We start from the raw sequence: 144179 nt of genomic DNA, 5'->3' as shown, positions 1-144179 counted from the left end.
CCTGTAGCTTCAGCCTACACTCTTTCAGTCTGTTTTAAAGAATATCTATCTTTTTTGTTCTATAAAATAATTGTTATGAAATCATTGTTGTAAATTATGCTTTTTGTTATGTTTGTACTGACAAATTAATTTCATTCATTCATTCAAATTGGTTAATAAATGTCCTCCCATGATATGCTCCCTTCTCACAGCTGCCATCAGGAAGAAGGTGTTGAAGCCTCAGGACTCACAACACCAATTCAGGAATTATTATTACTTCTCAACCATCAGGCTCTTGAACCAAAACTTCACTTCATCATTGAAATGTTCCCACAAGCTATGGCCTCACTTTCAAGGACTCTTCATCCATTGTTCCCAATATTTATGGCTTTTTTTTTTCTTTTTGTATCTGCACAGTTAGTTATTTTTTTTCAAACTGTTTGAATGCCCAAGTTAATGAGGTTTTTCATCAATCCTGTTATGGTTATTATTCTATTATGGAATTATTGAGTATGCCCACAAGAAAATGAATCTCACGTTTGTATATGGTGACATATATGTACTTTGATAATATATTTACTTTGAACTTTGAAATCCATTCCTGAACACTTGTTATGAGAACTTAACAGGAAGGTTGGAGGAAAAACTGATCTTGCAACAAAGTTGCTTTGAGCTGAAGCCAAAGTTCAAAAACTTATATCAAGAATTTTGGTTGCAGAAAAGAATGCTGTTGTGCACTGTGGGAAAAAAGGTTAAGATGTGCTTTCAACAACACACACAAAATGCTGGTGGAATACAGCAGACCAGGCAGCATCTATAGGAGAAGTACTGTCGACGTTTCGGGCCGAGACCCTTCGTCAGGACTAACCGAAAGGATAGTAAGAGATTTGAAAGTAGTGGGGGGAGGGGGAAATGCGAAATGATAGGAGAAAACCGGAGGGGGTGAGATGAAGCTAAGAGCTGGAAAGGTGATAGGCGAAAGTGATACAGAGCTGGAGAAGGGAAAGGATCATGGGATAGGAGGCCTCAGGAGAAAGAAAGGGGGATGGGGAAGCACCAGAGGGAGATGGGGAACAGGCAAACAACTGAATATGTCAGGGATGGGGTAAGAAGGGGAGGGGGGCATAAACGGAATTTAGAGAAGTCAGTGTTCATGCCATCAGGTTATAGACAATAGACAAAAGGTGCAGAAGTAGACCATTCAGCCCTTCAAGCCTGCACCGCCATTTTGAGATCATGGCTGATCATCTACTATCAATACCCGGTTCCTGCCTTGTCCCCTTATCCCTTGATTCCCCTATCCATAAGATACCTATCTAACTCCTTCTTGAAAGCATCCAGAGAATTGGCCTCCACTGCCTTCCGAGGCAGTGCATTCCAGACCCCCACAACTCTCTGGGAGAAGAAGTTTTTCCTTAACTCTGTCCTAAATGACCTACCCCCTATTCTCAAACCATGCCCTCTGGTACTGGACTCTCCCAGCATCTGGATTATATTTCCTGCCTCTATCTTGTCCAATCCCTTAATAATCTTATATGTTGCAATCAGATCCCCTCTCAATCTCCTTAATTCCACCGTGTATAAGCCCAGCTTCTCTAACCTCTCTGTGTAAGACAGTCCTGACATCCCAGGAATTAACCTTGTGAATCTACACTGCACTTCCTCTACAGCCAGGATGTCCTTCCTTAACCCTGGAGACCAAAACTGTACATAATACTCCAGGTGTGGTCTCACCAGGCCTTGTACAAATGCAAGAGGATTTCCTTGCTCTTGTACTCAATTCCCTTTGTAATAAAGGCTAACATTCCATTAGCCTTCTTCACTGCCTGCTGCACTTGCTCATTCATCTTCAGTGACTGATGAACAAGGACTCTTAGATCTCTTTGTATTTCTCCCTGACCTAACTTTACACCATTCATATAATAATCTGCCTTCCTGTTCTCACTCCCAAAGTGGATAACCTCACACTTATTCACATTAAACGCCATCTGCCAAGTATCTGCCCACTCAGCCAGCCTATCCAAGTCACCCTGAATTCTCCTAACATCCTCATCACATGTCACACTGCCACCCAGCTTAGTATCATCAGCAAACTTGCTGATGTCATTCTCAATGCCTTCATCTAAATCGTTGACGTAAATCGTAAACAGCTGTAGTCCCAATACCGTGCCCTGTGGCACCCCACTAGTCACCACCTGCCATTCCGAGAAACGGCCATTCACCACTACCCTTTGCTTTCTATCTGCCAACCAGTTTTCTATCCATGTCAATGTCTTCCCCCCAATGCCATGAGCTTTGATTTTACCCACCAATCTCCTATGTGGGACCTTATCAAATGCCTTCTGAAAATCGAGGTACACTACATCCACTGGATCTCCCTTGTCTAACTTCCTGGTTACATCCTCGAAAAACTCCAATAGATTAGTCAAGCATGATTTACTCTTGGTAAATCCATGCTGGCTCGGCCCAATCCTATCACTGCTATCTAGATATGCCACTATTTCATCTTTAATAATGGACTCTAGCATCTTCTCCACTACTGATGTTAGGCTGACAGGATGATAGTTCTCTGTTGTCTCCCTCCCTCCTTTCTTAAAAAGTGGGATAACATTAGCCATTCTCCAATCCTCAGGAACTGATCCTGAATCTAAGGAACATTGGAAAATGATTACCAATGCATCCGCAATTACCAGCCGGTATATAAGGTGTTGTTCCTCCAACCTGAGTTTGGATTCTACTGTCAAAATGACTATCTTACTATCTTTCCACCAGCATTTTGTGTGTGTCGTTGTTTGAATTTCCAGCATCTGCAGATTTCCTCGTGTTTGCTCTTAAGATGTTCTTTATTGCCTTTCCACGTCATATTTAGTAGAACGTGGTTTCAGTGCAGTTGCCCAACTTCTTTCAAAGCAACAAAACAGATTTCAAGTTACTGAACGTTGGGATCTGAGACTCCTTCTGAGTGACATTCAGCCTGATGTTGAGAAGCTGGTATCACTATACCAAGCCCATCCATCTCACTGAAAGGTGAAAAAAACAGTGAAGTGGTGAATAGTTGGGCTACTAATGTACACTCTAAACTTGTTAGTAAAATTGTTTTTACTATAATTAAGCAAAGAAAATAAATTATTTCTGGCTTTAAATAGATTTGAATATTTTTTGCAATTATTTGTCACTGCTTTGAATTTACAGTCCCTATTTTCTTTCACTGTGCATCATAAATCAAAATTCTTTATAGTTTTCATGGAATTGCTGGAAAAGGAGAGGGGACACTGGGAATGAGGTCTGGTAGCTAAGAGACCATAACCCCAAAAAACATTTTAGGAAACATTGGTTAGAATTATAGAACCATTATAAATCAAAGGCAGTTGATAAATCTATCTTATAGCATGTCGTTTATCTATAACAATTTCCTTTCCCTTTGATCATTTCTCTTTTTCTACTTATTTTTAAATTACAAAATACTCCTTTGAATTTTCCCTTAAGTTCTAAAGTTCAAAGTTCAAAGTAAAATTTATTATCAGAGTACATACATGTCACCACATACAACCCTGAGATTCATTTTCTGCAGGCAAATCTATAGAATCTGCCTTCGTAGTACTTCAGCGATAGGATGTTTCCTGTGCAGTTAACAGTCATGGCATCATAAACTGTCTAATTGTCTAGCTTAATGCAGTCAGTGAAGTCAGTATTAGGTTGCAAGAGTGCTTCAAACTAAAGTCATCAGAAGGCAGTTATCACCTCAACCGACACTGATCAGACTAATTGCCGTCAGCACCTAGTGATTTCAACAATCTATATAAGTTTTACTTGCATCTCTGTAATCATTCACTTTAAAAAATTTCTGTGAACTCATATTGCATGCATCAGGGTCCCGTTGGACGTTGCAACCTGTCCAACTATCAGTGGGTCATGAATTGACTACTTTAAATCCCTGTCACAGTTGAAAGTGCTGTCTTCTGTTGGTGGGCTAAAGAACAATATCAAGGGCTGGTACAACCTAGTATTCTGATCTGTCACAATTTGGGTGTTCTTCTCAGCCAGGTGGCTGGGTGAGGTCGGACCTACTCTACGTACGAGTAGGAGTTATTTTTGGACAGAAACTGGCGTTTACAGGAGAAGGTGGGACACAGAATATAATGTGTTTCACTAATAAAATACCATCCTGATCCTACAAAATGAAACAATTTAACAATTTGAACAAACCACCTAGTGACAGTTGTTAACCCATGAGCAGCTCAGCGAAGCCACCAGACTCCTAGATTATTTCAAAAAGCAAAAATAAACTGCAGATATGAGAAATCTGGTAATCTGAGAAGGTACTGGAAATATTCATCAAGTCAGGCAGAGAGAAACCGAGCCGTATGCTTTCCCCTCAGATTACTCCCATTGGCTTATTCCATCAGAAATAGGTACGGGGGAATGTCAGAGGCAAGTTTTTCACACAGGGTGCTGGGTGTGTGGAATGCACTGCCAGCGAAGGTGGTAGAGACAGATACAGTAGGGTCTTTTAAGAGACTCTTAGATAGGCACATGGAGCTATGAAAAATAGAGGGCTCGGCGGAAGGGAAATTCCAGGCAGTTTCTAAAGTAGGCTACATGGTCGGCACAACATTGTGGGCCGAAGGGCCTGTAATGTGCTGTAGATTTCTACGTTTCTATGTTTCTGACCGTCAAAACACAGAGTGCTCAGAAGAAAGTAGAGAATTATTTCACTAGCTAATAAGTGAAGAGTAGCAAAATCACCCAGACCTGGAAAACTGCAGAAATGTCTCAGCCCAAAATATTGACTGTTTATTCCCCTCTATAAAGGCTACCCGACCTACTGAGTTCCTGCAGCATTTTGTATGTCTTGCTCTGGGTTTATAGAAAAAGAAATCTCTTGCATTTATAAAATAGAAAACTGACTGTGTTTTTTTTACATCATGGCTTCCATTGTACAGTATTGTTGTGCGGTGGCTCGCTGTGGCTGATGGGTAGGCCTCTGTGATCAATTGATGCTGGACGATGCTACCGAGCTTTGTGCTTATGGATTAGACTATTGCGTTTATGGGCTATGGATTGCCTATGAAAAGTATTCATTCCCCTTTGAATCACAATGGATTTAATTTGGCTTATTTGACACTGATCAATAGAAAAAGACTCTTTCATGCTAAAGTGAAAGCAGATCTCTACAATGTGATCTAAATTAATTACAAATACTAAACACAAAATAGTTGATTGCATAAGTATTCACCCCCTTTGATACAACACACCTAATCAATTGGTTCAATTGGTGCATTCAAGTGCATTCAATTGGTTTTAGAAGTCACATAATTAGTAAGATGAAGACCTGTTTTTGGAGAACCTGTGTTTTAATTGATTACAGCAAAAATACACCTGCATCTGGAAGGTCTAACTACTGGTCAGACAGTATCCTGGCAAAAACTACAGTGTGAAAACAAAAGAACACTCCAAGCAACTCTGCCAAAAGGTTACTGAAAAACACAAGTCAGGAGATGGATCTAAGAAAACTTCCTAGTCACTGACTGTCCCTTGGAGTCCAGCTAAGTCAAGAAATGGAAAGAATATGGCAGAGCTGAAAATCTACCATCCGCAAATCTGAGTAACCATGCAAGAAGGGGACTGGTGAGGGAGGCCATCAAGAGACCTATGACAACTCTGGGGGAGTGACAAGCTTCAATGGCAGAGATAAGAGATACTGCGTATACAACCGTTACCCGGGAGCTTCACCAGTCACAGCTTTACAGGAGAGTGTCAAAGAGAAAGTCACTTTTGAAAAGAACTCAGATGAAATCTCGTCTAGGGTTGGCCAGAAGGCATGTGAAAGACTCTGAAGTCAGCTAGAAGGAAGTTCTATGGTCTGCTGAAACAAAAATTGAGCATTTTGACCAACAGTCTAAATGATATGTTTGGAGTAAGCCAAAGCACCAAGGATCATCAAAAACACACCATTCCTATGGTGAAGGGTACCGGTGGTGGCTGCATCATGCTGTGGGGATGCTTCACTACAGCAGGCCCTGGAAGACTTGTGAAGGTAGAGGGTAAAATGAATGCAGCAAAATACAGGGAAATCCTGGAGGAAAACCTGATGCAGTCCGCAAGAGAACTGCAACTTGGGAGAAGATTTGTTTTCCAGCAAGACAATGACCCCCAAGCGTAAAGCCAAAACTACACAGGAATGGCTTAAAAACAACAAAGTTAATGTCCTGGAGTGGCGAAGTTAGAGGCCAGATCTCCATCTAATTGAGACTTTGTGGCTGTTCGCTCATGATCCCCATGCAATCTGACAGAGCTTGAGCAGTTTTGTAAAGAAGAACGGGGTAAGTTTGTGGTGTGCAGATATGCAAAGCTTCTATAGACCTTTCTGTACAAGGTTGTAATTGCTACCAAAGGTACATCTAGTAAATACTGACTTGCTGGAAGTGAGTTATTGTTATAAATTTAGACCAATTTGTAGAAATTTGTTTTCCGTTTGACATGAAAGAGTCTTTTTCTGTTGATCAGTGTCAAAAATGCCAAATTATATCCATTGTGATTCAATGTTGTATAACAATAAAACATGAGGGGTTGAATACTTTTTACAGGCACTGTAAGTCTAATGATTTTAATATTCTGTACTTTTGCCCATTCTTTCTCATATTTTCTACTAGGGCAGAGGGTTTGGGGGGTGGGGGTTGATGTTCTTCTTGCATTTTTCTAATTTTACTTGTGTGGGAGGAGGGGTTCCTGTTCAGTGATCCTGTTGCATTTTGAGCAGGGAGTGGGGAATTTGTGTTTGATGTTCCATTTTGCTAGTTTTTTTGTGTAGAGGAGGGAGTTTGGGGGTTGATGTTCTTGTGTTTTGTGCTGGGGGCTTTGAGGGATTGATATGAATGTGTTACCACTCTTTTTTTGTGCGGGGGTGAGTAGGGTGGTTTGCTGTTTATCTCTGAATGTTGTCCATGGTTTTCTTTGATTCATGGCTATCTAGAGAGGACAAATCTCAGAGTTGTGTACTGCATACACACATTGATAATAGATGAACCTTTAAAACTTTGAACCTTTAATATCTCTCTTTGGAATGTTTACAAACCTAATTTCCCTCTAAGATTGGGCCAATTAGCCAGCATTGAGAGATTCCTATCAATACCTTTTGACTCCAACTGAATCCCAAGTGTAATCATCTTTACTGACAACCTACAGAATAAAGATGGTCTGTTGTAAATAAAGGATATCAAAACACCCAGGTACCTAAATTAAAAGAAATAAATTCTAATCTACAATAGTAACCAATTTCCAGTTTGCTGAATTATTATAGAGGAGCTGAAAGAATGCTCAAAATATGGTGGATTGTCTTGAATAAAACAACTCCTGTATGAATTTCCAAATCTGGTTGCCAAGACATGAATTATGTATGTGTCTATCCAATTATATTAAGGGTTAATTTTAACTGAGGGAGAAAATAAATGTTTTGGTAGTGAATGTACAGTATTTTGAAAAGAAGACAATATTTCATAATATCTGAGATAATTTTATTTCAATAATATCTGCAATAGATTTCAGCCCATGATTAACAGTAGGATCTTGACTTTTCCGTTGCCTGGATACAGCCTGTGCATTTTCTTTGTAATGTTCATTGTAAAGAGCAAAGCAGTTGACGCCTGGAGGGACTGGAGCAGACTGCTTGGTAATTGCTGCAATCAGTAAAGGCTCACAGTCTCTATCGACACAGCTGGCAAACGCCCTCACTCTCCCCCCCCCCCCCCCCATATATGTGTGTGGTGTATTTTACAGAGATTATGCACTCAATCATGCTTGCCCTGTGGACGTCTGTCACACCTGTCTGACCTGCCCAGCAGGGGCTGTGGGACATCTCTGACTGCTTGCATGTTTATGGAGAATGAAATGAGGATAATGTGCCACAGCAACTAACATCATCCTATTGTGGTAAAGCTGCTTGACCTTCTCTTATAAAACAGACTCATTTAGGCACAGGGATATATTCTCTCGAAACAACTTGACTTTTCGATAACTTAAATGAGTAAAAATTGACATTTTACTTCTGACTATTTATTTGAAAATAATTCTACACATAATTGCACTTCCCAGTCCCACTGCTGGTTTGCAAGAGTAATTTTGTGGGTCTTCTGGTAGCTCATCCAATCCTTCATGAAGGAGATTCGACGTTAAACACTTGGTGTTTGGAGACCCTTGTTTGATGCTGGGGTTGCTGATGAAGATGGTGACAGATGAGAGAAGAATTTAGGCCTTTGAAATAACTTCTTGCTACTGCTTCTGATCCTACTTGGATTGATTATTTTAGCCTTGTGGAATTTTAAGACCGGTGGTGCATGCAAACTCGATTTCAATGTTTAGGAGAAGTTTGGATAGATGCATGGATGGTAGGTGTCACCCGGTGTGGACACGGTCCACGTGCGGAGTGAGAGACACTGAAGCAGGTCGATAGTTCACAGACTTTAATGCAAACAGTGTTAAAGGGAAAAGTAAACAATAAACAATAGGTCAAACAGGGCCTTTAACTAAAACTCTCAAAAGGAAAACGAAGCCTACACTGTTGCTGAAAAGAACAACTAAGAATAAAATGAATACCGCCAGTCTTCAGAATCAGTTGACTCAACAATCCAATTTCTCAGGCAAGGCAGAATGCAAACAGGCCGCGAAGCGTTGCTGTGTCCAAGTCTCGGCAAATACTATGGAATGAATGGCGTTAAATACTATCACAATGGAATAATTATTAACTGACATGTGCATATTCACGAGCGTAATTGTATCCACTGTGCTGCCGAATCAGTGGTTGTGACGGGTCGGGGTATGGAGGACCATGGTCCCAATGCAGGTCAATGGGAGTAAGCGGTTCAGCACAGACTAGATGGGCCAAAGGGCCTGCTTCAGTGCTGTACTTTCTATGACTCTGTGACTGACCTTTCTGAGACCTTTAATGGAAAGCTCAGCAAATAGGGAGAGGAGGCCTAGTATTTTGGAGTGTCTTACAAACACCTATAAATGCACTCATGTAGCTTAGTTAGAAAAATAATACTCCCCTTGGCATTTAGGGGGCAGAAACCTAGCCACTGCTTTTGCCTCCTATCTTTGCCACTGAATCAGAATCAGGTTTATTATTACAGACACATGCGGTGAAATTTGTTGTTTTGCAGCAACAGTACAGTGCAAAACGCAAAAATAATGATAAATTACAAAATAAATAACTCGTGCAAGCCATGAATAATGAGGTAGTGCTCATTCGTTCATGGGCTGTTCAGAGACTGATGGCGGAGAGGAATAAGCTGTTCTTAAAATGTTGAATGTGGGTCTTCAGTATCCTGTACCTTCTCCCAGATGGTAGTAACATTAACAGGTCATGCCCTCGAGATGAGTGTCCTTAATGAGCACTGGCAGAAATTTCCATTATAGAGTTAGGTACATTATAGCACAGAAACCATGAAACATCTCTCCCAACAATGGAAAGCTGGCTTCTAATTTGGATATGTTGACCAATCATAACTCATGCTTTCACTAGATATCCATTTGGGTTTCTGCATAAGATAACCTATATGTTTTGTACTGTTGAATGCACTGAAGTTAGTTCTAACATCCAAGTGCTAAATTAGCTGAACACAAAGAACTCAAAGCAAAAAAAAAATGACCATACCAATTTTAAAATTGTGCATGGAAGCTAAACCTATCACTGGCCCAAGGTACTCTTTAAATATGGTCCACCAAGATAAAATTAAAATAAATAACTTAGAAATATTGCAGATTCTATATAGCTACTTCTGTCCTCCTTACCTCCAGCTACGTTATTCCTCTCTGCACACTGCTGCACATTTGTCTGTTTTTTATGATCCCGAAATGCACTGAGATGAACCCTGCATGAATGAAAAGTGTTCAAGGAGCCAGCTGGATTCGAACCCAGGACACTCGCCTTGAAGTCTAGTGCTGAAGCCACTACATCACCAGCCAGTTATTGTTCTAAATTTACTTCTAATTTAATACTTAACCACATATCTACCTATTTATTAAGTGATATCCTTAATAAATTCTGAATTGTTGCTTAAGCTAGTTGACACTCATTTAGGCATAAGAGTAACACTAAATAATGAAATTCTTCTCAGGAGTCGGAAACTCTCTTGATCTCGGCAGACTTCTTTGTCTGAAGCTCTGGTCCACACACAAAATGAGTTTGAAATTGAATCAAGCAAAAGTCAAAAAATATGGTTACAATAATGGAATAAAAAGCTATGTTGTATTGCTATTAAACATTACAATAATGTTAAATTTCATTTCCATTAGAGCTATATATGGAATTTATCACTCTTAAATGGATAGAAGAAACAATATAATTTATAGAAAAAAGCAATTAAATTGAAGATGTGATTTGGGATTTTCAGAATGCATCAGATAACTTGAAATAAGAGATTTATTCAAAAGGTGATCCATACGGAGAATAATATTAACATTAACTATGCAAATATTTTGATTTGTTTCATTCTTTATACTATTCTGAATTATATTTCAAAGTGTGAACCTTCTAATGTATCCTTTCTCAAATTCAGCCATCCACATTCCTGCTCCTTCAATTCAGAGGAATTTCATTTCTACTTTATTGGAGATTGTCAAGCTACCTGCCTTCTGGCATTCTACCCAATACACAAATGTTATCCTATTGCTATCCAATCATGGGAATTGCCATAGCCAAATGAGGAGTTAGAATTCAGAGTGGTGCCATTTCTGGGGTTCTGAATACTCAAAACTAATTTGTTATTATTCAAATTTTGCTTTAGTATTATCACTTGGCTTGTAGAATGACCATCCTACATGTATTTACTCCACATTCAGTCCCATTTATTCAAGCTGTGAGGAGGTGATATCCTGCAGTGTTTCCAATCAATGCAATGGATCAAATTGCATAGAATGATACTGAGAGACTACAAGGCCTCTTGGTATTCCCACAGTGGTGTAATCATTGTATGAGAAGAGCCAATTCATGAGGGCACTGCATCTATAGAGCATGAGCTCTGAAACCATTGCAGGTCAGAATCAGAATCATATTTAATTTCTCTGGCATATGTTGTGAAATGTGTTAACCTTCTAGCAGCAGCACAATGCAGCACATAATAATGGATAAAAAACATTGATTTACAGTAAAAAAAAATAGAAATAAAAAGAAGTACTGAGGTAGGGTTCATGGGTTCAGTGTCCATTCAGAAATTGGATGATGATAAAGATTATTTTATTATAACAAATATGCTTGCCACTTCAGAGAGAATTCAACAGCCCATAAAGGAAACTACCTGTAACTATATTCTAATTGGAATCTCAAATCATCCTACTAAGTGGTGCACTTAAACAAGGAATATTCTCAACTGGGCACAGCCAAAGGAAATAATTCCAAGATTCAAGATAGGCGGTATGCTTACTGAGGAACTCAGACTGCTGCTGGATTGGTCTTGATTGAAGAATGTGGTAATTAGAAGAGTTAGCTGACCAGGACACCAGAATAAGTAGCTGTTCCACTTCAGTCAGCGGAATAATGTAGGCATCTATCAATTTTCTCCTTTTGTACCTGCAGTTGCATCTAGTTAGTGTGTAATTGCCAGTTTGATTGCCACAGCAGGAAGTCTGCAGGTTATAAAATGCAAATAGAAATTCTTCAGGAGGGAGTCAGCCCAGAAGGTGAGATCTGATAGAACAATAAAGCTGAGATTCCAAACCAGATATAAATGGAACATGGGCAACTGATGCTGGTTTTCAGCTCACAAACTGCAGATGCTACCTTCTCATGACTTGGCTCTCCTCATGCAATGACTGTCAGCTGGAAGAAGGTTCTATGGTCCGATGAAGCTAAAATTGAGCTTTTAGGCCATCAAACTAAGCACTATGTGTGACATAAGCCAAGCACCGCACATCATCAGAAACGCACAATCCCTATCGTGAAGCATGGAGGAGGGTGCATCATGCTGTGGGGATGCTTCACTGCAGCAGGCCCTGGAAGACTTGTGGACAAAATGAATGTAGCAAAATACAGGGAAATCCTGAAGGAAAACCTGTTGTAGTCTGCAGGAGAAATGCAACTTGGGAGAAGATTTGTTTTCCAGCAAGACAATGACCCCAAGAATAAAGCCAAAGCTCCACAGATATATTTTTACTATAGTCAATTGAAACCCATTGACTACATACAGCCTCCAAAAACAGCTCTTCATTTAACTAATTATGTGACTTCTAAACCATTTGGCTGCATCAGTGATGATTTGATGTGTCATATTAAGGGGGGGGGGGAATCCTGATGCAATCAATTATTTTGTGTTTTATATTTGTAATTAATTTAGATCACTTTGTAGAAATCTGCTTTCACCTTGACACAAAAGAGTTTTTTCTGTTGATCAGTGTCATAAAAGCTAAATTAAATCCACTGTGATTCAATGTTGTGAAACAATAAAACATGAAAACTTACTAGGAGATGAATACTTTTTAGTCTATGATCAGGACTTGTAGATTTATCTACCTTCATACGTTTGAAGACATCCAACGCTTCCTGTTCTGTGATGTGAACTAACACCAAGACCTACCTATTTTTCTTAGTTCCAATATCTTTCTCCACAGTGAACTCTGATGAGATAAATTCATTAAGGACTTTGTACACCTGCTGCGGCTTTGATCTTTGAGGATTCCTATTCTCTCTAGTTACTCCTTTTGCCATGCTATATTTATGAATCCTCCCAGCCATTGACCACATCTACATGAAACGTTGCCCTAGAAAAGCAGCATCCATCATCAAAGATCCTCACCGCATTGGCCATGCTTTTTTTAACTACTGAAGGTATAAGTGCCTCAGGATTTGCACCACTGGGTTCAAGAACAGTTAATACTCCTCAACCATCAAGCGCTTGAACAAAAGGGGATAGCTGCACTCATTAAAGGACTCTGTTGTATTCTTATATTGATGGATTGTTATATTGGTATTTCATGCTTGTTATTTGTTGCTGTTTACTTAAGATCTGTATTTGCACAGTTTGTTTACAGTTAACAGTTCCTGAAGTTTACAGTTACTGTTCTATTGATTTAAGTTCACCTGCAGAAAATGAATCTCACAGTTGTACAGTATATTGTGACATGTATGTACTCTGATTACACATTTTATTTTGAACTTTTATTAGGAGAATGCGCAAAGAAATTGTAGATGGAATACATTGTTGGTAAATGTATGGTCATGCACTTTGGTAGAGGAAATGAAAGGATTGTCTATTTTGTAAATGGAACAAAAAGGGACTTGGGAGTCCTTGTGCAGAATTCCCTAAAGGTTAATTTGCAGGTTGAGTCTGTAGTGAGGAAGGCAAATGCAATATTAGCATTCTTTTCAATATAAAAGCAAAGATGTAATTTTGATAGTTTATAATGTACTGGTGTGGCCTCCCTTGGAGTAGTGTGATCAGTTTTGGGCCCCTTATCTGTGAAAGGATGTGTTAGAACTGGAGAAGGTTAAAAGGAGGTTCATGAAAATGATTCCAGGATTGAATGGCTTGTCATATGAAGAGCATTTGATGGCTCTGGGCCTGTATACGCTGGAATTCAGAAGAATGAGGGGTGACCTCATTGAAACCTATCAAATGGTGAAAGGCCTTGATAGAGTGGATGTGGAGATGGTGTTTCCTAGTTTGGGAGAGCCTAAGACCAGAGGACACAGCTTCAGAATAGAGGGGTGTCCTTTTAGAATGGAAATGAGGAGGAATTTCTTTAGCCAGAGTATGGCAAATCTGTGGAATTCTTTGCCAAAGGCAGCTGTAGAGGCCAAGTCATTATGGATATTTAAGGTAGGGGTTGATAGATTCTTGATTGGTCAGGGCATGAAGGGATACAGGGAGAGGGCGGGATATTGGGGCTGAGAGGAAAATTGGATCCGCCGTGATGAAATGGCGGAGCTGACTCAATGGGACAAATTGCCTAATTCTGCTCCTGTGTCTTATGGTAAGAACAGAATCAGGCCAGTCACCCATTCACTCTGCTCAAATATTCCATCAAGGCCAATTTACTATCCCTTTCAACCCTATTCACCTGCCTTTCCCCATAACCTTTACACCCTTACTAATCAAAAGATAAGAAATACTAAAGATCAATAAAGCAAGGCGAAGAAATTATCAACATTACTCAAAAATATGAACTTATTTGACCTTCAGATTAAAGGCTAGGCATTTATCAAGAACACAGTACGCACACTGAGGAAGAAAATGTCTTGGGTATTGATTGTCTGTTCTTTGAACTTCAGAATTGATTTTCAGTGCAACAAGTTTAACAACCTGAACAGAGCAGACAGATGAGCTAAGCTGACTGCCTCACTGACTTTCCTTGCAGACACTTCAAATGGGCTTCACTCCGATCGTTATCTCTAAAGTGCCCGAGGAATCAGGAGTGAAAGTCAGATCTGACAGAGAGTTCTGTCAGGAGTTAGCCCCTAGCTTTTTCACTGGTTCAACACAGCTCCCTGAAATCTTGCACCGAGGGCTATTTTAGACGATCAGAAAACACTGAGGGCTCCTGGTAAAGTTCACTGTTGTTGGAATAATTCAGAAGGGTTGACACAATAGGTATTACCATACTATAGAAAATCCCCAGATCAGCTGATGTTTTCAGATTGGATGTTTTGACCTCTGGTGTCACATCTCAGGAAATCATTTGAAACAATGGAAGATAGATTTCAAGTGCTAACTTCAACTTCATCTTTGATGTACGCAGAACATGTATTAGGAATTTGCACTGTTGTGTTGGTCAGGGCATGACGAGCAGCAAACAAGATATTCAACGTTTATCAAGTGCTCAGAGACAGTAGCTGCTTTTATGCTCTAACCTTACAATAATCAATGGCTACTGTGATATCACTGAAGACTATCTGCATGATAATCTTTTCTCAATAGAGTTCATAGGATCATTGGGGCCAGCTGTCTTTCTAGCCTGCAGGCTTATATGGGTTTCCTGATAAGACCATAAAACCATAAAACTTAGGAGCAGAATTAGGACATTTGGCCCATCAAGTCTGCACTGCTATTCAATCATGGCTGATACTTTTTCTTCTCTTCAGCCCCACTCCCAGATCTTCTCCTTGTAACCTTTGATGTGGTATCCAATCAAAAACCTATCAAGATTTGCCTAAAGTATGCTCAATGACCTGGCTTCCACAGCTGCATGTGGTAATAGATTCCACAAATTCGCCACCAACTGCCTAAAGAAATTTCTCCATATCTCTGCTTTAAATGGTTGCCCCTCTATCCCCTCTACCCTTTTGTCCTAGATTCTCTCACTATGGGAAACATCCTTTCCACATCTACCCTATACAGGCCTTTCAACATTCAAAAGGTTTCAATGAACCCCCCCCCCCCATCCTTCTAAATTCCAGGGAGTACAGACCCGGAGCAAACAAATATTCCTCGTATTGTAGCGGTGTGCTACACGCAGTGCTAAAATTACAACACAGAGTCGGTAACTGCAGTCGAAGGAAAAAACTTTATTCGAAATCTTCAGCCTCACTTTTAAGCCTCCCTCAACCTGCCCCCCGTGGCGCAGAGGCTCCAAAGCTCTGTGCTCGCAAACCCCCGTAGGCTATCTAATTGTGAGTCGGTTCGGATGTGCCAGGAAATGGGTCGTCACATAACCCCCCCCCCCCCAGAACCGGCGATACACCCCCCAATGTCCACAGTCTGGGCCGGAACCTGCTTGGGAGGTCGGCCTCTGCGCCGAGGTGCCGGAAACTCAGCCGGTTGCGCCAGGTCCACATGGGCCGGTTTGAGGCGGTCCACCGTGAAAACCTCCTCTTTCCCCCCAACGTCCAACACGAACGTGGACCCGTTGTTCCGGAGCACCATAAACGGCCCCTCGTATGGCCGCTGCAGCGGTGGCCGATGCCCGCCCCTTTGTACAAACACAAACTTACAGTTCTGTAGGTCTTTGGGTACGCAGGTCGGGTGCCGCCCGTGCTGTGAAGTGGGTATGGGGGCCAGGTTACCGAGTTTCTCGCATAGTCTGCCCAGGACTGCTGCGGGATCTTCCTCTTGCCCCCGTGGGGCTGGTAGGAACTCCCCGGGGATAACCAGGGGCGCGCCATATACCAACTCGGCCGATGAGGCGTGCAGGTCATCCTTGGGCGCTGTGCGGATGCCGAGTAGGACCCAGGGAAGCTCGTCCGCCCAGTTGGCTCCTCGCAGGCGGGCCATGAGGGCCGACCAGGTGACGGTGGAAACGCTCCACCAGGCCGTTTGACTGTGGGTGGTAGGCAGTGGTGTGGTGCAGCTGAGTCCCCAAAAGGCTGGCCATAGCTGACCACAGGCTGGAGGTGAACTGGGCGCCTCTGTCGGAGGTAATGTGGGCCGGTACACCAAAGCGAGATATCCAGGTGGCGATCAGGGCTCGGGCGCAAGATTCGGAGGTGGTGTCGGTGAGCGGGACCGCCTCTGGCCATCTTGTGAACCGGTCCACGATAGTCAGGAGGTGCCGCGCTCCGCGCGACACTGGCAGGGGGCCCACGATATCCACATGAATGTGGTCGAAACGCCGGTGGGCGGGATGGAACTGCTGCGGTGGGGCTTTGGTGTGCCGCTGCACCTTGGCCGTCTGGCAGTGCATGCACGTTTTGGCCCATTCACTGACCTGTTTGCGGAGTCCGTGCCAAACGAACCTGCTGGAAACCATCTGGACAGTTGTCCTGATGGAGGGATGCACCAAGTTATGAATGGAGTCGAAAACGCGGCGCCGCCAGGCTGTCGGGACGACGGGACGGGGCTGGCCGGTGGCGACGTCACAGAGTAGGGTCCTCTCACCCGGGCCTACGGGGAGGTCCTGGAGCTGCAAACCGGAGACTGCGGTTCTGTAACTCGGAATCTCCTCATCCGCCTGCTGCGCCTCTGCCAGTGCCTCAAAGTCTACCCCTTGGGAAAGGGCATGAACGGTAGGGGGAGAGAGCGCATCCGCCACGACATTGTCCTTACCCGAGACGTGCCGGACATCCGTTGTGTATTCAGAGATGTAGGACAGGTGGCGTTGCTGGCGGGACGACCAGGGGTCGGGCGCTTTTGTAAACGCAAAGGTAAGCGGTTTGTGGTCCGTGAACGCGGTGAAGGGCCGACCTTCTAGGAAGTACCTGAAATGCCGGATTGCCAGGTAGAGCGCCAACAGTTCCCGGTCGAAAGCACTGTACTTGAGCTCGGGTGGCCGCAGGTGTTTGCTGAAAAATGCCAGGGGTTGCCAGCGACCTGCAATGAGTTGCTCCAGCACCCCACCGACTGCCGTGTTAGATGCGTCCACTGTGAGGGCGGTAGGGGCGTCCATTCTGGGATGTACTAGCATTGCGGCGTTCGCCAAAGCTTCCTTCATTTGAACGAAAGCGGCGGCGGACTCCTCATCCCAGGTAATGTCCTTGCTCGGACCCGACATCAGGGCGAACAGGGGGTGCATGATCCGGGCAGCTGAAGGGAGGAAGCGGCGGTAGAAATTGACCATACCTACGAATTCCTGAAGGCCTTTGATTGTGGTGGGTCGGGGAAAGTGGCGGACCGCATCTACCTTAGCGGGCAGAGGGGTTGCCCCGTCTTTAGTAATCCTGTGGCCCAGGAAGTCAATGGTATCGAGTCCGAACTGGCATTTGGCGGGGTTGATTGTAAGACCGTACTCACTCAGTCGGGCGCAGAGTTGACGGAGGTGGGACAGCTGCTCCTGACGACTGCTGCTGGCTATGAGGATGTCATCCAAATAGATGAACGCGAAGTCCAGGTCCCGTCCCACCGCGTCCATTAACCGCTGGAACGTCTGTGCGGCATTCTTCAGGCCGAACGGCATGCGGAGGAACTTGAAAAGGCCAAACGGGGTGATGAGAGCCGTTTTGGGGACGTCGTCAGGATGCATCGGGATTTGATGGTACCCTCGGACGAGGTCTACCTTGGAGAAGATCCGTGCACCGTGCAGGTTTGCTGCAAAGTCCTGAATGTGCGGCACAGGGTAGCGGTCTGGTGTGGTAGCCTCGTTCAGCCTGCGGTAGTCGCCGCACGGTCTCCAGCCTCCCGTCGCTTTGGGCACCATGTGCAGGGGGGAGGCCCATGGGCTGTCGGACCGCCGGATGATCCCCAATTCCTCCATCCTCTGGAAATCCCCCTTCGCCAGTCGGAGCTTGTCCGGGGAAAGCCGCTGAGCGCGGGCGTGGAGGGGTGGTCCCTGGGTCGGAATGTGGTGCTGTACGCCGTGTCTGGGCATGGCCGCTATGAACTGTGGTGCCAGAACCGATGGGAAATCTGCCAGGACCCTGGTGAAGTCGTTGTCGGACAGCATGATGGAGCCAAGGTGAGGGGCTGGCAACTGGGCTGCACCCAGGGAGAAAGTCTGAAAGGTCTCGGCGTGTACCAGTCTCATCCTGGGCAGGTCGACCAGTAGGCTGTGAGCTCGCAAAAAATCCGCACCCAGAAGCGGTTGGGCTACGGCGGCCAGTGTGAAGTCCCACGTGAACTGGCTGGAGCCGAACTGTAGCTGCACCTGACGGGTGCCATAGGTCCTTACTGTGCTGCCATTCACGGCCCTCAGGGGGGGACCCGGTGCCCTGCTGCGGGTGTCGTAACTCGTCGGAGGTAAAACGCTGATCTCAGCCCCAGTATCGACCAAAAACCGACATCCCGACCTTCTATCCCACACATACAGGAGGCTGTCCCGATGGCCAGCTGCCGTAGCCATCAGCGGCGGCTGGCCCTGGCGTTTCCCGGGAACTTGCAAGGCAGGCGACAACGGCGGGCTTCTGCACCCCACCATTGGTGGTAGAAGCACCAGTGTTCATTGGGCCGGGGGTTGGCGGGCTCTGCGGCCGGGCCTGGACTGGTTTGCTGCCGGGAGCGTGGCTGGGAGATCTGTGCGATGGATGCCCCGCTCACCTTTTTGGCGTTCCACAGCAAGTCCGCCCGGGCTGCCACCTTCCGGGGGGTCACTGAAATCCGCGTTGGACAGCAGCAGGCGTATGTCCTCGGGCAGCTACTCCAGGAATGCCTGCTCAAACATGAGGGAGGGCTTGTGTCCTCCGGCCAGAGACAACATCTCATTCATTAAAGCCGAAGGAGGTCTGTCGCCCAAGCCTTCCAGGTGCAGTAAACGGGCAGCCTGCTCGCGCCGTGAGAGTCCGAAAGTCCTGAGGAGGAGGGCTTTGAATTCCGTGTACTTGCCGTCTGCCGGGGGCGACTGTACGAACTCCGCGACCTGGGCCGCTGTGTCCTGGTCGAGGGAGCTCACCACGTAGTAGTAGCAGGTGTCTTCTGAGGTGATCCGGCGAACGTGGAATTGGGCTTCGGCTTGCTGGAACCATAGGTCCGGTCGCTGTGTCCAAAAACCCGGCAGTTTCAACGAAACCGCATGAACAGAGGCGGCGTCGGTCATTTCTGGTCCAAAAATCGTTTGGACCGTCGGGGTCACCAATTGTAGTGGTGTGCTGCACGCAGCGCTAAAATTACAACACAGAGTCGGTAACTGCAGTCGAAGGAAAAAACTTTATTCGAAATCTTCAGCCTCCCTCAACCTGCCCCCTGTGGTGCAGAGGCTCCAAAGCTCTGTGCTCGCTAACCCCCGTAGGCTATCTAATTGTGAGTCGGTTCGGATGTGCCAGGAAATGGGTCACCACAGTATAATAACCCTTTCATTCCCAGAATCATCCTTGTGAACCTCCTCTGAACCGTCTCCAATGCCAGCACATCTTTTCTTAGATAAGGAGCCCAAAACAGTTTACAATACTCAAGGTGAGGCCTCTCCAGTGCCCTATAAAGACTCAGCATTACATCCCTGCTCTTGTATTCAAGGCCTCTTGAAATGAATGCTAACATGACATTTACCTTCCTCACCACTGACTCTACCTGCAAATTAACCTTTGAGGTGTTCTGTACAAGGACTCCCAACTTCCTTTGCATCTCAGATTTTTGGATTTTATGCCCGTAGTCTGCACATTTACTGTCACAAGGTGGGGGGCAAGGGTGCTCGAGGAGAACCCAAATGCAGGACACAAACACGTTTTTGTCAGGTTAACGAAAATAGAGTTTTTTTACTCTTTACAAGGAGAACCATGACGCAAGGATAGAACACAGACCTTGAACTTGGATACTTAGAACACGGAATGCCACGGCCAGGACTTGGAGATGAGGAACTTGGATCACCACAGCCAGCACTTGATACTTTGGACTTGGAACACCAGGTCCAGGACTTGATACTCAAACACAGGATATGAAACACTGAGCTGCGACTCCGCCTTCAAACACAAGGCATGGAGCCGGGACTCTTTAACACAGGGTCAGGACCCTTCTATAGTACAGGGCCTGGACCCCTCTTTAGACAGGACATGGATACGGAGACCACACAACGACAGTCCATGCGAGTAGCGGCAAATGGCCTGCCTATGGCGCTGGATACACGATGACAGAACAACGGATGGTACCTATCACTGGATTAACCTTGCCCGGACCCACTCTGGCAAGAGAAGGCAAATTACTGGCACCTCCTGTGGGAGGAGTCTTGGCTTGCTCCGGCTAGATGGCTTTGGCTTGTGGTAGCTACGGTGACTTCGCTAAGGTTCTATAACACTCTTGCCCTGAATGGCTGAAGCCAGGGGCTTATAAACTGCCGGTTCGGTTGAGAGTAAATTACCTTAATCACCAAGTTTGAGGGACGTGTGAAACAGAGAATTAAAGGGGAACAAAGAGGCAATGGTCCAGCTCATAACACAACCTAGATAAATTTAAAGAGAAACCGATCCGGGCCATGACATTTACTTCTACTACCAAAGTACATGATCATGCATTTTCCAACATTGTATTTCATTTCACAATTTCTTGCTCATTTTCTGTAGTCGACCTGTTTCTTCAATACTACCTGCCCCTCCACCAATCTTTGTATCATCTGCAAACCTGGCAACAAAGCCATCTATTCCATCACCTAAATCATTTGTATACAGCATAAAAAGAAGCGGTCCCAACACCGACCCCTGCAGAACACCACTAGTCACTGGCATCCAACCAGAAAAGGATCATTTTATTCCCACTTGCTGCCTCCTACGAATTAGCCAATGATCTAACTGTGCCAGTAACTTTCCTGTTCTCAGCTTGGCAACTTAATGTGTGGCACATTGTTAAAGGCCTTCTGAAAGTCCAAATGTACAATGTCCACTGCATCCCCTTTATCTATCCTGCTTGTAGTTTCCTTAAAGGATTCCAACAGGTTCAACAGGCAAGGTTTACCCATAAGGAAACCATGTTGACGTTGTCCTATCTTGTCCTGTGTAATCATAACCTCATCCTAAACAATTGACTACACCTTCCCAACCACTGAGCTCAGGCTAACTGCTCTATAGTTTCTTTTCTTAAAGGTTGGAGTGACATTTGCAATTTTCCAGCCCTCTGGCATCATGCCAGAGTCCAATGATTTTTTTGAAAGATCATTAACAATGCATCTACAAAATGTACCATTACCACTTTCAGAACCCTAGAGTGCAGTTTATTTGGTCCAGGCGACTTGGGTACCCTTAGGTCTTTCAGTATTTTGAGCACCTTCTCCCTTGTAATAGTAATTGTACTCACTTCTCTTCCCTCACACTCTTCAACATCTGGCACAATGCTAATGTCTTCCACAGTGAAGACTGATGCAAAATACTCATTTACTTCATCTGCCATCTCCTTGTTCCCAATTATTTCTCCAGTCTCATTTTCCAGCAGTCCTATATCCACTCTCATTTCCCTTTCACTTTTTACAGACTTGAAAAAGCTTTTACTGTCCACTTTGATAGTTTGCCAGCTTATTTTCATATTTCATCTTTTCCCTCCTTATGGTTCTTTTTGTTGCTCTCGCAAGTTTTTAAAAGCTTCCCACGAATTTTTGTTTTGTTGTATGCCCTCTCTTTTGCTATTACATTAGTCTTGTTAACCACGGTTACCTTTTGACTATTTCTTTGTTTTTGGAAGACATCTGTCCTGCATCTTCCTCACTTTTCCCAGAAACTCACACCATTGGTGCTCTCCTGTCATCCCTGCCAGCATCTCCTTTTAATTTACTTCGGTCAACTCCTCTCTCATACCACTCTAATTTCCTTTACTCCTCTGAAATACTGCCATGTCAGACTTCACTTTCACCCCATCAAATTTCAAATTGAGCTCAATCATATTGTGATCACTGCCTCCTAATGTTATCTTAACCTCCTTAATCACCTCTGGTTCATTATATAACATCCAATCCAGTATAGCTGATCCCCGAGTAGGCTCAATGACAAACTGCTCTTAAAAAGCCATCTTGTAGGCATTCAACAACTCACTCTCTTGAGATCCATTACCAACCTGAATTTCCCAATCAACCTGGATCTTGGAATCTCCCATGACTATCATAACATTCCCCTTTTGACATGCCTTTTTTATTTTGTGTTGTAACCTGGGATCCACATCCCAGCTATCGTTGGGAGGCCTGTATATAACTGCCATTACGGTCATTTTCCCCTGCAGTTTCTTGAATCAACCTGCAAGAATTCAACATCTTCCAACCCTATGTCACATCTTTCTACTGATTTGATGTCATTCTTTACCAGCAGAGCCACACCACCCTCTTTGCTGACCTTCCTATCCCTCTGATACAACGTGTAACCTTGGACATTCAGCTCCCAACTCCAACCATCCTTCACAACATTTCACCTGACAATCTGTTATAGTGCAACAAGACCATACTTTTCTTATGGATCATTTCTTATGCTCCATGTATTGAGGTTTAACACTCTGAGTGTTGCATTTGTTACCCTTTTTGACTCTGCATCCCTTATGCTCTGTTACTCACCCTGCTGGCTGCAATTATGTCCTTTCATCTGCCTGCCCTTTCCAACAGTCTGATTATCATTGCCTTTTTACCATCCATCCTATCCTGAGTCCCTTCTCTCCGGTTCCTAACCCCTTGCCAAATTAGCTTGAAGGGCTCAAACAAACCTGCCCGTGAGAATATTGGTCCCCCTCGGGTTCAGATGCAACCCGCCATGTGAGATAGAATTTTCAGTATTAATGTAACCTGGTGCATAGCCTTTTCAGCAAAGCCTCTTCAGCCCTACTGTATTAAAGAAATCAGATGACAGAATGGCATAACGTTGGATGTGAGAAAAATATGCAGAACGAAGTCACTTCATTTTACATATTTGCACTGTATCTGTTACAGATATTTGAAAACACCAATGCTCTTCAATGGAAAATAGTAGATACAAACCAGTCCATCATGAGCAAAGCCCTCCCCATCACTGAGCACATCTATACAGAATGCTGTCGCAGGAAATGTGCAGGGCTTCCAGGATCTGGGTTTGCTTGCAGGGGTTCTATCCAACACTGACAATAAGATGGGGCTACCCAAGCCATTGATGCTTTGGATATCTCACTGCGTCACCAATTACCTGATGAGCTTGAAGCGATCTACATTACTACCTGTCGAATTGCTCTGCAATTAGTGGGCGGCAGAATGGCATGGCGGTTAGCATGATTGCTTCACACTCAGGATTCAGTTCCCACCACTGCCAGGGTTTTGCGTTTCTCCCCAGGACTGCGTGGGTTTCGCTGCGTGCTCCCACTTCGCCCCGCACTCGAAAGACATACGGGTTAAGATTAGCAAATGGAGGAGATGCGATGTTGGTGCCAGAAGTGTGGTGACATTTGCAGGCTGCCCAGCACAGTCCTCACTGGTTTGATTTGATGCAAGCAATACGCTTCACTGACACAAGGAAGTCTGCTGACGCCCGAAATCCAAACAAATGCATACAAAATGCTGAAGGAATTTAGCAAGTAAGGTAGCATCTGTGAAAAAGATGCTCTATTCTTCTATTTCTCTCTCTGGCCTCTTACCCCCTCTCTCCTGTCTATCACCTCCTCCTCAAACTCCTCCTCCTTCCCTTTCTCCTATAGACTTCTTTTGTCTCCTATCAGATTCTTTCCTCTCCAGCCACCTTTCCTCCTGACTTTGTATCACCCATCCTCATTCCCCTCCCTCCACCTCTTTATTTTGGCATTTTCTCCCCACCTTTCCAGTCCTGAAGAAGTATCTCAGCCCGAAATGCTAACTGCTTTTCATTTCCTGAGATGCTGCCTGACCTGCTGAGTTTCTCCAGCATTTTGTGTGTGTGTTGTGGTGCATTTCAGTGCCTGTTTTGACGTATATGCAAAAAGTCCCCAGGGCCTGATGGAATTTACCCCAGATTATTGAAGGAGGCAAGAGACGAGGTTGCTGGGCCCTTGACCAGTATCTTTGTGTTCTCTCTAGCCACAGGCGAGGTCCCAGAGGACTGGCGAGTGACTAGTGTACCTCTGCTTAAGAAGGGAACAAAGAAAAATCCTGGAATCTATCGACTGGTGAGTCTCGTGTCAGTTGCAGGGAAATTGCTGAGAATATTCTTAGGGATAGGATACATGAGTATTTGGAAAACCAGGGCCTGATTATGGAGAGCCAACATGGCAGGTCATGCCTCACCAACCTGACTGAGTTTTTGGCAAGATGATGAGAAACATTGATGAGGGTAGGGCAGTGGATGTTATCTGATGTTAAGGGCAATGTCCCTATCAGTGGTTGCCGAGCAGAGAGATCTTGGGATCGGAGTTCATAGCTCCTTGAAAGTGGCTACACAGGTGAATAAGGTGGTTATGAAAGCTTACTTTTATTAGTTGAAGCACTGATTTCAAAAGTCAGGAGGTTGCGTTGCAACTTTATAAAACTCTGGTTAGGCGGCATCTGGAGTATTGTGTACAGTTCTGTTTGCCCCACTATAGGGGGGATGTTGAAGCTTTGGAGAGGGTGCAGAAGAGGTTCACCAGGATGCTGCTTGGTTTAGAGGGCCTGTAATACCACGGGAAGCTGGGTAAACTTGGATAGTTTTCCCTGGAGTGCCTGCCAGAGCTGAGGGGAGACCTGATGGAGGTCTATAAGATTATGAAAGGCATAGACACAGTGGACAGAGTGTATCCATTTCCCAGGGTTGAAATGTCTAATACAGAGGGCATGCATTGAAGGTCAGAGGGGGTGGGTTCAAAGGGGAGTTTTTTTTATTCAGAGAGAGATGGAAGCCTGGAATGCACTGCCTGGTATGGTGCTAGAGGCAAATACATTAGAGGCTTTTAAGAGATGTTTAGATAGCCACATGAATGTGAGTAAGATGGAGGAATACGGACGTTGTGTAGGTAGGAGGGATGAGTGTTTGGGTGTTTCTGATTAGCTTTTCAGCTGGTTCAGCACAACATTGAGGGCTGAATGGCCTGCTCCTGGGCTGTACTGTTCTATGTTCTAAATAAAACTGATCTTTATCTTTTTTTTAAACTCAATGGATCAGTTTTGGAGGAGAATACCTTACCCATTTAGCAAACCCTACTTATTCTTGCAGAGATGCCAGGAATTCCTTTACAAACTTCCACTGTGAAGCATCCACATCCATTCTTTTTCATTTCCTCTGGGCATCATTCAGTTGGATACTCAAGAAATGCATGCTCAAAGTTGTGACACAATGCACCCACTTCACTCTTATATAACTTGCAAGTCTCTGATTGTCTTTCTAACCTGGGAATGATAACTAGATCTCTTACCAAGTAATACTTCCTGATGAGTTGTGAAGCTATTTAAATATATAGAGATGCATTTATTTTCAAAGAGTGGGACTTACAGAAAGTTTACATTTTTCAGCCAAAAAATAGTGAGTATTACTTCAAAAAGATTGAAATTTGACAAACTTGGGCCTCCATGGTGAAGGCCAACATCATTATACAAAGAGATAATACGTAACATGGCATTTTAATGGAAGCAGTTACATCCGATCAGCGTAACATTTTTGCAGATACATGAAAGAAATTGCATAACAATAGGTTACAATGCCTTTCCCATAATTTCATGAAAATAATTTATTGTGCAAATTTAAATATTCCAGGTGCAGTAATGATAATTATAGGAAGGTACATGCTTGCAGCAAGCTGACCAGTTTAATTTATCAACAGGTATCACATACAATATGCTGACAAGGTTTCCAAGCCTGAACAGTGGCAAAATATCTAACTTGCGGCTAGTGTATGTTGAAGCACAATGGGGTTTGTTGGTGAGATACCTCACTAACACAGAATTTCCTTGAGACCAAAGAGAAGATAGTCGAACAACACTTCACCAATTTATGTTTGCAAGTAGCAAGCTTGACTCTGCCAGAGTAATTGGGTTAGGACAGCCATCAAAGTTCATTATCATCAGTTGTCATCCACAGCACGCTGATCATAAATCCAACATCCAGTGAGGGAATGGGGAAAAAGCCCCTTTGGCATAGTTGCTCAGAAACATACCCACTACCACTGGAAGAAAAAACCTCTACTTAAAGAAGACTGATGGACAACAATATCATGAGACCAATATAACCCAGCATTCTGACACTTTTAAGATGGAATCCACTCCTCCCCGGTTAACTGGTATTTAGCTCACCACGTGGAAACGAATCAGGAGTCCTGTGGGAATTTTGGTGGGAGAAGACATACAGGCCACCTTGCCCCATGTCCCAAAAGAAAATCTTACTGGCTACTTGGGATGGCAGTGGTTGGCTTTCCAAGATGTCTTTTATCTCTCCTCATTACTAGGTTAGTGTTGTCCCATTAAGTCCCAAGAGCTAAGGAGACTTGAGCCAGTATCCACTAGATCTAATGGATATTTGAAAGGTAGTGTCTACATGGGAACAAGAAGGACTATTTATAGTTCTCTATAAGTTAACTTTGGAACATATTATAAAAGGGAGCTATGAATTTACAATAGGCTATACTTTCCATTAGATATGTACAATATAGTTCCTAAAAATTTGGCTGAAAGTCAGAGTAAATTTGGTGAAATTATGTGCATTATAATACTAATGAATACATAAATAAAGATGGATTCAATGAGGTAAGTTAAAATTATAATACTTCACCAATGCATTTTGCATCACTTTGCATTTCATAAAATTTGTATATGAAAATGTGACTTATCATGCAAGAAACTTACTTTAATTTTATGTAAATATCTGTGAAACACAAATCACCTGCTTCTGTTTCCTATTTTAATATTGATTTTAGTGTCTGATCCAGATCACCAAAGTGGAGAGAAAGAATGAAAATTGTACAGCTTCAAGAATTGATTGTTTTCTTGTACAAACTTAGAACTGTTGCATCAACTGAATGTATTTTTAAACAACAAAATATACACTGGTAGGGTGGAGAAGTAGCCATTTTCCAGTTACCATAACAACGAGCTCTCATTCTACTTCCATGGCTTAGGTTTTGGCAGATCTGAAAAATGTGTTTAAAGTGGCTGAAAGAGAGCACAGTAGTTTTTTTTAGAAAATAATACAGAACATATTTTATTTGAAATGGGTTTATTTGAAAATTATATTTAAGAAGATCATTGTAACTCCTTTTCACTAAACTGTGATTGGCATCTCTGATATTTTAAATGAGTGAATGAGTTAAATAGTAGTGTTTGTTAATAACAAGCATTACTTCATGCCTATGTCACTTGGATTTGACTTAATTCAACACCAGAACTCCCCTGGTTATTGTGATTTGTCCCATGATTAGGTTAGGGTTAATTGGAATTGTGGAGTTGCTGGGTTAAAAGGCTGGAAGAGCCTACTCTGCATTGTATCATTAAATAAAATAAAGCAAAGATGCATTAATCCCCAAACAAATTCCTTTTAATTTTCATTGTTACTACACTATTTCTACACTATTCTTGGTTGGTGCGGCTGTAACGAAACCCAATTTCCCTCAGGATCAATAAAGTATGTCAGTCTGTTGTTCGCAAGGAAAACATATTATTCAGCCAAATTTTCCTGTTATTTAAGATTATGAAACTTATGGTTTTGTAGTTCAGGGTATCATAACTGGTCACTCTACTTAACACCAGAAGAGGTTTAATTCTGCAACTTTTGAGTCATTTGTAAGTGCATATACTATGTAGGAAAAGAAGAATTAATATCTTTGACTTAATGACCTCCCCTTCCTTCCTGCATGTATTAATTCATACTAAGATGATACTTCAAAAGAGTTATCTGACTTGCATTTGTATTGTGACAGATATAATTGAAATTCCATTTTGGATGAAGTATTGTGACTTGTAATTAAAAGTATTTGTATTGATTTACAATGACATTTCATGCAACCTCTCAAATGTAAGCTAGCAAACAAGATGAAGAATCCCTTTCATTCATCTCTATATATTAATATAGAAAGAACTAGGATTTAAACAATGGAAAACTTGTAACCACAAGCAGTAAGCATCCACTTGATATCAGCCCTTTGCTAACCTTCAGAAAACACAAGATCACTGCCTAGAAACTGATCTTTCAGACAAAATGCCAGAGGAACTCAGCAGATAAGCAACGTCTATGGAAGGGAATAAACAGTTGACATTTCAGGTCAGGACTCTTCATCAGCAATCCCTCTAGCATTTTGTGTGTGCTGCTCTGGATTTGCAGCATCTGAAGATTCTCTTGGGCTTATGGATCCTTTAGTGCCTGTTGCTTATGTGCAAATCACAAATAAACGTGATTTAACACAGATTGGATTTCATTTATAATCACCTTCAGGTGAAATTGCAACCATTGGGAAGTTGTCCCCATGCATTTTGGTGCACAATTCACCATAATGCATTTGACGATTTTCACTCAAATGGTGTCACAAGCCAGGCACCATGTTTTCTCCTTTTCTAGCTCCTGGGTGCAATCTATGACTTTTATTAAACAGTCATAAGAGAATGTCTTCATTTATACTCAGATGGTCAATGAGATATCAATGTTTCTCAATTTTCATATTGATGTCCTAGACACAGCAAATAGCAGGCTCAGTTTTCAATACTCTGCTTGCTCTATATCAATTGGAGCTTTGATAGGCTGATCTCTGATAGTTCCACATCTCACTGGCCCAATCTCAGCACTGGCCTTCATCAGGGTAGATCATCTGTTGGTGAGTGTCCATACACAGACTCATCATCATCATCATTATTATGCATCATGCCATACGATGTGGGCGATCATGGTCCCATGACCATGATCACAGACTACCTCTGTCTTTGCCTTAGTTCCCTGGCAGCCTTTTTTGCAACAGTTCTGCAGGTGCCACAGTGGGGGGAGGTGGGTCAGTTTTTAGGTCAGATGCCCCCCCCCCCCAAGTCATCAGTGCAGCTAATATCAGATCTTTTCATACAGTTACCATTTTTTTTACCACATTCTGGGTCTAACACAGTTCTAAAGTTTTTTCTTTACCCAACTCTGCTATTCCTTGTAAGCTACCTGATTCAGTGTTAGTGCGATACATAACAGAGGTTTCAAACAGCAGAAAATGAGTAAAAGAAATTTCTAAGCATGTAGGTCACGTAGTATGAGAGATGTTGTAGCTGGCATATGCCCACAGGTTTTGATGTGCAGTACCAGTGTGACTAAAGGTTCTTAAATGGCTATGAACATCAATGCAAACCCCAGTCCAGTGAAGGAGGAAGGTTAATTTTGTTTATGTAGAATTAAACAATATTTTAAATCATTAGGAAAGAATAATAGTCTCCTTGAAATGTATATGAACTTCAAGTGGTATGTCATCGCTCTTGCCCATTCTGTTTCTTTTAATGCAAAAATGATCAAAATGGACGATTGATATACCCAAGGAGTATAGCTTCAAAAACATAAAATGCGTGCACAGCAGGATGAATTCATTGTTTAGAAGTATTGTTGACCCAAGATCAATTGAATTTACTTCAGGTATTTAAAACTACACTGAAAAATTAACAGCAATATGTGAAATTTTTGTATCCTTATTTGACACAGGTGAGGAACAGCAGAGCTGGAATGTGGCTAATTTAATTATTAAATTTGAAGGTGCCTTTACTCAAGAAGGAATGCGAGGGACAACCTGGGAACTACAGCGCAGTGAGCCTAACATCAGTGGTGGTAAAGTTACTAACAGGAATTCTGAGAGATGGGATCTATTTGTATCTGGAGTGGCAAGGATTAATTAGGGCTATCAAGCAATCTGTTGAAGGAACTCAGCAGACCATGCAGCATCAGTGGGGTGAACATTTCAGGTCGAAACTCTGCATCAAGGCTGATTAGAGATAGTGAACATGACTTTGTGCGTGGGGAATCTCACAAATTTAATTGAGTTTTTTTTTTGCAAAGGTGACTAAGGTGGTTGACAAGACATTGTCTACATGGGCATTAGCAAGGCATTTGGATGGTTCCACCAGGTAGACTGGCCCAGAGAGTAAGATCACATGAGCTAACTGTTCAATGAAAACTTGCTTGGTGGAAGGAGTGAGAGGGCGGTATTTTTCAGAGGCTTCTGTTTTTTTTTACAGTTTGGAGGCCTGTGACCAGTGGTGCACTATAGGAATCAGTACTGGGTTCCCTGCTCTGCCTTGTATCTGAGTGATTTTGGTGAGTATGTAGGAGGCCTGATTTGCAGGTGACACCACAATTCCTGTGGTGGACACTGACTGATGTTACAACAGAACCTAGATCAGGTGGAGAAGTGGGCAAGGGAATTTAGATGGCGGGGTGGAGCAAGAGCTGTCAGGAAATAGGTGGTCAGCTCTATTACCACCAGATAATTGACAGGCAGATGAGGGAGGGGGAGAATGGGAATGATGCCTGAAGTTGGGAGTTGACAGATTGAAATGGCAAAGGACTGAAGATAATGGAAGGTAGAGCTTCAATGCATCCTTCTTAACACAACCAAAGCCCTTAAAAAGCAACAGCAAAAACTGTAAGTACTATAATACTCAGCAGGTTAGTTAGCAGCTGTGGAGACAGAAATGTATTTCACATTGATAACCTTTTCTCAGAACTGAGAAAATTTCTGGTGAAATGTCATTAATTTCAAATATTCACACTGCTCGCCACAGGCAATATAACGAGTATTTTCAGCATTTCCTGTTTAACAAGAACAAAAGATACTGAAAAAAAATGATCTTTTCTGAACCACTACATCATCATAGTTATAAAAGCTCATGGTACCTTCCATCTGTTAAGTAAAAAAAGACAGATACAAACAGAAATACCACTTTACATGCTTGTGCACTATTCTTAGATGCATATTTGTTAAACATAATGAAAAATAAATATTCAAGCAGTGTGTTTTGCAGTTGCCTGTTGTCTCTTTTAACTGTCTAATCAGTCACATCGTTAAACAGTCTTTGACCTTATTAGAAGCAGTTCATAAAAATATTCTCACGAAATGCCATTGTTTGTCATGTGACAGAATATAACAATAATTTTAAAATGAGAAGACTTCCAGAAACACCAAAGAACTTCAGCCTACGTAACTTTTTAGTAGATGGAGTACAATTCAGTTTATAATATTTATTCAGCCCCGAGCCGTAGTAGTTGATAGTTCAGATCAGAGGTAGGCCCTTAGTACTATCATTTGTCGGCCTAATTTTCTGATCTACATTCACGTCTTGTTTCTAAGTCACATTCAGTTTACTTTAAATTTCAAATAGAGGTTACAAAAAGCCACTGAAAAATAATACAATTGTGTAACTGCATAATACTTCAAAATCAAGATAAGCCAACCTCATTTAACTTAATCTCAAGATCTTTTCATATTGACAGGAATCCTATCTTTGGTTCCATTTAAAATGCTACATTTGCATATTAGTTTTCTTTCTGCCATATGCTGTTGTTCAGCAAAAAAAATCTAAATACAGCAATTTACTGTATGCTTCTAGGCATAAATACACTCCACATACATTGAAAGTAGCTGGCATGATATCTTTCTAAAATTAGCATGTGCTGTTTACCTCAACTTTGTGTTTCTCCAAATATTTCTCTAATGCTTATGACAATAGCATGTTAGAGAACAAAATAAATCCTTACGTATTTCACATGCCAAAGGAGAAGATGGCTACAAATGAAACGAAGCTTGAAAAAAGCAAATATAACAAATTCTCATGGGATTTCTTTTATCGAGTACCTAGAAGCAACAAACGAAAAATGTACAGTACATCACATTGAAAGAGATTTATAGCATATTCCCGTTGCATTTGATGCTGCATGTAAATCATTATTTATGAATCTACACCATGAATCATAGACAAGAAAATTATTCTTCTATAGTTTGGGTAAGTATTCATAAATGCAGAGACTGTGTTGCAGAAGAAATCTGAGTACTCCATAATCTTTAAAATGTTATAATAAAATGCAGCTCATTTCTCGAAACACATACAACAGCTTTAGCACAAATCAATTAGATCAAAATTTACTTCTAAGTAGAATCTGCATAATTACATTTTGTTCTACAAGGCTTTTATTTACATCATTTACCAAACGTGTTCTTCTGATTATAGCATGTGAAGTCTGCTGAAATAAATAATTATGTGCAATATTTATGCAAATAACAAATAATAAATTATTTTTTATAATGATAAATTATTAAGTGGTCACAAAATAATCACGTACTTTTTACTAACAGCTGCTACCTGTAGCAAATTAATTCAGTAATCTTGTAGCTATTATATTCTAGGGGAAGAACGATTTTGTTTAAACTCAGTATCCACTATGTACTTCACATCCAATCAGTTGTGGAATGAAGATGGGTTCTGAATATACAAAAAAAAAAGTGGAAGACATGGAAACAAGGATAATGCAAAAGCAAAACGCCAATCAACATTTTACAACAAACGTAATTGAGTCAATCCCTGGAACTGGAAATGCCTCTGAAGCATCTATTTTATCAAGAAGAATACTGTGTATTATTCTCTTTTTTCCTTCAGCTGAATAACGTGTAACAGATTCTAACTGATGTTGAAAAATTAAATCCGAGGTTCTCAATCAGAGATCCGTAGGGTGGCAGAGGACGGCAAGAAGGCTACAATCAGTCTGCCAAAAGCACTGGCTGTCAGGGTGTCAATCATTTCATGAAGTTTCCCTGGGCTGGCTTTGCCTCATGGTGACTGTCACAGGAAAGTGCAGATGAATGCATCTTAATTTCAGGAGAGAGGACAATATGCTAGTGTTTTTATTATTTTTTAAAATTGTGAATGTGGCTTCAAATTGCTCATTGAAGATGCTACCATTCTTGTTGTTCAAGTAATTAGTAAGTACAACAGAAGAATTAACAAACGTTTGATTTTAGACTATTTTGGGGTCTTTGTTTAATATAACATGGATGAGAGGCTTTAGAAGCAGAAAGGTTAATTAAAATGTCAAAGAGGGGAGTGAAAACATTATGGGCACATAAAACATTTGGATATTTTAATTTAAATACTCTATTCAATTTAACAGAACAATATATTTGTTGAAAATACTCCATTGGCCTTCTAAGCATTTATATAAGGGCTTTAATTGTCAAGAGTTTCAACTTCAGTGAAACATAACTTGGGCAATAGCCAATTATCCATCAAATTACCCTGCCTCATCTTCCTTTACACTGCAGCTGAAGTTAACTGTCTTACTTGATGGGTTTCCTACAGTCAGTCTGGTTCTATTTTAGCTTTGTACAGTCCACAATGGATTTTCAATTTGGCATAATAACAAAGAATAAAGCCTTAAGCAGGACTTGAATCAGACCTCTGTTTCATCACTCCTACTCTTAAGTTCAACATCTAATTTCTGAGATAAGGTATCATCTTTTAGCTAGCAGTTCGGGTTGTCACACCTAATAACATTTTTGCCTGAAGCCTTAATTTTGTTTTTCTCTCCCTGCTAATGCACCTGACCTGCAGAGTGCCACCATTATCTGTACTTTTTTAAAAGTTTAAATTCCCAGCATCTTCAGTATTTTGCCTCCAGTTTTGTTGCTGGTACATGTCTTATTTGCAAAATGAGTGAAATTTTACAATTAAGCTCCTGGTCAAAAGTTCAATGGTTCATGTTCACTTATTAAACAGCCTTGTGTCCCAAAATCTGAAGGTTATGTGTTCAATCTCTTGAAAGAACTTTGGCTGATAGATTTGGACTGAAGTCTCTGTTTTGAATAAGGCATTGAAACTATACAATCACTGTCCTGTCAAACTCAAATGCCATATTTCAAAGGATAGACTGTAATCTTTTTTATCTTAACTGCTACTTGTGGGAGTGTTGCATGCAAATTAGTTGTCAGATCTTCTGATCATTTTTTTTTTGCTTCATGCATGGGACATGGTGGCTGCTGATGGCAAGTTGTGTTCCATCACCCTAATTGCCTCTGAAATAAGCAGAGAGAGCAACCATTTAAGTGTGTCTGGAGCCACACTTAGTCAGGGTAAAGATGAACCACAAGGGTATTTGTAATAATCCAATAGTTTCATGACTACATTTATAGAGACTAAATTCTTGGTTTATTTTCATTGACCTTGTACCTTCAGATCAACAACCCAAAGTTGTATCTGCCACTCAAGTAACTTAAACTTAACACTGCCAAGAGCAAGAATCACACTTCAGAAGTATTTAAAGGGTTCTGAAATTCTTCTGATGTCCTAAGGTCATAAATGCATTGTGTAAAATAGGTTCTTCCTCTTATTTCTCATATATTTAAAGAATAACAGCATTAAATCCAGCGTCCCTGACAAAAGAGTGTGTGTACTGGTAAGCACACACACATGATTTACATTCACAAAAATTCTATTATTTCTTACACATGTTATATTCTCTCCCTGTTAAGAAAAATAAATAGCAAAGGTCTTTAAAATTTCAACACTTAAGTGGTCATGTAAGAGGAAAGCAGGATCTTGGATGGAATAACTTGAGGGATGGGGAAAGATTATTTGAAAATACTGGCCCTTGAGAGTTGCATACTGCTAGGGGTCCATACCTCTGGAGGGATAACCTGACATTATAGCTACTAAGAATACCAGTGAAAATGAGAAACAGGACAAAATACCTGTGGGGTAACAAAAGACTTGAAACATTCACATTCCAGATCAAGATGGCTCAAAGGTGGTCGTACTAAATTGTTAGGGTTCCGACATAATAACTGAACTGTACCCCAGGACAAAATCCACACAAAAAGGCTAGTGTTTTACTTTTTTGGAGGAAAGGAAGAGGGGAGGTGTATAAGATGATGAGAGACACAGAGTGGACAAACAGCATCTTTTCCCCAGGGTGGCAATTGGTTAATATGAGAGGAGAAGGTGATTGGTGGAGTGTCAGAGGCAGGTTTTTTTTACACGGAGTGGTAAATACATCATAGAGACAGATACATTAAGGACAATTAAGAGACTCTTAAAGTAGCACCTGGATGAATGGTAAATGGAAGGCAGAGTGGCAGGGAAGGGCCTGTACTCTGCTGTACTGTTTATATCCTATGTTCTTAAAACACAGGACAAAGAAACACAATATATGTTTAGATGAAAAATACAACAGCAAAGAGGTTAAATATAACTTATTAATATAGAAGATCAGAGTGGGAAACAGCTTGCCCAGGAAACTGAGAACAGAGAAGGAAATCAATAAATACATTGTAGAGAGGCAGAAATACCAAAGGATGCATGGCAGGAAATCAGCAATGTGTGTGTTTTTTTAAGAAACACCAAAGGCTTTGGAATTTGTTCTCTGTGGAGGAGTCTAAAAACTCAGTTCCAAATTGAAGATAACCATTGTAACCACAATAAGCAGCTCAGGAGAAATTTGTAATGAAATATGGTGACTGATATTTAAACGGAAGCTTGATAAAAACGTAAGGGAGAAAACTGACATGAGGTGAAATAGGGTAAGACTTATGTGAAGGAAAAACAGTGGCATCTACTTAATGGACCGAACAACGATTTTCTGTTTTCCAAAATCCATTGTAACTCTGTAAAAAAAAAAGTGATAACATGATAATTGGAAACAGTGCAAATATATTCTTATAACACTGTAACAGAAATACCTGATGTGAATATTTCAGAACAAGATGGTGCTCAGCTCAGTGTTTGTGTTTCCTCATGGTCGTATTTACCAGTGATTACATTTTCTATTCTTTTCTGAGCACATTGCGTGTTGGACAGAAACATTCCTAGTGAATTGTTTTGAGGTGTGTCATTCCAAGTAGGTGTTATATAAATGCAAGTATTATTCTTATAGTGTAACGGCATTAAACAATCAAACTGACAAGAAATACTGAACCCTAAACTTGGGCCACAGCTACTTTTCTCCAACCAAAGCATTACCTTTCTTGAAGGAAAACACTGTTGGTGAGGGTAAAAGTTTAACCAGACAGTACTTGGTACAGGCTGCGCAACCGGTAAACTTGGCTCAGAAAATAGTTCCACTATTATTTTATATTGAATTTTGCTGAATAGCGTTGAAATACTTTCCAATGATGATACGAAAATGTATTTACAATAAAGTTGGCACTTCCACTTTTTGAATAAAGACATTATTTACCAACAGTTACCATCCAATGGGCAGGCAAGGGTGCATCTGCAAATATTACAGCCTATTTCTAGTTTGCAATGTCCATACCAAGTGACATGTTACCATGGCATTTTACACAGAATACTCTGTGTTAAGCGCAGAACCCCCCTTGAAGAAGTGCTTTATTCTCTCTTGAATATTCTGTGGCCTGGAAGGTGTTAATCCAGGGAAAGCAAAGGTTGGGTGTTTTCATCGTCTTTATCTATGTGTTTCAGAACTCCAGCTTCGACCACTGATTGGGATCTAGAAAAACCAAAGCACAGTACACAAGAGTAGGATGAGTTTATTTTGACTTTGTATTCCCCCCCCCCCCAAGACATTCAAGCCTGTTATTCTTGAGCCTGCTCTTGCCTATCTGCTCAGTCACCTGGATAAGGCCACAGAGGACAGCTGGTATCCAGGGAAATTTACCCAACTTGCCAGCATTGAGTGGAGAGTAGGAAAGGACACAAAATAAAAACATAAACAGAATATTCTGATGCAGCCTGGGAGCCATTAGATTGACAGTAGATTTTGCAATCAATTGCCTAGCAACCTATACACAGTACTGTGCTCATATGCGTAGCCAGGGTGCCTAGGACTATTGCATAGTACCATAGTAATTTTATGTATTGCACTGTACTGCCGCTGCAAAACAAAATTCATGAGATATGTGGGTGATCATAAATCTGATTCTGGAGGAGGAGGATGGGATGGTGTCTGGCCTCACTGATAATCCCTATGCCAGGGGGCCACCTCTCTCACACATGCTCAGCAACTTTCCCGTGATCTGCCCTCGGTTACGCAAAGAGAAGTTTACAGCGGCCAATTAACATACTGCCACGTCTCTGATAATGTGTCAGTGCAGAGGTGGCGGGGGATAATGGAACCCATGCAAATGGCGGAAGAACATGCAGAATCCTCAAATCTTCTGCAGAAGAACAAATGTGATTCATACGAGGTCATCCATCATATGGAGAAGATAATGCATGGGCCTGTTTCCAAATCAACCCCCCGCTACTCAGAACTATTACCAAGGATAGGACAGAAGTCTGCATTTGGGGATCCAGATTCTATTTCAGGCAATACTGGGAGACTGTCACAGTGGCACAGAGACCCATTTGCATCTGACCATTGCATCTTTGTCCACCTAGTCTCCTGAGAAGGAGCCTGATATGCAAGGGGTCCTTGCAGACTGTTCCATCAGATGACTACAGGCCGCAGTTTGAAGCTGGGTGGGCCTGCACAACAGGAACTTTACAGAATGTTCTAAGCTATCTCCTTACACTCCAACCAGAACAGAGTGACTTTCTCGAAGGCAGAATAGATGCCACCTCATGTCTACAAGGAGACCATGTTAAAAACTCGACCAAAGAGAAGAACAATTTCCTTCAGTGTTAGACCACTGATCAACCATTCTAGCTGGATGCCACACACCCACTCTATTAGCCCTGTATCTGCGCTTCACTGTAAACACTTTTCAACCACATTTTATAATGCTGTTTACACTGTAAATACATGCTGGTATTTATGTATTTTGATTACAACAAAAAACAACAAATTCAACAATTTCAAAAACGGTGCCTGGATTGGGGAGCATGCCTTATGAGAATAGGATAAGTGAACTTGGCCTTTACTTCTTGGAGCAATGGAGGATGAGAGGTGGCCTGATCGAGGTATACAAGATAATGAGAGGGATTGATCGTGTGGATAGTCAGAGACTTTTCCCCAGGGCTGAAATGGCTAACAGGAGAGGGCATAGTTGGAAGTAGGTACAGAGGAGATGTCAGGGGTAAGTTTTTTATGCAGAGTGTGGTGAGTGCGTGGAATGGGCTGCCAGCAGCGGAAGTGGAGACGGAAGTGATAGGGTCTTTTAAGAGACTCCTGGATGGCAACATGGAGCTTAGAAAAATAGAGGGGTATGGGTAAAGCCTAGGTAGTTCTAAGGAAGGGACATGTTCAGCACAGCTTCGTGGGCCAAAGGGCCTGTATTGTGCTATAGGTTTCATATGTTTTAACAGTTATAAAGAATTATATAAAAATAACATTAGAGGTAGGGATATGGAATAAAATGTGAATGTTTTTGTTGCATGCTGTGCCAACACACCAAAGCAGATTCCTAATATATGTAAATGTATATGGTGAATAAAGTTGATCCTTGATCATTCTACCTGAACAGCAAGTGAAAAAAACTCTGAATGACTGAGGAACTAAATGGAATTAATCATTTGTCCCTTCAAATCTGTCTAGTGTTAAGCATCCTCGTGTTAATTTTACAATTCCCATGAACTTCATGAAACAAAACTACAGCTGGTGATAGAGCTGTCAAAATATTGATACACATTTCAAACTCCAGCTTACAGATAGAAATTTCTCAATGAAACTGTAATTAGAATAACATGCAGGGTGCTGAACTCTGGTTCAGTTCCAGTAAAGTCTGAGTACTTCACTGGTGACTGGGAATATTGGCTGTTGTACATCTGGGCAGCAAGGGAAAGTTCCTAGTGGTGACAACAAGAATAGGCAAAAGCACAGGTTAATTTTGAATATGCTTTCAACAATAGGACTGCTTACCCTTTTTTCTTTGCTTCAAATTTAACCATATATGTAACTGGAGTGACAGGGACTTTTGCATGATACTGTAATGATTTTATGTATTGCATTGCACTGTTGATACCAAAAAAAAATCAAATTTCATAACATGTGTTTTGAAACTGGAGAGAGTTCAAAGGAGATTCACAAAAAAGTTTCCAGAATTGAATGGCTTGTCATATGAAGAGCGTTTAATGGCTCTGGGCATTTTGGTATTCACTGCTATTCAGAAGAATGAGGGGTGACCTCATTGAAACCCATCGAATGCTAAAAGGCCTTGACACAGTGGATGTGGAGAGGATGTTTCCTATAGTGGGAGAGCCTAAGACCAGAGGACAGCCTCAGAATAGAGGGGTGTCCGTCTAGAATGCAGGTGAGGAGGACTTTCCCTAGCTAGAGCATGGTGTATCTATGGGATTCTTTGCCAAATACAGCTGTGGAGGCCAAGTCTTTATGTATATTTAAGACAGAGGTTGATAGATTCTTGATTGGTCAGGGTATGAGTAGATACAGAGAGAAGGCAGGAGATGGGGGCTGAGAGGAAAATTGGATCAGCCATGATGAAATGGGGGAGCTGACTCAATGGGCTACATGGCTTAATTCTGCTCCTTATGATAAATGTGATTCTGATATGGGGCTCTATTGTGCACTGAGAATGGGAAGGGGGCAGGGAGAGGGGAATCATGGTTGGGAAGAGGGGGAGGAAGAGGGGAGGAAATGGGAAGCAGCAGAGAGATGTTCTGTAATGATCAAATAAAACACTTGTTTGGAATCAAATAACTTTGCCTGGTTTCCTCAGGGCTGAGTGCATCAGCACCCACGTCACCCCCTCCTGGTCCCGAGCACTTTTTCTGTGCCACCTGTCCCACACCCCTCCCACAGTACTCCACCCTCATTATTCCCAATATCCTTTGCTCCTGCCAGATCTACAAACTCACTGTCTGATCCATGTTGACAATTACTTGATGAAAATGGAATATCCACATGTTATAGATACAAGTATTAATATGTATTTCTAAGTCTAAATTTGTACTGTCACCCTCAAAGTGGGTTTAGACTGAACTACAAAACCAGGTATTAGAACATGTTAGGTCTGCTCTTCAGGTGTAATTTAGTCACAGAAAAGCTGTGAAAGATTTTCAGATGACTGAGAATTCAACAGTGCATGTTGAAGCGGCAACTTAAATTACAATTAGACTCCTGCATAGTTCTGTATTATAACTAGGCTGCTGTGAGTAATGGATGTCTGAACAGTCTTCTCTGCTCAGGATGACTATGCAACCTGGCCCAGCAAGCATCCATGCTAGAACAAAGTGACAACAGAATCATTGAGAAATGACGCACAAAGGCTGAACAAACAACCACTGTCAAAAGAAGATAAACTGTACAAGTACAAAAGAAAGTAATAAATAATACTGAGAACCATCTGAAGACTCCTCAACCTTAAGGTGAATGAACACCTTTAATGTGGTGCTGGAAGGAGCTACTCGTTGTAATCAGCCCTCCTTCTATAGCCCCCTACCATCCTTTACACCATGAGCAGTATATTGCTGGCAAGCAGCCAATCAAAAAGAATTATGTTAATCTGGGATTTGTTAAGAGATTCAATTTCTGGTGGCAAGATTGAATTTTGCTGGCGGTCCCAGCATTATACTGGGAATGATGGATCCTACATTATTCAATCTCGGGCACATTGTTATTCAATGGAGAATCCAGGCCTGCAGGTGAGACAGCAAAGGAGAAGTTAAGCTTTAGTTTTAGTTTTAACATGTGTACTTTAGTTTAATGTTTATAACCTATTTCTGTGTTTTAAATAATTTTATTTTCTATTTTGTAAACTATCAAAGATATTAAAATCAGTGGATTACAACGGTAGCATATCAGTTAGCACAATGCTATTACAGCTTGGAATGTTGGAATTCAGAGTTGAATTCCAGCACTTTATAAGATGACGAGAGGTATTGATCGTGTGGATAGTCAGAGGCTTTTTCCCAGGGCTGAAATAGGTAGCATGAGAGGGCACAGTTTTAAGGTGCTTGAAAGTAGGTACAGAGGAGATATCAGGGTAAGTTTTTTTTTAACACAGTGGTGAGTGCGTGGAATGGCTGCCATCGATGGTGGTGGAGGCAGAAACAACAGGGTCTTTTAAGAGATTCCTGGATGGCTACATCGATCTTAGATAAATAGAGGGCTATGGGTAAAGCCTAGGTAGGGACATGTTAGGCGCATCTTTGTGGGCTGAAGAGCCTGTATTGTGCTATAGGTTTTCTATGTTTCTACTGTCTGTAAGTTTGTATGTCCTTCCAGTGAGCATTTGGGTTTCCTCCGGGTGCACGGTTTCCTCCCACAGTCCAAAGACATACAGGTTAGGAGGTGAATTGGTCATTGTAAATTGTCCTATTATTAGGCTGCGGTTAAATAGGTGGGTTGCTTGGCCATGTAACTTATTGGACCAGAAGGGCCTGTTCATGCTGTTTCTCTAAATAAATAAATAAACGGGACAGAAAGTGAAGCTCTATCACAGGAAGGAACTTTGGGTTAAAGCACACCAGGGACATTTCATTGGAGAGGAAATTGCCCAGTGAAGCACAATAGCTATTAGCAGTTCACCAGGAGCTGTAGGTATGGAACAAGGACTATGTTCCCTTGATTCCAGGATGTCAACCTTCAAGCACAAGGTTCTTTCCCGATATCAGATTGGAGCTCTATAAATGGATGAGCATTCATGAATATTCCAACAATCTTAATTCAAAGTCAAGGCAAAACCAAAGTCAGGTTGAGTAAGCAGTTCTGGAAGAAAGACCTGCCCTTATAGAATAAGTGCAGCCAGATCCATTCAGTTAGTTTTAGTGGTTAGCAATCTGTGATGTTTGCATATGTACACAGGAACACACACAAAATGCTGGAGGAGCTCAGCAGCTCAGGCAGCATTTATGGAAATGAATAAGCCATCAACGTTGCAGGCTGAGACCCTTCTTCAAGACTGAAATCTTAACACTTTACTCATTTCCATAGATGCTGCCCCACCTGCTGAGCTTGTCTATCATGTTGTGTGTATTACTTTGGATTTCCAGCATGTGCCGAACTTCTCATGTTTATAATAGGTACAGAGGATTTGTTCTTTGCGTCATAGAGTCACAGAGAAGAAAAGCATAGAAAAAGCCTTTTGGCCCATCTAGGACATGCCAAAACTATTTAAGCTACCTACTCCCGTCGACCCGCACCGGAATCATTACTCTCCATGTCCCTACAATCTATGTACCTATCCAAACTTCCCTTAGGAAGGCCTTTGACAAAGTGCTACACGTGAGGCTGCTTAACAATCTATGAGCCAATGATATAACAGGAAAGATTCTAGCATGGCTACAGCAGTGGCTGATTGGCAGGTGGCAATGAGTGGGAATAAAGGAAGCCGTTTCTGGCTGGCTGCCGGTAACTAGTGGTGTTCCACAGGATTCTAAGTTGGGATTGATTCTTTATACGTTGCATGTCAATAAGTTTGCAGACGATATTGTGTACAGTTCTGGTCACTGAATTATAGGAAAAATATCAACAAACTAGAGAGAGCACAGAGAAGATTTACCAGAAGTTTACCTGGGTTTCAGCACCTAAGTTACTGAGAAAGGTTGAACAAGTTAGGTCTTTATTCTTTAGAGCATAGAAGGTTGAAGGGGAACTTGATAGAGGTATTTAAAATAATGAGGGGGATAGATCGAGTTGATGTGGATAGGCTTTTTCCATTGACAGTAGGGGAGATTCAAACAAGAGGACATGAGTTGAGAGTTAGGGGGCAAAAGTTTAAGGGGAACACGAGGGGGAATTTCTTTACTCAGAGAGTGGTAGCTGTGTGGAACGAGATTCTAGTAGAAGTGGTACAGCAGGTTCGGTATTGTCATTTAAAGTAAAATTGGATAGGTATATGGACAGGAAAGGAATGGAGGGTTATGGGCTGAGTGCGGGTCAGTGGGACTAGGTGAGTGTAAGCATCAGCACGGACTAGAAGGGCCGAGAAGGCCTGTTTCCGTGCTCTAATTGTTATATGGTTATATGATATGAAGATAGGCGGAGGGGCAGGTAGTTTTGAGGAAGTAGAGAGGCTACAAAAGGACTTGGACAGATTAGGAGAATAGACAAAGAAATGGGAGATGGAATACAGTGTTGGGAAGTGTCTGGTCGTTCACTCTAGTAGAAGAAATGAAATAGTTGACTATATTCTAAATGGAGATAGAGAAAATACAAAAAAAAAACTGAGGTGCAAAGGGAAGGGAGTCTTTGTGCAGGACTCCCTAAAAGTTAATTTGCAAGTTGAGTCTGTGGCGAGGAAAGCAAATGCAATGTTAGCATTCATTTCAAGAGGACTGGAATATAAAAGCAATGATGTAATATTGAAACTTTATAAAGCACTGGTGAGGTCTCACTTGGAGTATTGTGACCAGTTTTGGTCCTCTTATCTTGGAAAGGATGTGCCGAAACTGGAGAGGATTCAAAGGAGGCTCATGAAAATGATTCCAGGATTGAACAGCCTGTCATCTGAAGAGCTTTTGGTGGCTCTGGACTTGTATTCACTGAAAATCAGAAGAATGATGGGTGGCTTCATTGAAAACTATCGAATGGTGAAAGGCCTTGAAAGAGTGGGTATGGAGAGGATGTTTCCTGTGGTGGGTGAGCCTAAGACCAGAGGACAAAGCATCAGAATAGAGGAGCGTCTTTTAGAACAGATATGAGGAGGAATTTCTTCAGCCAGAGAGAGGTGAATCTGTGTAATTCTTTGCCACAGGCAGCTGTATTGGCCAAGTCTTTATGTATATTTAAGGCAGAGGGTGATAGATCTTTGATTGGTCAGTTCTGGTCATCTCATTACAGGAAGGATGTGGATACTATAGACAGTGTAGAGGAGATTTACAACAAAGTTGCCTGGATAGGAGAATAGCTTGAGTGATCTTGGCCTTTTCTCCTTGGAATGACGGAGGATAAGAAGTGACATGATAGGGGTGTATACGATGATGAGAGGCTTTCATTGTGTGGATAGCCAGAGGCTTTTTCCCAGGGCTGAACTGGCTACAAGAGGGGACATAGTTTTAAGGTGCTTAGAAATAAGTACAAGAGCGATGCCAGAGGTAAGCTTTTCATACAAAGAATGGTGGGTGCATGGAATACATTGCCAGTGAAGGTGGTAAAGGCGGGTACAATAAGGTCTTTTAAGAAACTCTTAGATAGGACATGGAGGTTAGAAAAATAGAGGGCTATGCAGTAGGGAAACTCTAGGTTATTTCTAGAGTAGGTTGCATGATCAGCACAACATTGTGGGCCAAAGGGCCTGTAATGTGCTGTAGATTTCTATGTTTCTATTTTTCTGTGTCAGGGCATGAAGGGATATGGGGAGAAGGCAGGAGATTGGGGCTGAGAGGCTAACTGTATCAGCCATGATGAAATTGTGGAGCAGACTTGATGGGCCAAATGGCCTAATTCTGCTCCTATATCTTATGGTTTTAAACATTGAAATCAAGCTCGCATGCACCACTTGTGCTGGCTGCTCATACCACACACTCACAACCTTCTGAGTGAAGAAGATTCCCCTAATGTTCTCCTTAAATTTTTCAAATTTCACCCACATAATCTGGCTGTAATCCTACCCAACCTCACTGGAAAAAGCATGCTTGCATTTACTCCATCTATACCCCTTATAATTTTGTGTACACCTAACTAATCTCCTTACCAATACTGCACACAATAAGGTGCCACACATGAGGCTGCTTACCAAGTTAAGAGCCCACGGTATTAGAGGAAAGTTACTAATGTGGTTAGAGCATTGGCTGATTGGTATGAGGCAGTGAGTGGGAATAAAAGGATTCTTTTCTGGTTGGCTGCCAGTGACAAGTGGTGTTCTGCACCAGTGCTGTTGGGACCACTTCTTTTTATGTTGTATATAAATGATTTAGATGATGGAATAGATGGCATTGTTGCCAAGTTTGCAGATGATATGAAAATATGAAGGGGGGCAGGTAGTATTGAGGAAACAAGTAGGATGCAGAATGACTTAGACAGATTAGGAGAATGGGCAAGAAAGTGGGAAATGAAATACAACATTGAAAAATGCACGGTTGTGCATTTTGGTAGTAGAAATAAATGTGCAGACTACTTTCTAAACGGAAAGAAAATCCAGGAATATGAGATGCAAAGGGATTTGGGAGTCGTTGTGCAGAACACCCTGAAGGTTAACTTGCAGGTTGAGTCAGTGAGGAAGGCAAGTGAGGAAGGCAAATGAGGAAGGTTAGCATTCATTTCAAGAGGTCTAGAATACAAGAGCAAGGATTTGATGCTGAGGCTTTATAAGGCACTGGTGAGGCCTCACCATGAATATTGTGAACAGTTTTGTGCCCCTCATCTTAGAAAAGATGTGCTGGCATTGGAGAGGATCCAGAAGAGGTTTACAAGGATGATTCCAGGAATGAAAGGGTTACCATATGAGGAACGTTTGATGGCTCAATGTCTGTACTCTCTGGAATTCAGAAGGATGAGGGGAAAACTTTTGGATGTTGAAAGTCCTAGATGTGGAAAGGATGTTTCCCATGGAGGGCACAGCCTCAGAATAGAAGGGAACCCTTTCAAAACAGAGATGCAGAGAAATTTCTTTAGCCAAAAGGTGGTGACTTTGTGGAATTTGTTGCCACATGCAGCTGTGGAGGCCAGCTCATTGGCTGTACTTAAGGCAGAGATTGATAGGTTCTTGATTGGATATGGCATCAAAGGTCACGGGAAGAAGGCCGGGAATTAGGGTGGGGGAGAAGACAGAAAAAAGGCTCAATCATGATTTAATGGCGGAGCAGACTTGATGGGCCAGATGGCCTAATTCTGCTCCTATGTCTTATGGTTTTATGATGTAATACTCCAATTACGCCTCACCAACATCTTATAGAACTTTAATGTAACATTCCAGCTCTTGTACTCAATACCTTGATTTAAAGTGATGAGAGCTTCCTTTATGATCCTGCCTGCATATGACGCCATGTTCAATGAATTACAGACCCATACCACACTCCTTAGTGCCCTACCATTCGCTGTTTTAGACCGAAGTGCAAAATCTCGCACTTGTCTGCATTAAACTCTATCCGCCCTTTTTCAGCTCATTTTCCCGGCTGATGCAGATCTCTCTGCAACCACGATAACTTTCTTCATTCTCCACTATACCCCTAATCTTGATATCATCAGTAAATTTGCTCTCCCCGTTAACAACCTTACCATCCAGATCATTGATACAGATGGCAAAAGAACAAAGGACACAGCACCAATCCCTGCGGCACACCGCTCATCACAGGCCTCCAGTCAGAGGGGCAACCATCCACGACCACTTTCTGGCTTCTTCTTCAAAGCTAATGTCAAATCCAAATTACTACCTCATGTTGAAAGCTAAGAAACTGAACCTTCTTGACCAACCTCCCATGCAGGACCTTGTCAAATGCCTTGCTAGAGTCCATGCAGAGAACATCCACTGACTCGCCTTCATCCATTTTCCTGGTAACTTCCTCGAAATACTCCATAAGATTGGTTAGAAATGACCTATCACGCATGAAGCCATGCTGACTGTCCTTAATCTGTCCCTGTCAATCCAAATACTTATATATCTGGTCCCTTAGAACACCTTCCAATAACTAATGTCCAACTCACTGGTCTACAATTTCCTGGTTTATGTTTGGAGCCTTTTTTAAACAGCAGAACAACATTGGCTATCCCTGTCGCTAAGGGTGATTTGAATATCACTGCTAGGAACCCAGCAATTACTGACACTTGCCCCCCATACAGTCTAAGGGAACACCTTGTCAAAGCCCTGGGATTTATCCAGCCTGACTTCCCTCAGGATAGCAAACAACCCCTCCTCTGTAATCTGTGCAAGGTCCATGAAGTTGATGCCACTTAACCTCCCTTCTATAGACTCTATCTCTATCTCTTGAGGAAGTACAGATGCAAAAAAAAATATTTGAAATCTCCCCTATCTGTTTTGGCTCCACACATGAATTACTATTCTGGTCTTCCAAAGGACCAATTTTGTCCCTCGCGATCCTTTTGCTCTTAACATATCTGTAGAATCCCTTAGGATTCTCCTTCACCAAATATAGCTTCATGCGGTATTTCTGTGGTTTACTCTTACACAAGCATTAGCTCATTTTCAACCACACATTTTAACATGAGTTAATGAGCCCTCGATCTGAAAATTCATTTCATTAACAAAATTTGTTAGTATTCATGGCATGTTGCACGAGTACTTAGAGGTCAGATGTGCAATTTTTCTGAATCAGCTGTGGTCTACTGCTCTTAATGGTGGGCACTTTACATTTTGTGAAATAACCAGTCGATTATAACTTCAATCAATGACAAAATCCTTGGGGATACTGCCAGAATTATTCGCAGAGCAAAGGGCATACTTTGGAATAATGTGGCCATTAAAAGGTGTAAATTTTATGTAAATGCTATACCTTATATCTGTTTTGGGGGAATCAATCAAAAATTTTGGAGCTCCGTTCAGTCCTTCTAGTGGAATGAGAATAAAGATATTATTATATTCATCCCTCTAAAAGCTTGTATTCTGCCTGGGGTCTATAGATGATCAATCAGTCAGATAATAGGCAATGCAGTGACACAGCTAGCAGAGCTACTCTCTCACAACTGCAGTGACCCAGGTTAAACGTGAGCACCAGTGTAGAGTTCCTCTCTGTGACTATATGAGCTACTTTTCCCAAACAGTGTTGATCAACAGCTCCACCCCTAACCCACCACCATCCATTACCACTACTTTATCATTTCCTGTCGGAGTTACATTATGCACAAATGTAAATTTAATCTTGTACGTTATCCCAAGGTAAGGCTAGAGTTAAATCAGGGTTTGCTGGATGGCACAAACAAGCAAATAAATAAATAAATAATAAACACTCTGTTCTTTATCTTAATCTTTTTTTTAAATGTATGCTGCATTGGATCCAGAGTGATAATTAAGTTGTTTCCTTATAAAACTAAACAATCTTGAATCTTGAGTTGCTTCTATTTTCAAAATGCAAGTCTTTGAGTTGTGGGATATAGGTTAATTGGCCACTATAAGTCCATCCTAATGTGTGTCTGAATGATAGGTTTTTGAAGAGAAGGAAGTTGATTAGAATGTGGGAAGAATAAAACAGAAAAATGGTGTTTTGCTGTAAAATCAATGCCTGATGACTGATGTGAACTGAGTGGGCCAAAGAATCTGCTTCTGTATTGCGTGACTCTCCATATAATCTATTGAACATTGTTCGATGCAGTTTTTATTGCATTGCAAGATATCCTGGTCTTAATATTCCTTCATTGCCACTCAGTTTTGTAAAACTGCTTAAAATAGGAGACTCATCATTAAGATAAAACAGGACACAGACATGAGATCCTCTAGATGCTGGATATTTTGAAACATTGACTATTTATGCCCCTGCATAAGTGCTGCTCCATCCAAGAGGCTTGTTGTATGGTTTGGGGTCTTGTGTGCATCGATGACCCACAGAGCTATGTTGGCTGGAGTCAGGGCACTTGTGCTTTGGCTCGTGGTAGGGTCACCCATGCCAAACAGGTCAAAGGGTAGAGGCCAGATTAAGAGTGGCCCACCTGTCCTCCGGGTTCAGGGGTTCAGCTCAGGGCTAACAACCCTGACTGGTCAAAAAACAACTGTTACAAAAACAGCAATGAAAAATCTTTCTGTATCTGTGTGTGATGGTGTGGACAGACAGAGATGGAGGGCCTTCATTGCCCTAAATGTCAGCAATGCAACGGACAGTAAATATACATGCTGCCTGACTCACTGAATTTGCCAGCATTTTATGCATCCTGCTTAAATACTGCCAATGATGCACTGGTGTTTCGGCAGCAATGAAGGTCCTCCATCTTCGGTGACGTTCAGGGCTTCCTTCACCATGTCAGTAGCTTCCTCATTTTTCACTATTGTCAGTCATGCAAGTCTGGAGACTCAGGAATACCATCGCTCTCAGATATAGATGTTTCCGTAACAGTTTTGTTTTACCAGTTAAGGTTGTTAGGCCTGAGCTGAATCGCCAAACCTGGAGGACCAGCAAACCACTCTTAGTCTGGCCTCTAATCATTGACCTGTTTGGCATGGGTGACCTGACCAAGAGACAAAGCATAAAGCCCTGTCTCCAGCCAACATAGCTCTCATGTCATTGAGGCATGCAAGCCTCCAAATCATGACAAGATTAGGGTCCTCTTGGAAGAAATGAAGAGCTGGCTTTGGTAAACTGCAGATAGCACAAAACAGCAATTCATCATAAAGCATTACATTGATCTTCGTGACAACTTTCTCTCTCTCTTTAGCCCAATCCCTGCTATGATGTTTGCTAGCATTTTGGAGCAATTCAAGTTAATGTTCCTAACATCTCTGTAGAAATCTCTAACGAGATTCAATTAAAATGGTCACATATTATTGCTATCATGGCTGATAAAATGGAAACTTAGGGCTCACAGAATGAAATAATGTTTTGATAAGTTTCTGATGTCATATTTGGGATATTTTAAATAATGGAAAAGAAGTTTTAGTATTTAATATCCATATATATTGTTGTCTCTTACCAAATATCTTCAAGGCCGATTCCCTAATGGTTGGCATAAGCCAATAATATGGGCATAAAGGTTAACAAGATTATCCATCTTTTAAATTGTCGTAGGTCAAGTGGTCACTGGTAGTTGATATAGTGTCCGGGCGAGTGTTAGCATCTAGAAAAGGCTAATGGGAATCTAGGGAAAAATCCTGTATTACAAAAATAGAAATAATGTAGCGAATGGATGCCGCACGAACAGAGCAGATTCAATGGGTCAAAAGGCCAGTTCCCATGCGGTATGAATCCACAACTAATACTAATCATGAGTAGCTCTCTCAACAAGCCCACTTAAAATAAAATAAAATGTAAATTGGTACTTCTCAAGAACAAAGCAACCATGGACATTTTCCCCATATATATTCAGATAGATTGGTGCTTTTCTACTTGGCAGATTTTATAAATTGAGATACAGTTACCGGAGAGATATTGAGGCAGCGTTTCAAATTAGCTAAATAGAATACAAACCTCTTCATAGATTTTGGAGACAAGGACTTTTCCACATCTTTGAAAGACATATTATAGGAATCACTAACATATTCATTGTCATCATCATACTCGTGTTCCAGCAGAGTTCTTGCCCATGTTCCCATGTCATAGGGTGGCAGCATCCCTCCAAATTCTGAAGGCAAGATTTCGGGATGTATAAGCTGATGAAGACTATTTAGGTTATTTCCATGCATAAATATCTAGAAAGATGACATAGCAACAACATTCATGTTAATAATGGAATATTAAAGCTGCAGCACCTTTCAAAAGCATTTTTCATATTTAAATTAAAGTCCAACATGCTCCATAAGCTTACTATCTTGAAATATATTTGCCACATTTCTTTTCTGAAACAGCACATGCAAGTTCAGTATTTCCATTAGTGTGGGCTAAGAGGGATGAAAGTGACTACAAATTCCCATTTGTTTCTATGACCAAGGAAATGATTTGCAAATTAATAAGCAAATGTCAACCTACAAAGAACAATTAACCTATAAATGATCTTATGCTATCTGTAAACTCCAGCTGATCTCCAGTTATGTCTATTTATAATGATTGCACCTTATTACCTTAAAGATGCTACAATCATTATACAACACTGAGGAATCTGTTGCTATCAATTATGTGAATTTTCTGCTTTAATTTGCAAAAAAAAAAATCCCTTGAGCATTCTTAGGTCAGATCTATCCGAGGCAGGTACAAAGGTCTCTGTGCTTAGCATGAAGGAAAGTCCAACTGAAATATTGTCATCTTATTTATGATTTTATAACGAGACAGCAAAAAATCCAAATAGTGAGTATGATAATGATTTCCCGTGCTTACCTTCTGGGTGACAAAGAATGCAACATTATCTATTAATGCTGCACAAGTGCAGTTCATGTGTTTCTCATATTAGATTTTTGAATAGCTCGTTTAAAACACTCGTTGATACAAAACATTGCATTGATAAAAACGCTACATTGATACAAATGTAGAAATGAGCTGGTACCAAATGAGGCAAAACCTCAACATAAAGATATCGAACATGGAACAATCCTTTCGCTTCACAATCTCTGTGCCTGTGTTTTCATCGAAACAAGTATGAGTTTCCAACATTCAATTCAGTTACAAAGACCTTTCTCTAGGAGTGTGTGTCGTAACATATGCAGAGCACACCAGCGCTTCAGTGGACAAGCCTCCCTGTTGAGACTGCAGTTGGAAAATCGCCCTTAGCAGATAAGGAATTTGTCAGATAATAACAATTCTAGGGACAATTTGTTTTACATAACACAATGAAATAAACCTGATCTAAATTCGCTGCTGTGTCTTTTTCCATTCAAGGTCAATTCATTGTTTCTGTACACCCAGTGAGGTGATACACTTCAACATAAGTTTTAATAGACAATATTGCATTCCAAGCATCTTAGCACAGTTAATACCCATGATAATGTGTTAATGGTAATTTATTGATAACAAATTACTTTGTATCTTTTAATATTTTTGAATATATTTATCTCACCCTTTTTCTAGTCTTCTCTTTCAGGAAGGGCCTAATGACAGTATAAAGAGCATGAATATACCAAGGCTGATTGACAAAATGAATTCCTCCAAAACGAGAGGGAAAGCTGTCCTGAAATAAGAAAAATAAGCAATTAATCTTCCAGCTGTTATACTTCAGTAGATTTAATTGTTTGTCCCTTCACGCACAAGGCAAACAATATACAATGTTTGCTCAATTAAGAAAAATTGTACTGCTCTTGAATTCAATCTAGAACGCTTCATCCAACTAACATATTTAATTAGCATCTCCTTAAGGAACCAAAACCTAAAATCCTCTTTCATAAAATATTCAAAGTGAAGCTTACTTTCGCTCATTAATTGCAAAATACATGAGATTTTGTAGTGTGTTAATGGGAACGAGAATTATCAACCAATCGCAATTTGTTTTTCAAACTGAACCTTTAAAATGTATAAAGCACTTTACAAGTCATTTATGTCTAAATCTCTGGAGTGTACAATTATCAGAACAAATGGATGAGTGCCAGGAGAGAGAGAAAAAATCTGTAACAAAGGATTCAATGCCTTGCTGGATGCTGTATAGGTTAACATATCTTGAGGTCAAGGTAAGGTCAGGCATAAACAGAAAATATAATAACTAGAGTAATTTGCAATATTAACAATCATAACAGGAAAGATGGGCTAAAATCACTGGAATGCTGAAGCATAAAGGAACAGCTTGGCTTTTACATTTAATCACTAGCATTTAGGGAAATAAGTAACCAAACAATATATTGTTAACAATGACATAGCAATTACAATAATTTTATCATGGAAGTTATTTGCTGCATATACAATAGAAATCTGTGCCTATAAACGCTGCACAAAGACTAATTCCTTTACAAGAAAAGAGTTATAATTTGCAAGCAGACATGTTTTACAGTAGTCTGGTAATGAGAAGAACAGTAATTTTTAGATGGATAATGGAACATACAATAGCATAATCAAGTAAACATTATTAAACTTTTCATCTTGGGAGAATGGAAATTCCCTGCTGTTCAGCATCACTAAACTCACTAATCTCTATAACAAATTCCTATTGGAAAAATTGCCATATAACATGATGTTATGTGGCTGCAGTAGGTGGTAGCAACCACACAAGGGAAATCACTTAATACTACTTGGGGGAAGCTCCAATTGACATGTTTAACAGAGGAAGCTTAGAAGACCAAACCACCGGTTGGTAGATGACAGTGTAGAATTACTGGATAGACTTTCCCATTCCAAGAATCAGGCTTTCCTCAACGTTCATCCCTATGCAGCTGGGATCAGACACACATCAAGTCTTGAGAAATTCCTATGCTTAAAACACCTTAAGCATGAAAAATTCTGCAAATGCTGGAAATCCAGAGCAATACACACCAAATACTGGAGAAACTCAGCATGTCTGGAAATTAATAAGCAGTCAATGTTTTGGGCCCAGACCATACTTCAGGAATGGAAAAGGTGAGGGAGTTTTTTTTTACCAGGAGGAGAAATCAAAATTCATGCTCTCATCAGATCATGTGTTGTTCTCATTATTACCATCAGGAAAGAGGTACAGAAGCTTGAAGGCATACACTCAACGATTCAGTAACAGCTTCTTCCCCTCTGCCATCCAATTTCTGAATGGACATCGAACCCACAAACAATACCTAAAAACTTTTTTTTACACTACTTAACTATCATATATATTTATTTAATTCATGTTTTTTCTCTATTATTATTTATTGCATTGTATTGTTGCTGCAAAGACAACAATTTCCACAATACATGCCAGTGATATCAAACTAGATTCTGATTATGATCAGGATACAGGCTACCCAGACAGAATATAAGATTACTCCTCCACCCTGAGAATGGCCTCATCATGGCACAAAAGGGAGGCTACAGAATGATAAGTCAGGATGGGAATGGGAATGGAAATTAAAATGCTTGACCATCACAAAGTTCCACTTTTGGCAGATGGATCAGAGATGCTCAATGAAGTGGTCCCCAATTTACGATGGGCCTCACCAATGTAGAGGGAGCATCGGACGCAATAGCTGACTCCAGCAGATCCACAGGTGAAGTGTTGTCCTACCTGCGTAATGTCCTGGTTAAAAAGTTTACTCTTATGCTGTAGGTATTTCATTTTATGAGTTCTGTAAGAGCAGTCCGTTCTGCTTTAGGCATGTTTGGGTTTGAGCTAAAGAAAGGGGCTATATTGTTCATCTTAGGAATGTTGTGTCAGCCAATCATGGGGTTAGACTATGAGGAGAGATTGAGCTTCCTGGGACTGTACTTGCCGGAATTCAGGAGAATGAAGTGAGATCTTATAGAAACATATAAAATAATGAAAGGGCTAGATAAGATAGAGGTAGGAAAGTTGTTTCCACTGGTAGGTGAGACTTGAACTAAATAACAAAGCCTCAAGATTTGGGGAGTAGATTTGGGACAGAGATGAGTAGGAACTGCTTTTCCCAGAATTCTCTGTGGAATTCTCTTCCCAATGAAGCAGTGGAGGCTACCTCTGTAAATATATTTAAGGCAAGGTTGGAAAGATTTTTGCATAGTAGGGAAATTAAGAGTTATGGGTAAAAGGCTGCTCTATGGAGATGAGTCCATGGTCACATCAGCCATGATCTCATTGAATGGCAGATCAGGCTTGATGGGTCAAATGACCTACTCCAACTCCTATTTCTTATGTTCTTATCAGGATGATGGAAATGGAAGAATATTCTAGAAAATGCTGAGCAGAGAGAGGTTTTTGTAATGGACTCCATTTTGAATAAAGGTCTTATGTGCGCATTTGGACTGGGATAACTGTAATGGATCCTTTTTACTTTTTTTGTTCTTTTCCTTTTCCTACTAACTGTTCGATAAAGCTGAAATTTGTAAATGTACTTTATTTATAATTGTATGCAGTGTACGATCTGTTATTTCTTGCCGACAGCTAATTGTATGGGGGCAGTGTTTACACAGTATTTGCAAAGATTGGGGTCAGGGTGTTGAGACATCCCAACTTCCTGGTTTTGATGGGACTCAAGTCATACTGACTCTAGACGTGTGGAGCTTGAGAAAGGTGGTTTTCTCACCACTGAGTCCAGTGGCTGTTAGCAGGGGGGCTAATGAGATGTGACTCTAAAAAAAACACCTGGTAAAAAGGGGTTTTACCTGGAAGGGCTGTTTGGAGTCCTGAACGGAGGGGAGGGAGGAGGAGAATGGGCAAGTATAGCATTTTGGCCAGGGATAAGTGCTGGGAGGGAGATTAGTGGGGAGGGATAAATGGACAAGGCAATCATGCAGAGAGGGAAAAAGGTAAAATAATGTTGGTGGTATGATCCCTTTAGAGATGATGAAAGTAACAGATTTGAAGATATGTTGTAACAGATATGTTGGATTTGAAGGCTTATAGGGTAGTTGGTAAGGGCAGGAGGGTATTATCATTATTAAGTTGGCCAGAAGATGGAGTGAGTGTGGATGTTTGAGCAATAGTAGAGATGCGGGTGAGGGCAGCCTCAATGCTGGAGGAAGGGAACCCTGTTCTTTAAAGAAGGAAGACATCTCTGATGTCCTAGAAAGGAAAGCCTCATCCTGGAAACAGATGCAGTGGAGACAAGGAAACTGAGAAAAGGCATTTTTATAGGAGCTATGGTGGGAAGAAGTCTAGTCAAGATAACTGGGAATTGGTAGGTTTATTAAAGATGTTGGCCGACAGTTTGTTTCCAGAGATAGAGACAGAGATTTATACATACTAATTGATCCAATACTTTTGCTTTGCTTCAGACTTCAAATGCTATTTTTCATTAATTTTATCTTCCATCAGTTAATTCCAAATGAATGATCAAAGAGATAAGGTGGAAATACTAACCCATCTTTTGATGTTCAGAATTTAAAATACCAGCAAATTTTTTTTCTCACTTAGAAAATTTTTCATGTCTCTGTGTCTTCACTCTAAGTCTGGGTCAATAAATGCACAGCAGCAAAACAATGGGGCTTTTTTGCTGCACTCAAATTTGACTTACCCAATTGCTTTGGGTATCTTGCAGGGAGAGAACCATCTCTCATCATCTTCTTCTGGTAGCAGGCAGTCCAACTTAAAAGTGCATTTCCACCACCAACTGGACTGGAGTATGATGCAGAGAAATCTTACTACTTCTCTTTCAGATGAAAGGTAATTTATCCCAAAAGGCATTATAGATTGTAAGTAATGAAAGACAATACTGAGAGCCATCAGCTAGGTAATCAGCTGTGTGTAAATCAGCTACATAATCATTATCTCAATTACAGCAAGTGAATCCACTTTGGGAGGTTTATCGATTAATGCCCTTTGTAGATCAGTAAATGGTTATGATCAAGAGGAAAATACTTAGCCAATCCTACTGGAAAGTAGGCGACTAACTGTGACTCACTTCCTGATGCTGCACTGTCGAAAGTACTGATCTGTGAAAGTATCAAATAGTCTGACTCTCATAAATTTTGAAATGGCTTTGTTGCCCAAGTAGGTTAGCAGGGCAATTTGTTTGTCTAAATAATGTCCACATGACCCCAAACTATTTTAGAGAGCTGTTTTATCTTGTTGTTTTGGGTAGATGGAAGAACCCATCTTGGGAATTTGGAGGCTCTGCAGTGAGTGATCCCTCACTCCAGTAGACATTTAGAAACTGTTAAAAATTAGCTACAGATTTCTACATACAGGATAAAAGAGCGGACCATTCCATAGGGAAGCAAGTTCGGATTTAGGTACAGAATTCCAGGAATATCCAGGACTCTGGGCTAAACCGGTAGGGGTAATTACAAGGCTGGACAGATCTGTATTTGGAGGCTTGTGTGCCTCAATGCCCCAGAGAGTGATGTTGGCTGGAGTCAGGGCTTTGTGCTTTGGCTCCAGGTAGGGTCACCCATGCCAAAAAGGTCAAAGGATAGAGGCCACACTAAGAGCTGTCCACTGGTCCTCCAGGTTCAACCCACGGTTAACAACCCTAACCGGTAAAACAAAATTGTTACTGAACTAGTAATGGAGAATCCTTCTACATCTGTGTGTGATAGTATTCCTGAGTCTCTACCCAGAAACTTAATTACTGACAGTAGTGAAAACCGAGCTACTAACACAATGAAGGAAGCCCTGAGCACCACCAGAGATGAAGGACCTTCATTGCTGCCCTTAACGCCAATGGCATTACAGGCAGTGGAGAGAACAGGCCATGACTATCTTAAAATTCCAACAGTTGAAAATCCTAAGACTAAGTGAATTCAAAGGCCACCTGTGGTTAATTTTTCATCGTTAGGCGGAGAAGAACATACATTTGTGTTTGCCCACTGGTCTTTATCCACATGTAGATGGTGTTTACGTGATAGAGCTATCTATGTGCAGTGTGCACTATGTGCACTATCTCCAGTAGAATATCCCATTGGAGCAGCAATCCACTGTTGCCATCACTAATATGCAAATATAAAAAAACCTACAACCTTCATAAGGTTTGCAGGTTTTATTTAGCAACACGAGCTGCAACAGTTATAGAAGGGCTGCTCTATGCACAACAGCTAAAGAGTTCACCTTTAGAGACGTTGCCTTAGCAACAGATGTAGGATTCCAAGTTGAAGTTCTCTTTAGGATTTACTGTAACAGAATAGCAATTATGAACACTGTGTGAATGCCAGCAGTGAAATATACAGTTTTCATTTCAGTTCTCATCTAAAATTAGAAATCAGTCAGGATAAAATTAAAAAAAAGAAATAACTGCCCATGGAATGGAGCAATCAACATTTCATTAGGACCGAGATGAGGAAAAACTTCTTCACACAGAGAGTGGTGAATCTGTGGAATTCTCTGCCTCAGGAAACAGTTGAGGCTGGTTCATTGGCTATATTTAAGAGGAAGTAAGATATGGCCCTTGTGGCTAAAGGGATCAGGAGGTATGGAGAGAAAGCAGGTACAGGGTTCTGAGTTGGATGATCAGCCATGATCATACTGAATGGCGGTGCAGGCTCGAAGGGCTGAATGGCCTACTCCTGCACCTATTTTCTATGTTTCATGATTATTCTGGTACTAATGGAATTAAATACCATCAAGCAGAGCTTTGTTTTATATTGAAGTATCTACGTATTTGTGAAGCAATGTGATATTTTTAAATAGTTAAAACTCACTTAGTTGTTAGTTACATGGTGGAAAATTACCTCATTATGGTATCTGTAAATGATTTCAAAATAATATCTCATATTTCCTTACAATACTGAAGGAGGCTATCAGGTTAATAGAGTCATAGAATACTGCAGCATAGAAACAAGCCCCTAAGCCCATCTATTCCATGCCAAACTATTTAGCTGCCCAGTCCCATTGACCTGCATCCAAACCATACTCCTCCATATTCCTTCCATCCACGTACCTATCCAAATTTCTCTTGCATCCACCGCTTCTGCTGGCAGTTTGTTCCACGTTCTCATCGCGCTCCGAGTGAAAATGTTTCTGCTCATCTTCCCTCTAAACATTTCAACCTTTATCCTTAATCCATGAACTCAAGTGGGAAAAGCCTGCTTCAATTTACCCTATCTGTACCCCTCTTAATTTTGTATTCCTCTATGACATCTCCCCTCATTTCCATATACTCTCGGGAATAAAGTTCTAACCTATTCTACCTTTCCCTGTGACTCGGGTCCTCAGGTCCTGGCAACATCCTTGTAAATTTCTGCAATATTTCAATCTTATCAATATCTTTCCTGTAGGCAGGTGACCAGAATTGAACACAAGTCTCCAAACTAGGCCTCACCAATGTCTCGTACAACTTGAACATAACATCCCAATCCCTGTACTCAAAATTTTGACTTATGAAAGCCAATGCGCCAAAAACTCTCTTTCGACCTTATCTAGATGCAATGCTTCTTTCAAGGAATTATGAACCTGCATTCCCAGATCCCTCTGTTCTACTGCATTTCCCAGTGCCCTCACTGTGCAAGTCCTACACTGGTCTGTACTCCCAAAGTGCAACACGTCACACATGCCTGCATTAAATTCCAAGTTTTAAGAGCATTCCCATCAATCTCATTTCCCCACAATTCCTCATAATATATTCAAAATTCAAAAAACTTTGAAGTAAATTTATTATCAATGGACTCACACAACCAGGTTCAAGAACTGTTCTTACCCCTCAATCATCAGGCTCTTGAACCAAAGGGTATAACTTCACTCAACTTCACTTGCACCACACAGAAATGTACCCACAACCTATGGACTCACTTTCCATGAGCCTTCATCTCATTGTCTTGATATTCATTGCTTATTTATTATTATTATTTCTTTCCTTTTGTATTTGCACAGTTTGTTGACTTTCGTACACTGGTTGAACACACAAGTTGGTGTGGTCTTTCATTGATTCTATTAAGGTTATTATTCTATTATGGATTCTATTATGCCTATAAGAAAATGAACTGCAGGATTGCAGGATTGTATATGGTGACATATATATATACTTTGATAATATATTTACTTTGAACGTTGAATAACACTGTATGTTACCATATTCTATCTTGAGATTCATTTTGTGGAGATTCAAGATTGTTTAATGCTATTTCCTGTACGCAAAAGTAAAGAGAACAAAATAATTGTTTCTCCAGATACATTGCAGCAGCACAAAGAACACAGAAGATAAGGAAAATGATAATAATAGATGATAAACATAAATACAATCTGAAATTCATTTCAAATATATGGAAGCTTGCAATGCAACATAGTGAAAATCATCAAAGTTGTTGTAATAAGGATTATAATATATCAGGATTTAACTTCCTCCATTTAATAATGTCATTACACCATGTGGGGAGAATTAATTACTATGCAGAATCACTAGGACTGTTTTTGAAACATACCGCCAAAGAATTATTTATGTATCAGAGTATGTTGAGTTATGTTTGTTAATTTTGCAACTAAAAGCGTAAGCCTTTAAATGTTGGCCTGAGATTTGCTCAGAGTGGATCACTTACTGTGCTCTTCACCCACCTATTGTTACATTTGTTTTTACCTTGAGCAAAAACACTATTTAGAACTTCCTTAAAGAAGCTGATTTCAACTCTTCTTAGTTGAAGGGCTGGAAATTCTCAGAGATTGAAAATAGTAGGCCAAACCTCCTGGGCTGAACCAACTGTCAAATATCTTACATATTTGTTCATGTTTCACAGACATCCAAAAATTCAAAAATTATTTTTAAAAATTATCAAATCAATAGCAATTCTGAATATTATTTAAAATATTAAATAACAATGTAAATAATTGAATGCACTTAAATTAATTCAATAGAAATCTAAAACTGCCTCTCTAGTTTGGAACAATGGTAATTATTGGGAGCTTCTGTACCTACATCAAGTCAAATTAATGCAAGTTCAGCTGACAGTGACCGTAATGTAGCTACTGGAAAAGTGAATGTCCACGCTCCGTGAATGAAGTGCCCAGAATTGAAGCATAGGGAACAAGACAAGAGTAATTAGCTGTACAGACTTTGGCCATAATCGTGCATGATTGCATTGGAATCCAGTACTACTTTGGATTTACTTGTCTGTTTTGTTTAAGTAGAAACAGCAGGCCTTTATAAGTCATGTGATCTGAACTAAACGTATCTTAATTTCTTGGGCAAGTTTTGTCTCAAACTGGTGAGACAGATGATTGAATATAAATCTGTTGTGGGAATGCAATCAGGTTGATGACAATAATTCCACATGCTGTTACTTTAAAATGAGCAGATACTGCCAGAACAGATGCTGACTTAAATTAGACTTTCTTTTCATTTTTAAATATGGATCACCAAGTTGAGTAGAGTTTAAGATTTTAATTGATGGTATGGGATTAAAAGGGTTCCCATTGAGAAAATACTGGTGATTTATACCAGTCTTTTATTGTTTATTGGCTCTTACACACAATAACAATTATTCCGCTAAAGCAAAAGTAATGAGAAAGATGATAATGTCTGGGAGTTGGACTTGCTTAACAGAAATGGAAGAGATTAAAAGTTCCCATCCTGCGATACCTTTGAGACAATCTTAAACTAGATTGGTTAGGTATCAGATCTCAGCCCCTAATTTTGATCTAATTAGCTCTGATCTCCAGAGAAGAATAAAATAATGAGCAGTGAAACAATATATTAGATTTCCATGCAAGTTATGATATTGCTCCACAATTTGGCAAATGCAATGACTACAAAATATTCTACCAGAAACTCAATATTTCTGTGTATTGCAGAATCGTTCACAGGATCCCACAGTAGGCCCAGTGGGAAAACAAAATGTCAGTCGATTAAATAATCTTATTGGAAAAGAACCCTGGACTCTAATCTAAATCCCAAATACCACTAGTTCTGGTTATGAAGTGTAGGTTATCCAGTATCAAAAAGTGCTAGAATGTTCCATTTTCTGACATGGATGACTGCCAACCCTCACTTTTCTTCTAGCTGCTGTCATTAGGAAAAAAGCCCTGGAGCATCAGGACCCAAACGACCAGGCTCAGGAAGAGTCATTACCCCTCAACCACAGGCTCTTTAGCCACAGTGGATAACTTAATTCAACTTCACTCGCTTCATCACTGAACTGCTCCCACTCACTTTCAAGGACTCTCCAGCTCATGTTCTTGATACTTATTGCTTAGTTATTTATTATTGTTATATCTTTCTCTTTCATATTGGCACAGTTTGTTATCCTTTGAACATTGGTTGGATGCCTGTCCTATTGGGTGTGGTATTCAATTAATTCTATTGTGTTTCTTGGATTTAGAGTGTATGGCCGCAAAAAAAAAGGGATCTTGGGGTTGTATATGGTGATATATATGTAGTTTAATAATAAATTTATTTTGAACTTTGAACCCTGGATATTGTCTTCTACCTTCTAGGAGAAGGCACAGAAGCTTGAAGGTCTAAATGACCATAGTCAATAACAGCTTCTTCTCCACTGCTATAAGACCTCTGAATCAATCACCTCTTTCACATCTCCTTCCTAGTGGTGCCGGTACATCCTCAGACCCCAAATTTTACCTCTTCTGTTATGAAGCTTTAGCAATTTTTGCACAGTCTCCATCTGCAATAATATACTATTCAACTCTTTTGCATTCCAGTGTTTTATATTCTGTGTTTTTCACTTGTTTGTTTTTAACATTTGCATGATTTGTTCTTTTTTTTTGTGGATTGGGTGTTTGATGATTTCTTTGAACACCTTCCAAGGTGTTTTATTGTTTTGTTGAGTCATGACGAAGGGTCTCGGCCCGAAACGTCGACAGCGCTTCTCCCTATAGATGCTGCCTGGCCTGCTGTGTTCCCCCAGCATTTTGTGTGTGTTGTTGTTTGAATTTCCAGCATCTGCAGTGTTACTTGTGTTTGCTCTTACTGTTTTGTGGTTGTCTGTGGGAAGACAAATCTCCGGGTTGTATACTGCATACACAATTTCATAATAAATGAACTGTATTTATTGCTGTACTATTATTAACATCTATACTGCTTATTCTGTAAGTTCCTTGTGGACAAGGATATGATAGCAAAATAAGCTAACTTATCTAATGTAATTTGAAAATATCACATTATCCACATGAATTCAATGGCTTCCTTCTGGTATTGCAGTTTGCTCACCCAGTCAACAGTTTACCACTTAGAGATTAGCTTTACTTGTCACATGTATATCGAAACAAAACATCAAAACATACAGTTAATGACGAAGTCCTCAAGTGTCGTCATGCTTCCAGCCCACTGACCCTAACTCATGCGTCTTTTTGGAATGAGGGAGGAAACCAGAGCACCTGGAGGAAACCCATAAAGGGGAGAACAGTAGGAGAAGAAAGCCCTTAACTCCGAGTGGAGTCATTGGGACGCCGTCGTGACGGCGTTTTTTTTAGCAGGCTTTCCTGCTTTTACAAGACTTGCTAGCTCGACACACAACCCAGCACAGATGGAAAGTGTGCAAGGGAGGGAGCCGGCTAGATTCGAACTTGGGAGCCTTCGCTCCAAAGTCCAGCGCCGATGCCACTATGCCACCAGCCAGCATGGGGAGAACAGTGCAAACTCCCTAAAGACAGCAGAGAGAATTGAACCCCAATCATCCGTTTGTTGATGCTGTAAAGTGTTACAATAACCACTACACTTTAATTGGCCACTGCAAATGCTCCATAGACTGTAGGTGAGTGAGGTGAGTAGGTGAGAACCTGGGGGTGTTGTTGATGGGGCCATGGGGGAAGGAGTATAAAATAGATCAAGGTAGGACTAGTGTGAAAATGGGGTGCTTGGCAGTATATTTAATGAAAATTTAAAGTGACAGCAGTGCTACTTAATCTCTCTAATCTGTTACTTGTTTCCATTACTGAAACCAAGCTTCAACATCCATTCTGACTACACCATGGCTCCAGTTAGATAACGTTAATCTGGAAAAAAATGTTCCGCTGCTCTATATTTATCCACCTCCTATTCCCTTTTATCTCAGTGCCTCTCCCAAGATATTGTTGGCAATTTCATGAACATATAATGGTCACTCAACTCTACCTCAAAAGTAATACTGGCAGATGTATTGATAATTCGATCTGCATACTTAATCATGAGTTGGGGATTCCTTCCTAAAAATTATATGGAAATCACAATTTGCTAATTGCAGGTAAAATGCATATTTGGCACTATTCACATTGAAGTGAATTGATGATTGGTCACTGGTAATGGTTCACCCTGCTGCACTCCTGCCTGAAACAGACAATTCCAATTCTATTCCAAAGCTCTCGTCGGAGTATCCAGGCTAACATACCAATGCAGTTTTGATGGAATGCCTTAACGTCAACTGTGCCATCTTTCAAGCAGGGATTTTAAAATTAGGCCCTCTCTCTCCTCTTTCAAATTGAATCAAAAGATACTGTGAGAGTAAGACTGGTGTCTTGACAAATAATTATCCAAGTTCAAGTCTGGGTTTAATGACTGTTCAACCATACAAGAATACCCATGAGCACAGCAATACACTGGGACCAATGTGCAAAATACAATGCCAACAGAAATTCACAGCACAAGATATATATAAAATCTTTAAGCTAACAGTAAGGTATATAGTCACACTAAATATATTTTAATACTCCTTTGGTGCAATATTTATTTATTTTGTAATTTATTGCAGTTTTTATGACTTTGCATTGTACTTCTGCCACAAAAGAACAAATTTCGCATCACATAAATCAGTGTTAACAAACCTGATTCTGATGATACTAAAATCAGAGTTTCTGTTCATGATCACAGTGAGAATTTGTTGTGTCCAAGAGCAACATTATAACACTGACTTCATTCCAAAAGCAACAAAGTACAATTACAAAGAATGTAAAAAGTGGTAATCATGTCATGAAGTTACTGTAGAGACAAGCAATAAGAGTAGTGTTCCCAAATAGCACCCTCTCAGACCATCAGATCTTCTCGGCAAAACTGCTGCTTATGTTGAGTACTTACATAATTCTCTGATTTTATTTCAGATTTTCATCATCTGCTGTATTCTACTTTCAGACCAACCTAAAGTAGTTAATTGGCTGAGAAGTACATTAAGTTACCCTAGACAGCTGCAGAGGCAACAGCTTCTACAGGGCCAATCAAAGCTATTATTGCCTTTTATAAACATATTCTTTACGATTGCAAGTCACTGCTGGACACTAAAAACTTGAAGTACTGCAGATCTACCTATCAATGAGTAAGTAGCTCATCGGTGGAGAAAGTGAAGGAGCTGGACCTGGTGCAGACATTGCTGCTGCCTACTACGGATAGGAGTGAGAGGCATCAGAGTCGATGTGCTAACCTGCTGTGCAGTCCAACAGCGATCGACTGTCTTAGTCACTTTCCTTCTGATCGCGAGACCCTGTTGGACATTGTTAATGTGGAATGCTGCAAGTCCGGTTCACTAGTTTATCGGTGAATGACGGGTGCAGATGGTGGCAGGGCTGCATGTCCTGTGTCGTAGTGACGACGAGGCCCCAAGCTGCAGTATAACCTGCTTGCGGCTGTCCAGGAGAGAGGCATCAGGGCTGCTCTTCAGTGTTCGCTCAGCAGAAGGCATATTGTGTTCAACCGCAGACTTCTGCAGTCATGGACTTGGATATTTTTTGTGTGATTGTAATGTTTACTGATATCTTATATGCCTTGTGCTGTGTTTGACTGTTGGTAATGTATTTTGGACCTCCGCCCCAGAGTAACACTGTTTTGTTTGGTATTCATGATTGGTTGAATGACAATTAATCTTGAAACTTGAAATCAGAACTAGAGGCAGTTTGCGGCCTGCACATCCAAAAATGGACCAAATGTCTAATTTATAGACCACTATCTCATGGGACAGCCAAGGCCCCTGTAAATACAAATAATGAGAACAGAACAAAACATAAGATGCGCATTTGCTGAAGATTAGCTATATTTGCTCTTCTCTGACCCTGCTCCCACCACCCCAGATCTATTGACAGGACTACAATAGTCACAATATGGTCATTAGTATTCTGCTCCATGAGGTTTTCTCATCTCTGTGCTGAAATGAGGCTGCGGTCTGCAACTAATGAGCTCCTGGATCAGCTGTGGTGATGGCTGGCTTCATGGTGGTGGACTCACTTTTGTGAACAACAGTTCCGAATGTTATTTACTTATTTCATGGTTTGCACATTTGTTTCTTTTTTTCTGATGGTCTTCTTTTAAAATGTGTTCTGGGGGTGTTTCTTTGTTTGTGTCTGCCTGTAAGAAGATGAATCTCAAGGTTGTATATAGCATATAGCATTAACGTATCTTGAACTTTGATATGCAGGCTCTACAATCAGCAGCTACTGAATTGAAGCCCATCAGACAGAGTTGTTGAGCTGTTTAAACAGAGTCCGTAAATAAAAATCCCCTTGTGTGTCTGAAGGTCCAGTTTGCCTACACCTGGCATTTCATGTTATCGCCTGGTTAGCAAGTGGAAAATTTTTGAAGTTTGTACCTCTGAAGATAGCGTCAGTGAACAATGTCACAAAGGGCGACATCCTTCAGAGAGTTCACAAAACAATTTCTTTCACTTCTTTTGCTCCTTCTTCTTTCAAATGTGATTCTGCTGCTGTTGGAGCATTTAGACTACATTTTGGTCATGTGTTTTCAGGCTGATTGAGCGGTCTGGCACTTTGCTGTCTTCGAAGGGGTTGGCAGAGGTTTTGAGTGAAGAGTACGGCTTGGAGGCCAAGAAGTCTGGAGACTGGGCACACTCGCCCGCTGCTCCCAGAGGAAGGTACCCACATTTGATCGGTATTTCTGTCTCCCTCTCACTAGATGCCGTGGGAAAAAAGGTGACAGAGCCTTGGGTCTAGGCAAGGCTTGTGGATTGGACACTTTAGCTTATGTAGGACGTGTTTCTGCATTCTGCCTGCTATTTTTTGTAATTTTGATCAGAAAGGATTAGCTCTGTGGCCTGCAGTCAACAACTAACACAGCACTAGATGGAACTGAACTGAGCTGAACAGAATATGTCTGGACTGTTTTGATGACTTTGGGGTTTGATGTTTTACATTCTGTGTTTTTCACTCATTTTTTTGTGTTTGCATATTTTATTCTTTTTTTGCACATGGGGGGGTTGTTGTTTTTCTTTCAACAGGTTTGTTTTGCGGCTGTCTGTAGGAAGATAAATTTCAGGTTTGTATACTGCATACATAATTTGATGATAACTGTCCCTTGAATCTTTGAAAATACCACCCAATTGTAAATATGTAGTTTTATCAAAAAGTCCTTTGACCCTGAAACCACACTGTTATGATTGAAACTGTGTCTGGCCATCAATAACCTTGGTATTATTCCCTGTGCCACAGGACAGTGAGAATAGGAATAGAATGAGGTGGAGGATAAGTGCGTGGCTGAGGGATTGGAGCAGGGGGCAGGGATTCAGATTTCTGGATCATTGGGACCTTTTTTGAGGCAGGAGTGACCTGTCAAATAAGGACGGGTTGCACTCGAATCCGAGGAGGACCAATATCCTGGCAGGGAGGTTTGCTGAGGCTACTGGGGAGAGTTTAAACAAGAATTTTCTGGCAGGTGGGAACCAAATTGAAGAGATGGAGGAAGGAGTGGTTGGCTCATAAATAGAGAAAGCTTGTATGCAGTGTGACAGGGAGGATAGACAGGTGATAGAGAGGGGTGCGCTCAGACCGATGGTTTGAGATGTGTCTATTCTAATGCAAGGAGTATCATGAACAAAGCAGATGAGATAGTAGAAGTACTTAATGAATATTTTGCTTCTGTATTCACTACGGAAAAGGATCTTAGTGATTGTAGGAATGACTTGCAGTGGACTGAAACTTGAGCAGTCATTAAAAACGAGGACCTGCTGGAACTTTTGGAAAGCATCAAGTTGGATTTTACCGGGACCAGACGGGATGTACCCCAGGCTACTGTGGGAGGTGAAGGAGGAGATTGCTGAGCCTCTGGCAACAATCTTTGCATCATCAATTGGGATGGGAGAGGTTCCAGAGGATTGGAGGGTTGCAGATGTTGTTCCCTTACTCAAGAAAGGGATTAGAGATAGATCAGGAAATTAAAGACCAGTGAGTCTAACTTCAGTGTTGGTAAATTGGTGGAGAAGATCCTGAGAGGCAGGATTTATGAGGATTTGGAGAGGCATAATCTGATTAGGAATAGTCAGCATGGCTTTGTAAAAGGCAGGTCGTGCCTTACAAGCCTGATTGAATTTTTAAAGGATTTGACTAAATACATTCATGAAGGTATATGGATTTCAGCAAGGCATTTGACAAGGTACCCAATGCAAGGCTTATTGAGAAAGTAAGGAGGCTTGGGAGCCAAGGGGACGTTGCTTTATGGATCCAGAATTTGCTTGCCCACAGAAGGCAACGAGTGGTTGTAGACGGGCCATATTCTGCATGGAGGCCGGAGACCAGTGGTGTGCCTCAGGGATCTGTTCTGGGACCCCTCCTCTTTGTGATTTTTATAAATGACCTGGATGAGGAAGTGGAGGGATGGGTTGGTAAATTTGTTGATGACACAAAGGTTGGGGCTGTTGTGGAGAGCTGTCAGAGTTTACAGTGGGACATTAATAGGATGCAAAACAGGGCTGAGAAGTGGCAGATGGTTGTGGCAGATAACTGTGAGGTGTTTCAGTTTGGTAGGTCAAATATGATGGCAGAATATAGTATTAATGGTAAGACTCTTGGCAGTGTGGAGGATCAGAGAGATCTTGGGGTCCGTGTCCATAGGACAATCAAAGGTTGACTCTATGGTTAAGAAAACATACGGTGTATTGGCCTTCATCAACTGTGGGATTGAGTTCAAGAGCCGAGAGGTAATGTTACAGCTGTAAAAGATCCTGGCCAGATCTCACTTAGACAATAGACAATAGACAACAGGTGCAGAAATAGACCATTCGGCCCCTCGAGCCTGCAACGCCATTTTGAGATCATGGCTGATCAATTACTATCACTACCCAGTTCCTGCCTTGTCCCCATATCCCTTAATTCCCCTATCCATAAGATACCTACCTAGCTCCTTCTTGAAAGCATCCAGAGAATTGGCCTCCACTACCTTCCGAGGCAGTGCATTCCAGACCCCAACAACTCTCTGGGAGAAAAAGTTTTTCCTTAAATCTGTCCTAAATGACCTACCCCTTATTCTCAAACCATGCCCTCTGGTACTGGACTCTCCCAGCATCTGGAACATATTCCCTGCCTCTACCTTGTCCAATCCCTTAATAATCTTATATGTTTCAATCAGATCCCCTCTCAATCTCCTTAATTCCAGCGTGTAAGCCCAGTCTCTCTAACCTCTCTGTGTAAATACTTGGAGTATTGTGCTCAGTTCTGGTCACCTCACTGCAGGAAGGATGTGAAAACTATAGAAATGGTGCAGATATTTACAAGCATGTTGCCTGGATTGGGGAGCATGCCTAATGAGAATAGGTTGAGTGAACTTGGCCTTTTTTCCTTGGAGCGACAGAGGATGAGAAGTGACCTGATAGAGGTGTATAAGATGATGAGAGGCATTGATGATGTGGATAGTCAGAGGCTTTTTCCCAGGGCTGAAATGACTGACATGAGAGGGCACAGTTTTAAGGTGCTTGAAAGTAGGTACAAGAGGGGAGGTCAGGGGTAAGTTTTTTACACAGATAGGGTCTTTTCAGAGTCTCCTGGATGTAAACATGGTGCTTATAAAAACAGAGGGCTATGAGTAACCCTAGGTAATATTTCAAGTATAAGGGGCGATTGATATGTTTGTGGCCTAAGGTAGAAGGAGCCAATTTTAGAAACCTAGCACACTTATTTTTCAACACAGTCCCCTCCTACATTTACACACTTAGTCCAACTGTTGTGGAGCATACAGACCATGGAACTCAAGAAAGTGTCCACAGATTAGTGATTGGCCAGTTCATAAAAGATGAGTTATACAGCTCACGTTACATGCACTCATTTAGCTCCTGCATTAATAACTCATCTCCTTCTACCCTAGGCCACAAACTTATCAATCACCCCTGATGAGTTATTAACTTCAAACTTTCTGCATAAGCGCTCAAAGAGTTGAACTGCACGTCCATGTAACGGGAGCTGTATAACTCATCTCCTTCTACCTTGGACATAAACTTATCAATCACCCGTGCTGTGGACACTTTCTGGAGGTCCAAGATCCATATGCTCCACGACCGTTGGACTAAGTGTGTAAATGTAGGAGGGGGCTATGTTGAAAACTGAATGTGCTAGGTCTTCTAAAATTGACTCCTTCTACTTTAGGCCACAAACATATCAATCACCCATCATAAGTACATGTTTGGCACACCATTGTAGGCCGAACGGCCTGTATTGTGCAGTAGGTTTTCTACGTTTCTCTCTGGAATTAAGATTTTCTGTTATGAGGAGTGTAAAGACAAAACTTAGCACTGCATCAAAGAAGAAGCTGCTTTTATAGTTGTTAATGACCAGCTGGCTTTTATTTTAAAGCAAGACCTTTCAGTCTCTTCACATAAAAATCCTCGAGGATCGAGGCCCAAGGCTCAAACTGGATGCTGAAGCCCATTGATGATGAATTTCTGTGAGGGTGCTGAGGAAATGAAAGCTCAGTGTCTGCAGATCTGAATTTGAGTCTGCTGGTTGGAGGCTGGAGGCCTGTCCTAGCATTCCGCAAATCAACCAACATTATGAAGGACCCCATGCCCCCCTCATACAAACTCTTCTCCCTCCTGCCGTCTGGGAAAAAGCACCAAAGCATTCGGGCTCTCACGACCAGACTATGTAACAGTTTCTTTCCCCCAAGCTATCAGACTCCTCAACACCCAAAGCCTGGACTGGCACCTTACTGCCCTATTGTCTTGTTTATTATTTATTGTAATGCCTGCACTGTTTTGTGCACTTTATGCAGTCCTGGGTAGGTCTGTAGTCTAGTGTAGTTTATTTTCTGTGTTGATTTTTATGTAGTTCCGTCTAGTTTTTTGTACTGTGTCCTGTAACACCAAGGTCCTGAAAACCGTTGTCTCATTTTTACTATGTACTGTACCAGCAGTTATGGTCGAAATGACAATAAAAAGTGACTTGACTTGACTTGTCTCTGTCTCCATCTCTATCTCCATGTGTGTGTGGAAGGAACAGGGCTTGATTTCCTGTGTTGCTCCACTGAGCATTGTAGTTTTATTTTGTTGGTGCGGGAACATTTGTGGGCTACCCTCAACTCCCCCAAGTGTGTTGGCAGCACATTTCACTGCATGCTTTGATATATAGGTGTAAATAAACTTGAATCTTGATCCTGGAAACACTACAGTCCAGGAAATGGGTCTTTTTCATTTACTCGAGTTTGTCATCTATTGGATCGTGAACAGCTCGATCATGTGACAGTCATGATTACACACCGGCTCAACTTGTAGCATGGATGGAAGCAAAAAGTAACAGCCAGTCATTGTGTCAGCTGCTATACTAACACTGCAATCTCTTAAACTCAAGTAAATGAATTTCACCACACAAAGCAAACCTGAACTTCTGATAGTTATTAAAATCCCTAGTCAGGACTTCTGCACAACCAGTGAGGTCATCCCCAATATAAATGTAAGTGGATGGGACGTGGCACCGTTCTTACTTAATCTATAAACCCGCAGAATTAAATCGACCACTAGTAATTGATGAATTTATTTTTCATTCCAGATAATGGCAAGACTGTCCTGACATGAAATTAAATTTAAGGTCTAAAGTTATTTTGGCAAGGATTTCCTCACCTCTATCTTTGCTGACCAAATGTTTCTGAGTGCTCCAAGAAACACTGAGTACCGTTCATTGTTATTGATATTATCATTGGGAGGAGAAACATGTCAGAGCGACAAGAAAAACACCTTTTGACTTTAAAATTTCCCATCCCATTTGGATAGCCCAGAAGCCACAAAGCAAGAACTGCAATAAGAAATAACTGAGATGGTACTTTACTCAGGTAGACTGGCTGTGATGGGCTGAATGGACTCAGGTACTATGTTTCCTTGATAAGCTTTTTCTGAAACTCAAAGAAAGTTGCAATCTAATGCTGACACCAATGCACGCTCTTTGATTCCAGCTTATGGGCAGCTGTCAGGCAAGCTGACAGTACAATTACACTGAGAGGCCACTTTATTAGGTGCCTCCTGCACATAATAAAGTGGCCACTGAGTGTATGTTTGTGATCTTCTGCTGCAGATTGGATTTGGGAAAAGTGTGGCGACACAGTAACTCATCATTGTGCAAGGCTGCTGAGAAGATTTAAAAAGTGAGGAGTTTCCTTCAGTGGGAAATTTGATTGGGAGAAGTACGGAGTCGCAGTAGTCCGTCATTGTGCAAGTTATTGAGAAGACTTTGAAAAGTGAGGAGTTTCTTTCAGAGAGAGATTCAATTTGAAGAAGTGTGCAGATGCAGTAGCCGGCCATCGTGCAAGGCCACTGAGAAGATTTAAAGAGCGAGGAGTTGCTTTCATAGGGAGTTTTGATTGAGAGAGTGCAGATGCAGTACTTCATCACCACACAAGCCTGCTGAGAAGGTTCTAGGATAAAAGAGAGACACTGCCTAGCTGAGTGGTCATCAGAGTAGCACGAGTCAGAGTAGTAGGGCTTTGGCTCATCAGGGCTTCAGTGAAGACGGGCCTAAGTGGGATAAAGAGGTAAGTTAATTTCATATCTCTTTTCATCTCTAATTTAAGAATATCGGGTATGACTGCAAGGCCACTTTTCTGCTCTGAGTGTCAGATCAGCCTCCCTGATCACCACATCTGCACCAGGTGGATCAAGCTGCAGCTCCTTAGAGACCAAGTTAGGGAACTGGAGCTTCAGCTTGATGACCTTTGAGAGGAGCTATCGGCAAGCAGTCACACTGGGGCCTCGTGAGACAGTCAGGAGAGAGAAGGGCAAGGGTCAGATACTAGAGAGTACCTCTGTAACTGTCCCCTTTAACAATAAGTACCCAATTTTGTGTACTGTTGGGGGGATGACCTACCTGAGGGAAGCAACAGTGGCGGTGCCATTAGCAGCCGAGTTTGGCCCTGTGACTCAGAAGGGTAGGGAACAAGAGGATGGCAGCAGTAATAGGGGACTCTATAGTTAGGGGGACAGATAGGCAATTCTATGGACGTTAAAAAGAAACACAGATGGTAATTTGCTTCCCAGGTGCCAGGGTTTGTGATGTTTATGAGTGCGTCCACAATACCCTGAAATGGGAGCGTGAGCAGCCAGAGGTCGTGGTACGGATTGATAGCAATGACATAGGTAGAAAAAGGGTAGAGGTCCTGAAAGCAGAATATAGGGATTAAGGAAGGAAGCCGAGAAGCAGGGACTCAAGCGTAATAATCTCATGATTGTTTCCTGTGCCACGCGGCAATGAGGATAGGAATAGAATGAGGTGGTGGATAAATGCAAGGCTGAAGGATTGGAGGAGGGGCACGGATTCAGATTTCTGGAACATTGAGACCTCTTCTGGGGCAGGTGTGACCTGTACAAAAAGGATGGGTTGCACTTGAATCCAAAGTAGACCAATATCCTGGCAGGGAGGTTTACAAATGCTATAGGGGCGGATTTAAATTATATTGGCAGAGGGGTGGGAACCAAAGTGAAGAGGATTGGGCAGATGGCACACAAATAGAGACAGCTTGTTGGGAGTTTGTGAGGAAGGATAGGCAGATGTTGGAGCAAAGATGTACTCAGCCTGATGGTTTGAGATGTGTCTATTGTAATGCAAAGTATATCATTAACAAGGCAGATGAACTTATAGCATGGATCAATACATGGAACTATGACATTGTGGCCATTACAGAGACTTGGATGTCTCAGGGACAGGAATGGCTGCTGGGTATGCCAGGCTTTAGATGTTTCAGAAAGGACAGGGAGGGAGGCAAAAGAGGTGGGGGCGTGGCATTGCTAATCACAGATAATGTCACTCTGCAGAAAAGAAGGCAGTCATGGATGGATTATCTACTGAGTCAGTGTGGGTGGAAGTCAGAAACAGGAAGGGGGCAATAATTCTACTGGGTGCTTTATTATAGACACTCCAATAGTAACAAGGATATCAAGGAAGAGATAGGGAGGAAGATTCTGGAAGAGTGTAACAATAATAGGGTTGTTGTGATGGGAGAAATTAACTTTCCTAATATTGGCTGGCATCCCCTTAGAGCAAGGGGTTTAGATAGAATGGAGTCTGTTTGGTGTGTTCAGGAAGGTGTCCTGATGCAATATGTAGATAAGCCAACTAGAGGAGTGATTGTACTTCATTTGGTATTGGGAATGAACTTGGTCAGGTGTCAGATCTCTCGGTGGGAGAGCATTTTGGAGGTAGTGGTCACAACTCAATCTCCTTTACTATAGTGCTTGAGAGCGATAGCAGCAAACAATTTGGAAAACATTTAGTTAAGGTAGGAGGAAATATGATGCTATTGGGCAAGGACGGGACAAAATTGGGAACAGATGTTCTCAGGGAAATGCACAACAGAAATGTGACAAATGTTCAGGAAAAGGATGGTAGGGTAAAAGAACCATGGTGTACAAAGGATGTGGAATACTAGTTAAGAAGAAAAGAAAAGCTTATGAAAGTTTCAAGAAACTAGGTACTGATAGAGATCGAGAAAATTACAAGGTTGCCCAGAAGGAGCTTAAGAATGGAATTAGGAGAGCTAGAAGGGGCCATGAGAAGGCCTTGGTGAGCAGGATTAAGGAAAATCCCAAGGCATTATTACAAGTACGTGAAGAGCAAGAGGATGAGCTGTGTGAGAATAGGACCAATCAGGTGTGATAGTGGAAATGTGTGCTTGGAGTCTGAGGAGATAGTGGAGGTACTTAATGAATACTTTACTTCAGTAATCATGACAAAAAAGGACCTTGCCAATTTTGGAGATGATTTATAGTGGACTGAAATGCTTGAGCATATAGACATTAGGAAAGAGGATGTGCTGGAGCTTTTGAAAAGCATTAAGTTAGTTAAGACTCTGGACAGGATGAGATATACCCAAGGCTATTGTGGGAAGGGAGAGAGGAGATTGCTGAGCCTCTAGCGATGATTGTTGCATCATCAATAGGGATGGGAGAAGTACTGGATGATTGGAGGGTTGCGAATGCTTATCCCTTGTTCAAGAAAGGGAGGAGAGGTAACCCAGGAAATTATAGATCAGTGAGTCTTACTTCAGTTGATGTAAGTTGATGGAGAAGATCCTGAGAGGCAGGATTTATGAGCAGTTGGAGAGACATTATCTTATTAAAGATAATCAGCATGGCTTTGTCCAAGGCAGGTCATGCCTTATGAGCCTGATTGAGTTCTTTAATGATGTAAAAAAAGACATTGATGAATGTAGAGCAGTGGATGTAGTGTATATGGATTTTAGTAAGGCATTTGATAAGGTTCTCCATACAAGGTTCATTCAGAAAGTAAGGAAGTATGAAATCCAAGGACACCTTGCTTTGTGGATCCAGAATTGGCTTGCCCACAGGTGGTTGTTAATGGTTCATATACTGTTTGGAGGTTGGTGACCAGTGGTGTTCTGCAGGTATCGGTTCTGGGACCCCTCCTCTTTGTGATTTTTATAAATGACCTGGATGAAAAAGTAGAAGGGTGGGTTAGTAAGTTTGTTGATGACACAAAGGCTGGGAGTGTTGGAAGGTCATCAAAGGTTATAGCAGGGCATTGATAAGATGCAGAACTGGGCAGAGAAGTGGCAGATGGAGTTCAACCCAGATAAATGTGAAGTGACACACTCAAAATGCTAGTGGAACACTGCAGGCCAGGCAGCATCTATAGGAAGAAGTACAGTCGACGTTTCGGGTCAAGACCCTTCATCAGGACTAATGGAGAAAAGAGATAGTAAGGGATTTGAAAGTGGGAGGGGGAGGGGGAGACCCGAAATGATAGGAGAAGACAGGAAGGGAAGGGATAAAGCTAAGAGCTGGAAAGTTGATTACACACACAATGCTGGTGGAACGCAGCAGACACACAAAATGTTGTGGTTCATTTTGGTAGGTCAAATATAAAGATAGAATATAATGTTAATGTTAAGACTCTTAGCAGTGTGGAAGATCAGAGAGATCATGGGGTCATGTCCACAGGACAATCTAAGCTGCTGAAAAGTTGACAGTGGTGTTAAGAAGGCATATTCAGTGGTTTATTCAGTTCTGGTCAACTCACTACAGGAAGGATGTGGATACTACAGAAAGAATGCAAAGGAGATTTAAAGGATGTTGCCTGGATTGTAGAGCATGCCTTATGAGAATAGTTTTAAGGAGCTTGGAGGTGAGTACAGAGGGGATGTCAGGGGTAAGTTTTTAAAAACATTTTATTTATTTATTTTTAACACGCAGAGTGGTGGGTTCATGGAATGCACTGCAGGTGACATTGGTGGAGGATACAATAGGGTCTCTTAAGAGACTCTTAGGTATATGGAGCTTAGAAAAATAGAGGGCAATGCAGTAGTGTAATTCTCGGCAGTTTCTAGAGTGGGTTACATGGTTGGCACAACATTGTGGGCCAAAGGGCCTGTAATGTGCTGTAGATTTCTAAGTTCTATGTGGAACATCCATTTTAACATTCAACGTGGTGTGTGTCCTGGATGCTCTTCTGCATATCACTGTATTAGTGCGTGGTTATTTGTGTTACTGTCACTTTCTTGCCCAGCTTGAACCAGTCTGGCCATTGTCCTCTGACCTCTCTCGTTAAAAAGGTTCAATTATTATTATCAAAGCATGCATCCCAATACAACTCTGCAATTTGCATTTCTCCAGATAGCCATGAAACAAAGAAAGAACATGGAGGATATTGAGAGAGAAATATCAAACACCCCCATCCTCTGTACAAAAAAAATGGCATCCTATCACCCCACTAAAACACCCCTCCTCTACACAAACAGATCAGGAACATCGACACCCAAAAAAAGCAGCCTCTTCCCCACACAAAAATCTAACAGAACATCAACTCCCAAACCCCCTCCCCTCACACAACAAAACAGGAAAGGAATTGATGACAAAGAAAATCACAGAATATAAAACCATAAATCTGAAAATTTAAGTCCATAAACACAATAGTCCAATCCATAAATGCAGAACCACAATACCATCCCCCAATATCGCCAACATTCATCGAGACAGCATTTTTGCCCACAGAACTGTTATTCATTGGATTTTAAAGTTTTTTTTTTGCCCCATTCTCTGTAAACTCTAGAGACAGTTGTATGTGAAAATCCCAGGAGATCAGCATTTTCTTAGATACTCAAAGCACCTCATCTGGCACCAACAATCATTCCATGGAAAAAGTCATTTCTTCCTCATTCTGATGTTTGGCCTGAATAACCTGACCATCTCTGCATGCTTTTATGCATTGAGTTGCTGCCACATGATTGGCTGATTAGATATTTGCATTAACGAGCAAGCATACAGGTACACATCAAATAAGGTGCTGCACCCTACCCCATCTTTGCCAGTTCATCAACCTGTTAGAAGGTCAGTTCTTGCTGAGGCCCATTACTTTTCTTTTCCCAGCTGCTGCAGTCACTGTTGTCAGTGTCATGTGCAACTTAATAACAGTGACAGAGAATTAAGCAGCCATTGTAATTGCACTTTAATGAATGAACTGAGTGGGACTGAAATAGCCACAATACTTAACTCTATAAGTGGTGTTCCTTGTTACTGATAATTACGGCCATACAAAAGGTCTAATTGTACAAGTACTCTGGAAATTGTAATCTAGAACTATCTTCTTCTAGAGTATCATCTAGAATAAGATTTAAATGGTTTGCTGTATTTTGATATATTATTTTAAGACTATTTCTAAATATAATAAAAACAAATATAAATTACATATTTAATACAAAACTATAAATTGAAAATTAACAATGAAAAATTAGCAATTTTGATATTAAACTTAACAACTTTATTTAACCAGTCTTTCTTCATCTTTCACCACAGATGTGGCTCTATCTTTTTGTTCCATTTCTTTTTTCTTGTCAACGACTGCTCCCTCTAACGTAATTACTGCCACCGGGTTCGGACATGGCCCAAATGCGGAGTGAGAGACACTGAAGCAGGTTGATAGTTCACAAACTTTAATGTGAACTGTGTTCAAGGGAAAATAAAACAATAAACGCTAGGCTAAACAGGGCCGTCAACTAAAACTGTCAAATGGGAAACGAAGCCGAAACTGCAGCTAAGAATGAAACGAATACCGCTAGTCTTCGGAGTCAGTTGACAAGACAGTCCAATTTCTCAGGGAAGGCAGAATGCAAACAGATAGCAAAGCATAGCTGTGCTCTGTCCGTGTGTTGACAAGCACTACGACAACAAGTATGGAGTTAGATACTATCACGATTAAATAATAATTAGCTGACATATGCAAATTCACAAGCGCGATTGCCATACCTACTGCGCTGCTGAATCCGTGTTTGTGACAATTACTGTCTCAATAATTTTGGCATGCAACCTTCTCTCTGCTTTCTCCACCACTTGCCCACCTTCCCAACAGACTCAAACTCACAGACATTCCTTCTGCCTTCTTCACTTCCACATGTCCCCACCCCATACCCTCACCAACCTGTCTGTAACGTTCTCTCACTTCCCCAGTTCTGACCAGAAACATTGCCCCTGTTCCTTTGCCTCCTTCTCCACTTAAGATGCTCCTTGACTGCTAGGTGCTTCCAGCATTTTCTGTTCCTGATAAATATTGTAATTTATGCAACTCAAATCTTTTAGTTTGTTCCATTACCAGCTGCATGTTAAACAATGAACCACATAGCCCTCCAAGTAAAACCAGTGGACTGCACACTGAGTCTGCTCATTCAAAAGTCAGGATCCAAGATTCAAAATTGTTTAACGACGTTTCCTGTATACAAGTGTAAAGGAGAACAAAATAATTATTACTCTGGATACGATGCAGCACAAAAAACATGGAGGATAAAGAAACCAACAATATTTTTTTTAAAAAAGCACAATGAAGTTACGCTAGGCTATACATAAGATAAATGCCAGGAAATATTAAAGTAGTGGTGGAACTAGTGGGTGGAGGTGTTGATCAGCCTTACTGCTTGAGGAAAGTAACCGAGTCTGGTGGTCCTGACGTGGATGCTATGTAATCCCGTCCCTGATGGGAGTGAGACAAACAGTCATGAGCAAGTTGGGCAGGAACCTTCATGATGTTAATAATAATAATAATACATACATACTTTATTGATTCCAAGTGGGAAATTCTTTCATTACAGCAGCAACATTTAAAAACACACTTAGCAGTGGGCAGATTTAACTAACAATAATGTACAGAATAATAATATACACAATAATAATTTAACAATGTGCAATAATAATGTACAAAATAATAAAGCAGAGACTATTGTACTATGATGTGTTTGTTCTGTTGCACAGAGATAAACTGTTGTATATGCTTATTGAATTTGGTGGGAAAGATCTTCTGTAACAATCTTTGTGCCTTTTCTGGCCCCTTTCTATATGTATTCCTTGATGGGGGTAGGCTGGCGCTGGTGGCAATGGATAGGCAGTTCTGAGGTTGGACAGTTTTGACTGTCCATTGTGGAGCCTTCCTGTCCGCTGCAGTGCAGTTTCCGTTCAAGCAATGATGCAGCTTGCCTGGATGCTCTCTACTGCGCACCTGTACAATGAAGTGAGTATAGATGTGCAGAGTCCAGCTCTCCTTAGCCTCTCAGAAAGTAAAGAGCTCTCTTGATAGCGTAGCTTGTGTTCTCGGAGAGATTGTGGGTGATACACACTCCCAGGAGCTTCAAACTGCTTGCAGGTTCTGCTGCTGTGCCACTGCCATAAAGCACAGTGTGAATGGTGTGAGTCGATAACCATCTCCTTTGTCTTGTTGATGTTAAGAAAGAGGTTACTTGCCAGGCACCAAACTCTTCCACCTCCTCTTTGCAGGCCATCTCGTCGATGTTGATGATGACACTGTCGGGTCATCATGAACTTGATGTGATTGCTCAGGTGTTTGGTTGTGTGGTCATGCGTGAGCAGAGTGTACAGCAAAGGGCTCAGCACATGGCCCTGGGGGGCATCTGTGTTGAGGATGATAGTGAGGGAAGAGTGTGTGTATCCTGACTAAGTGATAAATTATTTTAAACTGCCAGAGGTTACGCCATTTTTTGCACACTTACTTTGAGGTGATATACTGACAGTCACCCAGATACCAGATCTCACTGTGCCGTGTAATGACAGAACCATGCAACACCAGATGCATGCAATGCCAATTAAAACTAATCCCCTCTGCCCACAGATGGTTCAGATCTCTCCATTCCCTGCCTCGTAAATGTTGCTATTAAATCTGTTTCTACCACTTCCCCTGACAGAATGTTCCAGACACCTAAAACACACTGTGTAAAAAACATGCCTCCTTGAAACTTTATCCCGTTCTTAGCAGAAAGCTATGCCCTTCAGTATTTGATGTTTGCACCCTACAAAACAACTTTATCTACCATATCCATACCTCTCATAATTTTATATACTTCCATCATGTCACTCCTCAGCTTCCGAATGTCTAGGGAAAAACAACCCAGCTTTTCTGACCTTTCCACTTAGCTTATGCTCTCCAGTCCAGACAATATCCTGAAGAACCTCTTCTGTCCCCCCTCAGAATCCTCTACAGTCCTTCCTGTAATGCAGAGATTACAACAGACAGTAACTTTGGCATTTTAGCTCAATAACAAAAGTTCTGAATGATTTCAACTGTGTACCGTTGTGGTGAACTATGTGCCTGTCGGGACACGCCCCTGCTGACTGCTCCTGTGGCTCCTCCCACAGGCCCCTGTATAAAGGAGATCTGCGGCCTGACGCTCGGCCTCAGTCTCCAAGACATTGTATGATAGACACTCACTCCTGGTTCCTTCTTCCAGTCAATAAAAGCCGATATCTCGCCTTACGTCTCAGTGTGAGTTATTGATGGTGCATCAACTGTTTTACAAAAATAGAGTTGAACTTCTTGTAGAATTGAGAGCCTTTAATTCACTCACTCTGAAGTGACTGGAATTACATCTAGATTCCCTACAAAATTGAGGCTTGAGCCCTTGGGGTTGCACAGTTGTGTAGTGGTTAGCGCAACGCTTTACAGTACAGGTGACCCGGGTTCAAATCCTTCCGCTGTCTGTAAGAAGTCTGCACATTCACCCCGTGACCGCATGGGTTTCCACTGGATGCTCTGGCTGCCTCCCACAGTCCAAAGACGTACTGGTTGGTAAGTCATTGTAAATTGTCCCATGATTGCTGGCCAGTGTGGCTCAAAGGGCCAGAAGGACCTACATCTCCATAAATAAAATGAACGGGTGTTTATCTCTGCTCTGCCAAGCCAATTAATGAGCTGAGCTAGATTAAAGTGTCGAAGCTCAAGAGCAGAAATGATCTGAGGACAGAAAATGTGCGGATGTTTAGCCTCACTACTCTGCACTGATTAAAGCATCACGCCAGATTAAAGTATTGTGGGCTGGGAGCGGAATACCAACTGATGTGTCTCCGTGCCAGCCAAGATCCCCCACTTGACACCATCCTGTCTGTCTGTGTTTGACCCAGCTCACTTTGTTCTTGCTACTACCCATTGGGCAGGAGGTACAGGAATCTTGGGTCCCACACTGCCAAGTTCGGAAGCGATTATTGCACTGCAGCCATCAAAGTTCAAAAGTTTCAAAGGTTCATTTATTATCAAATTATACAACTCTGAAATTCTTCTTCTCCAGCTAGCCATGACACCAAGAAAGAAAAGACTGTCAATACCCCGTCCCGCAGTCTCCTCACCACAGGACTGGAAGTTCCTCCCAGAATCCTCTCAGAGACAGCAAAGCATTGGATCACCCAAACAACCTCCACGGGCCCCAGCAATCCCAGATACACATTTAAGACAAAAAAAAGTTGTAAATGCATAAAAGTAGTAAAATAGATAGTTTTGTGGTCTATCCAGAAGATATCAACCGCGGGAGCATTGTACGCAGGTGCCATCTTAACTGGAAATGGTGTTGTGTAGTTAGTATTTCAGTAATATTTGAATAATATAGAAAATCTATTGTTTGATTAAGTATTTTTGTTTGTTTACATAATTCATTATGGGTTATATATAAAAGTATGTGAATGGCATACATCATTATGTCTCCACATGATATGTGCCTGCTACTGTCATGAACCCTGTCCTGTATTTGTAAACAATCTCGGGTCGTTAAGCCCTTGTGCTTTCTGTTTAAAGTTGTCAAGTGTATTTTGACTGGCATGAATTGTCAGTGAACTGTGATTATTTAAAACTGACTCCCAGTTAATGCTGGTCATGGGGGGCAGTGTGTGTGTGTTCCAAGAAAGATTTGTCTCATGGCGTCGCTCGGTCAAGCCACCAAACTTCAGTTCAAGTTATGATGAATAAATTAATTTCTGTCTCCACATGGGAGTTAGTCATTCCTTCGCACTGGTGTTCAGTCATCTGTCAGTGCACACCATGACAGAAGGACCCCGCCAAATAAATGAACCCCGTGGTGATTCAACAGCAGCTTGGACATGGGTGAGCTGGAGGTGCACCTATACTCAGTGCTTCTCCCAAGGCTACTTTCCGAGTTTCTCTAGTCCACATTCAAGATCATCAAGTTTTCCTGAGTCTCTCATGGTCCTCCAGGTTTCCAAGGACTATTCCTAGTTTCCGAGCAATGTTCCTGAATTTTTCAGTGCTGTTTTGAGTGCTTCAGGTCTGTCTCAAATTTACCAGCCCAGTCTCAAAAGCATCAGGTCTGTTTCAAATTTACCAGCCTGGCCTCGATTTTCCACAGGACTCCCTGGGCCATCAGATGCTGGCCTGAGAGAGAGAAGTACTGTCAGGAGCCCTGCTGGCCTTGTACCTGTATCTGTTAATCGTTGTTTTATCTAGTCTTTAAGCCCTTGTGCTTCCTGTTTAATCTTGTCAAGTTTATTTTGATTGGCACAGATTGTCAACGTACAGTGATTTTAAGGCAGATTCTCAATTAGCACTTATTGCTGTGTATGTGTGTGTGTGTGTGTGTGTGTGTGTGTGTGTGTGTGTGTGTGTGTGTGTGTGTGTGTGTGTGTGTGTGTGTGAAGAATGATTCCTCTCACAGTGTCGCTCGGTCAAGCCACCAAATTTCAGTTGGAGTTTCGAAGATTAATCCCTTCTTTCTGTCTCAACATGGGTATTTGTCATTCCACCGCACCTGGGTTCAGTTGTCTGTCACTGCACACCAAGACAAGTTCATTAAAGTAAAACAAAATTAAACACACATCTCCTAGCTCTATGTTTTCTTTCAATTAATTTTATGTTTTGGTGTTACAAAACATAACAGTGGTGATGAATAAATTTTAAACGAGCTCAAGATGTCTACCTACCTGTTGAAGCACAGTGAGATGTTCACATTTTTAAAAAGGCATAAAATGGATAAACAGTGAGTACCAGGTGGTAATAATTGTAAATAAAAAAGAGCAGAAATGGCTGGCTGCATCTGTTGTGCATCAATAACTCATTGATGTACTGAATGAAACAAGCAATATTTTAAAGCAAATGAAACAACCAATGAGAAACAAGCACCAGTTTTGCTGAGTGCTATTGGTGGAGGAGTGTACAGTCTGATTGGAAGTTCAACTACTCCAACCAAACCAGTGAAAATGAGCTTTGCTGAAAGTAATGAGGAACATTTAGAAACAAAACCACTCTTGATTACAAAATGCTTTAGGTTTCATAAGTGGAATTGAAAAGAAGGGGAGTCCATTTCAGTGTATGAGTCTCAATTGAAGAGATTGTCTTAGCATTTTCATTTCAGTGATGGGCTTAATGGCACACTGAGAGATTGCTTAGTTCATGGAAACTTACAAGAAAGCTCCTAACCGCAGCACAGCTCACAATTAAAAGAACATTTGAAATTTCTGTATCAACGGAAATGAAAGTCAGCGACGCAATTGAGTTGCAGTCAGGAATGAAAGTAAGCCTGAAAATAGAAACATAGAAAATAGGTGCAGGAGTAGGACATTCGGCCCTTCGAGCCTGCACCGCCATTCAGTATGATCATGGCTGATCATCCAACTCAGAACCCTGTACCTGCTTTCTCTCCATACCCCCTGATCCCTCTAGCCACAAAGGCCATATCTAACTTTCTCTTAAATATAGCCAATGAACCTGCCTCAGCTGTTTCCTGTGGCAGGGAATTCCACGGATTCACCACTCTGTGTGTGTGCAGTGTCTAAACAGAAAAACAAAACAGAAACCAGCCTGGTTAAACAGTGTTACTGTTATCAATAGCCCTCACACGCACCAGACCAATGCAGATTCAGAGGTGAAACAAAGCAACAAAATAGAACGCATACAAAGAGCATGTCAGGCCGACTATAATAAGTGAACTGCACAGAGAAGAGAAAAAGATAAAAAGTCAAGTTGTAGTTTCAAAAAGAGCATCAGTCTGCATGCTGTTGATGAAAAATACAGATAATGGTGAGAGTGACACAAGATTGAGAAGCCTTGAGATTTACAATGTAAAAACTAATAAGAGACAAGCAATATGGCTTACACCAGAAGTGAATGGCAAACTAATTAAAATGGAACTGAGCATAGGCTCAGCACTTTCAGTCATTCCACAAAGCAACTTTGAATGTCATTTCAAAGATACAGAACTAAAGCCTGCAGATATCCAACTAAGAACTTAAATGCAGAAGCACAAAATGCAGAGATGGGCTCAATTTCTAAGAGGATGCAGTTACAAGCCTGAATACAAGAGGACAACTAATCATGTAAACATTGATAGATTGTCCCGTTTACCCTTGGAAAAGGGAATACCTGAAAAATTTACAAAAGAGGTCATTCCTCTTGATGAAAATCCCTAATGAAAATCAAAGGTCTCCCTATTACAGCAGAGATGGCCCAAAAGAAAACCAGAAAGGGCCCCATTCTGGTCTCAGGTCTACATTACAACCCAAAATGGATGAAATATGGAGCAGAAGCTCTATTTCCCCCATTTTTTCCAGCACCGGGATGAACTTGCCCTTGATGGTTGTTGGCTTGAGAGTTGTTAATACCGTCCAAGCTGAGATTTAAAGTGCTGGAGGAGCTACATGCCAGTCAAAATGGTGCATATCTGTGGTCAAAATGAAAGCATTAAACCCGAAGCTTTGTCTGGTGACCCAGGATGGATCAGCAGATTGAACTACTTCCCATGACCAGTCTGGGGTGGCAATACTTTGAAAAGAAAGGTGTCCAAGGCTGACAGAACCATTTCTTGCAGTCCCACAGTCAACTCCCACAACACCAGAGAGGAGGCCCCAGACCTGAGGTGATTTCACAGCCACAAGTCTCATCTGCCAAGTAGAGTGATCCTCCCCACAGCCCTTGTCAGGAAAGATATTAACTCACAAAGCTAAGAAATCCTCCACAGCAATTACAGTTTTAGGCCAGAATGTATGGATATCTATATTGTAAGTGTAATATATTTTGCTGTATATGCATTTGAGATGCTTTCTATATTAAGTTAGTTTATAGCTAAGCAGTGAGAAGTGTTGTGTATTTAATATTTCAGTAATATTTGAGTAATAATCTATAAGGAGAAGCACTGTCGACGTTTCGGCCTGAGACCCGAAGGGTCTTATAGATGCTGCCTGGCCTGCTGTGTTCCACCAGCATTTTGTGTGTTGTTCGATTAAGTATTGTTTCTTGTTTACATAATTCATTATGGGGTTATATGTAAAAGTGCCTGAATGGCATACGGCATTGCATTGCCACATCAAATGTACATGCTTCACTTGAACAAAAAACACAGCGCTGGGAGATGTGTGTCTTAGTTTTGTTTTACTTAAGTGAATTTTATATTTGTTTTATATTTTGGAGTTACAAAACATAACAATGGGTCTCCTGGACCAGCTTCAATCAACTCAACTTTGAACTGATTCCATAGCCTATAGATTCACATTTGATGTCTCTACAGTTCGTGTTACATTTATTTTTTTTTCCCTTTAATGCTTTGATCATTTGCACAATTTGTTCTTTTTTTGCACATTGGATGTTTGTTGAACTTTGCTGTATCTGTGTTTTTTCATGGATTCTATTGTGTTTTTTGTTTTGTGGGTGCCTGCAAGAAGAGGAATCTCAAGATTGTATATGATATATACACTTTGATAATAAATATACTTTGAGCTTTATTGAAAGATTACAAAACTGTAGCTAATCCCAGGAGTTTTGCTGGAACTTCTGCCTGAATATATTTGCACACAGTGTCAACATCTTTGAAGAGCTATATCCTCAGCTCAACATGTTAATGCAATTATGAAAGATACACAACACCAGCTATATTTCATTAGGAGTTTCTGAAGATCTGGAATGTCACCAAAGTTTCTAGCAAATTTCTTCAGATATACTGTGGAGAGTATTCTAACTGGTTACACAATGCCTGGTAAGAAGGTTCCAATGCACAGTATCAAAAAAAAAGCTACAGAAGGTTGTAAACTCATCCAGCTACATAATAGGCACTATCCTCTCCACCCTCAAGTACATCTTCAATAGGTGATGTGTCAAGAAGGTAGATAGACTACATCATTAAGGACTCCCATTATCCAGGACATGTTGTCTTCTCATTGCTACCATCAGGGAGCAGGTACAGGAGCCTAAAGACAAACACTCAGTATTTAGGAACAGACTCACTTTTTGCTCTATTTTTTCATTATTTATTTTATGCATTTCTTGTTGCAGCTTATAGTATCTCTTATATACGATGCTGCCGCAATACAACAAATTTCACGGCGTATGTCAGTGATGATAAACCTGATACTGACATTGGAATGGCAGGAACATCTGTAAAGGACAAAGGTAAACTTTGTGGAAGAGTACAGCCATAGAATTTTATTGTATAAATTAAAACAACTCAGTTTGATCTAAAGACAGTGATGACGTCTAAGCAAGTAAACTGCTAAGGTATGAGACATTAGTTGACTATGCTATACTGGGTATCTACTTTTAAACCTATGATAGTATCAAAGTAAATGCTGACATTTAAAACTCTTACCAGAGCTTGAAACATCCCTTTAAGGCACAAAAACATTACATAAATGATCCGACTATAGATGACAAGGTAGGTTAAGAATTGTATTAATAGTGGATCAAAGGAAAAGAAAAAAGGTAAGCACAGCAAAGAAGGATCTAGAAATTGAAAGGAAAAAGTTAAATAGAGAACAAGATCATTCAGCTAGGGACACAAAATTACAGTCAGTCAGTTTCTGCAGATATCTAAAAAAGAAAAAAAAACTTTATGTCGATTCCTCACAGCCTGATACAATTGGGAAATAAGAAAATGAAAAATGAAAGCGAAGGTACTTTTTAGTATGCCTTTACTAAAGACACAGAAGCCTCTCAGAAATGATGGAGAGCAACAGGTCCACCCAGAGAAATTGAGCTGATGAAAGAAATTAGCATTTGTAAAAAAAAAATTAGAGAATTAATGAAACTGAAAATGGATGAATCTCCAAGACCTGATAACCTGAAAGAGATAACAATGGATCAATTCGGCAGGTACAATCTTCTCAAATCTCATTGATTGGTAAGTAGAAAATCTAACGCAAATATTTTAGAAAGAAGGAAGAGAGAAAACACAGAACTACAAACCAGGCAGCCTGACACCAAAGATGTTAAAACTATTATTAAATAAGCAGTAAAAAGGCAATTAAAGATAATAGGATTGCGGCAAATTTAAATGGATGCTTGAAAGGGAAATCATGTTTGGTAACTTTGTCACTGATTTTTGAGATAGTAACAAGTAGAACAGGAAACAACAAGATTGAAGTTTAGATACTTTTGTCACATTTACATCAAAACATACAGGGAAATGTATCTTTGCTTCAACAACCAACACCATCCAAGGATGTGTTTGTGGCAGCCCACAGGTTTTGGCATAGTTCTGATGCCCAAACTGATGTGTATGGTTTATTTGGACAGGAGACGATATTAAACAGTGCAGAGCATATGATGAGGGGGTGATAAAACCATAAGGCATAGGAGCAGAAATAGGCTATTTGGCCCATTGGTTCTGCTCTGCCATTCCATCATGGCTGATATATTATTTCTCTCAATCTCATTCTCTTGTCTTCTCCCTGTAACTTCTAATGTCCTTACTGGTAAAGAAACTTTCTGCCTCCTTTTTAAGTATATCCAATGACTTTGCCTCCAAGGCTGTCCGAGGCAATGAATTCTGCCCTCTAGCTAAAGAATTTTCTACTTATCCCTGTTCTAAATGAAATTTCTTCTATTCTGAGGCTGTGCCCTCTTGTCCTAGACTCCTCCACTACAGAAAGTATCCTCTACACATCCACTCTATCTAGGCATTTTAATATTTGATAGGTTTCAATGAGATTCCCCTAAACTCCAGAGAGTACAGGCCCAGAGCACTCCCCATCCATTAACCTTTCATTTCTGGGATTATGTTCATACAGCTCTTCAGGACCCACTCCAATGCCAGCACACCCTTTCTTAGACAGGAAACTCAAAACTGCTCACAATACTCCAAGTGCAGTCTCTGGGTGCTTCCTGCTGCCTCGTATTCATGGGTTGGTTCATTGTTCAGAAATCAGATAGCAGAGGGGAAGAAGCTGTTGAGTGTGTGTCTTCAGGATCCTGTATTCCCCTCTGATGGTAATAATAAGAGAGCATGTCCTGGGTGACGGGGGTGCTTAACGATGGATGCCACCGTTTTGAAGCATCACCTCTTGGGTATCTCCTCAATGCTGCGTGATGGAGCTGGTTGAGTTCACAACCCTTTGCAGCCTATTCAGATCCTCTGCAATGGCCCCTCCTTACCAGACTGTGATGCAACCAGTTAGAATGCTCTCCCGTACACCCGTACAAATTTGCTAGAGTCTTCGGTGAGATACCAGATCTCATCTCAGAAGATACGTAGATGATATTTGCTCTGACTTGGGTCTCCAGAACAAAGAGCCACAGGCTCATAATAAGATTGTTCATTGAAAACTTTGATAAGAAGTAAGTTCTTTGTGCAGAGGATAATGAACCTTTGGATTTCTCATTATATATTTAGCTGTTTTAAACATAGCCATCTCAGTTTTTTAGATTGAGATGAAGCATTCATAGAACTTAGAGCAGAAGAGCACAGTCCTTTGGCCCATGATGTTGTGCCGGTTTTTTAGAACATAGAACATAGAATAGTACAGCACATTACAGGCCCTTTGGCCCACAATGTTGTGCTGACCCTTAAACCCTGCCTCCCATATAACCCCCCACCTTAAATTCCTCCATATACCTGTCTAGTAGTCTCTTAAACTTCACTAGTGTGTCTGGCTCCACCACCGACTCAGGCAGTGTATCCATGCACCAACCACTCTCTGAGTAAAAAACCTTCCTCTAATATCCCTCTTGAACTTACCTTAAAGCCATGTACTGAACATTGGTGCCCTGGGGAAGAGGTGCTGGCTGTCCACTCTATCTATTTCTCTTAATATCTGGTACACCTCTATCATGTCTCCTCTCATCCTCCTTCTCTCCAAAGAGTAAAGCCCTAGCTCCCTTAATCTCTGATCATAATCCATACTCTCTAAACCAGGCAGTATCCTGGTAAAACTCCTCTGTACCCTTTCCAATGCTTCCACATCCTTCCTATAGAGAGGTGACCAGCACTGGACACAGTACTCCAAGTGTGGCCTAACTAGAGTTTTATAGAGCTGCATCATTACATTGTGTCTCTTAAACGCTATCCCTTGACTTATGAAAGCTAACCCCCTATAAGCTTTCTTAACTACCCTATCTACCTGTGAGTCAACTTTCAGGGATCTGTGGACATGTACCCCCAGATCCCTCTGCTTCTCCACACTACCAAGTATCCTGCCGTTTACTTTGTACTCTGCCTTGGAGTTTGTCCTTCCAAAGTGTACCACCTCACTCTTCTCCAGGCTGAACTCCATCTGCCACTTCTCAGCCCACTTCTGCATCCTATCAATGTCTCTCTGCAGTCTTCGACAATCCTCTACACTATCCACATCACCACCAACCTTTGTGTTGTCTGCAAACTTGCCAACCCATCCTTCTACCCCCACATCCAGGTCATTAATAAAAATCACAAAAAGTAGAGGTCCCAGAACAGATCCTTGTGGGACACCACTAGTCACAATCCTCCAATCTGAATGTACTCCCTCCACCACAACCCTCTGCATTCTGCAGGCAAGCCAATTCTGAATCCACCTGGCCAAACTTCCCTGGATCCCATGCCTTCTGACTTTCTGAATAAGCCTACCGTGTGGAACCTTTTAACCTACACCAGTGTCAATCTAACCTTTCCATTCCACCAAGTCATCGAATTTTCTTTCATCCATGTGCCAATCTAAGAGTCTCTTAAATGGCTGTATTGTATTTGCAATTCCTGGCAATCAAATGGGTAATGGGAAAAGTAGTGGTAGAAGGATATCTTGCCTGTTGAGGATACTATTTTCTCTCCTACGCTTCTAGACCAAATTCTTGGATATTCCTAATGTATTGTTTGCTTTTACTGTTCCCAGTACTGGCAGATTAGCTATTTAAATTGGGTACAAGGATTTCCCTGTTGTGCCTGCACCAGTTTTGGCTGGTGTTTCCAAGGGAAAATTGAGAAAGGCTTTGGTGACTCTCATGGACTCTACTTTCTACAGCATCTCTACTTTCTTAGAAGTTTGCACAGGTTCAGCATGTCATCTAAAATTTATATGGATGCACAATGGAGAGTGGTTGCATCACAGTATGGAAACCCCAATACCCAAGAATATAAAAGCCTAGAAAATGTAGTGGAAGCAGCCCCGCCAATCACCAGTGAGCACATCTACAAGGGAAGCTGCCACAAGAAAGCAGTATCCATCATCAAAGAGCCTCACCATCCAAACAATGCTCTCTTCTCAGGACTGCCATCGAGAGAAGGTACAGGCGGCTTAGGTCCCACATAACCAGGTTCAAGAACAGTTATTATCTTTCAACCATCAGGCTCCTGAACCAGAATGGATAACTTCAATCACCTCAACACCAAACTGACCCCACAACCTATGGACTCACTTTCAAGAACTCTACAGCTCATGTTCTCAGTATTATTTACTTGCTATTTATTTATTAATTATTATTATTCATTGTTTTTTGTATTTGAACGGTTTATCTTCTTTTGCACATTGGTTGTCAGTCTTTATATGTAGAATTTCATTGCTTCTATTGTATTTCTTTGTTCTACTGGAAATGCCTGCAAGAAAATGAATTTGAGGGTAGTACATACATTGCTTATAAAATTACTTTGAGCTATGACGTCTTTGCTTGTTGATAAATCACATTGGGTATCGCAGACTTTGTAAATAATAATCCTACTTTTCTTTTCAATAAAATACCGAGCAGCAAGAACAGTATTTAGTGTTGCTAAGGTAGAAACAATGGAAATGCATAGTGCTGCATTAGTCTTGTTTGGAATAATCTCAATTTGTTGAACTAGGCACACTGAGGCAGATATGTTGAGAGGCTGATGAGTGACAATGGCATTGAGAATGGGCGTTTTCGAGCCTCAGCTGAGGCAGCGTGTTTGTGTCCTTGAGCAAGGCACTTAACAACACATTGCTGTGCGACGTCACCGGTGCCAAACTGCATGGGTCCTAGTGCCTTTCCCTTGGACAACATCGGTGGCGTGGAGAGGGGAAGGCCTGCAGCTTGGGCAACTGCCGGTCTCCCATACAACCCTTCCCAGGCCCGCGCCCTGGAAACTCCAGGCGCAGATCCATGGTCTCTCGAGACCGACGGATGCCACCACCACTTCAATAACTGCTTGTCCTGTTTGCTTTGTCTTCAAGCAAGCCTGAATCCACCCAAAATCAATTGGAATACAGAAATAAATCCTTCCCTAATGGGAAGTGCATGACTTTCAGGAGGGTCCACTTAGTACCACTTAGCAGTTGGAGAAATGAAATTGAGACACTATCATAGGCTGCTTAAGTGTCGAAGGAAACATGCTTCTGAGTGTAACACATCTCTGTAATATAAGATATGATATACAGGCACTTTAGAAGTGATACAGGCAAGAAATGCTTGCATTATTAAAGAACCTGTATTATCCTGTCTAATTTATTAATGAAAAGAACCAATGTAATTACAACATTCCTACACCACAAATGGAATCCTGCGGCACCAGTAAAAACTGGGGTGTTATTACCATATTCAGGCAGATAATTATAGTAAAGTATAAATATAATAAAATATAAAATAATCTCCATTCACCCAAATGTACTGATATCTTTCTCTATTACAGATTAAAGCTGCAAAGTGTATCTGAAAACTATTCCCATTTTAAAATTCATATACCGTAAATTCCGGACTATAAGCCGCTACTTTTTTCCCACGCTTTGAATACTGCGGCAACACTGCGGCCTATACTACGGTGCGGCTAATGCATGTTTTTTTTCATGCCGCCAAAACCATTTTGCCTCGTAACAGTAGACCAATAAAATTGATGAGTAGTTCACAGAGGTCCAATGAAATTGTACGATAAATCAAGCGCACTTTTCCAATTAAATAATTGTAAATCAGTCATTTGTACTCACCCTCTTCAACATGGAAAACACTCTAAGAAAAGCATATGATGCAGCTTTTAAGTTAAAGGCGATCAATCTGGCGGTTGAAGAAGGAAATCGAGCTGCTGCACATAATCTTGGCATAAGTGAATCGATGTTGAGACGGTGGAGACGCCAGTGTGAAGAACTGAGTCAATGCAAAAAGACGAAAAAAGCTTTCAGAGGTAATCATAGCAGATGGCCCGAACTTGAAAACTTTTTTGAAGACTGGGTTAACACACAGAGAGCAGGCGGCCGCGGTTAATAAAAAAGGTGACTCATCCATCACACTGAAAACAAGTGGCCATGAGAGAACGCATTTTACTTGTGTTCTGAGCTGCACAGCATCCGGACTAAAGCTTCCACCGATGGTGATTTTTAAGCGGCTGACAATGAAAGTTCAGTGAAAGCTGCCATCAAGAGTACAAACTCAATTCCAGCTGTGATTCCTGGGGGCACCACGAAGTATTTGCAGCCACTGGACATCAGCGTGAACCGGGCATTTAAAGTGGCGCTGCGCGTTGAGTAGGAGGCTTGGATGACGAGCGGTGAGAAATCCTTTACCAAAACAGGACGCATGCAAAGAGCATCTTTAATTCAAGTCTGCCAGTGGATCCTAAATGCGTGGAGCCGTGTCACAACATCCACCATCACCAGCGGGTTTCGAAAGGCTGGACTGCTGCATGATGAAGAGGACCGCGTGCGCTCAAGTGAGAGCGACAACGAAGAGACTGAAGTGAGTGACGAGATCCTGAGGTTGTTCAATTCGGACACTGAAGGACTTTGATGGTTTTAGTGCGCAGGAGGAAGATGAAGAAGGCGATCAATAACTTTTCCTGGTAGGCTGCAGTATATATATTTTTTTACCAGTCGTTAGGAGATATTGGAATGTTGTTCGTGCACTGTTCAGTAAAAAAGTATACGCAACGTAATTTGTGTGTTACCGAATTGTATGTATATTTAAAAGTAGCTGTGTTACAGGCACTGTTTGAAAAAAAGCATTTGCTATATGTATTTGTTTATGTTACCATACAGATTTAATTAAAAGTTAAAAAATCCTCACGTGTAATATCTTTCTGTGTAAATATCTCATATTACAACGTGGGACACCTGCGGCTTAAAATCCGGTGCGGACTGTACAAGTACAAAATTGATTTTCTTTCTAAAATTAGAGCGTGCGGCTTTTAATCAGGTGCGCTCTGTAGTCCGGAATCTACGGTACTTTTCTTGATTATTTTTTCATAGATTATAGCTTGGTAACATAATGGTCAGTGACTGAGTTGTTATTTAGAGGTCTAGTCTAATGGTCTGGAGTCAACAAGTTTATATACTACTAAGAAAATTATTAATTTATATACTATTTATATAGTTTATATACTACTAAGAAACTAGAATTTAAAAAACTGATGTAAGTAATAATCGTCATGAAATCATCAGATTTGTCATAATAATTTGTCTGCTCTTTGAGGAAGGAAATCTACTATTTGAATACTCTCACCCACCAAAGCTCAACCATCAGGCTCCTGAACCAGAGGTGATATCTTCACTTAACTTCACTTACCTCAACACTGAGCTATTTCCACAACCTATGGACTCATTTTCAAGGACTCTTCATCTCATGTTCTGAATATTTATTGTTTATTTACTTATTATTCTCATTTTGCTTGTTTTTTTTTATTTCTATGTACTTACTTTGACTGCCTGCATGAAAATGAAGCTCACGGTTGTATACGATATATATATATGTATTTTGGTAACAAATTTTCCTTGAACATTGTCCTGGATGTCGACTCATAACTCAGTCAGGGGAAATCAGGGTGGCAACATTAACCCCTATCCAATGACTACATTTTTAGAAAAGCTTTGTTTGATGATACTATATATGTTCACATGAAGTGTATCTTCCCTCTCCTGCAGCCTTAGAGTTACTTCCCCTCTGTTTTACTCTGGTCCCTATAATTTTTCTTCTCTGACCTACATTTATCTGCTTTCCGTTTTTTTATTTGTCGCATTTTCCATTTATCAAGATCAGAATCAGAGTTATTACCACTGTCATACACGGTGACATTCATTGTTTTACAGCAGCATTACAGTGCAATTCATAAACTGTACAATAAGAAATATATAAAATAAATAAGTAGTATAAATCCCAGATGCCAGGGTCTGGGATGTTTCTAATTGTGTCCAAAATATTCTGCACTGGGAGGGAGAACAGCCAGCGGTCATGGTACATATTGGTACCAATGACTTCTGCACTGGGAGGGAGAACAGCCAGAGGTCATGGTACATATTGGTACCAATGACATAGGTAGAAAAAGGGAAGAGGTCCTGAAAAAAGAGTACAGGGAGTTAGGAAGAAAGTTGAGAAGCAGGACCGCAGGATTACTGAATGTGCCACGCGAAAGTCAGTATAGGAATAGAGTGAGGTGGCGGATAAATGCATGGCTGAGGGATTGCAGCAGGGGGCAGGGATTCAGATTTCTGGATCATTTGGACCTCTTTTGGGGCAGGCGTGACCTGTACAAAAAGGACGGGTGGCACTTGAATCCCAGGGGGACCAATATCCCACCAGGGAGGTTTGCTAAGGCTACTGAGGAGAGTTTAAACTCAGATTGTGGGGGGTGGGAACCGAACTGAAGAGACGGAGGAAGAGGTGGTTGGCTCACAAATAGAGAAAGCTTGGAGTCAGTGTGAGAGGGAGGATAGGCAGGTGATAGAGAAGGGACGCACTCAGACCGATGGTTTGAGATGTGTCTATTTTAACGCAAGGAGTATTGTAAACAAAGCGGATGAGAGAGTGTGGATCAGTACTTGGAGCTATGGACTCGGACCCCAAGATCCCTCTGACTCTCCACACTATCAAGCGTCTTACCATTAATATTATATTCTGTCATCATATTTGACCTGTTAAAATGAAAACCGAGCAGCACAATACAGGTCCTATGGCTCACAATGCTGTGCTGAACATGCATTTACTTTAGAAATTACTTAGGGTTACCCACAGCCCTCTATTTTTCTAAGCTCCATGTACCTGTCCAGGGGTCTCTTAAAAGACCCTCTCGTATCCGCCTCCACGCACTCACTGCTCTCTGCGTGAAAAACTTACCCCAGACATCGTATCTGTACCTATGTCCAAGCACCTTAAAACTGTGCTCTCTCATTTTAGCCATCTCAGCCCTGGGAAAAGCCTCTGACTATCCACACGATCAATGCCTGTCATCATCTTATCTCTGTCACTCCAACAAGAAAGGGCCAAGTTCACTCAACCTATTCTCTTAAGGCAAGCTCCCCAATCCAGGCAACATCTTTGTAAATCTCCTCTGCACCCTTTCTATGGTTTCCACATCCTTCCTGTAGTGAGGTGACCAGAACTGAGCACAAGTACTCCAAGTGGGTTTTGACCAGGGTCCTATATAGCTGTAACATTACCTCTCAGATCTTGAACTCAATCCCATAGTCCATAAAGGCCAATACACCGTATGCTTTCTTAATTACAAAGTCAACCTGTGCCGCTGCTTTGAGTGTCCTGTGGACTCGGACCCCAAGATCCTTCTGATCCTCCACACTGCCAAGAATCTTACCATCAATATGATAGTCTGCCATCATATTTGACCTACCAAAATGAACTACATCAGACTTATCTGGGTTGAACATCTGCCACTTTTCAGCCCAGTATTGCATCCTATCAATGTCCCACTGTAACCTCTGACAGCCCTCCACACTATCCACATCATCCCCAACCTTTGAGTCATCAGCCAATTTACTAACCCATCCCTCCACTTCCTCATCCAGGTCATTTATAAAAATCATGAAGAGAAGGGGTCCCAGAGCAGATCCCTGAGCCACACCACTGGTCACTGAACACCATGCAGAATATAACCCATCTACAACCACTCTTTGCCTTCTGTGGGCAAGCCAATTCTGGATCCACAAAGCAATGTCCCCTTGGATCCCATGCTTACTTTCTCAATAGGCCTTCTATGGGCTACCTTATCAAATGCCTTGCCAAAATCCATATTCTCTACATCTACTACTCTGTCATCATCAATGTGTTTAGTCACATCCTCAAAAAATTCAATCCGGCTCGTAAGGCATGACCTGGCTTTGACAAATGCTGACTACTTCTAATCATATTATGCCTCTGCAAATGTTCATAAATCCTCTCTCTCAGGAGCTTCTCCATTAACTTACCAACCACTGAATTAAGAGTCACTGGTCTTTAATTTCCTGGGCTATCTCTACTCCCTTTCTTGAATGAGGGAACAACAGAACAACATCAGCAGCCCTCCAATCCTCCGGAATCTCTCCTGTCCCCATGGATGCAAAGATCACTGCCAGAGGCTCAGCAATCTCCTCCCTCGCCTCCCACAGTAGCCTGGGGCATTACTCATCCAGTCCCAGTAACTTATCCATCTTGAAGCTTTCCAAAAGCACCAGCACATCCTCTTTCTTAGTGTCTATATGCTCAAGCCAAGTCCACTGTAAGTCATCCCTACAATCGCCAAGGTCCTTTTCCATAGTGAATACTGAAGCAAAGTATTCATTAAGTACCTCCACTACTTCCTCCAGTTCCATATACAATTTTCCACTGTCACACTCGATTGACCCTATTGTCTCACAGCTTATCTGTTTGCACTTCACATACTTATAGAATACCTTGGAGTGTTCCTTAATCCCGCTCACCAAGGTCTTCTCATGGCCCCTTCATCTGTCTCTTCAGTTTGGTTCTCACAACCCCCCCCCCCCATCAGTTCTAGTTTAAACTCTCCCCAATAGCTTTAGCAAACCTCCCTGCCAGGATATTGGTCCCCCTCGGATTCAAGTGCAACCTGTCCTTTTTGTACAGGTCACGCCTGCCCCGAAAGAGGTCCTAATGATCCAGAAATCTGAATCCCTGTCCCTGCTCCAGTCCCTCAGTCATGCACTTATCCTCCACCTCACTCTATTCCTGTACTCACTGTTGCATGGCACAGGCAGTAATCCAGAGATTACAACCCTTGTGGTCCTGTTTCTCAGCTTCTTTCCTAACTCACTGTAGTTTGTTTTCAGGACCTCCTCCCTTTTCCTACCTATGTCATTGGTACCAATATGTACCATGATCTGGCTGTCCACCTTCCGTCTTCAGGATATCATGGTCATAATCAGAAACTTTTCGGTCCCTGGCACCTGGGAGGCAAACTACCATCCATGCTTCTTTCCTGTATCCACAGAATCGCCTGTCTGACCCCGTAACTATAGAGTCCCCTATCACTGCTGCCTTCATCTTCCCTTCCCTACCATTCTGAGCCACAGGGCCAGACTCTGTGCCAGAGGCGCAGGCACTGTTGCTTCCCCCAGGGCAGGTTCCACCCCGCCCCCCACAACAGTACTCAAATAGGAGTACTTATTGTTAAGGGGCACAGCTACAGGGGTACTCTCTAGTGTCTGACTCCTGCCCTTCCCCCTCCCCCACTGTTACCCACTTATCTGTCTCTCGAGGCCCTGGTGTGACTACTTGCCTATAGCTCCTGCCTGTCACCCCCTCACTTTCCCTGACCAGACAAAGGTCATTGAGCTGCAGCTCCAGTTCCCTAACACGCTCCTTAAGGACCTGTAGCTTGACGCACCTGGCACAGACATAGTCATCCGGGAGGCCGGGAGTCTTCTGGACATCCCACATCTGATACCCAGTACTGAACACCGGCCTCACAGACATACTTCCTATTTCTTTAACTTACCTCACCTCAACCTGTTATCACCGTAGCCCCGATGAGCCAAGGCCCTCCCACTTTGATGTGTATGCTATAAAGCTGTCTTCTTTTTAAATTCTTCCCACTGGTCTAACTCGCTGACATCCACATGCCTGCTCAAGTCATGCTCATTGTTTCAAGAACTGCTCAGAAATCTGATGACAGAGGGGAAGAAGCTGTTCCTAAAACATTGAGTGGGTGGCTTTAAGCTCCAGTGCCTTCTCTCTGATGGTAGTAATGAGAAGAAGGCATGTTATGGCCGATAGGGGTCCTTAATAATGGATGCTGACTTCTTAAGGCATTGCCTTTTGATGATGCTCTTGACGGAGGGGAGGCTAGTGCCCATGATATGGAGCTGGCTAAGTTTACTATCCTTTATCTGATGATGGGCATTGGTGCCTCCACACCAGGTAGTGATGCAACCAGTAAGACTACTCTCCATGGTACATCTGTAGAAATTTGCTAGAGGCTTTGGAGACAAATCAAATCTCCTCAAACTTGAATTTTATGAGATATATAGGAGAAATTTTCAGCAGTTTTGAAGATCATGGGGAGGAATTATTCCAAGTCATTTCCATTCCATATCTTTTCATACATATAACTTATACCACTTCCTTATTCCCATTAGATGTCCTGCTCTTTACCTTTGAACTGATACACTGTGAAACTTGTTTTATCCTGATTATACATGGTTAACATTATTGATGATCCATTAGCTTTAATTGATCAGAAAAATAATATGCCATTGGTGCTTCATATTGAAGTTGAAGGGTAAAGGTTATATAGGTCATTAATTGCCTGAAAGGCAAAAAGCTATTATAAATGGAAGACAGACTACTAAGATGACTAAAAGCACAATTAGCGTAAAACAAAATTAGATTCAGCTTTACTTCTTGCATGCAGTTAGTTTGATTTAAGGTTTGCCCTCTCAACTACAGTGTAGGTGATGCATATTAAAAAGCGCATTGAAGATTGTAATTATTCCACTGACAAAATAGACAACATTGTAAATTCCAATAATGATGACAATAGTCAACATTTCATAATATTTATCTATGCATTTACTGATCCTCTTTTGTTTTTCTTTTATATTGAGATTATTTCCTGCAAAAATTTAGCTGATCTATTTTTATCGAGTGCAGTTTCATTCTTGATCTTGCTCTATTTTTTTTTTATCCACATTATGTCTTAATTATTCTCTTTTCTAGTTTCTTTTTCTAATATATTTTCCTTACCCGGCATGCAGGTAAGATCAGTTAGACTCTAGGTTGTGGAAGCAATTCAGTGATGAGGCAAGAGAAGATATCTCTTCCGGTTCAAGAGCCTGATCCTTGAAGAATAATAATTATTCCTGAACCTGATGGGTACCTTCTTCCTGATGACAGCAGCAAAAAGAGAGCTTGACCTGGGTGGTGGGAGTCCTTGATGATGGCTGCTGCTTTCCTGTGACAATGCTCCATGCAGATGTTATCAGTGATGTCAAAGGCCTTACCCATGATTAACTGAGCTGTATCCATAATTTTTGTAGGATTTTCTGTTCAAGGGCATTGGTGTTTCCATACCACAGCGTGATGCAGCAAGTCAACATGCTCTCCACCACACAACTGCAGAATTTTCTCAAAGTTATAGCGTTTGTGCTGAATCTCCACAAACTCCAAAGGAAGTAGAGGCTCTGTGTGCTTTCTTTGTAATTGCTCTTACGTGCTGGGCCCTGGACAGGTCCTCTGAAATTATAACACCAAGGAATTTAAAGTTGCTGACCCTCTCCACATCTGATCCTCCAATGAGGACTGGCTCGTGGACCTCCAGTTTCCTACTCCTGAAATCAATAATCAGCTCTTTGGTCTCGCTGACATTGAGTAGGAAGTTGTTGTTGGGCACCGCTCAGCCAGATTTTCGATCTCCCTCCTACATACTGATTCGTCACCACTTTTGACTCAGTCAATGACGGATCAGGAAGGAAACATTGTTTCATTCTCAGGTAATTATTTGTTTTGCATTTTTTCTCTTTACTTTCGTCCCTTATTTCTGCCACTTTTATGATCACTGTTTCTGCAGCCCTCTATTGCCTCTGCAGTGATTAACGACAGTTAGCTGAAATATTCCTACAACCTATGAACTCACTTTCAAGATGTCTTCCTGTCACGTTCTTGATATTTATTGCTTATTTATTTATTTGTCCACCCTGTTAGGTGCGGTTTGACATCACAGGGCTATACATAGTGACATGCATGCACTTAGGTAACAAATTTTCTTTGAACTGTGATTCACTGCTATGTAGATATAAGGGTGTGTTTTCCTTTGTGCTAAATTTAAGATATCAGGTTTTGGCTACCAAAATTAGCACAGCCTCCCTGAACTTCTACCTCTTCAATTATTCTAATTTTTTTGTTCTTTATTATTACCACTCCATCATCTCTCTGGATCTGGCATCCCTGTTCCTCAAATGCCTTTCCTGAACCTTTTATTCCCAGTTCCCCCCCCCCCCTTCCCTTTGTCCACCACTCTTCACAGCTTTCCTTCTCCTATCCCTATCCTGACCCAAGGAACTGTCCCTAGCATAACGAGAGAATCAAAAGGACCCTGAATTGCCCGGCCTGCCTACACAGCCTGTTATCATAAAATGCAGCCCTCATAACTACTTCTGTCAACATGTCAGTCCTGGAAATAAGCACAGAGGTTAGACCTGAAAAGATATCTGTGGGATAGTGACAGGATCATATGACATTATATGCAGCAGTTCCACAGTATTATACTGTATTAAGCTCACACTGACTTATGGTTATGGCTTATGAATATATTAGCACAGGAAACTGGTAGTAAAAATTGCACTAACCAATTACTGCGGAATAGCATTGTGGCAATAAATTTATATTACTCGGCAGGCACCTCTCCCCCATTGTACAAGGATTTTTCAAGCAGTGCTTTGTGAAAGTATTGTCTTGATCACATTTGTCACCATGTGCTTGCAATCATTTCAATATATATTTATGACACAGGACAGTTTCCATAGATCACATAGTAGTAAGCTGTCTTCTTTTTATGTCCCTTACTTCAATGGAGACATCTTTCTGCTGCTTTCCCATCATCTACCACCAAAAACAATAAAACACTATGATGCATTAGCCACAATTCCAGGACTCCAATTGTTTGTCAGACAGTATAAAGCAAGCCACTTCTGGCTATTGAAAACATTGGTCTGGTCTCCATTAATCAACGAAAGCGAGCGAAGATATTTCACCATCAGGAAGCCTGTCAGAGCTGCTGACAAATGACGCGATATGAAAAAATATACTCAAAGCTATCTGTGTGGCATCTTTTAAAAAGCAGTCTTTTCAAATGGTGAAATATTTCTCAAAGTGAGTAATGTTCCTTCTTTGAATTCTAGGAACAGCACACAACTGTCCAGATGACTGATCTTCAGAATTCATACTCTGGAGCAGGTCAACTAATTAATAAATGAAATTGAATACAACAAATGCCATAAGTAGAAACAGTGGGCAGTCTTTTCTTTTCCTGAATTTTGAAGTAGAAAATTGGGTGGAGCATCTTCAAGTTCCTGGACATCAATTTCTCTGAAGATCTATCCTGTGCCCAACATATTGATGCAATTATGAAGAAGGCATATCAGCTGCTACATTTCATTTGGAGTTTGAGGAGATTTATTATGTCAGCAAAGACTCTAGCAAATTTCTATAGATATACTGGGGAGAGTACTCTGACTGTTTTTAACACCATCTATATTGGAGCTGCCAATGCATGGGGTCAGAAAAACATTGTGGGGAGTTTTAAACTCAATCAGTTCCATCATGAGCACTAGCCTCCCACCAATGAGGACATCCTCAAGGAGTTGGCATCCATCATTAAGATCCTCAGCATATAGGATGTGCCCTCTTGTTAATACTACCATCAAAGAGGTACAGGACAACACACACAAATGCTGGAGGAACTCAGCTCAGGCAGCATCTATGGAAATGAATAAACAGTTGACGCTTCAGGCCGAGACACTTCTTTGGGACAGAGGTAGAAGAGACTGAAGATACATACTCAACACTTCATGAACAGCTTCTTCCCCTTCTCCACCAGATCTCTGAAAAGTCCATAAATCCATGAATTCCAGCTCATTATTTTGCTCTTTTTGCACTACTTATTTTTAATATTTCTTATTGTAACTTACCTTGCAATTTTGTATGTATTCCACTATACTGCTGTTGCAAAACAACAAATTTCATAACATATGTCAGTATTTGATAAAACCGATTCTGATTTCACTATGAAGGACTTCTCCAAGTGTCCAGCAGCCTCTGCCATCTGCTGATCCAGTACCTACTGGGACGAGAGAATCTGCCTTGTTGAGGCACGGCAAATACCTGAGCTCGACATGACTAATAGTAGTTAAAATGAAAGTGTAGACACAGAACCCATTGGTAAAACTGGACATGGTCTTTTCCAGCTCATGGTAATAATAGTTGTTGAAATGTATTTAACTGCATCCTATTTTCAAAAAGGACAAGATGATAGATGGAGAAGCGCATGTGAGTACATTTGCTAGTCGGAGGCAATAACTTCAAGTCTTTAAAATTTCATAAGATCTTAAGACCATAAGATATGCAGATAGGAACAGAATGAGCCCATTCATCCCACTGAGTCTCCTCGGCCATTCCATCACGGCTGATTTACTAACCTTCTCAAACTCATTCTCCTGCTTTCTCACAATAACCTTTGATGTCCTTATTAATCAAAAAGCTATCAATATCTGCTTTAAATATGCCCTGTGACCTGGCCCCCCACAGCCGTCGATGGCAAAGAATTCCACAGATTCACCACCTTACGGCCAAAGAAATTCCTACTCATCTCTGTTCCAGGAACATCCCTGTATTCTAAGCCAATCAAGTGGCAGCAACTCAATGCACAAAAGCTTGCAGACATAGCCAAGAGGTTCGGTTGTTGTTCAGACCGAACATCAGAATGAGTCAGAAATGTGATCAAAGTGATTTTGACCATGGAATGATTGGTGATGCCAGTCGGGGTAGAGCGAGTATCTCAGAACCTACTGATTCCCTGGGACTTTCATGCACAACAGTTTCTAGAGTTTACAGGGGCTGGCGCAAAAAACAAAAAAAAAATCCAGTGAGAAGCAGTTCTTTGGGCAAAATATGCCTTGTTAATAAGAAAGGTCGGGGGGAATAGCCAGATTGGTTCAAGCCTGACAGGAAGGTGACAGTAACTCAAATTACCATGTATATTATATTAGTGTACAGAAGAGCATTTTGAATGCACAACACAGCAATCCTTCAAGTGAATGAGCTGCAGCAGCAGAAGATGGTTCATTTTCTGCATGGAGGTCGGTGACCAGTGGTGTTCCACAGGGATCTGTTCTGGGATTCATCCTCTTTGTGATTTTTATAAATCACCTGGATGAAGAAGTAGGAGGGTGGGTTAGTAAGTTTGCTTATCACACAAAAGCTGGGGGTGTTGTGGATAGTCTGGAGGGTTGTCAGAGGTTACAGCGAGACATCGAAAGGATGCAGAACTGGGCTGAGAAGTGGCAGATGTACTTCAACCCAGGTAAGTGAAATGGTTCATTTTGGTAGATCCAATTTGAAGACAGAATATAAATGGTAAGATTCTTAGCAGTGTGAAGGATCTGAGATCTTGGGGTCCATGTACATAGGACACTCAAAGCTGCTGAGCAGGCTGACAGGGTTGTTGAGAAAGCGTATGGTGTGTCGGCCTTCATCAACCGAGGGACTGAGTTCAAGAGCTGTGAGGTAATGTTACAGTTATATAAGACCTTGGTAAGACCCCACTTGTGTTCAGTTCTGGTCACCTCATTACAGGAAGGATGTGGATGTTATAGAGAGGGTGCAGAGATTTAGAAGGATGTTGCCTGAATTGGAGGGTGTACCTAATGAGAATAGATTGAGTGTACTTGGCCTTTTTTCCTTGGAACAACGGAGGAAGAAAGGTAACCTGATAGAGGTGTATAAAATGAGGAAGGCCAGTGATGTTGTGGGGATGGAACTGGACTCTCTGAAGGTGCTGTCTGAAAAGAGGATGCTGTCCAAGTTGCATGCCATCTTGGACAATGTCTCCCATCCACTCCATAATGTACTGGTTAGGCACAGGAGTACATTCAGCCAGAGACTCATTCCACCGAGATGCAACACTGAGCGTCATAGGAAGTCATTCCTGCCTGTGGCCATCAAACTTTACATCTCCTCCCTCGGAGTGTCAGAGACCCTGAGCCAATAGGCTGGTCCTAGACTTATTTCCACTTGGAATAATTTACTTATTATTATTTAATTATTTATGGTTTTATATTGCTGTATTTCTTCACTATTCTTGGTTGGTGCGACTGTAACAAAACTCAATTTCCCTCGGGATCAATAAAGTATGTCTGTCTGTCTGTCTGCCTGATCGATCATATGGATAGTCAGAGGTTTTTTCCCAGGGCTGAAATGGCTAACATTAGTTTTAAGGTGCTTGGAAATAGGTAACAAGGGGATATCAGGGGTAAGTTTTCCATACAGAGAGTGGTGGGTGTGTGGAATGCACTGCCAGCAGTGGTGGTGGAAGCAGATACGATAGGGTCTTTTAAGAGCCTCTTAGATAGGTTCATGGAGCTTAGAAAAATAGAGGGATATGTGCTAGGGAAGCTCTAGGCAGTTTCTAGAGTGGGTTACATGGTCAGCACAACATTGTGGGCCAAAGGGCCTGTAATGTGCTGTAACCTTCTATGTTTTATGTTTAAGATCACAAACACACACTCAGTGGCTACTTCATTAGGTACAGAAGGTACATAATAAAGTGCCCACTGAGTGTAAATATAGGAATACAAATAAAATAGTCACTACTTATTTTAGGACAGTGAATGGTTGAGGTGAATTCATTAGGGTGAAAATGAAAGCTGAAGGGAATATGAAGCAATCTGCATAAAATAATCCTCCATTCATTCCTTAAATGATGACTTATTGCTTCAAGCTACTTAATCTCTGGCCAGCAGAAGCAAGGGCATACTGATAGGCTGACGTGAAGTGCGGTCAAATGAATCCCAAGTGGAACATCGACAAAGGCTAAATCAGTTGAATGAGCTGTAAAGTCCAGACAATTCTCTTTAACATTTAGTTGAAAAATATAAATCAGCAAAGAAACTCTCTCTCATACTTGACTGGATTTACTGTGCAGCAGAATGCTTTAAGTTTCCTTTAGTAACTTCATTCACCACCTTTTCAAAATCAACATCATACGAGCAAACAGGTCAGTCACAAAGATAACTCCGCTTATTTCAACACTCACGTTTAATGAGTAATCATTGAATATCGAAGAATGCAGCACAGGATCAATCAAGCCTTTTGTCCCTGAATGCCTGCATCAAACACAAAGCTGAAGATTGCCTGTGCACGAGCCACACCCCTTCATTTGTGTGAGTTGTTTGCTTTTTGCATGGGGGGGGTGTTTGATATTCTTGGTGCCATTTGCACAATTTGTTTTTTGGCACAGTGGGGGAGGATTTGATGTTCTTGCATGATTTGTTTTTTTTGTGCATGGGGGTGGTTAATGTCCTTTGAACGGCTTCCATGGTTTTCTTTGTTTAATGTCTGATTGGAGAAGACGAACCTCAGAGTTGTATCCTGCATACATATTTTTATAATAAATGTACCTTGAACCTTGAAACTTCCCCACATACTTGTGTATCTATAAAACACATTCTTAAATGCTACTATCATACCTGCTTCCACCAGCCCCTAATACCCCCACCTCACACCACAGCCATTCCAAGCACCAACTACTCTCTGTGTAAAACCTCGCCCCACATATCTCCTTTGAGCTTTCACCCTCTCTCCTTAAATCATGTCTTACAGTACTTAACATTTCTACCCTGCATAAAGGTTCTGGTGACCTATCCTCTCAGGCTCTGAAAGACTTCCATCAGGTCTCCCCTCCTCCTCTGATGCTCCAGAAAAAACAACCAACATTAGTCCAAGCTCTCCTTACTTCTCCAAGCAGAATCCTGGTTAACTGCTTCATCCTTTCCAAATACCCTCTCAATACTCTCTCCGTTGAAGTTAATCATGCCCTATGTCGTCTTTATCACCTTGTCTACTTGCATGGCCAATTTCAGTTCACCATCAACTTTGATCCCAAGATCCCACTGCACATTAAGGGTCCAGCCACTAACTGTATACTTCCCCCTTACATTTGACCTCCCTACTTATAACACTTCATGCTCGGGAGAGTTTGCAAATAGTATTAGTTTATTCAGTTGCACATGATCAAAAAGGTCAACTAGATCTTAAGACCAAATGATATAGTAGCTTTAATTGGGCCATTTGCCCATTGAGTCTGCACTACCATTTTAATCATGTGATTCATTCCCCTCTCAGCCCTAATCTCCTGCCTTCTCCCCATATCCCTTCAATCTCTGCCTTAAGTATACACAATGACTTTGTCACCTGTGGCAACAAATTCCACAGATTCACCACGCTCTGGCTAAAGAAATTCCTCCTCATCTCCATTCTGAAAGGACATCCCTCTATTCTGAGGCTATATCCTCTGGTCTTAGACTCTCGCACTATAGGAAACATCCTCTCCACATTCACTTTATCAAGGCCTTTCAATATTTGATAGGTTTCAATCAAATGAAGTTACAGATGACTTAGTCTGCTACTCTTGACATGGATAGAATGGCCCCCCCCATACTTCTTAAAATGTCAGTGAAACAAAACGCACATTCTGAAATGAATGAACATACAAAATTATACAAGACAGAAGGAACCCACTTGTCCTATAATAGCTACATAATATCCTCTCCGGAGGATCAAAAATGTATTAAATGGAAGGTGTAAAATATTCAACCCCTCCGGCATTCACCAGGAACATGATTTAATGCCACTTCTGCTGTTCAATTTTATTCCCAAATACTTTGTTATATTTAATCTTGCCTATGATCTGTATTAGATCCAGTGATGAGCTAGTGGTAGAGTTAGTGGAGTCATAGGCCTGGATAAATTTAATCCAGATACTTCAGTTCAAAACACCATCTGGTTCACTAATGTCCTTCTGGAGGGAATCTGTCATCCAGGATCACCAAAATAGCTTAAGCGTCCTTTCTTTCATAGACTCTTAAAGTTATAGTCACGCAGCATTGATACAGCCTAACAATTCCATGCTAAACATTTGATCCACCCAGCTAACCCCAATTTCTTGTGTGTGGTCCAAAACTCTCCAGGCCCTTCCCCTCCGTGTACCTATCCAAATGCCCCTTAAATAATCATATTATACCTGCCTCAACCACTTACCCCAGCAGCTCATTCTATTTTCCCAACATCTTTTGCATGCCCTTTGAAATCTTTCCACTCTCATCCTAAATCTATGCCCCCTAGTTTGGAATAGCCTACCTTGGGGAAAAGCCTGTTACCATCTACCTTATTCATGCCTCTCATCATTTAAATATTTATGTAACTTTGTCCCTCACACGCCTACAGTATTATGCAAAAGTCTTAGGCACACATAAAAAAATTCTGTATAGTGAAGATGTTTTCAAAAATATTGAAATTAAGTTTCTAAATATAAAAAAGTTTAATATAAAGAGCAGTAAAGTACTAAACCAAATCAATGTTTTTTGCGATCACCTTTAAAACTGCATCAATTGTCTTTGGTACACTGTCGTGCACCTTTATAAGAAAATCAGCTGGTAGGATCTTGGAGAATTTGTCATAGTCTTCAGCTGTCTCACTTGCTTCTGTCTCTCCAGATAATTCCAGACAGTCTTGACGACATTAAGACCAGGGTTTTGTGGCGGCCATACCATCTGAAACCATACAAAATATCTAGAGTCGCCAAGATTTTTGTACAGTACTGTGCATTCCAAGGATTAATGACTTAAACATGAGGAAGTAAGTGGAAGCAGCTACTTTGGGACCTGACTAACATACTGGTGCACCAACCGTCTCAGTTCCAGAGCAATTATGTTCTATGTTCTGTGTTCTGTGTTCTGAATGGAATGTTGAATCCTTCTACACTCAAAGTCAAATACAACAGCTTCTGGGAAATTACATTCTCTGTAGCTGAACAGGCCATTTTGGCTTTAAGTCATCCATCTGTGTTTCTCTCTCTCTCTCTCTCTCTCTCTCTCATGGCTGAATTATTATCCCATCAATTCCGTTCTCCTGTCCTCTCGTCCATGACCTGTGGTGCTCTGACTAATCAAAAACCTATAAAGCTCTTGAAGTATACCCAATAATTTGGCTTCTACAGCCAGCTATGGTAATAAATTCCAAAAATCCACCGCCCTCTGGCTAAAGGAATTTCTTCTCATCTGTGTTCTAAAGGGATGTATCTCTATTCCAATGCTGTGCCCTCTGTTCCTAGACTCTGCCACAAAAAGCAACATCCTCTCCACATCAATTCTAAATAGGCCTTTCAATATTGGATAGGTTTCAATGAGATTCCTCCCTCATTCTACTAAATTCCATTGAGTACAGGCCCAGAGCCACAAATCACTCCTGATACGGTAACCTTTTCATTCCTTGAATCACTCTTGTGAACCTCCTCTGGATCCTCTTCAACATCACCACATCCTTTCTTAGATAGGATCCCAAAACTGTTCACAATACTCCAAGTGTGGTCTCACCAATTCCTTACCAAAGCCTCAGCACTGCATCTTTGCTTTATATTCTAGTCCTCTCAAAATTAATATTAACATTGCATTTGCCTTCTTTACCACCGACTCAACAGGCAAGTTAACCTTCATGGAATCCTGCACTCTCAAGTCCCTTTGCAGCTTTGATTTTTTAAAAATTGTCTCCATTTAGAAAATAGTCTATGCCTTTATTCCTTCTACCAAAGTGCATGACCATATGATTTGATACATTATATTCCATCTCAGAATTTTGCCCATTCTCCTAAATTGTCTGAGTCCTTCTGTAGTCTTTCTGCTTCCTTAACACTATCTAGCCCTCGCCCCATCTTTGTATCATCCACAAACTTGGCCACAAAGCCACCAATTCTGTTATTATCCTCTGACAGCCTCTTTTTACCCAATAATTGAGCATCTCCTTAATTTATTCCCTCGTAGCTCTGGCCTCAACCTGTCACTGATGTCCACTTTCTCCTAACCACCCGTTCAATATACACAGCTTCACAGCTTCAATATACTGGTGCCCAAGAAGAGTATGTTGATCTAACTCAATGTCTATCACCCAGTTGTACTTATTTTCTCAATGATGAGCATTTGAAGAGGCTGGTCATACAGCCATAGAAAAATGTGGCCCTTTGGCCCATCTAGTCCATGCTGAAACTATGAAAACTGCCTACTCCCGTGAAGCTACACTGAGATCATAGTCCTCCATACCTCCACCATCCATGTATCTATCCAAAATTTACTTAAACTTTGAAATCGAGCTCGCATGCACCACTTGTGCTGGCAGCTCATTGCATGCTGTCATGATCCTCTGAGTGAATGTATCCCCTCATATTCCCCTTAAACTTTTCACCTTTCAGCCTTAACCCATGGCCTCTGGTTATAGTCCCATCCAACTCTGTGGAAAAAGCCTGCTTACATTTACTACATCATAATGTAGTATACCCTCATAATTTTGTATACTATCAAATATCCTCTCAATAGTCTACGTTCTAAGGAATAAAGTCTAAAAGATTGGTTAGACATGACCTACCATGCAAGAAGCCATGCTGACTATCCTTAATCAGTCCATTTCTATCCAAATACTTGTATATCCAGTTCCTTAGAATACCTTCCAATAACTTTCCCACTACTGATGTCAGATTCTGCCGCCTACAATTCCTGGTTTATGTTTAGAGCCTTTCTTAAACAGCAGAAGAAAACTGGCTATCCTCCAATCCTCTGGTACTTCTCTTGTTGCTAAGGATGATTTAAATATCTCAGCCCTGCCAGTTTCTGCACTTGCCTACCGTAGGCTTCAAAGAATCACCTTGTCAGACCCGACCCTGGGGATTTATCCACCCTGATTTGTCTCAGAACAGGGAACATTTCCTGCTCTGTAATTTATATAGGGTCCATGAAGTTACTGCCACTATGGCTCACTTCTGTAGACTCTGTGTCCCTCTCCTTAGTAAATAATGATGCAAAAAAAAGTAAGATCTCCTCCATCTTTTTTGGCTCCACACATGGATTACCAATCTGATTTTACAGAGGTCCAATTTTGTCCCTTGCAATCCTTTTGCTCTTAACATATCATGTAGAAACCCTAAGAATTCCCCTTCACTTTGTCTGCTAGGGCAAGATCAAAATTTCTTTTAGCTCTTCTGATTTCTTTCTTTAGTGTTCTTTTGAATTTCTTATATTCCAAAAGCACTTCATTTATTCCTACTTGCCAATATGTATCTGCTAGACACCTCCTTTTTCATTCTTAACCAGAGCCTCACTAACTCTTGAAACAAGGTTCCCTGGACCTGTTACCTATATCTTTTATTCTGACAGGCACATACAAGCTTTGGTCTTTCAAAATTTCACTTTTGAAGGCCTCCCACTTATCAAATACACCTTTGTTAGAAACCAGCCTGTCTCAGTCCACATTTGCTATATCATTTCTGGTACCATCAAAATGGTCTTTTCTCCGATGTAGAATCTTATCCCATAGACCAGACCTACTTTTTTGCATGTATACTTTGAAATGGCATTCTGAATGGTTGGTGATAAACCATATCAGCTCCTGCCTGAGAAGAGACATGGATCTGCTCCAGTTTGCTAGGAGCAACAGGTTCATAGCAGATGCCATCTCATTGGCTCTTCACTGGAACATCTGGAGAGCAAAGATATAGACAGCAGGATGCTCTTAATTGACTACAGCTCAGCACTCAATACCATCATCCCCTCAAAACTAATCAATAAGCACCAAGACTTTGGGCTCAATACCTTCTTGCACAATTGGAAACTGGGTTTCCTTGCTTGTAGACCCCAGTCAGTTCGGATTCGTAACAAAATCTCCGTGGTCTCCAACAACACAGGCGCACCAGAGGGCTGTGTGCTTAGCCGTTCCCTCCACCAACCCCCTCTGCTCCATTTACTTTACACCTATGACTGTGTGGCTAAGCACAGCTCCAATGGTATTTTCAAGTTTGCTAATCTCAGGGTTGGTGCATGGCCAAGTCATTAAGGCATTGGTCGAGTGATCTGAAAGTTGCTAGTTCAAGCCTCACCTAAGGCAGCGTGTTGCGTCCTTGAGCAAGGCACTTAACCACACATTGCTCTGTGACAACACTGGTGCCAAGCTGTATCGGCCCTTGCCCTTCACTTGGACAACATCAGTGGCATGGAGAAGGGAGACTGGCAGCATGGGCAACTGCTGGTCTTCCATACAACCCCGCCCAGGCCTGCACCCTGGAAACTTTACAAGGTATAAATCCATGGTGTAACGAGACTAATGGATGCCTATTTTTATTAATCTCACCATATACATTATTAATGTATATGGTGACATAAAAGTATTTTGATAATACATTGAACCCTTGAACTTTGAAAGAACTTAGAAGACACACGTTAGTTGTGACCTACAGTAAGTTTTTTACTCAGAGAGTGGTGAGTGTGCGGAATGGACTGCTGGCAACGGTGGTGGAGGCGGATACGATAGGGTCTTTTAAGAGACTTTTGGATAGGTACATGGAGCTTAGTAAAATTGAGGGCTATAGGTAAGACTAGTAATTTCTAAGGTAGGGACATGTTCCACACAACTTTGGGGGCTGAGGGACCTGCATTGTGCTGTAGGATTTCTATAGTTCTGTGTTTCTAAATATGAAATTGTGCTTTGCACACCTAAGGAGCAATATCTTTAGTGTTAAACCCATTTACATCTTCCTCTAAAATGAAAACATCTACAATTATCTCACCTAATTTCAAATTGTTTCCACTATTGTTTATTCCATTAACTTCAATTTTTCTCTGGAATGAAAATGTTTCACCATCAACTAACTCTATTCCCAATCAACCATTTTGTTGCATCAACAAAAATGAGATGAGCATAATTTGCCTTTTATAGATCCAGGCTGCATTTCTTTTGTTATTCCATGTAACACTCCATTTTCTCCAAAATTATTGCTCTCAGCAACTTCTCAACAAAAAAAAAAATTAATACCTTTCCAGAAAATTTCTTCTAGTTCATTTTAATGAACAGTGGATTAATTTGAGCAATTTTCTAATATTCTGGCAATGCTCAATATCCAAAGAGGACCAATTAATGATTCATGAATGCTTTGCTTTTGCATGCCAGAAGGTTTGGTACTGGGGCCTCAACTTCTTACCCTTCATATAAATGGCTTGGATGGAGGTAGCAAAGATGGTTGCAGATTTGCTGATGACATGATGGCGTGCAGGAAAATAAAGGTGAGGAGAACATTAGCAGACCACAGAGGGCACTGGATAGTCAAGGTGTATCGGCAAAGATTTGGCGAAGTGGGGAATGTAAAACAGTCCATTTTTAGAGGGAGAAATAAAAAACTAAACATATTATCTAAGTGGTGGGAGGCTGCACAGTCTGAGATTGAGGAAACTGGATGTGATAGTGGACTACTTACACAAGGTTGTATCCAGATAAAGATAGATGAGGCTTTTTTTACCCCTGTCAGATGATTGTGAGTCTTTATAACTCTCTCCCTCAAATGAAAATGGAAACAGTGTTTAGATATTTTTGAGGTGAAGGAGGTTGAAAGGTTATTTCAGAAAGGAATGCAGATTTGGTGCTACAGTAAGATGAACAATAATTTATTGAATTATAGCCAAAATCCACAACCAATGTATTATATGTTTTCCATTATGCATCACTCTAGTAGTGAATAGAATTAAGGAATAAAATTAACAATAAATGATACAATGACCATTGCTGAACTACACTGAATGCATAAGAAGGGTCATTGATACACATGGGTAAAAGTGTTCCTGCATTCTGAAAGCACTGTTTCCAGAAATAGACTCAGTAACGATGGGGCAAAGGTGCATGAGTGAGCATGGTAATGAATTCACACAAACATTCTTCCAATGAATTAATATCTCCATGGATGAATTCAGACTCAACCATTGGATAGGCGATAATATTGAAACAAAAGTGAAGAACTTCCCACTTTGCTAGATTTCCTTTTCATTGACTTGTCATAGTACCACTGCTTTCAAAGAAACAATTTCACTTCTGTGGGTTCTTCAGAATCGCTATCATCAACTCTCCAGGTGTAACCATATAACCATATAACAATCACAGCAGGGAAACAGGCCATCTCGGGCCGAACTCTTAATCTCACCTAGTCCCACCTACCCACACTCAGCCCATAACCCTCCACTCCTTTCCTGTCCATATACCTATCCAATTTTACCTTAAATGACACAACTGAACTGGCCTCTACTACTTCTACAGGAAGCTCATTCCACACAGCAATCACTCTCTGAATAAAGAAATACCCCCTCGTGTTTCCCTTAAACTTCTGCCCCCTAACTCTCAAATCATGTCCTCTCGTTTGAACCTCCCCTACTCTCAATGGAAACAGCCTATTCACGTCAACTCTAGCTATCCCTCTCAAAATTTTAAATACCTCGATCAAATCCCCCCTCAACCTTCTACGCTCCAATGAATAGAGACCTAACTTGTTCAACCTTTCTCTGTAACTTAAGTGCTGAAACCCAGGTAACATCCTAGTAAATCGTCTCTGCACTCTCTCTAATTTATTGATATCTTTCCTATAATTCTGTGACCAGAACTGTACACAATATTCCAAATTTGGCCTTACCAATGCCTTGTACAATTTTAACATTACATCCCAACTTCTGTACTCAATGCTCTGATTTATAAAGGCCAGCGTTCCAAAAGCCTTCTTCACCACCCTATCTATATGAGACTCCACCTTCAGGGAACTATGCACTGTTATTCCCAGATCTCTCTGTTCCACTGCATTCCTCAATGCCCTACCATTTACCCTGTATGTTCTATTTGGATTAGTAACAACTTCCAAAGTAAAATGTTTTGCATATACAGGAAGATTTTGGCCTGTAAAAGTTTCACGTTTACTCCAAAGTGTCTCCTCAACTATTCACTATCAAAATTCACCATTACAGAGCTTGCATTGTCGAGTTATAGAACACTATCAGACAGATACAGGCCTTTTGTCCCATCTACTCCATGCCAGACTATTAATCTTTCTAGTCCCATTGACCTGCACCTGGATCTTCGCCCCCATACCCCTCCCAGCTATGTACTTAACCAAATTTTTCTTAAATTTTGAAATCAAACTTGCATCCACCACTTACGCTCACAGCTCGTTTCCACCTCTCTGAATGAAGAAGTTCCCCCTCATGTTCCCTTTAAAAAATCACCCTTCACCCTTAAATGGCCTCTAACTCTACTCTCGCCCAGCTTCCATGGAAGAAGCCTGCTTGCACCTTCCCCTATCTAAATCACTCATTATTTTTTACACCTCTATCAAATCTCCCCTCATTCTCCTGCACTCTTGAAAATAAATTTCTAACCTATGCAATCTTCCCCTCTAACTCAGATCCTCAAGTCTTGGCAACATCCTTGTAAAATTTCTCTGCACTCTTTCAAGATCATCTGGTCTTTATTAACATAGGCATATAAAGGTTCAAAGGTTCATTTAATATCAGATTATGTACCCAGTATATAACCTGAAATTCATCCTATTCACAGATATCCATAACAAAGAAACCCACATGGAATGAATGATAGAAACAAAAAGCCCCAAAGTTCCCACTCCCTTCGCACAAGCAACAGCAAAAATATTGCCCCTCGCCGCCCACGCTAGCAGAAGCACCAACCTTCCCAAACACCCCACCATGCAAGCAACAGCAGGAGATCCCAAAATGGTCCTGGATCCAGAGACCATCAAACGACAGATCATAGATCAGCACTTCAGCATCTCAGAGTCAGGCTCTCTTTCCCAGTGAGGGAGGGAGAAGTTGCTACCTGCAACAACAAGAGCGGAGACCAGCAATTTGCTGCTCTGATGTTACAATCTTCCATATTGCTCCTCCAAGCCCTCCGTCTCATGGACCGGCAGGCTCTCACTCTCCAATATGTGTGTGAGAGAGAGAGGGGGAGAGAGAGAGAGAGAGAGAGCGGGGGAGAGAGAGAGAGAGAGGGGGGGGGAGAGAGAGAGAGGGAGAGAGAGAGAGAGAGAGAGAGAGAGGGAGGGAGAGAGGGGGAGAGAGAGAGGGGGAGAGAGAGAGGGGGAGAGAGGGGGAGAGAGAGGGGGAGAGGGGGAGAGAGGGGGAGAGAGAGGGGGAGAGAGGGAGAGAGGGGGAGAGAGAGGGGGAGAGGGAGAGAGGGGGAGAGAGAGGGAGAGAGAGAGAGGGGGAGAGAGAGGGGGAGAGGGGGAGAGAGGGAGAGAGGGAGAGAGGGGGAGAGAGAGAGGGGGAGAGAGAGAGGGGGAGAGAGAGGGGGAGAGAGAGGGGGAGAGGGGGAGAGAGGGGGAGAGAGAGGGGGAGAGAGGGAGAGAGGGGGAGAGAGAGAGAGAGAGAGAGGGAGAGGGGAGAGAGAGAGGGGGGGGGGAGAGAGAGAGGGGGGAGAGAGAGAGAGAGGGAGAGAGGGGGAGAGAGAGGGGGGAGAGAGAGAGAGAGAGAGAGAGAGAGAGGGAGAGAGGGGTGAGAGACAATGAGTGAGAAGGAGGGAGAGAGAGAGAGAGAAAGAGATGGAGAGAGGGAGAGAGAGAGAAAGAGATGGAGAGAGGGAGAGAGAGGGGGAGAGAGGGGAAGAGACTACAAGTGAGAAGGAGAGGGAGAGAGAGGGGGAGAGAGTGAATCACTTGAGTACTGGGGTCTTACTCTAACAGCAGCTGGAGTTAAGTAAATGCACTGCCTGTTGTTTCAATGTTTCAGTCTCTCACGACGCTTCAGTCAGTGAAATCGGCGAGGAAACAGGTTGTCCATGGGGCCACTACCTGACTTTCAACCTCCAGGCCTGAGGGTACATGATTTCCAGGCCAGTCCTGGAGGTAGCAAAGCGCAAGGCTGCACAGTCAGTCCAAAAACCCAGCCCACTGGAGTTCATGTTAAATCAGGGTAATGTTCTAATACATAAATGACCATCCTAATAGAAGCTTCTTGGATGAAATAACTGTCCATACAGACAGCTGGAAATTGAAATTGCCATCAATGGATTGACTATTCATTATATAACTGAAGTAAAAATGAAGTGAATTGTGATGTGTGTCATGGTGCTAATCTAGCCCTCACAATATACAACTCCCACAAATTGTACATTTCCCAAAATTTTAGATTTTCTATAGTTACATAAAAATAGATTCTCACTGCAATCTGCTCCACACTGCACACTTTTGGCTTCAACTCAGATGGATTTGAGGGTGGAGTGTTGAGCAGTGGATGAGTAAATTCCTCTCAGGAGGTAGATGAGACACTAAAATAGTTGTGCCTCCATATTAAGTAAAACTTTACTTTCAACACCCACAAGGATTATTTCCAATACCTTCTGGACCGCAAGAATTTAACTGAAAATGGAGTAGCACTCTCCATTGAGAACTGCTTGCAAGCTAGAAGGAGTAGAAGTATTTCCTCCACAGTACCACCACCATTGACTACAGATATAAGACCATAAAACCATATGATATAGGATCATAATGAGGCCATTTGGCCTATCAAATCTGTTCCACCATTTCATCATGGCTGATCCATTTCCCTCTCAGCCCCAATCTCCTGCCATTTCCCCATATCCCTTCATGCCCTGACTAATCAAGAATCTATCAATCTCTGCATTAAATATATCCAATAACTTGTGTTATGTATTTGATATTTCAATAATGTTTCAGTAATCTTGGTTGATTAAGAATTTTTCTTTTTCCAATCTTTTTATTGAGTTTTATATATAAAAAAATAACATAACATAATATTGAATAGGTTGTACATACATTAGGCTTGAAATTGAATTAATAATAAGATATTAGTATCTTATTAAAATATTAGCAAAATAAACACCATATAATAATCAGTCAAACCTATATTGATTATATATGAAAAAGGATCATCACTAAAAGAAAGAAAAGAAAAAAAATGTAAAAAATACAAGAAAAAATATATATTAAAGAAAAAAATAAACCTAAACTAACATGGGCAATAATAATAGTTTATATGTACATGATAGTGTCAAGAACTCCGGAACTCCATACCAGAACAAGGATAAAAAGAGAAAAGGTCCGGAAAAGGCCAAATTAATTCATATGAAAATGTCTAATAAACGGTCCCCAGGTTTCTTCAAATTTAATTGATGGATCAAAAATAGTACTTCTAATTTTTTCTAAACTCAAACAAGAAATAGTTTGAGAGAACCACTGAAACGTGGTAGAAGGATTTACTTCTTTCCAATTTTGTAATATAGACCTTCTAGCCATTAGGGTTGCAAAGGTGATCATTAGGTTGATTAAGAATTTTTGTTCATTCAAATAACTCATTCCTGGTTATATGTATAAATACATGAATTGCATACGTCATCACACTACCACATGATGTGTGCGCACCTTGCTTCATGTTAAGTCAAACTACATCCGTATTTTTTGATTCCCATGAGTTTCTTTGAATTGGTTTAATGCTTATAAAATACAAAACGTAACAACTTGGCCTCCATAGCCTCCTGTGGCAATGAATTCCACAAATTCACCTCTCTCTGGCTAAGGAAACCCTCCTCATCTCCATTCTAAGTCAACATCCTTCTATTCTGAGGCTGTATCCTCTGGTCTTAGTCTCCCACACCATAGGAAACATCCCTCCACATCCACTCTACTGAGGCCTATCATCATTCAATAGATTTCAGTGAGGATATTACCTAACCACACCCACAGAATTGCTTGTGCACATATGCAACCTCTTTCTCACACACTTCCTGTCTCAGAGTTAGTAGCAGAGGCACTTAGCATGTCTGACAGCAGCTGGGGAAGAGAAATAGAGTTAATGTCTCAGGCCAGGGACCCTTTATTTCTCTGTTTCTTTTTTCACTGCTGCTGATTGATGTGTTCAGTGTTTTCAGCATTTACAGCGTCTTTTGATAAATTTTCAGCACAGTCTCCCTGTCCCTGGATTAAGCACTTGTAAATACTTTCATCAGAACAACAAGGGACTGGACATTCAGATATTCTTGATAATCATTATACAATCTAGTCACTTCCATGTACTGTGTGACATTTGCATAGGTTAAGTGGCTCATTCGCTGATTGTGAAGTATTAAAGATTCAACAGTATCAACAATCTTCTTCCTTCATTATTACCAATGAAATCGCTTTCTTAAAACATTTTAAGAAGATACCCCCATTCCTACATCTTGAATGAAAATGAAAATAGGCAATTGTCCTGTTTTTCATAAAAATACTGCTGTATTGTTGAAAGTACAATTGCTAGCAAATAAATTATACTTAAAAGTTGTTTAGAAACATAGAAAACCTACAGCACAATACAGGCCCTTTGGCCCACAAAGCTGTGCCGAACATGTCCTTACCTTAAAACTGACTAGGCTTACCCATAGCCCTCTATTTTTCTAACCTCCATATACCTATCCAGGTGTCTCTTAAAATACCCTATCGTTTCTGCCTCCACCAGCGCTGCCGGCAGCCCATTCCACACACTCACCACTCTCTGCATAAAAAACTTACCCCTGACATCTCCTCTGTACCTACTTCCAAGCACCTAAAAACTGTACCCTCTCGTGCTAGCCTGGGAAGAAGCCTTTGTCTAGCCACATCATCAATGCCTCTCATCATCTTATACACCTCTATCAGGTCATCTCTCATCCTCTGTCGCTCCAACGAGAAAAGGCCAAGTTCACTCAACCTATTCTCATAAGGCATGCTCCCCAACCCAGGCAACATCCTTGTAAATCTCCTCTGCACCATTGTTTGTGTCACCATTTGCAGAATTGTGTCGAAAGATGATTATTAACAATTCTATTTTGTTACGCAAGTTTTATACCAGTTATAAACAGAATCATCACAGAATTTGTTGACGTAAAAAAGGCCATTCAGTCCATTGTGTCTATCCCACACCAGTTCCCCTGTTCAGCTCTCAGCCTACAGATGGTCATATGGGCCTTCAAGTGCCCACCCAAGTACATTTAAATGTGATAGAAAACTCCACTATACCTCAAGGAAGGACGACTTACATTTTCAGTATACTTTGAGTGAAAGAAGATTTACCTTGGCAACACTGTAATTGAGCACATCCACAAGGAACGATTCCACAAAAAAGCAGCATCCCTCATGAAAGTCCTCCACCATCCTGGCCCTGCTCACCACAGGCATCAGGAAGGAGGTACAGAACCCTTAGATCCCACACTACCAAGTTCAGGAACATCAACCACCAAGCTCTTAAACCAATATGGATATATTCACTCATCTCAGCAGTGAACTGATTCCACAATATATGGACTCACTTTCAAGGACTAAACAACTTGTGTTCTCGTTTTTTTTTTGTAGGGGGGGGGCTGTATTTACACAGTTTGTTTTCTTTTGCACATTTTTGTTTGTCAGTTGTGTGTAGTTTTTTTTTATCAATTCCGTTGCATTTCTTCACAATGCAATAAAATGAACATCTGAGTAGTATATGGTGATATAAATGTACCTTAATAATAATTTACTTTGCTTTAGAACTTTGGTACTAATACTATGATTTGACTTAAATTTATACCACTCATTATCAACTGCTGTCAGAGGAAATACAGTAGATTCTTCCTAACAACAAAGAAGGCATTACAGCAACTATATTTCATTCGGAGTTTGAGGAGATTTGATATGTCACCAAAAACACTCACAAGTTTCTACAGATGTACCATGGAGAACATTCTAACTCGTTGCATCACCATCTGGTGTGGAGGGATCTACAGCAAAGAATTGAACTAAGCTCCAGAGAGTTGTAAACTTAATCAGCTCCATCATTGGAACTAGCCTCCATAGTATCCAAGACATCTTCAAGGATTGTTGCCTCAGAAAAAGGTGATATCTGTCATTAAGGCCTACAATCACTCAGGCCTTGTTCTCATTGCTACCATCAGGAAGGAGGTACAGTAGCTTGAAGCCACTCTATGATTCAGGAACATCTTCTTCTCTTCTGCCATCCGATTTCTGAATGGACGTTGAACCCATGAATACTACCTTACTCACAATGTTATTCTATTTTTGTACTACTTATTTAACTACTTAATAAATGAATACTTACTTACCTCTTGAAACTGTATTTTAACCCTCCAGTCTCCACCTCACCTCTAGCCAACTGATACCATGATGTTGCCCATATATCATTGAAGCAATGTGATATGATTCCTTCTCCCTAGACGCTGTTCAATGTCTTCTTCTAAAATTATCCATCATAGACACTGTGTTGAATTAATTTACCAGAAACCAATATTAATAAAGATAACCTGGATAATAAAAACTGAAGGAAGACTAAAGAGTGTTGTACGAGAGCTACAGAATAGTTATCCCAGAAATGAAAACCATTTTAATCTGTTTCATTTTGTTCTGCAGTTTTTTTGCTTGTACCAAGTACCAGATGCTTTTCCTGGGGATAATTCAATTAAACATTTAAAGTATTTTGTTCTTGAAATTTAATTATCACATCAAAAACAAATCATAACATTGGACAGTGCAAGATTTTGTACAATTTGCAGTCACATCAATTGCTACCATTATAAAAAGAAAAGTTTTACCTGTAGTCCTTCAATGGCTAACCGGAGCATACTTGGTGTTAATTTGGAGGCTTGCTTGAAAGTAAAGTTGCTCCAGTCTATTATCAAAATAAATCCATTCACTTGAAGTTCCGGGTCTTCAATCATTGCTTCCAATGACAGCAGTATAGAACGCAAAATATCTATAAGGGTATATCTGAAAATGGAGACACAATTAATTGTATTTGGGACCTTTGAAATGGACAACAAACATTTCAATCTTGCGATTGAAGTAAGATAACTATTTGGTTTTCCTATTTTTGGGGATAAGCATAATTATGATTATTATTTATTAACAGTTCAGAATATCAGAAAAAAATCCTTTAACATCTAGACACCAATTGGTTTTTCAGAGCAACCAACAACTTAAATGAGAATATATATGGTAATATATACACTCCATGGCCATTTTATTAGGCACACTGTGCACCTGCTTTTGCAAATATCTAATCAGCCAATCATGTGACAGGAACTCAATGAATAAAGCTTGCACACATAGTCAAGAGATTCAGTTGTTATTCAGACCAGACATCAGAACGGGAAAAAAAGGGAACTAAATTACTTTGACTGTGAAATGATTGTTGGTGCCAGGTAGGGTGAGTATCTCAGAAAGTGCTGATCTCCTGGGATTTTCACGCACAGCAGTGTATAGAGTTTACAGAGAATGGAGTGGAAAGCAAAACACATCCAGTGAGTGGCAGTTCTGTGCATAAAAAAACCTTGTTAATGATACTGGTCAGTAGAGATTAGTCAGATTGGAGCAAGCAGCCAGGAAGGTGGTAGTAACTCAAATCACCATGCGTGTTACATTAGCATACAGAAGAGCACAACACATTGAGCCTTGCAGTAGATAGGCTCCAGAAGCAGAAGACAATGAAGATACACTTAACGGCTACTTTATTGCTTTAACATCTGATTCTACGGATCTGAGACTTTTAACTTAAACCTAAAATTTAAAATCTGAAACAATGACTGATCCACCAACACTCTTTAACAAAGGAAAATTGCCTTTTTTCTGTAACGTATGCATGATTCCAAATCTACTCTGATGTGGCTAATTCCTGTGGAAATAAAATAAGAATAAAAGCAGATAGTTCTCGAGTCATGGAGCACAAAAACAGACCCTTCAGCCCAACTCATCCATGCTGACCATTCTAAATTAGTTCTAGTTGTCAGTGTTTGACCCATATTCCTCTAAATGTATCAATGTAACCATCCAATTGTCTTCCCGCTTTTCTTCTTGTACCTGCCTCAGCCTTCTTCCCTAATACCTTGTTCCATATACATAAGTACTAATCTTTGTGTGAAAAGGTTGCCCCTCAGTCTCGTATTATTATTCCATGTACTATAATTACACAACCCTTGGGGAAATGACTATCTGTAACTCTCGCACCAGGGCTCATACACCAACTTAAGTTGTTCACTGACTCTGCCAACAGTCACCTGAATCAGTGGTGAGAAGGCCACCTTTCAGAAGCAGTATATGTCTAGGGATGGTATGATTTGGGGTTGAACCAAACAGCACCATTGGGACATTCCGATTAAAGGAACCATCATTTGAGTGAATGCTGCAGAAATACTGCTCATAAACAGTTATTGGTAACCCATAAATGACAGATTTTGCACCGGCATAATGTTATATAGAAAGTATAATCACCAACTTTCAACCTTATCAAACAGTTACTGGAAAAAGAAAAATAAAAGGGCCCAATACGGTTAAATCAGTCTAAATGTACACATAAATGTTGGAGCTCATTTTGGTAGTAGCTGGGTGTATTGTTTTACTCACAGGACTAAATTCTTATTACCGATCACAGGTAAAAGTTCCTTTCTTAGAATCCTTCGCCACACAAAGCCCTCCTTCCAGAGATGGGATGCTTCAGGCATTTTCTCTGATGCTCTTCTCATCGCACCTCCCACCAAAAAGCCCCAAACCAGCCTATTGTCGTTCAGGAATCTCTCCCTGCCTGGCTCTATAGGAGCTTCTCACCATTCCACAATCTTGATTGGTTGACAGAACACTTCTAAGTTGGACAACATGGCTCCTTATCTTTAGCTGAAACCAAAACATTCTTACCAGCAAGACACACTGCTTTTACATAAACTGCTAAAATAAATACTTCACAGCATAGCAGCAGAAATCTTAACCAGTGTACTACATCATTTTATATATCTCTAGAAGATCACACTTTAATCTCCTACGCTCCATGGAATATCATCTTAGCTTGCCAAACCTCTCCCTATAACCCAGTCTCTCTATTCTTGGCAATATTCTAACAGGTCTTTTCTGTATTCTTTCTGGTTTAATGGCATTTTCCCATACTCCAAGTGTGCCTGACCAATGTCTAGTACAACTGCAACATAACATCCCAACTTGTATTCTGTGGTAAACTATGTATACCAGTCTGGACACGCCCCTCTGCTGACTGCTCCTGTGGCTCCTCCCACAGACCCCTGTATAAAGGCGATTGGAGGCACTGCTCCTCTCTCAGTCTCTGAGATGCCGTGCTCCGTTTTGCTGCTAATAAAAGCCTATCGTTCACCTCCCGTCTCTGAGCGTTATTGATGGTGCATCATATTCACAATGCCCTGACTGATGAAGGCTGGCGACAAAAGATCACAGACACAAGAGATACTGCAGTTGCTAGAAATCTAGAGAAATACACACAATGGGCTAGATGATCTCAGCTTAAGCATCAACCAGTTATTCCCATCCTTAGATGCTGCCTGGCTTGCTGAGCTCCTCCAGCACATTGTATGCAATACATCAAAAAAGTCATTGTCATTACCCTTTCTACCTGTGATGCCACTTTTAGAGAACTATGTGTTTGTATTCCCAAATCCCTCTGATATACAACACTACCTGGGCCATTACTCTGCACTATGAAAGTCCTCCCCGAGTCTGACTTCCCAAAACCTTGCACTTAACCTGAATTAAACTCCATTTTCCGTTCCTGGGCCCATTTACCCAGTTAATTAAGATCCCGCTGTAATTCTTAATATCCTTCTTCACTGCCTATGATATTTCCTATTTTAATTTCATCTCTAAATTCGTTAACCACTCACAGGTTTTCAGCATAGATATCAAATACAAAGAATTTGAAGGTAGATCAGGCCCAGTCAGATTTGAAAATGACGCCATTCCTGCTTGAACTGCTGAGTGCTTGTATCCCATGTTTTCCTTTTCTGATTTCCAGCATCTGCAATATTTTGATTTTGCATGAATGATGAAAGACAGCTAAATAACCAGCAAGAGCAGTGTGTTCATCCAATCCCCATTCCATCCTGCGTCACGGCAAAATCCAATGTGTGAATGAAAAGGAAGATGAAACATTTACAAACTCCTTCAGCCAGAACTCCAGAGTGAACGGTTAGGCCTGCTCCCCAGCTCCGCACAAATACCAACACTTCCACTAAATGTTGTACTGTGCAAATAGCCCACAAATGTAGTACATGTATTTTGATTCTCATTAAGATCATCATAGTCCAAACTAACAGATTATAAACACTACCATGACTTCAGTTATATTTTCCTGCCAATATTTTGCTCATAAAGTAAAGGATTTTACTTTCCGGAAATCATTTAACTACTGTTTTAGACACCAAGGGGTCAATTTTAATTTTGTGTAATGATGTAAAATAATAATAAAAATCCAGGATGATGCAACAGTCTTGCCAACTTGCTACTACGTGTTTTATCAGATACCATAATTTAGCTTTAGGGGCAGAATGAACAATCATAGCTCGAATTGATTTAATCACTCATGTGATGTAGGTATTACAAACAAGACCAATATTTAATAGCTATCCCTTATTGATCTTCATTCCTTGGATCAATTAGACATTTCAAGACTTTGTGGGATGAATCAAACATCACAGTGGATGAATCAGCATCCATTTAGTGGCCATCTTATTAGGTGCCTCCTCTGGACTGAGTGTTCGTGGTTTTCAGCTTTTGGAGACCCTCAGCTTCATTGTCCAACACGTTGTACGTCCAGAAATGCTCTTCTGTTGCCGTCTTCCTGCCAACTTGAACCAGTCAGGCCATTCTCCTCTAGGCATTTCTTTCCATGGAAGTTTTTCTGTTTGTTTGCACCATTCTCTCATAAACCCTCGAGACTGTTGTGCATGAAAATCCCAAGAGGTCAGCAGTCTCTGAGCCATTCAAACCACCCCTGTCTGGCAGCAATAATCACTCTACAGTCAAAGTCACTTGGATCACATTTCTACCCCATTCTGATGTTTGGTCTGAACAAAAACTGAACCTCTTGACCATGCCTCCATGCTTTTATGCATTAAGTTTCTGCCACATGACTGGCTGATTAGATATTTGCATTAACATGTGAAAATAAAGTGACCAATGAGTGTACAGTGCATGGGTCAGGACTGGGATTTCAGTTTTTGAAAATGTCTACCTTCTTACATTTTATATCTCTGCATCTTTAGGGATTAAAATGCACAGTGATTTTCCTAACAAATTATTGACAGTCTGAACTCAAGTGCAATCACTGTAAATTACTTTTCAGTTGTTTGTGCATTAATCAGCAAAACAATTTTTGCATTGGTTGTAGTAATGGCAAGAGGTAAAGTAAGAATTAAAATAATTAAATATCTTTCATCTTTAATTTTTGAAAGAAGTGCCTTAGGTCCCACACCACCAGGTTCAGGAACCCTTCGCTCATCAGGATCCTGATCCAATGGGATAACTTTACTCACCTCAATAATAAAACTGACTCCTCAACCTATGGACTCACTTTTAAGGACTCGATATCTCATGCTCTCAGTATGAATGAACAAATTAATTAATTAAGTAATTAATTAATGTATTTGCATAGCTTGCCTTCTTTTGCACATTAGCTATCTGCTAGTCTTTGTTTGTGTATTCAATTGTATTTCTGTGAATGCCAAACTAAAATGAATCTCAGGGTAGCATACAGTGACATATACATACATGGATAGTAATTTTACTTTGAAAATGCTTGTCAGGTGTGAAAAAACAGATTAAATATGATCTCAAATCTTTTGAATGTTGATTTATGTAGGAGTCATGTATTTTGTGCTGTACATTTATTATGTATATTATGATAATTACTAGTCACATTAGTGGAGGCACGATAAAAAGCAAAAGGAATAAGTTTCGTATTCTTGCTTATTTCACAGCAGCTTGTAGCTTGGCACCAACAGAGGTCATATCTTTGCTGACCGCAATACTATTTAATATCACTTCAGGATTGTATGTTGCTATTTGCTAATAACAGATTGAATAAAGGATTTGACTCTTTGGAAAAGTCTTTTTTTTTTGGAGCTGAATGTGAGTCACTAAAGTATAACTCAGTCTGAGGTCCCAGGCTGGTGGCAATTGTGTTGCTTTGATTTTGGATCTATTTTTTGATGCTACATTTTGTCAGCAAAAATTTCAACCAAGTGAACAACAGCATTCAGAGCAGCCTGGAGCAGCTTGTGACAAGAATGACCCGCTTTGCTGTCTCGTGCTGTGTGTTTGGATTTGAAACATAGTTTTGTAGTGATCAAATGTTGCCGTGTCCAATTGCTGGACTGGGTAGGCTGTGATAATAGTCAGTTCCCCGGGGGAAATGAAAATATTTTTGATGTCAAGAAACAAGCTGTGACAACTGATAAGTTACAGGACAGTGTAAACACTAAGGACAGCGTGTCTGAGGTGCATGGAGCATATTCTGTCATTAGAAAGATGTCCCATTTGTAAATATATCCACAGAAAGATATCACCTTGCTACACATTAAATTGGAGGCTGATTTGGCTTAGTTATTACCAAGACACAGGTATTGTGGGATAAACATGCCTTGGAGGCGGCACAGCTTTGAAGAGATGAAGAGCAGCTTCAGAGGAAGATAGAGCAGATTAAGTTGCAGGAAGAAGTTGCAGCCAAGATGGCTGGAGCTGAAGTGCTAAGGGCTTCAAGTGCCATGGGTTCTAAAGGTACTCCAGAGTTGAGAGTTCCTATGTTGACATTGCACAGAGAAAATCCAACATCCTCAATATCAAGGTGGATACATTAGAGGAACAGATGTCTACAAACCATGAATTTGAATCCCAAGAACTCTCAGCCTGCACCAAGGAGGTACTCTAAACCAATGCTGTATCCAGTAGCACAACAAGCTTCTAAGAACATTAATTGACAGGATGATGACATTCATATTTCAGATGTTAAGGCCTAAATGCCACACTGGAGGTCATAAGGACACAAAAGGCCGAAGCTTTACTACAGGAGAATTTTGGTGATGAACAGATCATTGCTGTGGCCTACATGGAATAGACTCTATCTTGCCACCTATCAAATCAGATGTGAAGGCTCTTCAAGACCACAGTCTTTTTCTTAGAAGTTGTTGAAATGCCTTAAAAGACATGCAGGGTATGCAAGAGTTAAACATGCCTGCCAACATGTTGATTACCATAGATAGGTTGCCTCCTAAACTTAGAAAACAATGGAGATTGGTGGTGCAAAAAAAGACACAACCGGAAGGTTAATTTTGCTGATGTTGTTGACTTTTTTGGAAGGCAAGTAAAGATTGTTACACATCCAGTGCTTGGGAAAGTATACAAAGCTACATCGCTGGAAGTCAAGGTGTGAAAAAACCTGGAGAGCAAATTCATTCTCAAGGTAAAGTAGCTTTGCTATTACTTGTCTACTGTAGAGAGTGAAACTGAAACTGAGCCCGGAACTAATGAAAAGGGTACAGATTCAGAACAAGCCATGAATGAAGCAAACACAGAAGAAGTACCGCCCTGGTATCTGATGGTCTTGCAGGGGCTGGTGATCATGATTGTAAATTTCCTATAATTCCAGTTCAGGTGAAGTCTCAAGAAAGTACAAGACGGTGGTTACCAGGTGCTTTCCTAGATCAAGGGTATACAGCAGTATTGTGCACAGAGAGCTTTATGAACAAACTCAACCTGACAGGAAAAGGATCATGCTTTCTCTTATGCATCATGGGTCAAGAGAAAGTTGTCGGTGGCTGGATCATTTCAGGATTGAAAGTGGCTGGATTGGATAGTGAAAACTATTGTGAACCTTAAAAAAGGCTCAAAAAGTAAGCCTGGAAATTAGAGGCTGGTAAATTTGACATTGGTAGTAGGTAAATTATTGGAAGGAATACTAAGAGATAGAATCTACAAGTATTTGGATAGATATGGACTTATTAGAAAAAGTCAGCATGACTTTGTGCGTGGTAGGTCATGTTTAACCAATCTATTAGAGTTTTTCAAGGAAGTTACCTGGAAAGTGGATGAAGGGAAGAAAGTGGATGTTGTATGCATGGACTTCAGTAAGGCCTTTGACAAGGTCCCGCATGGGAAGTTAGTTAGGAAGATTCAGTCACTAGGAATACATGGAGAGGTAGTAAATTGGATTAGACATTGGCTCAATGGAAGAAGCCAGAGAGTGGAAGTGGAGGATTGCTACTCTGAGTGGAGGCCTGTGACTAGTGGTGTGCCACAGGGATCAGTGCTGGGTCCATTGTTATTTGTCATCTATAACAATGATCTGGATGATAATGTGGCAAACTGGATCAGTAAATTTGTTGATGATACAAAGATTGTAGGTGTAATGGACAGTGAGGAAGGTTTTCAAAACTTGCAGAAGGATTTGGACCAGTTGGAAGAACGGGCTGAAAAATGGCAGATGGAGTTTAATGCGGACAAGTGTGAGGTATTGCACTTCGGAAGGTCAAACCAAGGTAGAACATACAAGGTAAATAGTAGGACACTGAGGAGTGCAGTAGAACAGAAGGATCTGGGAGTACAGATGCATAATTCCCTAAAAGTGGCGTGACAAGTAGATAGAGTTGTAAAGAGAGCTTTTGGTACATTGGCCTTTATATATCAAAGTATTGAGTATAAGAGTTGGAATTTTATGGTGAGGTTTTATAAGGCATTGCTGAGGCCGAATTTGGAGTATTGCATGCAGTTTTGGTCACCAAATTATAGGAAGGATATTAATAAGGTTGAAAGAGTGCAGAGAAGGTTTACAAGGATGTTGCTGGGACTTCAGAAACAGAGTTAAAGAGAATGGTTGAATAGGTTAGGACTTTATTCCCTGGAGCGTAGAAGAATGAGGGGTGATTTGATAGAGGTGTATAAAATTATGATGGGTATAGATAGAGTGATTGCAAGCACGTTTTTTCCACTGAGGCCAGGGAGAAAAAAAACAGAGGTCATGGGTTAAGGGTGAAGGGGGAAGAGTTTAAAGGGGACATCGGGGGGCTTCTTCACGCAGAGAGTGGTAGGAGTGTGGACTGAGCTGCCAGATGAAGTGGTGAATGCAGACTCACTTTTGACAATTAAGAAAATCTTGTACAGGTACGTGGATGAGAGGGGTTTGGAGGGATATGGTCCAGCTGCAGGTCAATGGGATTAGGCAGAAAAATGGTTCAGCACAGCCAAGAAAGGCCAAAAGGCCTGTTTCTGTGCTGTATTGTTCTATGGTTCTATGGAACTGCCTAACGTCTATATACCGGGATGTATGCCTGTTTAGACAATAAACAATAGACAATAGACAATAGACAATAGGTGCAGAAGTAAACCATTCGGCCCCTCAAGTCTGCACCGCCATTCTGAGATCATGGCTGATCATTCACTATCAATACCCAGTCCCTGCCTTGTCCCCATATCCCTTGATTCCCCTATCCATCAGATATCTATCCAGCTCCTTCTTGAAAGCATCCAGAGAATTGGCCTCCACCGTCTTCCGAGGCAGTGCATTCCACACCTCCACAACTCTCTGGGAGAAGAAGCTCTTCCTCAACTCTGTTTTAAATAACTGACCTCTTATTCTCAATCCATGCCCTCTGGTACTGGACTCTCCCAACATCTGGAACATATTTCCTGCCTCAATCCTATCTAATTATCTTAAACGTTTCAATCAGATCCCCTTTCAATCTCCTCAATTCCAGCGTGTATAAGCCCAATCTCTCCAATCTCTCTGCGTAAGACAGCCCTGCCATCCCAGGAATCAACCTAGTGAATCTACGCTGCACTTCCTCAATTGCCAGAATGTCCTTCCTTAATCCTGGAGACCAAAACTGTACACAATATTCCAGGTGTGGTCTCACCAGGGCCCTGTACAAATGCAGAAGAACATCCTTGCTCTTGTATTCAATTCCCCTTGTAACAAAGGCCAACATTCCATTTGCCCTCTTCACTGCCTGTTGCACCTGCTCATTCACCTTCATTGACTGATGAACTAGGACTCCTAGGTCTCTTTGCATTTCTCCCTTACCTAACTCTACACCGTTCAGACAATACTCTGCCCTCTTGTTTCTGCTTCCAAAGTGGATAATTTCACATTTATTCACATTGAATGACATCTGCCAAGTATCTGCCCACTCACTCAGCCTATCCAAGTCTCCCTGTATTCTCCTAACGTCCTCTTCGCATGTCACACTGCCACCCAGTTTGGTATCATCAGCAAACTTGCTGATATAGTTTTCAATGCCCTCATCTAAATCATTGACATAAATCGTAAAGAGCTGTGGTCTCAATACAGAGCCCTGTGGTACCCCACTAGTCACCTCCAGCCAGTCTGAGAAACACCCATTCACTGCTACCCTTTGCTTTCTATCTGCCAACCAGTTTTCTATCCATGTTGAAGCCCTGCCCCCAATGCCATGAGCTCTGATTTTACTCACCAATCTCCTATGTGGCACCTTATCGAATGCCTTCTGAAAATCTAGGTACACAACATCTACTGGCTTACCCTCATCTAACATCCTTGTTACACCCTCAAAAAACTCCAACAGATTAGTCAAGCATGATTTGCCCTTGGTAAATCCATGCTGGCTCGGCCTAATCCTATTTCTGCCATCTAGATGTGCCACTATTTCGTCCTTAATAATGGACTCAAGCATCTTCCCCACGACTGACGTTAGGCTAACAGGGCGATAGTTCTCCGTTTTCTCCTTCCCTCCCTTCTTGAAAAGTGGGACAACATTAGCCACTCTCCAATCTTCAGGAACTGATCCTGAATCTAAGGAACATTGGAAAATAATTACCAATGCATCCGCAATTTCCTGAGCCACCTCTTTTAGAACCCTCGGATGCAGACCATCTGGACCCGGGGATTTATTACCCTTCAGTCCTACCAGTCTACTCATCACAGTTTCTTTCCTAATGTCAATCTGTCTCAATTCCTCTGATATCTTATGACCCTGGCCCATCCATACATCTGGGAGATTGCTTGTGTCCTCCCTGGTGAAGACAGATCTAAAGTATGCATTAAATTCTGTTGCCATTTCCCTGTTTCCCATAACAATTTCTCCCAATTCATTCTTCAAGGGGCCAACATTGTTCTTAACTATCTTCTTTCTCTTCACATAGCTAAAAAAGCTTTTGCTATCCCCTTTTATATTCCTGGCTAGACTGAGCTCATACCTGATTTTTTCTCTCTGTATTGCTTTTTTAGTTAAGATCTGCTGTTCTTAAAACTTTCCCAATCATCTGTATTCCCACTCATCTTAGCCCTGTCATACTTCTTTTTCTTTAATGCTATACAATCTCTGACTTCCTTTGTCAACCACTGTGGCCCCTTCCCCCTCTTTGAATCCTTCCTTCTCATTGGAATGAACTGCATTTGCATCTTTTGTATTATGCCCAAGAATATCTGCCACTGCTGATCCACTGTCTTTCCTGCCAGGGCATCCGCCCATTTAACTTTGGCCAGCTCTTCCCTCATGGCTCCGTAGTCTCCTTTATTTAATTGCAACACTGACACCTCTGATCTGCCCTTATCCCTCTCAAATTGTAGATAAAAACTTATCATGTTATGATCACTACTTCCTAATGGCTCCTTTACTTCAAGATCACTTATCAATTCCTGTGCATTACACATCACCAAGTCCAAAATAGCCTCGTTCTTGGTTGGCTCAAGCACAAGCTGTTCCAAAAATACATCCCTTAGACACTCCACAAACTCCCTATCCTGGGGTCCAGCAACTACCTGATTCTCCCAGTCCACCTGCATGTTTACAAAGGGAACAGTCCTCATCGGAGAGTTCTTTAGGAATGGTCTCACCTGAACCATGTTTATTTGCCAGAAATTGACTGATTCAGAAACTAGGGGCTGTTAATAGGGATGAATGTATCCAAGGCACTGAAGCCACTGCAAGTGATTCGCAATGTTAATGATGAACCCTATTCAATCAGAACAATGCTAGGTTGGACTGCTAATAGGAGACCATGATGGTGGAAGAGATCATGCTTGGCCAGAGCTGACAGTTAATGGGACTTTAGTTTTGTACTTGGATGAGCCTTGGCAGCTGTGATTCAAGACAGATTTTCCTGAATGCAGTCAAGGGGGACAAACTGGTTTGGCAGGAGAAGGTCTCAATCTGGGATAAACTGCTTACCAAAAGAAGATATTTGTGTAAATGTTGAGATTTCATGTCTTTATGTAGTTGTAATTATTATAGTATAACAATTGGGGGATGGAATGTAGGAGCCATGCATTTATCATGTGTATTATGGTAACTAGTCACATGAGTGGTAAAAGTGAAGGGAATAAGTTTCATTTTCTTGCTTATTTCAGTTTGTAGTTTGGGATCACAGAGGTCAAAGTTTTGCTAACCACTTAATATCATTTAATATCGCTTCAAGAATGCATGTTTGCTAATTGCTAATAAAGGATTGATTAAGGATATGACTCTTTGGAACAATCATTTCATTGGAGCTGAAGGTGAGTCATGCAAATATAACAACTTCATCTGAGGTTGCAGCTGGCAACAATTGTTTTGTTTTGATTTTGGATCAATTTTTCTTGCTACCACACTAGATGAAATATGATAACAAATCAGCACAGTAACCAATGTTCTTTAGCATTCATTCCCACACTTTGAGTTTTCATATGTGCTGTACTTTATAATGTTGCTTCATATAAATGACTTGGATAAATGTTCAAAGAGAAATGCTCAGAAAACATTTCTGTGTGTAGATGTTGTAGTGAATTTAAATAGTGAGTTTTAGCAAGAAAACATTTCTAAAAAGTGACTATGATGGCAGAGGTTTCTGCCACTGAAGGTGAAAAGAAAGGAAGGATATTACACAAAAGTCTAGAATTGAACAACACACACAAAATGCTGGAGGCACTCAGCAGGTCAGGCAGCATCAGTGGAAAGGACGTTTCAGGCTGAGACCTCTCTTCAGGACAGAATTGAAAATGTACTGGAGTGTTTCCTTAGATTGCATGAGGGTGAAATATTAGTGAAGGAGCAATTGAAGGACATGTAAATGAAACAAGAAATTTTGAGATCAAGACACTGAATGGAGAAGGTATTAGATGATTTTACAAAAGCACAGGATTTGGATTAGCAGAGTTTAGTTAACAGAATTCAGGTTAAGAATGAATTGCAGATCAGGTTATCATCTTAATATTAAAGGCTGACTGAGACAATCTGAACATAAAATGTGGATGCAAGTTAATGGTAGGAATGATGAGTTTTAAAACATATCTTGCTTTTCAGAAATTCAGATTTCTTACAGAAGTTAAAGTAAATGTTCAACATAAACAGGCATTTTACTCAATTAACCCATGCCAATGATTATGCATCAGCTGAGTAACTATTATATCCTCCCCATCAATACTTCCCATTCTTTTCCTATCCATGAATTTATTGGTTCCCCTTAAAGGTATTTATGCTTTATGACTCTGCTATTCCCTGTAGTGGGGAGTTCAATAACATTTATCAAGCCAAAGTAAAAGATCTCCTCTTGCATATCTTATTAGAATTTCTGCTGATATATGCAGTACATAGCCATGATTGCTGCTTCTGTGCTCTCCCTTCAAATGTAAGCATCTTCTATATCTCTACACTCGCAAATATTTCAGCAATTTTAACAATCTCTGACAGATTAACCACCAGCCTTCCCATTTCTTAGAAAAAGCCCAACCATTCCTGGTACGTGTATCGTATTCTTCCAGTTCATTTTATTAATCTTTTTGGTAACTTTTCTCCAATTCCTCTGGATCATTTTATGCATGAAGACCAAAACAGTGCACAGTTCAGAGTGTGATCGAATCAAGTTTCAACATAAATTTAATATAACCTCTCCATGCTTTCTTTATAACTTACCAGTTATAAGTCAGTACGTACCAGGAAAGTGGATGAAGGGAAGACAGAGGATCTTGTCTACATGGACTTCAGTAAGGCCTTTGACAAGGTCCGCATGGAAAGTTAGTTAGGAAGATTCAGTCGCTAGGTATACATGGTGAGGTAGTAAATTGGATTAGACATTGGCTCAATGGGAGAAGTCAGAGCGTGGTAGAGGAGGATTGCTCCTCTGAGTGGAGGCCTGTGACTAGTGGTGTGCCATTGTTATTTGTCGTCTATATCAATGATCTGGATGATAATGTGGCAAATTGGATCAGTAAATTTGCTGTTGATACAAAGATTGTTGGTGTAGTGGACAGTGAGGAAGTTTTTCAAAGCTTGCAGAGGGATTTGGACCAGTTGGAAGAATGGGCTGAAAAATGGCAGATGGAGTTTAATGCGGACAAGTGTGAGGTACTGCACTTTGGAAGGTCAAACCAAGGTAGAACTTACAAGGTAAATGGTAGGACACTGAGGAGTGCAGTAGAACAGAGGGATCTGGGAGTACAGATACATAATTCCCTAAAAGTGGCATCACAAGTAGATAGGGTTGTAAAGAGAGCTTTTGGTACATTGGCCTTTATAAATCAAAGTATTGAGTATAAGACTTGGAATTTTATGGTGAGGTTTTAAAAGGCATTGCTGAGGCCAAATTTGGAGTATTGTGTGCAGTTTTGGTCACCAAATTATAGGAAGGAAATTAATAAGGTTGAAAGAGTGCAGAGAAGGTTTACAAAGATGTTGCTGGGACTTCAGAAACAGAGTTAAGGAGGAAGGTTGAATAGGTTAGGACTTTTTTCCCTGGAGCGTAGAAGAATGAGGGGAGATTTGATAGAGGTATACAAAATTATGATGGGTATAGATAGAGTGAATGCAAGCAGGCTTTTTCCACTGAGGCTAGGGGAGAAAAAAATCCGAGGACATGGGTTAAGGATGAAGGGGGAAAAGTTTAAAGGGAATATTAGCGTGGGCTTCTTCACACAGAGAGTGGTGGGAGTGTGGAATGAGCTGCCAGATGAAGTGGTAAATGCAGGCTCACTTTTGACATTTAAGAAAAACTTGGATGGGTACATGGATGAGAGGTGTATGGAGGGATATGGTCCAGGAGCAGGTCAGTGGGACTAGGCAGAAAAATGGTTCGGCACAGCCAAGAAGGGCCAAAAGGCCTGTTTCTGTGCTGTAATGTTCTATGGTCCTAAGTAAGCCATATATATGCTGACAGCTATGGAGTGCTAAACTAGGTGCAAAGTGAACAACAGGAATCCAAAATGATGAGACTGTGGAAGGCAGAAACAGCATTCCTGATGGAGGGTCTCGGCACGAAACATTGCCTACTGTCTCACGGATGCTGCCTGACCTGCTGAGTTCTCCAAGGGTTGTGTACGTACAGCACAGGAATATTGCACATGTATGCAGTTCAGAAACGCATCCAAGGATGCTGCAGGACATTAGAGGATCATAAAAATTGTGGAAAGGTTCCAGCACTAAAGGAGGCCAGTTAGCCCCTCACGTCTGAATAAACTCTCCAATGGTATAACTCCCCTATGCCATCCTTTATTCATAACCTTGCACTATTTCCTCCAGCACTTAATTCCTTCTTGAAGGCTGTGGTAGAAGACGTCTCCACCATCCCTGCAGGCAAAGCATTCAAGATTTAAACAACAAGCTCTTTCCTCTTTTTTCATACACGTGAACCAGAACTGAACACTAAAGATAAGGCTGGTACAGTACTTGATGATAGACTTTAATACCAGCAGAACAGGGTACTGCAACAACTAAAGCAGAAAGTTAAATGCTAGAATGTATGTACGACTAGAGAATGTAACTCCAGCAACATAATGATTGTTACTGATAAAGATTAGCTTTATTTGTCACATGTACATTGAAACACACAGCGAAATGTGTTGTTTGTGCCAATGACCAACATAGTCCATGGTGTCGCCATGCTTCTGGCGTCAGCGTACTATAGCATGCCCACAACTCACTAAGCCTAATGTTGAGAGCAGCATGATGGCAGAGTGGTTCGCAAAATTGTTTAACAGCACCAGCAATCACTGATCAGGGTTCGAATCCCACAACTGTCTGTAAGGAGATTATACTTTCTCCCGACACCCGTGTGGGGTTTCCTCCGAGTGCTCTGGTTTCCTCCCACATTCCAAAGACATTTGGGCTAGGTTTGGTGAGTTGCGGGCATGTTACTTTGGGCACCACGGTAGCATAGCGGTTAATGCAAAGCTACTACAGTTCAGGTGTCAGAGTCCTCTCTAAGGTGTCTCTGCACGTCCTCCCCGTGGAATGCATGGATTTTCCCTGGGCGTTCCCATTTCTCACACAGTCCAAAGACTTACCGGGTAGCTCAACAGGTCACTGTAAGCTGTTAAAGGTTGTCGGGGGTTGCTGTGGCACAAAAGGCCAGAAGGGACAGCTCAGTACCGTATCTCGAAATAAATAATTAAAATAACCGTATGTTTTTTGGAAATCAGAGTGCCCGGAGGAAACCCATTTGGCCATGGGGAGAACGTACAAACTCCTTACAAACAACCCCAGCAGCCGAACCACAATCAGTAATCGCTGGTTCTGCAAAATACTGTGCTGACCTCTGTGCTACTGTTAGCAAATTGGATTGATTAGTACAAAGTTGCCTAAACTCCTGATCCAAGATCTGAGTCTGAACTTCTCCCTGGTATTTGGTGAATTTCTATGTAACTAATCAAGTAAATTTAGCCTTAAAATTTAGTGCTAATAATATTTACCACAGAATTGTTTAAATGGCCACTAATATCTTTTCAGGAAGAATATTTAGACTATAAGATATAGGAACAGAATTAGGCTATTTGGCCCATCAAGTCTGCTCTGCTATTTAGTCTTGGCTGATCCAATTTTCCTCTCAGCCCCAATCTCCTGCCTTCACCCCCAATCCCATCGTACCCTGACCAATCAAAAATCTATCAACCTCTGCTTTTAATATAAAGACTTGGCCTCTACAGCTATCTGTGGCAAAGTATTCCACAGATTCACTATTCTCTGGCTAAAGAAATTCTTCCTTATTTCCATTCTAAAAAGATGAGCTGAGAGTTAAGGGGCAAAAGTTTAGGGGTAACACAAGGGGGAACTTCTTTACTCAGAGAGTGGTAGCTGTGTGGAACGAGCTTCCTGTAGAAGTGGTAGAGGCAGGTTCGATTTTCCCATTTAAAGAAAAATTGGATAGGTATATGGACGGGAGAGGAATGGAGGGTTATGGGCTGAGTGCAGGTAGGTGGGACTAGGTGAGAGTAAGCGTTCGGCATGAACTAGAAGGCCGAGATGGCCTGTTTCCATGCTGTAATTGTTATATGGTTATATGGTTATTCTGAGGCTATGTCCTTTGGTCCTAGACTCTCCCACCATAGAAAATATCCTCTCCACATCCACTCAATCAAAGCCTTTCACCATTCAACAGGTTTCAATAAGGTCACCTTTCATTCTTCTGAATCCAGTGAATACAGTCCAAAGCCATCATAAGCTTTTCATATAATAAGCAATTCAGTCCTGAACCCTCCTTTGAACCCTCTCCAGTTTTTTCACATCCTTTCTAAGGGCCCAAAACTGATCACAATACTCCAAGTGAGGCCTCGCCAGCCCTTTATAAAGTCTCAGCATTACATCCTTGCTTTTATATTCTAGTCCTCTTGAAATGAATGTTGACATTGCAGTAAGTTGGTGATAGACTTTAGAAAGACTAAGCCTGCACTCCTTCCTGTTGCTATTGATGGTGAGGACGTGGATGTGGTGAAGACCTACAAGTACTAGGTGAGCACCTAGATGAGATTTGAGTGGAACACCAACTCAGAGGCTGTATACACAAAGGGCCAGAGTCACTCCGACTTCCTGAGGAGACAGAGGTCTTTTGGAATATGCAGGCCTCTCCTTCAGACAAGTTCTACCAGTCTGTTGTCACCAGTACAATCTCCTATGTAGTGGTGTGCTGGGGCAATGACATCAACACGGCTGAAGCCAACAGGCTCAATAAATTGAGTAGAAAGTCTGGCTCTGTTATAGGAGTCTAACTGCTCACACTGGAAGGTGTGGTAGAACAAAGGACCCTACAGAAAATCCTGGCAATTCTAGACAATGTTTCTCACCCCCTGCATGCCACATTGGCTGAACCGAGCAGTACTTTTAATAATAGACTAAGACAACACTGCTGTTCCAAAGAGAGCTATACGAGTTAGATATGGCCCTTCGAAGTTAGATTTGGCCCTTGTGGCCAAAAGGATCAGGGGGTATGGAGAGAAAGCAGGTACAGGGTTTTGAGTTGGATGATCAGCCATGATTATACTGAATGGTGGTGCAGGCTCGAAGGGCCGAATGGCCTACTCCTGCACCTATGTTCTATGTTTCTATGTTACGAGGTCACTTTTACCCTCGGCCATTAGGTTCTATAATGAGTCAACCTATAGCCGGGGACGAGATGACCCCCCTCCTGTTTGACTGTTTGAGGCAACTTATTTTTTATTCTTTTTTACTTCTCTTCTAATATTTATACATCTGTGCACTTGTAATGCTACTGTGACACTGTAATTTACTTTGGGATCAATAGAGTATCTATCTATCTATCTGCATTCCTCACCACGGACTCAACCTGTAAATTAACCTTTAAGGAATCCTGTACAAGGACCCTCCCAAGTCCCTTCGCACCTCAGTTTTTGGTATTTTCTTTCCATTTAGAAAATAGTCAACCCTTTCATTTCTTCCACCAAAGTGCATGACCATACACTTCCCGACACTGTGTTCCATCTGTCATTTCTTTGTCCATTTTCCTCATCTGTCTAAGTTCTTCTGTAGGCTCTCTACTTCCTCAGGACTACCTGCCCCTCCACCTATCTTCATATTGTCTACAATCTTTGCAACAAACTCATCAATTCCATCATCCAAATCATTGACATATAATGTAAAAAGAACCAATCCCAACACAAACCCCTGTTGAATGCAGCAACCAGTAGCCTGTCAGAAAAGGTTCCCTTTATTTCCCCCTGCTAATCAGCCTCTGCTTTATGCATGCTAGAATCTTTCCTGTAATACTGTGAGCTCATAGCTTGTTAAACAGCCTCATGTGTGGCACCTTGTCAAAGGCCTTCTGAAAATCTAAGTACAGCACATCAACCAACTCTCCTTTATTTATAGAAACATAGAAAATAGGTGCAGGAGTAGGCCATTCGGCCCTTTGAGCCTGCATCGCTATTCAGTATGATCATGGCTGATCATCCAACTCAGAAACCTCTACCTGCTTTCTCTCCATACTCCCTGATCCCTGTAGCCACAAGGGCCATATCTAACTTCCTCTTAAATATAGCCAATGATCTGGCCTCAACTGTTGCCTGTGGCAGAGAATTCCACAGATTCACCACTCTCTATGTGAAGAAGTTTTTCCTCATCTCGGTCCTAAAAGGCTTCCCCTTTATCCTTAAACTGTGACCCCTCGTTTTGGACTTCCCCAATATCGGAAACAATCTTCCTGCATCTAGCCTGCCCAATCCCTTTATTTTATACATTTCAATAAGATCCCCCCTTAATCTTCTAAATTCCAGCAAGTATAAGCCTAGTCGATCCAGTCTTTCTTCATATGAAAGTCCTGTCATCCCAGGAATCAATCTGGTGAACCTTCTTTGTACTCCCTCTATGGCAAGACAGCCTTTCCTCAGATTAGGGGACCAAAACTGCACACAATACTCTAGGTACAGTCTCACCAAGGCCTTGTACAACTGCAGTACAACCTTGTACAACTACTCCCTGCTCCTGTACTCGAATCCTTTTGCTATGAATGCCAACATACCATTTGCCTTTTTCACCACCTGCTGTACCTGCAAAGAATTCCAACAGATTTGTCGGACAAGATTTTCTCCTGAGTAAAGCACACTGACTATGGCCTATTTTATCATGCGCCTCCAAATATCCTGAGACCTCATCCTTAATAATCCAACATCTTCCCAACCACTGAAGTCAGATTAAATGGCCTGTAGTTTCCTTTCTTCTACCTCTCTCCCTTCTTGAAATGTGGAGTTACATTTTCAATTTTCCAGTTTTCCAGAAACATTCCAAAGTCTAGTGATTCTTGAAAGATTGTTACTAATGCCTCCAGCCACCTCTTTCAGAACTCTGGGGTGTACACTATCTGCTCCAGGTTGGCTTATCTACTTCAGACCTTTCAGTTTCCCAAGAACCTTATAACTAATTATGGTAACTTCACACACATCATGACCCATGACACCTGGAACATCCAACATACAGCTGGTGTCTTCCACCATGAAGACTGATGTGAAATACTTATTCAGTTCATCCACTATATCATTGTCCCCCATTACTACCTCTCCACCATCGTTTTCCAGTGATCCGATATCCATTCTCACGTCTCTTTTATACAATGTATCCGAAGAAACTTTTGGTATCCTCATTAATATTATTGGCTAGCTTATTTTCGTATTCCATCTTTACCTTCTTAAGTACTTTTTTAGTTTCCTTCTGGTGGTTTTTAAATGCTTCCAAATCCTTTAACTTCCCTCTTATTTTTTCTCTATTATATGCCCTCTTTTTGGCTTTTATGGTAGTTTTGACTTCTCTTGTTAGCCACGGTTGAGTCATCTTCCCTTTGGAGTGTTTATTCCTCTTTGGGGTATATATATCCTCTGCCTTCTGAATTGCTTCTAGAAATTCCAGCCCATGCTGCTCTGCTGTCATCCCTGCCCGTGATTTTTTCTGATCATTTCTGGCCAACTCCTCTCTCATGCGTTTGTAATTCCCTTTACTCCACTGTAATATTGTTACATCCTACTTTAGCTTCTTCTCACATTTCAGGGTGAATTCAATCATATTATGATCACCTTCCCCTAAGAGTTCTTTTATCTTAAGCTCGCTAATCAATTCTGGGTCATTGCACAACACCTAATTGAAAATAGTTGATCCTCTAGAGGGCTCAACCATGAGCTGCTCTAAAAAGCCATCTCATATGCACTCTAGAAATTACCCCTACAGAAACCCAGCAGCAACTTGATTTTCCCCATCTACCTGCATTCTTGCCATCCTTACTGTGCTTTTTGCATATATGACTCCAGATCCATGAGAGTGATTGATATATCACTGCCTTGAAATGGTCTGGCAAGTCAATCAGGCCAGGAACACTTAGAGATGGATAATAGGTGTCAGCATTGCCAGCAGTATCCATTTCCCAAAAATGTATAATAAAAAGACAGAGTTCAAGACCCTGAAGATGAGCTGAGAAGATTAATGACTTGAGCCCAGCTGCAGTAGTATTAATAATTCCTGTTACTATACATAAAGAGGAAAAAGGAACAGATGCTTAGATTTAACTGCATAATTGCTGTGATACAAGATTATAATGGAAGTAAATGGCTACTTCAAAACTAGTTTTTGAAAAGTACAGCACTTGAATTTTATAATTATTATAATATATAAAATTCATTGGTTTCAAACCAATTATATAAATTGCCACGACTGTTCCAAGCAAAGTGTTCAAAGTAAATTTATTATCAAAGTACATTAATATCATCATACACAACCCTGAGATTCATTTTCTTGTGGGAAAATACATTTAATACAAAGAAACAACACAAACAAATAATTAGAATAAACATATAAGCAAAACATATTGAGAACTGGAGATGAAGAATGAGAAAGTGAAATATGCTGTTAGTGTCGATGACCAACACAGTCCAAGAATTGTGATAGGGACAACACACAAGTGTTGCCACACTTCACACCAGCGAAGCACGCCCTCAATTCACTAAGCCGAACCGTAACCATAGGATTTTGGAAACCACAGCACCCAGCAGAAACGCACCAGTCATGGGGAGAACGTAATGTACAAACTCCTTACAGACTGCTCCAAGAATTATAAACTGAGTCCATTAGAGTGGTTAAATATTCCCATGTTTTTGCATTTTTTGGAAATATAAGCTACAGTTTAGTTTGCATATATCATACTTTCATGACAAACTTTATCTTTCAAATGAGATTGCATTACTTTTAATAATATTCACTTTTAATTTTCATCAGACTGGCTGCCACAATTAGCCCACTAAGAAAAGCTAACATTGTAATCAGTAGTCTTTACTTGGCTGGATTAATCTTCTATTATAAGTTATCATAACACTCTGCAAGTTATAGCAGAACATACAAAATGGACATCACTAGTTTTTAATCCTTTCATTTATGATGGGTTACATATTTTGGGTTGCATACTCAGGTTTTTGCCTGAATCAAACTGTCCAAACCACCTACAAAATTGACAAACTGAGTAAGTAGGTTTGCCAATATGCAATATAAAGTGATGCTCAAGCAAATTACAATAACATGTTTGCAAATAATAATTCTGGAAATGGAAATGCCTCAAGATTTTAATGGATTTAATATAGGAATAATTCATAAATTTATAGCCTGTTGATTTGCAATAATGCCCAAAAGATTACAGAAGTTTCTAGGAACTGATAAAGCCATAAATGATTACACTCCTAAAATCAACATATGGCTTTAAGTGTCTTGGTAATTATGGAGTATACAGCCTCATTTTATAGATAGTGTGATTAAATTATATTTAATTCAGTTTTACATTTTGTATTTTTTCATATTTTTTTGTATTTTATTCAGAAATTTGATGCAATAAAGGTTAAATCCAAAGCAGCTTTTATACATAGTTACGTTGAAAACAAATTTTGATGTTAATTTAACCTTTACTTATATCCTGAGAAGTTCTAGAATTCTATAGCTGGCATTCCTGTTAGATTAATAGACTGAACTAAGGGCCCTTAGTATATGAAATGTGCCAAAATCCAAGTTTCATAGCATATGGTGGAATGGAGAAAGTGAAAACATAATACATACTTGTTCCTGCATAACATAAAACATTATGCTATTAAATTCCTTCAAAAGGTCTTTTCTGAATTATATTCAGTATTATTATTGTATCTATCCTCCTCATCTACGGAGGTTACATGTATAACATTGTCCAATCTGGAGACAGTATAACCTAACATTGTGGCCATTAGAAATTCATGCAGCAACCTTCAATCAAATTACATATTGAAATAATTTTTGTATCAATATCGGTTTATAGATAAGCACTCAAATATGTTTATTTTAGTCCTAGCACTCCCGACTCTTTACTCCATCCCCACTGTCATGCCCCATCGCCTCTCGACCTGATTCTTAGCTGAAATGTAAAGCAAATTCCACAGCTTTGGTTTTTATTACCAGGGGTTATTTGAAGCTTGTAACTTCATTAACAAATTTTGCACTTGGAAAAAATAATCATGATATGATGGTGGTGATAATTGACACTACCCCGATGATGTCCTCTGGGGATTTTTTTTCTTTGATTCATAAATCAGTCACAATTTAATTGGCAAACAAGTGTTGTAATGTGCCATTTATGGAAACGTGTCCTGTTATTAGCATGCATAGGTTAAGGATAAATAAAATAATCCATAATAAATGTAAAATTGTCGTCTCGAGGTTCAAGCCAAAGGACTGCTCCGATATTTCAGCATCTATTTGTTGCAAAGACGGTTATAGCTATTTGCTAATTGCGTTTTTTCTCCATCAGTATTTTCATGATAAGTGGGTCCTAATAACTGGTATATTTCTCGATAGAGACTAATACCAGAGGAAAAATATTTCCGGACATTCAAGCTAAATTTGATATAATTAGATCCAATGCTGTTTTATTTGGAGGAGATGGGAAGGGGATGTGGGTTATGGTTGTGGCACTTTTCAGGTGGGTGTATGTAGCTTTGTACCTGCTCTGATCCCAGTTGGAAGCGAAGAGGACCAGGATTTTCCTGCCATAGTGATCCAGGTTAGAAAGCACTCCAGGGAAGCCATCTTTCAGCGCCTGTTTGATTCCCGGATCAGTGGCTTTGAAGTTCTTGAACATGTCCAGGTTCTGTTGGCGATACTCGAAGTACTGAGCCAGGAGACGGAACGCCTCGAAATGGTTAAACTTTCGGGCTCTCAGAAACTTTAAGATGAAAGCATCGTCAGTCCGAAGGAAGCCGATGTCTGGCCGGGTGATAATCATATCTCTGACTTCCTGGATGTCCTGATGCAAGGTGTCAGGGTTCTCATTCAGCTCCAGTTTGGCTTTCTCCAGAGTTTCTGGCGAAAGCCCTGCTTGTAAGTGAGTCATTGTTCTCCCGCTCCCTCTGTTATATACGCAGGGTATGTCAGTGCAGATCCGTGCAGCGAACAGGCAGCCAACCTGCCTTTTAGCTTCCGATCATCATCCTGGCTGATTTCCCCCCACAGAACCGTGCGATTTCAGTAACACAATCGAAATGTGTGCATTCAAACGTACAGCATCGACCACGGTGGCTGTCGTCCGGCTAACACGCGAGGAGTAGATAAATGTACCTCAGATCAATACAACAGCCACAACATTGCAGAATACGATTCCTACCATCATCCAGGCAATGCGGCACCCTGCAGCAAGATGTATTTGAATTTTCAGCAATTATTTTATTGCATTTCAGTAGAGACGCGTTCATGCGGTTGCTCGGAAATTTCCATGTTGAAGCGATGCTGTCCCACTCGTGTTATACATCTCTTTCACCCGTGTGCATGTGTGTGTTTTTTTTTTGTGTGTTGTTTCGTCTCAATGACTCGGCGCCCCTGCTGCTGCGTCCTATCAGGTTTACGTCAGTGCTGGAGGTGGTGGTGAAAGTGACTTGATGTAATTTCATGGGGAACCTGGGCGTACAATGGAGGAGAAAGGCTCAGCACCACCTGCTCCCGTCGAACCCAACCCTAATGTCGAGCCTATTCATTATATAAAACAACTCCTCACAATCCTTCATTTTTTTCTCTCTCTCTCTCTCCGGGAATAAAGATCATTAAAAAAAACTACCAGTTCCCACTTAACATTGGAAGATGTGGCGTAATAGTATAGTATACGCATTGAAACCATTATTTATGTTGTTTCTGTGTGCAGATTAAAGTGCGTTCAAAATATAAATTCATTTAAATTTAAATGTCTTAAAAAACGCTTGACAGACCGAACATTGATGTGTTTACCGAGAATTTACTTGATTTTATTCCCTAAATTTCACCGCTGAAAATCATCACTTAATTCGAATAAAATTGCACTGAAGTTGAGACGGGCTGG

General features: G+C 41.2%; 1 protein-coding gene across 1 annotated transcript; it reads right to left on the bottom strand.

The window, feature by feature from the left end:
- Positions 1 to 36498: 36498 nt before the first annotated feature.
- clvs2 (clavesin 2) lies at positions 36499 to 143204 on the bottom strand. Its single transcript, XM_059981236.1, has 5 exons — positions 142816 to 143204; positions 119891 to 120065; positions 51521 to 51631; positions 50002 to 50222; positions 36499 to 36583 (listed from the first exon to the last, which is right to left on the bottom strand). Exons 1-5 carry the CDS (start codon positions 143202 to 143204, stop codon positions 36499 to 36501), a joined length of 981 nt encoding a protein of 326 aa, XP_059837219.1.
- Positions 143205 to 144179: the final 975 nt, after the last annotated feature.

Source organism: Hypanus sabinus, chromosome 10 (genome assembly GCF_030144855.1).
Source record: "Hypanus sabinus isolate sHypSab1 chromosome 10, sHypSab1.hap1, whole genome shotgun sequence".
In the NCBI taxonomy this organism is placed as follows: Eukaryota; Metazoa; Chordata; class Chondrichthyes; order Myliobatiformes; family Dasyatidae; genus Hypanus; species Hypanus sabinus.
The sequence above is the reverse complement of the archived record's forward strand: the minus strand, read 5'-3'. Positions and strand labels throughout refer to the sequence as shown.

What these genes read in the sequence shown, in the direction of transcription:
- clvs2 (XM_059981236.1), bottom strand. Translation starts at nt 143,204, where the DNA reads ATGACTCACTTACAAGCAGGGCTTTCGCCAGAAACTCTGGAGAAAGCC. An exon ending in TCCAACTGGGATCAGAGCAG is followed by an intron (nt 120,066 to 142,815) that starts GTACAAAGCTAC and finishes CTCCATTTTCAG; the next exon opens with ATATACCCTTATAGATATTT. An exon ending in TCTCCAAAATCTATGAAGAG is followed by an intron (nt 36,584 to 50,001) that starts GTTTGTATTCTA and finishes TGGTTTTTCTAG; the next exon opens with ATCCCAATCAGTGGTCGAAG.